At 31.5% G+C, this 142,803-nt stretch overlaps 15 protein-coding genes across 20 annotated transcripts in view; 8 read left to right on the top strand and 7 right to left on the bottom strand.

The window, feature by feature from the left end:
• The window catches only part of LOC114164087 (probable serine/threonine-protein kinase PBL21), a 4,465-nt gene extending 3,014 nt beyond the window's left edge, over positions 1-1,451 (top strand). Inside the window, exons 4-6 of the mRNA XM_028048596.1 lie at positions 1-173; positions 532-801; positions 1,004-1,451. The exon at positions 1-173 is cut by the window's left edge and continues 219 nt beyond it. Coding sequence (XP_027904397.1) covers positions 1-173; positions 532-792 — 434 coding nt within the window. The 3' untranslated portion in view covers positions 793-801; positions 1,004-1,451. The remainder of the gene's footprint in view (positions 174-531; positions 802-1,003) is intronic.
• Positions 1,452-5,607: 4,156 nt separating this feature from the next.
• Positions 5,608-9,054, top strand: LOC114196128 (probable serine/threonine-protein kinase PIX13). Its single transcript, XM_028086660.1, has 6 exons — positions 5,608-6,069; positions 6,290-6,549; positions 7,655-7,790; positions 7,890-8,026; positions 8,276-8,399; positions 8,481-9,054. Exons 1-6 carry the CDS (start codon positions 5,988-5,990, stop codon positions 8,897-8,899), a joined length of 1,158 nt encoding a protein of 385 aa, XP_027942461.1. The 5' UTR covers positions 5,608-5,987; the 3' UTR covers positions 8,900-9,054.
• A 14,241-nt stretch (positions 9,055-23,295) lies between these two features.
• On the top strand, positions 23,296-38,393 carry LOC114163314 (NPC intracellular cholesterol transporter 1). Of its 3 annotated transcripts, XM_028047545.1 has the most exons (39): positions 23,296-23,554; positions 23,995-24,074; positions 24,283-24,382; positions 24,618-24,725; positions 24,910-25,026; positions 25,247-25,397; positions 26,356-26,603; positions 26,728-26,922; positions 27,058-27,134; positions 27,203-27,320; positions 27,958-28,041; positions 28,689-28,784; positions 28,856-28,957; positions 29,067-29,135; positions 29,774-29,869; positions 29,953-30,060; positions 30,430-30,543; positions 30,694-30,777; positions 30,933-31,061; positions 31,847-32,045; positions 32,150-32,284; positions 32,480-32,523; positions 32,864-32,947; positions 33,068-33,136; positions 33,221-33,297; positions 33,934-34,003; positions 34,280-34,429; positions 34,842-34,907; positions 35,011-35,155; positions 35,283-35,347; positions 35,429-35,494; positions 35,654-35,747; positions 36,019-36,055; positions 36,200-36,257; positions 36,377-36,487; positions 36,844-36,911; positions 37,205-37,271; positions 37,364-37,432; positions 37,912-38,393. In XM_028047545.1, the coding sequence occupies exons 1-39, from the start codon at positions 23,510-23,512 to the stop codon at positions 37,996-37,998; spliced, it is 3,882 nt and encodes a 1,293-aa protein (XP_027903346.1). In that variant the 5' UTR covers positions 23,296-23,509; the 3' UTR covers positions 37,999-38,393. The 3 variants fall into 3 exon arrangements, with proteins under 3 accessions (XP_027903346.1, XP_027903348.1, XP_027903349.1); XM_028047547.1 differs by lacking the exons at positions 23,296-23,554; positions 23,995-24,074 and having other exon boundaries at positions 24,622-24,725; positions 37,912-38,213; XM_028047548.1 differs by lacking the exons at positions 23,296-23,554; positions 23,995-24,074; positions 24,283-24,382; positions 24,618-24,725; positions 24,910-25,026 and having other exon boundaries at positions 26,426-26,603; positions 37,912-38,213.
• Positions 38,394-40,384: 1,991 nt separating this feature from the next.
• Positions 40,385-45,160, bottom strand: LOC114162381 (protein NLP4-like). The gene is made up of 5 exons (XM_028046252.1): positions 44,784-45,160; positions 43,418-44,506; positions 42,943-42,990; positions 41,947-42,853; positions 40,385-41,453 (listed from the first exon to the last, which is right to left on the bottom strand). Exons 2-5 carry the CDS (start codon positions 44,336-44,338, stop codon positions 40,579-40,581), a joined length of 2,751 nt encoding a protein of 916 aa, XP_027902053.1. The 5' UTR covers positions 44,339-44,506; positions 44,784-45,160; the 3' UTR covers positions 40,385-40,578.
• Positions 45,161-52,710: 7,550 nt separating this feature from the next.
• Positions 52,711-57,038, bottom strand: LOC114163102 (catalase). Its single transcript, XM_028047190.1, has 8 exons — positions 56,890-57,038; positions 56,549-56,645; positions 55,221-55,498; positions 54,201-54,977; positions 53,930-54,019; positions 53,338-53,405; positions 53,164-53,257; positions 52,711-53,058 (listed from the first exon to the last, which is right to left on the bottom strand). The coding sequence occupies exons 1-8, from the start codon at positions 56,902-56,904 to the stop codon at positions 52,999-53,001; spliced, it is 1,479 nt and encodes a 492-aa protein (XP_027902991.1). The 5' UTR covers positions 56,905-57,038; the 3' UTR covers positions 52,711-52,998.
• A 6,886-nt stretch (positions 57,039-63,924) lies between these two features.
• Positions 63,925-70,813, top strand: LOC114163090 (1,4-alpha-glucan-branching enzyme 1, chloroplastic/amyloplastic-like). Its single transcript, XM_028047168.1, has 14 exons — positions 63,925-64,181; positions 64,542-64,658; positions 65,068-65,278; positions 65,516-65,585; positions 65,664-65,933; positions 66,629-67,535; positions 67,723-67,839; positions 67,971-68,033; positions 68,217-68,324; positions 68,723-68,824; positions 69,091-69,158; positions 69,302-69,383; positions 69,904-70,020; positions 70,328-70,813. Exons 1-14 carry the CDS (start codon positions 64,116-64,118, stop codon positions 70,577-70,579), a joined length of 2,550 nt encoding a protein of 849 aa, XP_027902969.1. The 5' UTR covers positions 63,925-64,115; the 3' UTR covers positions 70,580-70,813.
• Positions 70,814-70,984: 171 nt separating this feature from the next.
• Positions 70,985-72,125, bottom strand: LOC114162725. Its single transcript, XM_028046686.1, has 2 exons — positions 71,849-72,125; positions 70,985-71,763 (listed from the first exon to the last, which is right to left on the bottom strand). The coding sequence occupies exons 1-2, from the start codon at positions 71,958-71,960 to the stop codon at positions 71,258-71,260; spliced, it is 618 nt and encodes a 205-aa protein (XP_027902487.1). The 5' UTR covers positions 71,961-72,125; the 3' UTR covers positions 70,985-71,257.
• A 2,533-nt stretch (positions 72,126-74,658) lies between these two features.
• Positions 74,659-80,460, top strand: LOC114164512 (carboxypeptidase A6). The gene is made up of 11 exons (XM_028049213.1): positions 74,659-75,007; positions 75,719-75,776; positions 75,868-75,978; positions 76,235-76,372; positions 76,988-77,057; positions 77,141-77,196; positions 77,417-77,542; positions 78,865-79,004; positions 79,391-79,463; positions 79,557-79,631; positions 79,980-80,460. The coding sequence occupies exons 1-11, from the start codon at positions 74,862-74,864 to the stop codon at positions 80,286-80,288; spliced, it is 1,302 nt and encodes a 433-aa protein (XP_027905014.1). The 5' UTR covers positions 74,659-74,861; the 3' UTR covers positions 80,289-80,460.
• A 527-nt stretch (positions 80,461-80,987) lies between these two features.
• LOC114163373 (pentatricopeptide repeat-containing protein At5g42310, chloroplastic) lies at positions 80,988-84,767 on the bottom strand. The gene is made up of 5 exons (XM_028047647.1): positions 82,937-84,767; positions 82,220-82,372; positions 82,039-82,110; positions 81,484-81,666; positions 80,988-81,204 (listed from the first exon to the last, which is right to left on the bottom strand). Exons 1-4 carry the CDS (start codon positions 84,668-84,670, stop codon positions 81,556-81,558), a joined length of 2,070 nt encoding a protein of 689 aa, XP_027903448.1. The 5' UTR covers positions 84,671-84,767; the 3' UTR covers positions 80,988-81,204; positions 81,484-81,555.
• Positions 84,768-85,690: 923 nt separating this feature from the next.
• On the top strand, positions 85,691-92,432 carry LOC114164392 (pre-rRNA-processing protein TSR1 homolog). The gene is made up of 21 exons (XM_028049055.1): positions 85,691-85,905; positions 85,980-86,056; positions 86,140-86,217; positions 86,296-86,427; positions 86,974-87,024; positions 87,112-87,252; positions 87,369-87,491; positions 87,608-87,685; positions 88,243-88,332; positions 88,401-88,523; positions 89,153-89,236; positions 89,393-89,491; positions 89,621-89,812; positions 89,890-89,965; positions 90,256-90,359; positions 90,444-90,703; positions 90,786-90,872; positions 90,958-91,188; positions 91,383-91,461; positions 91,583-91,646; positions 92,023-92,432. Exons 1-21 carry the CDS (start codon positions 85,815-85,817, stop codon positions 92,136-92,138), a joined length of 2,376 nt encoding a protein of 791 aa, XP_027904856.1. The 5' UTR covers positions 85,691-85,814; the 3' UTR covers positions 92,139-92,432.
• Positions 92,433-93,864: 1,432 nt separating this feature from the next.
• On the bottom strand, positions 93,865-98,754 carry LOC114195880. The gene is made up of 7 exons (XM_028086308.1): positions 98,364-98,754; positions 97,918-98,007; positions 97,717-97,797; positions 97,027-97,161; positions 95,935-96,153; positions 95,442-95,534; positions 93,865-94,552 (listed from the first exon to the last, which is right to left on the bottom strand). The coding sequence occupies exons 1-7, from the start codon at positions 98,616-98,618 to the stop codon at positions 94,391-94,393; spliced, it is 1,035 nt and encodes a 344-aa protein (XP_027942109.1). The 5' UTR covers positions 98,619-98,754; the 3' UTR covers positions 93,865-94,390.
• Positions 98,755-101,637: 2,883 nt separating this feature from the next.
• On the top strand, positions 101,638-107,632 carry LOC114196084 (O-fucosyltransferase 16). 2 transcript variants are annotated; one of them, XM_028086604.1, is made up of 10 exons: positions 101,638-102,209; positions 102,312-102,362; positions 102,480-102,570; positions 102,697-102,773; positions 103,331-103,419; positions 103,509-103,692; positions 104,524-104,705; positions 105,800-105,902; positions 106,210-106,541; positions 106,632-107,632. In XM_028086604.1, exons 1-10 carry the CDS (start codon positions 102,042-102,044, stop codon positions 107,071-107,073), a joined length of 1,719 nt encoding a protein of 572 aa, XP_027942405.1. In that variant the 5' UTR covers positions 101,638-102,041; the 3' UTR covers positions 107,074-107,632. The 2 variants fall into 2 exon arrangements, with proteins under 2 accessions (XP_027942405.1, XP_027942406.1); XM_028086605.1 differs by having other exon boundaries at positions 101,640-102,209; positions 102,480-102,611.
• Positions 107,633-107,836: 204 nt separating this feature from the next.
• On the bottom strand, positions 107,837-118,419 carry LOC114196085. 2 transcript variants are annotated; one of them, XM_028086606.1, is made up of 11 exons: positions 117,713-118,419; positions 116,689-116,774; positions 116,364-116,557; positions 115,265-115,304; positions 110,573-110,657; positions 110,411-110,488; positions 110,186-110,311; positions 109,429-109,550; positions 108,701-108,740; positions 108,484-108,558; positions 107,837-108,140 (listed from the first exon to the last, which is right to left on the bottom strand). In XM_028086606.1, exons 1-11 carry the CDS (start codon positions 118,048-118,050, stop codon positions 107,972-107,974), a joined length of 1,353 nt encoding a protein of 450 aa, XP_027942407.1. In that variant the 5' UTR covers positions 118,051-118,419; the 3' UTR covers positions 107,837-107,971. The 2 variants fall into 2 exon arrangements, with proteins under 2 accessions (XP_027942407.1, XP_027942408.1); XM_028086607.1 differs by having other exon boundaries at positions 110,573-110,654; positions 117,713-118,416.
• A 4,436-nt stretch (positions 118,420-122,855) lies between these two features.
• Positions 122,856-128,433, bottom strand: LOC114164100 (WD repeat-containing protein DWA2). Of its 2 annotated transcripts, none has more exons than XM_028048615.1 (13): positions 128,244-128,433; positions 128,082-128,165; positions 127,859-127,991; positions 127,587-127,698; positions 126,642-126,741; positions 125,772-125,902; positions 125,254-125,323; positions 124,840-124,928; positions 124,525-124,570; positions 124,086-124,156; positions 123,926-123,999; positions 123,659-123,717; positions 122,856-123,352 (listed from the first exon to the last, which is right to left on the bottom strand). In XM_028048615.1, the coding sequence occupies exons 1-13, from the start codon at positions 128,286-128,288 to the stop codon at positions 123,311-123,313; spliced, it is 1,056 nt and encodes a 351-aa protein (XP_027904416.1). In that variant the 5' UTR covers positions 128,289-128,433; the 3' UTR covers positions 122,856-123,310. The 2 variants fall into 2 exon arrangements, with proteins under 2 accessions (XP_027904416.1, XP_027904417.1); XM_028048616.1 differs by having other exon boundaries at positions 125,710-125,837; positions 128,244-128,432.
• Positions 128,434-135,297: 6,864 nt separating this feature from the next.
• Positions 135,298-138,368, top strand: LOC114162464. Its single transcript, XM_028046369.1, has 2 exons — positions 135,298-136,189; positions 137,524-138,368. Exons 1-2 carry the CDS (start codon positions 135,698-135,700, stop codon positions 138,295-138,297), a joined length of 1,266 nt encoding a protein of 421 aa, XP_027902170.1. The 5' UTR covers positions 135,298-135,697; the 3' UTR covers positions 138,298-138,368.
• Positions 138,369-142,803: the final 4,435 nt, after the last annotated feature.

Here is a 142,803-nt window from a genome sequence, read left to right as displayed (position 1 = left end):
CAACCAGAGTGATGGGAACATATGGCTACTGTGCGCCTGAGTATGCCATGAGTGGCAAATTAACTCTTAAATCTGATATCTACAGCTTTGGTGTGGTTTTGTTGGAGTTGATCACTGGACGTAGAGCAATAGATGCCACTAGAAAGCCAGGAGAGCAGAACTTGGTTTCGTGGGTAAGTGTTTAATTTGGTACAGTTTCTTTAAAAAGAGATTCCCCTTTAAGTTAAGTGTGTTAGTTTGTCTTAGCTTTGCATGTAAGTGGTTCCTTTTAAGATTTTAATATTTTCTCTACGTACTGAGAATCCTCACATCATTTTATATGGAAAAGTGTGCAAAAACTAGTAAGTAGATCATGTCTCATTGTGAAAGCTATAACATGTGATCATAAGATGTTTCTCCATTAACTCTAATAAATCATTGGGATTAACTGACATGTCAAATGTTTTTTTTTTTTTTTTGTGGATGACTTTGTTGAAATGAACCTTCTTCACATATAGGATTACTTCTTATACTTGGTATTCTTTTGTCCAGTCTCGTCCATATTTTAGTGACCGGAGAAAGTTTGTGCATATGGTTGACCCTCTTTTACAAGGCAACTTCCCCTTGCGCTGTTTGCATCAGGCAATTGCTATAACTGCTATGTGTCTCCAGGAGCAACCAAAATTCCGTCCACTTATTGGTGATATTGTTGTTGCACTGGAATACCTAGCTTCTCAGAGTATTACTGAAGTGCATAGATATGGTGGGCGCAGCTCACCACAACAACCATCATCTGAAATCGACAGAAATTAATATTCACAGGTATCTGATTCTAGCCCGCGTACAGATTTTCTTAACGGTTTGGTCAGCATAAACTACCAACTTGGCTATTTTAATGTCGTGTTATTATTACTTCAATGAACTTATTGACATTAGCAGTAGTGAAGATACACTTCGTGATAATAGCAGTAGTAAACATGTGGATCCATTTAATTACAATGCGTATGATTTTGTTGTTGTTTAGGCTTAAACTTCCTCGAGTCACCTCTGACATGCATCTTGTCTTTTCAACCAAATGAGAAACGGTGGAGGTGGAGAGTGTTTTTACTTGTTGCTTTCGGTGTTTGGTCTTAGCGAGATTGGCTGGAGGTGGAGGTATATTGGCTGGAGGAAGGGTATTTATTTATTTATTTATTATATATTTTAGTTGAGAAAGGGGATATTAATGCTTCCAAATGCGTTCTTCTTTATTCTTTGGTCTTGTTTTAAGGATAGATTAGCGAGAGGATGGATGCACTTTGTGTACATATGTTGGTCTTTTTTTCCCCCTCTATAGTCTTGTATTGGTCTTTAGAGTATTCTTCGACTATGATCCTTCATTCTGTCTGTTGTGAAAGAATTGCTCTGTGAAAGAACAGCGAGTTTCCTTCTCCAGTTTTATTTCTAAAAGTGCAGCTTTTATAATTAAGATATTATAATTGAGTAAGCATTCAATGATTAAATTAAGATATACAGATATGTTAAGATGTTTCATTTTTATGTTTGCTAATCTATTAATTTGTTTGATGTATATTACATTGTTTTTTTACTTTAGGCTTTCTTTCTTCTATATTTTAAGTGTGTTTTCTTTGTCTAGTAGTGGTAAGGATTTGTTATTGACGTTTTAATGTTATGTTTTCATCTTCAATCATTAATATTTTGCCATTGTTTAATTTCTGTGTTGATTAATTGATTAGTTAGTTTGATTTAAAAGTAACATTAATTTTGGAGAAAAAAGATACTTCTTTTCTATCATATATTGAGATATTTTGAGATTTGTCTTTTTTTATTGTTTGGCAATTTACGAATGTTTTCTATTAAGTTTTCGATGTTACGTTTTTTATCATTATTAATTAATTGTCGAAGTTTTGGTTTTTTATGTTAACTATTTTATTTATTTAATGCATATTTATATAAATAATTTTAATTCTTTTAGAAGGTATATACTTCAAATTTTATATATATATATATATATATATATATATATATATATATATATATATATATATATATACTCTTGACCCACTAATGAGCTTGACTGATTTGCCTCGAGTCCTCCTTTAATCACTAAAGTCTTCTTGATTTTGTATTTTCAAAATTTTAAAACAATTCAGGATATTAAATGGATCGAATTTAAAATTTAGAAATATAGATGTAGATTTAAACATATCTATTGAAATAGGTTTAAAATAATATAAATTTTAAATTTTTTCTCTAAAGGTAAAATGAATGCGACTTACAATAAAGGTATACTTTTTTTTCTTCTTCTGCTGCGGCTTGGTGTTCATACTTTAAAGATATTTTGGTTTTAGCATCAACATTATTTGACTTTATTGTGGGTTATATTTCAAAGGCAAAATGAAGAAAAATTGTGTTGTATGGTACGTATATGTATTACGTCCAAGGAATGCAGCAAGAGATGTCACGTGGGCGATTCCAAGCGTTCACACACACACACATTCAATCATCACGCCTACATGCATATCATTCTAAATTCAATTCAATTGATTTATTCTAAACAATTATAAAAATACAAATTATATATGTACGTATATTAAAAAAGTGTATTTCTAGATCTAAAATAATTTTATGGAACTTATGTCTAAGAACTAGAAAGAGGGAACATTTGAGACCTGGTCTACGAATATGGTTTGACACATTATCTTCCCATGCCAATAATAAAAGTATACACTATTAAATTAATTGAATATAAGATAAAGTCTCAGTTTTTTTAATCTTAATTAAGCTGAATCATTTTCCATCTATCAAATATATATATGTAATATGCTACTGTAGTATAGTGATGGTGACATAGTCAAAACAAATTAAGACTATATAAGCCTTTCACTTTCAGGATTTACTTCTTTTTTTCTCTTTTGTTACGTTTCCCACATGTGAGATACATCCGATAAGAGTTGGATAAAATATAAAACTAATGATAGTTTTTGTTTGAGTAAATTATACATTTGATTCATTATTGTTTTACTTTTTTTTCTTTTAATTATTTTTCATACGTTGAAACTACTCAATTTTAATATATATATATATATATATATATATATATATATATATTTATTTATTTTATTTTCATATTCTAATTATTACATTTATCGATGCATTTTAAATGAATATATTAGATCGTAAAATTAATGGTGTTAAAATGAGGTAACTGAGGACACATCACATATTGAGTTAAAAATAAATGAATTTAATTTAACTTACTTTTTAATCACTTAAACATTCTATAACCCTGTTTTACCTAATTTGAGTTGGTGGATATGTTCTTTGAATTTATTTTATATTACTATAATACGATTAAAATTAATTGATTATACTTTTTCTGTTTAGTAAAATAAAAATACTTCCATATCTCATTCACATTAATTAAAAATAAAATTATAATACATAAATAAATTAATAAATAATTATAATAAGTAATTTATAAAAAACAAAAAATAATAATTAAAAAGTATTGTTAATAAATCGAGAGTCAATTTACCTTAAGTCATTCTTGAATTCGTTTAATTCATGAATTAAATATTTAAAAATTTAAAATTGTTTCAATCCAACCTAATCCAAACATGTAAAAAGTTAAATTTTCTCACAAATTTTAACATATTTTACAATCCATATAAAATGATAAAACAATGGTACTCAAGGATAACATCATCTTAGTAATATGAATAATACACTAAGCAATTAGGCAATACAAATAAAAATAAATGTTTTTTTATAAAAACTACCAATTTTTTTTTTTATAAAAACTACCAAGATGAATGAATATATGAATTTATAATCAAATAATAATATAAAAAACTTATATTATCACTTACTATTTAACATGTAGAATCATTATGTATTATGTATTTGATTTTCAAAATAAATTAAAGGATAATAAATTCATGTTAAGCGAGAAATAACTAATTATCGATTTTGCATTGGAGAATTGATTCAACAAATCCTATTAATTTTTGGATAACGATACACAAACATCCATTTCTCCTTCACCACCCTCCCTACACCAATAAAATAACACTTTCATTTTAAAATATAAAATAATTAAAAATAGATTAAAAAAAAGGTTCAAGTGTTAATTTTTTATTAGGTATCAAAAAGGGTAAAAAAAAAAAGAAGAGATGTGTATGTAAATTTTTTTCTAGATTGTTTTTCCCACCCGTGCATGCATTTACAATGAATTTGCAGAAAATGGAGTTCAAACTTGGCCCAACCCCTTTTCACTTTAGTCTCCAAAGTGAATGATTTTGTGCAATGTCCCCAACATCCAACATTCATTGCACATGCTTTCTTTCTTACATCAATTTTCCTCCTTCGACCTATTCTTAGCATCAAAACAAAACTGCCCAATGCATGCATTGCTCACATTGTTTCTTCATCTTAATGCAACCATGACGCAATCACACGACTTTCAGATTATAATTCTCCTCCCATGTATGAAATTGAAAATTTTCTCACTTTCTTTTGTGCGCCCCACAACCATACACGTTTACCACACACATTACTCACGAGTCGATATGAAATATAAAGAACATATTACAAATAAAGAAAAAATTGTTTATCACTATTTGACGATCATTTAAAAATTTGTGTAAGAATAAAATAGTCTTAATAAAAGTTAATTTTTTATATTTCAAAAAGAAAGAAAAAATAAATAGTTATGAGGAATGATGTCAAATGATAGTAAAAAAAAATGATGTCAAAATACTAGTGTCCTACAAATAAAAGCATTTCATAGAAGTTAAAATATTACACATATTTTTAAAAAAATTTGCATCGCAATGTGAAAACGAGAAGACCGTTTTGTTTTTAGTGGAAAGTTCTTACGTTTCTTTTTCAAAGAGGCCAAACCTCAATAAAATTAATATATGTTCTGAACTATTTTCATACTATAATATACATGGACTACTTTATAGGAAAAAAAACTATTTTGTATATTAATTAAACTCATACTTATTTCAGCATTTTTTTTTGGTACATTATTACGTGTGTGTGTAAAAAAAAATAGCCAAGTCAAGTCTTGACTACATAGTTTAAGAGGTCAAGGATCTAATCCTTCTCGCTGTTGAGAGATTCAACGAGCCATTACTATAGTTGGTTACTATATTATATAACAACGCAATTTCAAAATCAAAATTTGCACAGGGACAACAATACCAAGTCTTCAACATACCTGGTATTTCTCTTTTATTTTCCTTAATAAATGTTTAGATGAACAAGTCAAACTTGAAAGATGTGTTAAGGTGTGTTTCAAAAAACAAGAATGTTTTCTACCTAGTTGTGCATGTATGTGTAGGTCATGTAGGTTAAATATTGTAGAACTTCAGGTGTTTGTGAAAATGTCCATGTTGGATGAAGAGGAGGAAGCAGAAAAAATAGCTATAGAAATTATGAATTGTTTGTAGAGTTTGTCTCAACGGAGTTTCTTTTGAGCGTCGCTGCATTAGACATCGTCGTGTGAAATGTTAACGCCAAGGCTGACTTTGATGGCGTTGCCCACTTGAACTGCAAACTGTTCTTATTGGAGGAGCAGTCGCAGATGCTGTTTACCGTGAGGTTTAATTTGGAAAATAGTCTCAAAATCCTTCATTTCACAGACATGAATTTCTCTGCCAGTTTGCAACAACGATTTCAGGATACACGTGGAAACAAACAAGCCTTAACTGCGAAGTCAAGGGTGGGACTAGGGAATCATTTCATTATTCAGTAACCATAAACTATTATTTACAAGCACAAAATCAAGACTAGGGAGACACAAAGAAAAAGTCAAGAACCACACTATTCTCCTTCCTTTCAATTCCCCAATTAAATTTCTCTGCCTTAGCCCTTTCTTTTCAACTTCTCCTCACTTTCGTGGAAACCCTCACCCTTACTATATCATAACTCCGCAACTTTGTCAACTTCATCTTTCGATCACATAGACTTGTTCCGTTGCTCACCACTTTCTGTCACTCATGGGAAGCTGTTTTGGAAAGACAGATGATGGTAACAAAACTGATCAGTACAGAATTCGCACCATCCATAAAACTCCCCCAGGTACTTGTACATATGATCATGATCCAATATACACAATTGTGCTTGTTTGTGTGTGTATCCCTCTCATAAAACAAACCCTTTCATTATTTTTCCTTGCAAGCTATGTATATATAGTTTCTGTTTTCACCCTTTTATGTTTTCTTAGTATCATGTATGTCAAACATAGGATTGTTTGTGTGAACCCACATTGGAAATGAAGGCATTAAGTGATTAAATGCAGGGAGACCAGAGAAGAAAGAAACGGTGGAAGGAAGAAAGGAAGAGGATTTGAGGATACTTATAAATTACACGTTGGATGATTTGAAAAGTGCGACAAGAAACTTCAGACCAGACACGGTCCTAGGTGAAGGTGGTTTTGGACGTGTTTTCAAAGGGTGGATTGATAAGAACACTTTCAAACCTTCGAGAGTTGGAGTTGGAATCCCCGTTGCGGTGAAGAAATCTAACCCCGATAGCCTTCAGGGTCTGCAAGAGTGGAAGGTATGTTCCCTTCTGATTCCTCAAGATTCTTGTCACAGTGATTTGATTCGGTTACCTTCAATTGTGCTTTTGTGTTTGTGGGTGCGCGCCAAAAGCATAAAGTCTTTGCTTTTCATGATTGGGTCGACAAGTGATAATTTATGTCTTTTTTAACTTGTTTCATGTGCCATTACATGAATATGCATCTATATTGAATTCTGAGTTGAGCGTATAAAACCAATACATAACCCACCTCAAACTTGATTATTTAATTTTGGTGACTTCAATCGTGTCTCCACTTTGTTCCAAAACTTCGTATTGGACAAAATTTGCCGATTAACTTGCCTCTCTCAATCATTAGTGTTAATTTGTCACCGTTGTGTGTATGGATAGAGATGATCGAAGAGATTTGAGTAGTTGGCGTGAGATTGAATATTACATTTTTGTTATTGTATATAAAAAAACTCGTAGACAACCATGTAGAGAAAAATTAAGAGACAATCTTGGGAGCAACTTTCATGTGAACAAAATCTCATACCAAAAGGGTTGAGTCCAAAAAAAGTTATGCTTTCGTGATGAGTTTAATTAAATTTGAATTCCCGTTAAAATAAGTGTTTGTATTTAATGTTAGATTGTGTTTTAAATAAAGTTGTATGTAAAAGAGAGTATGACTAAAACAGAAAATTCCCAGGCATAGTTAATAACATAAGATATCTTAAAAAAATAATAAAGCTTATCCTGAAGTGGTTTGGATTTTAGCTAAATCTATTTAGTGACTTTGGTTCCAACCAAGTAGTCTGCCATTGCAAGAATTGGTCCATATGTAAGAACTTGGACTAACAATCTGAATGTATATATTCAAGTGTCGATGTCAAGAATTATGGGCCATATAGGGTCAAGTCTACTTTTGTAGGGCTGCACTATTTTACTCACACATGCTGATCAGTGTTTAATATTTCAGAAAGCATTAATGTTCAAATATTTCTAAAAGTGTAGCACTATAATTCATAACTAATCTCCACTGTACTTCATATTTAGTAAAAAACAATCTATTATCAATTATGTTGTGAGTATTGTAAAAACACTGACAAGACCTTATATATTGATAATATTAATTTGGATGCAGAGTGAAGTCCAATTTTTGGGGAAGCTCTCTCATCCAAACCTAGTTAAACTAATTGGCTACTGCTGGGAGGATAATCAATTCCTTCTGGTGTACGAATACATGCAAAAGGGAAGCCTTGAAAGCCACCTGTTCAGAAGTAAGAAATAACATTTTGTGACATAGAAACATTAAAATACAAGGATATTCGTCTGTGAAAATTACCAATGATGTTGTTGTTGCAATGTTGCACTTGCAGGAGGTCCAGAACCACTTTCATGGGATATAAGACTGAAGATAGCCATAGGAGCTGCCAGAGGCCTAGCTTTCTTGCACACATCAGAGAAATCTGTCATATATAGAGACTTCAAATCCTCAAACATTTTGCTAGATGGGGTATGTATCTATGTATACACATGTATATGTATATCTATGTATGTGCACTCTCCTAATTCCCTCTCTTCTCATTCAATCAATAATCACACCCTTTTCCCTCTTTTTGTCACATCAAATTACTATTAACATTGATTACTTTTTCTTTTTCCTCGTCTACACCAAAGTGTGGTGAGGGGTGAGAAAATTTATTATCCATCATCATTGACTTAACCTGGTCGCGTTGTTGTGTTGCGACTGTTCATTCATTAGGATTTCAATGCGAAGCTATCAGATTTTGGGCTGGCAAAGCTTGGCCCCGTCAATGGTAAATCCCACGTAACCACGCGGGTCATGGGCACCTATGGTTACGCTGCACCTGAATACATGGCCACAGGTACCCTCTTCAAATAAAAATTACATCTCAAAAAATGATGATTTGTTGATGAGAGAAAAGTGTAATATAAAAAAATTGCAGGGCACCTGTATGTTAAAAGCGACGTGTACGGATTCGGCGTTGTTCTGCTAGAAATGCTAACGGGCAGAGCAGCTCTGGACACAACCCTACCCACAGATATGCAGAATTTGGTGCAGTTCAGTTTGTCATCTCTGAATGACAAAAAGAGACTGCAAAAGATAATGGACCCAAACATGGACGACCAATATTCACCAAGGGCTGCGTTTCACATAGCCCAAGTTATCCTCAAATGTTTAGAATCTGACCACAGAAAACGACCCTCCATGGTGGAGGTTTTGGCAAACTTAGAAAAAGCACAAACTATAAAGTACAAACCCAAAGGGAACAGAGCCTCTGCAATTCGTCAAACATCAGACCTGCATCACCCGAATTACCCACGTTCTTCACCGCCACCGTTTCACTACAACAACAACGATTAGGTTACACCCCAAATCACCCACTCATTCTCCTTCACACCACCACACACTCTTTCTACCCCTATCTTTTCTAAGCACTTGTATTCATAATTTACCTCTTGTATCTCTACAATTTTACATTTCATTACATCATTCTAAAAACCATTCCTTTTAATCCATTTTAGTTCTTGCGAATTTAGACTGTGTGCGCTAAAACAAATTAAAAGTGTAAAGATTAAAAACAGTATTCTTTTAAAATATAGAATCTAAAGAGTAATTAATCATCATATATTATTATAAATTCAGATATTTCTTATTGATGATACACACCTCTTAGCTTCCGCTTTCGGTCATAAATGTTTTCACTGATAGAGTTTCACTCTCATAATTACTTTGATAATCAAATCCAGAGCTTATTTTTAACAAACTCGTGTTGTATACCCACAAAACACGGATTATTTACTGATTCAGAACAATTTAACACCGAAATTATCAAAAGTTTTAAGAAAATTACAATTTTAAGTAAATCATGTTAATATTTCAATATGAATTGAATAGTAAAAAGTCATACCAATATAAAATAGACTTCAACCTAATTATGATAGAGTTGTGTATGATAAAGTTGGGTAATATCAGTTTGACTTTTTCGTATTTGAAATCGTGCAACTCTACAGGGTATAACTTGACAAAAACCGAAGCGTAAAGACAAGAAGTGATTAAATTCGGTATAAAATTACTGACTCTAAAGTATAATAATACGAAGAAAATAAAATTGTTTGATTTAATAACATGGAAACTTCCGGTGGGTCATTAACTTTTAAGTTATTTCAATTAAGTTATTTCAATTGAATCTTACTTTTTAAAAATTTATTTTAATTTGATCTTTTTTATTAGGATATTATTGACGACGTTAACCGTATATAACGTGTTAGCACCTGATTTTTTTATTTTTTTTTTAATTTCTTTCTAATTTTTTAAAAAGAATTGCTTGAAAAAACAGTTAACACGTGGAATAGATAATATGGTCAATGATGTGCTAACAGAAAATGACTAAATTGGAATAAATTTTCAAAAATAAATTAAAAAAAAAAACTATGATTAAATCACATTTTAGTTTTTGTTTGCACTACTTATCCAGTCTGATGAAATTTTAAACAAAATTGATCACATACTAATGGCACGTGTTTGTTAAATTAAGCTGTTTTTATCATATTGCTCAAAAATAATTACCCAAATTTGGTTTAACATTTTCATGAATTGCTGGAACTTTTTTAAGAAAATCGAGACTTACTCTTAGTCGTGTTTCATGAAATGAAAGTACAAAATCCTTAACTAAAAAGTAGTGCAACTTATTCAACGTCAATTAAAAAATGACGAAAACTGTTTAAATTTGTTTAAAATACACCAATATAATACATAAAACGATTGTGGTTATTTTAATTTAATAAATAATAAATTCACCCTTCTTAATCTATGTTTAAAATCAAATCATATAAGTTATTTGATTGTTTTTATAGGTATAGTATTTTTATAATAATAAACATTTTTATTTTCAATAGAAAATCAAATTTTTTAACTTTTCTTACCTATAGCTCTTCATTCAATGAAACTACATTTATTTTTATTTATTTCTCAACTTTTCTTTTCTATCTTTTCCAACTTTTTTCCGTCTTTTAATACAAAACAATATTTTTTTTCTACACCTTCATTATTACTAACTGCACCATTATACTAAAAAAAGAAAAACACTAAAATACTCTCTTATTGCACCCCGCCATCCACCACCAGTACCCCTCTTCTTCATTGCACTTCCGTTCTACACCTTATTTTGAACGGAAAAAGAAGAGAGAAAAAGCTTATTCTAAAAAATAATTCATTTCAAAAACTATTTAGAAATTTTGTCCATGAAAGCTCATTCCAAATTGCATTACAAGTGTAGTAAAAAATTTGTCGGGAAATTTTGTTCCATAAATTTCAAAAACCTTGTTCGAGAAAACTTAAGAAACAGCTAATCCATAAGTCGCAATCACGAAGGATAAAATAATCACTTTAGAAATTGTAAGGGTATTATGGGGGTGCAGAAAGAAAAGGCTGGAAAACTGATAATATTATCTTAATATCAGGCCCAAAGAAAACTACCAGAAGGCTCAAACAAAGGTTCAAAATATAGCATTCCATGTATCAGTATTAAAAAATTTCATATTATATAAAATTTTTCTTGTAAACTTTTAAAATAGTTTGTAAGAAAATATATTTTTCTATTATTTTTTCTAAGAATTTTAATTGACAGGTAATTCTTTCATAGATAATTATTTCCTATAAAATTTATTATAAAAAGTGTTTTATATAAAATATTTTACAAAATAATTGGATAACAATTTCCAGCAAATTTTTTTCCATAACAAAATTGATAAATATTTCCTAAAATTAATAAAATAAAATTGACAGAAAATATAAAATTTTTTAGGAATTTATGTTTTAAAGTGTACACAAATTATAAGTTTGTTGTCCGGTTCGAATCCGTTTAACCTGTAGATTAAGTGAGTCAAGTTGAGTTATAGGAATTTATGTTTTAAAGTGCACACAAATTATAAGTTTGTTGTCCGGTTCGAATCCGTTTAACCCGTAGATTAAGTGAGTCGAGTTGAGTTAACCGAGTAATATCTTTTCACCTGTTCTTCCTTTCGTGATTTTGCGAAAGTGTAGTTTCCACCGTCATCATCTGTTACATCATTCACCAAACTAATAACACTTTGCTCCATTTTTGTTGGAAAATATGTTATTCCAATGAAAACTGGTTCGTTGAAAATGTCACTTTCTTGGTTCGCTTGGGTTGTTTTCCATGTCAGTGTTCCATTATACATAAGAAGGTTCTTCTCTGTGTGTGAACTTCAAATTTCTCAACATAATAATGTTCATTGTCAGCTTTCACAGAATCGTATTCACATTGCTTCATCCTCCTTTCTTTCGATAGTTGGTTGGTGAACTTTCCGTGTTCATATTACTGCAAACTTTCCAATTCAACCAAAACAAAAACTTCCAAAGACGTTATTTGAATTCCATCGATTGATTGTGTTTTTATTTTTTTAGGAAAAAAATAATTTTTTCTATGAATGAATGATCATATTGATATATATTCCTATCATAGTCTCACGTCGTTTGAAAATTGATGTTGAAGGAGGTTTAAATATATTTTTTCCTTTATCATTTTATTGACATATTTATAATAAAGAAGCTGAATATTTTTTTTATTTTATAAACAACTTTAATGTATCCTATTTTACTAAAATTTATTTCGTGATCAAGTTTGTTATTGTTAATTATCTGATTAATCATTAATGTTGATTAATTAAAGATAATATTACTTAAGAGAGAATTCTAAATGATATTGACATTTGTGATTAGGACTATCTCAATTTCATACGGATGATATAGCCTAAATGAAAATAATATTGTTTCTAAAAATCATTAAAGTTTAACTGATTAAGAGAGTATATTTTATATAGAATTTATTTTTTATTTATATATTTAAAAGTAATTTCTTTTAATTTGTTTATATACTTTTTTAATTCCGGTTAACATCCTTATATCCTTATATAGATGAATTATGAATTGTTTACACCACCTATAAAACTTATTCAAATTATGTCTTCAATCATTTGCGGGAAATGAAAATTCAATCGACTCGATCATATAAACGTGTTATTGTCTTAATGATTAAGTTTACAAAATTTCCACATGATTTAAATTTGACAAATATTGTATTTAAGAATTAATATATAAATATTATAAAATATCACATAGTACATTAACATTTAATATTGTGATAAATTTTAAATAATTCTAAAATTGTATGAAATTCGACATTTGAATTAATCAAATCTATATGCAAAATAAATTAAACCCGACATGTGAAGATAAAGGTATCATCCATATTTATAGATTTCATAAAATAAACACACACACTCATTTCCATTATTGTCTACTAGCGAACAGAAAGGCACTATAGTACCTGTTTATCTGCATTTTTTTAATTTTTATAAAATTAATAATATTTATTTTTAAAATATGTATAATACATTTTAAAATAATTATTAAATAAAATAACTGTTTAAAAAATTATTAAAATAATGGTCAAAATAATTTTTAAAAAGAAAATAGTTAAAAAAAATAATTATAAAATAATTAATTTTAAAAATAATAATTAAGAGTAAAATTGGAAAATGAAAAGTAGACACAAAAAGAGAAATTCCTTTTATATATTGTTATAGATGATGTACAATGAGAAAAATAGTTTAAGTTTAAAAATGAAATGTTTCTCAAAAAATAAAATATTCTTACAAAGTTAAAAAAATAATTATTTATATTTCACTGCAATCCCTTCATCTTTTCCAAAACAATTTTTATTTCATTATTTTGATAAACTATTAAATAGTCTATTATAAAAAATTGTTTTAAACTTATTTTCAGCTTCGGCATTTAAAAAAAAAGTCAAGCAAATATAAAAAAAAAAAATTAGTGATTTTGAAGAGAAAAAGAACCAAACAAACAATATTCAATTTGTATAACAGTATTTGTGTTATTGATATTTTATAATATTTATCGATAAAACATATGATTTATAAAAACAATAATAATTTTGTGATTATAATAATTTATAATTTTTTATGTTAAAAATATTTAATATATATGATTTTAATTTTAATTCACACAATAAAAATTTTATATTTATTATGTTTTCAATAATTTTATTTTACATCTTTTAATATATGAATATTATGTATCATATACAATTATTTTTAAAATAAATATATAAGCATATATATATATATAGGATACGTGTCATATTTAGTATATATATATATATATATATATATATATATATATATATATATATATATATATATATATATTAGAACAACTCAAACATGAGTAAGAAAAACAACTTTAAAAATAATCTATATTTAATTTACCTACTAGCAGTTAGAATTTGGTAAAAGAAATTATAAACTACTTCAAAAGCTTACTTAAAAATTTTTTTAAAAATTATTTATGTGGAAAAACTTTTAAAAAATCATTTAAAAAAATAATGAAATGATTAGAAATATTATTTACGTGTCATCGTAAAACCATTTCTTTTAAACCTGATTCTTACACCCAATCTAATTTTTCATTTATGCATCTTTTACAAATCTCCTTGTCAACTTACTTTTTTGTCATTCAATTTTTCCTTCCAAACGTGAAGAGACTAGGGAAGCAAAAGGATAGTTAAATTAAATAACGAATATTTTTTGAGAAAAAAAAAAAACAGAAATAACTTACTTTATTTTAAAACATGACCTATTTAGATAGTTTGTTTAATGAATTAAATATGTTTGGAGTACTGAATTTAGATTCAAAATTGAAATTCGTCTTCATAACAAATTTTTATACTTTTACTCTAAAAAATAAATATGTATAGTTTTATTATTCTAATTATATTAATTTTTTTAAGTATCAAATCAAGTTTTAAACTATCATTTGAATTATTTACATTATTTTAACATAACATATAAAATATTGGTATAAAATATTATTTAACACCTAACAAGTCAAAGATAGTTAAATCTGGATTAAAAAAACCGTATTGATTTATTATTAAAATTTATAAAAAAGACATATTTCAACTACTATAATAATATTTAATCCTCAAAATATATGCATATGATTAAACAATTGGATGAAGTAAGTAATGTTAAGATGTTGAAAAAGATATGTGAGTGAGAGCATATTGAAATGAAGTGTGTGATGTTGCTACTAAAGCAAGGTACAAATCTAACTGGCATTTCGACCTCTTTTTGAGGAGTTTCAGCGCAGAATCTGCTTTTGTGAAGCAGCGTGTGGCGATTTGCATGATCAAGGCGTGTAGTTTTTGTTTGAGTTGAGAGAATAAGAACCAATTATGACGGCTAATGGGTCCTCCAAACCCAAATCACCCCATTATCACTGCCCGCGCAATGCCAAATCATACACTTATTGCCTTTGGGCCCACCTTCACACTCACCATCATTATTCCCACTCACTTACCCCCCCCAACTGTTAACTACACCACCAATCAATCATTCAACTCTCTCCTCCTTCTTTTACCACACCTTTCAATATTTTACAATCTCATCATCATCTTCTTCTTTCTTCTATCTTCTTCTATCCACCCATTCCCTTTCACCAACCCAATTCCCTTTCATTTCCCACATTTAATACAGGATAACTGTAATAAATACATTTTACATCAAATAGCAAACTAATATACTCTATTATATTCCGATCGATACATGTGCAAACAAAAAACAAAGTTGATAAGAGGTAAGTAAAGTTATAAGAGTTATCTTATTTTTTAATTTATAACTAATATCAGACTTAGACTTATTTTTGAATTCTGAACAAAGTTTAGGTTTAATTTAATCCTATAAAATTAGTTTATAAGATGAAGTTTGCGTCCATTATTTATACACACCAAATTAACAATATCTTTAGTGTGATAGGATAGGCTCTAACTTGACTCTGATACTATCATAGAAGTGGACTTTAAGCCTAATTCAATCCCACAAAATTGATTTGTAAGATGAGATTTGCACCTCACCTATATACTGTGAAATTGTCTTATTTTTAATGGATATGAAACTTTCAATAAAAAAATATAATGTTCTTAAGGGTCGAAATTAATGATTAAATAGTCGAAGGTCCACGAGAATACGAGAAGCGTCGGATCTAAGGCAGTTTGAAATTATAAGGTTTTGGATGCATGGGGTTGAGACAGAAGAAAATGAAGGTGTGATTGCAAAAGCGGAAAGAAAGGAAGAAGTGTGAGCACGCTGATTAGGTAGCTCAAGTAAAATATTCTCATCATGTGCTTCTCCTTTCACAAAATCTTTTTTTTTTTGGAGGGAAATTTAAGTAACGGTTAGTTCATCTTTACACATTACTTCATTGCCTCTCTTCAATAAGGAAAATAAAAGTTCATTCATCATCATCATCATCCATGCCTTTCTCACCTATAATATAATATACAACCGATTGACCCTATCAATGCTAAAAAAAAAAAACATACATCAATACAAAAGTAAAAGTCAATCACAAATGATGATGTTCATAGCCTCAACCATACGAATCAATGATGATGCTACACTATGATTTCATTAAACTTCCCTTTCTCTAAACTCTAATTCTTCTTTTGGCTGCTTACACTATCTATAATTCTTTTGATCTATTTATAACCGTTGAGGTAATATATCAAAATTTCGTTACATGTTTTTGGTTCATAAAAAATCGTGTATCTAATCTATAATTGAATAATTAATCTATTTGTTTAATGTTGATTAACAGTAATACATGCGTGTGCATATATTATATAAAATATTCCTAATTTTCAGTGAATTTTGAAATTAGTTCATTTGAAAACTTTAAACCAATTTAGTCTTTCATCTTTCGAAATATTTTAATTTTTTTAATTAAATTTTGTTAAGTTTATTTGATGTTTCGTACGCATTTCAAGATTGTATTTGAATTGTTTATATTGTTTGACACATTTTTGTTTTAATGTTAAGATAAATACTATTATGAAATGTGTTTGAAATATTAAATAAACTTAACAAATGCACTATAATTAGAGTGTAAATGTATATCCGTATATAATTTAATTATTTATGTCATTTACGATTGATCCAACACACTATCATATTTAATTATGCAAATTAATAATTGATGTGTTAAAGTCTACGTTTCTTGCGTGGAGTACTGGGCTAATCAGTTTCAAAATAATTTTTGTTAATGCTGTATGCAACTTAATCATACACACAATTTGTATGATTTCAGAATCAACCCTCTCAGAGTAAAATTGTTATTGTTAAATAGAAAGAAGAATACGTCTGTAAAAGAAAGAAAAAACAATACGTACACGCAGAAAAACTTACTTGTTTCTGATCACTTTTACGTTTTAAATTTAGTTAGTATAACCTCACCAGTAAGTTTTGAGTTCGTTAAATGAAAAGAAGCACATAAGTTGAAAAAGGTTAATTAACTTTTCTTGGATGATTGATCATTGGCTAAATTGATTAATATGAATCTATAACCTACATAAACCTATACAATGGTTAGCTAGGTAAATTTTAACATAATTACTAAAATACAATGGTAAACCTATATATTTTTATTTTATCATTTATGTATAATTTTAGCCCGTTATGTTACCTATTGTTTTCAAATTTGAACTTTTAAATTTACCTATTAGACAAATGTTAATATGTTTTAAAGTAATTATATCTTATTGAGGTTATTTAAAGATTTCATAACGTGAATTCTTATTTTAAAAAAATTACTATATTTAACCGGAGTGACAATATGGGTTTGGTTCGGTGGACCGGCTTATAGACCTGCTAAAAAAATACAGGATGGACCAAGACATTGAATTTGCGAGTCCGCAAAAATTCACAGCTCGTGCAGCCAGCGGATCATCCACTGACCCGCAAAAAAAAATTGCACTTATGTATATAAGTTGTCTTCCTTATGGACTAGTGTATGGACATTCCAAATTATTATATAACTGGAAAAAACAAGTATCATGTATTTTTAAATGTGCTAAAATTTGAATAATACATCGTGTATGTCAAAATAGAAATATAAATATGATGAAAATGTTAATTTATTAATTTATCATCTATCCTCCCAAAGTCTTTGCTTAATCTTGTGAACTTGTTAAAGTTTCCCAATTTGTTGAATATTGAAAACTTTGTCATCATAATAATTTAAAAAAATAAAAAATAAATAAGAAGACAGGTCCGCGGAACCCGCACTTATGTGGAACAAACTAGAATTTTCAGGTCGCATTGAAAATGCGGGACGGACCAAATGCAGATCGGACTTAAACGAACTGAACTAACTCGCATTGTCATCCCTAGTATTTAATGATGGACTGTATCTTAATGATATTATTTAAAAAATAAAAAATAAACTTATAGAATCAGAAAACATTCACCGGTATATGCAGATAAAATAAGTACAATTATTCTATTTAAAATATTTAATTTTGATTTTCTCAATTTTCATATAGTTTTTGTTAATATACCACTTTAAAATAAAATAAAAGAGTTCTCTCTCACTTCTAAAAAAACACATGTTGTGTGCAATTTACTAATGCACTGTAAAAGGGAAATTTTAAAACCTTTGTCTTATGCGATTAATACAGGGAAAATTGTTTTTGTGCTATTTGGTAACGTTTTAGTGTTGGGCACCAGTTCAAGACGAGTCTTTTTCATTCACCTACCACACTTCACAAGTTCCAACAATCAACAACATTGATTATACAACACACCAATCCTTTCTATTTAATTCTACTAATGCTAATTAATTATACCATATCAATTAATTAGAGTACTTTTAATTGGATGTTACATTTCAACCCTATGCTTCATTATGAGAGTCCTCCAAACTTATATTAAAGCATATCAATTTATTTTTCCTCCAATCGATGACATTGATATATACAACGTTGTACACTTCTTTCTAACACAAATTTTAAATACACTATATTCAGAATCAAATAAATAATAATAATAATAATAATAATTAATTTCATTCTAATAAAATTAAGTGAGTAAATTTGTGGGATATTGTAACATTAGTCTCTTTACTAAAAGGAATCCTTAAGTATAAATCGACATTCACCAAACCATGTATGGCTAAAGTAATGAATAGAATTGACATATATTGACATATTGAAATTATAGTAAAAATTTAGTTGACATCTCAATAATTCAACTAATTTTTTAATTTTATAAATTAATGCAATAAAGCTATCACTTTAAATATTAATATAATTATCAGCTATTTAAATGTTATGTGATACTATTTATAATTTTATTAATGTTTTATTTATCAATATATATATATATATATATATATATATATTGCATTTTGTGATGTGTATTTTTCTTTCATTTTCTCATAAATGTTGCTAACATTATATTTATCGACACACAATCTTACACATAAATAGGTTGTTATGCATTTCCTCGTATTAAATGCTTTTAGTTCAAATTTAATAGCTATAAATGCACACATGATAATATCGATTTTTCATGTTTAAAAAAAGTGAAAGAATTTATAAACTTACTTTATATACTTTTAACTAATTTAACTGATACAATATTATTTTTTTTAATTTAATCTATAACAGCAACTTTAAAATTTAAATATTATTTTGAATTGATCTTAAAAGTAAACAAAAAAAAATTGAGTAAACATATCAAATCAGAAATAGTCTCTGTCTTACTTGGATTTTGTAGACGTCTTTAAATATATATATATATATATATATATATATATATATATATATATATATATATATATATATATATATATATATATATATATATATATATTAACATCACATCCAATAATCAACCCTTAAAGATAATGGGATTCTGAGTATTTGTCTTTATGTCCATGTAATTCAAAATAACACTTTTGTTTTCACACTTAAATTTCTCACAAACTAAAATTCTATCAGATTTGATATTAAAACTGTACAAATAATTATTAATATTTAACTATTTTGTAATAAATCTCAAATAAATATATTAATGTACGTTCAATATATATAACACAAATCAAATAAAAACAAAATTATTGAAATAAATACAAAATATTAATTAATTACCCCTAAAAACAATAAAATAATTATCATTTCATCTATAATTTAATTAAGACGATGTAATATCATGAATTATGAATTAAAGTATTTTCAATAAGGAAAAATACTAATCAATATCCTAAAAAGACCGATTTAGATATAACTAATAAACATAAAGTTTATAAAAATTAAATAAATTATGATCAATAAATATTAATATATTTTAATTTGTTTAGAGGATAAAAATATATAAAAATATTATATAAATGTAATTAATAATTTTTTTATTTGTATAAAATATGTTATATAATATTTAAGCAATAAAATAATTTTAACAAAATAATTTTAACGTAACATATTTAAATAAAATTACATTAAAAATATGAATATTATAACAATATTTTAGTTTAAAAAATATAATATAATAAGATTCAAATTAAATTTAGAACTCTATACAGTAATTGAAAATGACGCAAAAATAATTAAATAATTTTATTTTATAAATTAATTTTATATTTAATAATATAAAAATTTCTCATTACAGGTCATCATTATTTCACATTTTTTATTTTTTTTTAATTTATTTTACTTTTAGAGGTTATTTTGATTATCTCACTAGTAAAAGTATATTTGGAAAAATATTTCTATAACATTTATTTTTATTAAATCTAAAATGTCATGATTTTACTACATACTTACAAATAAAATAAAAAGATAAACTGAGGATGAATAAAAAAGTTAACTATAAAATTTCACTTATCAATATTAATAGCAGAGAAACATTACATCCAATGACGTTAAGTTTTACTATATTTAATTATTTTAAATATATAATTATTGAAGTTAGAATTGAATTAATATCACAATTAAACATATTTTTTTATAAAATTCAATATTTATTAATTATTTTAAACTAGTGACCCTAAAACATTGGTTTACATGACCCTTTAATAGTTTTAATATGTGCAAAATTATTACTTAATTTTTACTTTTTATAATTAAGTTTTAGAGTCAAATATGTAGTTTGTTTTCTATAATTTAGTTCCTATAGTTTTAAATTATTTAAGATATTTACTTATATAGACTAAAATAATTTAACATCTATTATTTTGAACAATTCAAAATATTTGTTTTTAGGGACTAAATCATAACTTTTAAAGTTTTTCTTTATAGACTAAAATAATTTAGTTCATACACCTTCAAACATTTTATTTATTTATTTATTTTAAATTGAAAAGGTCTAATTCCTTTATGGAAAATCTCCTCATAATCATTTATGTATTCAATTTATCAATAAAATTAAAACTCAACACAAATGCACACCAAAGAAGACTAACCATATGCTGTACGAACAAAATATTACATCAATTGATCATAGCCTAAAGCAACCAACATAAAAACATTTTCCTCGATTATAATAATATTTCAATTTTGGACAACAAACATAGAAAAAAGGTGACAATTTTTTTTTTCACATGTGACAAAAATCCAATATTAGAATTTCAAATTCCAAAGTTTTAATGAAATTATTCGTGCCACATTATTTTTAAACAATGCATATTCAAATTTTGGCAAGTTTGGCTCTAATGGGAAGTTTTTATAAGCTACTCTAATTTTTATTTTTTTATCATGAAAATTACAAGATTTTAGAAATTCTCGTTGTCTATTTGAATGAAACAAATGTCCTGGTGAAACATTTGATCAAAACCATAACCTAGCATCGGTTGTATTCAAGATGACGAAGAATTTTTTTTCCATATTTTATAGATCAAGAAATTTCGTTTTCTGAACAAAATATTTCTTTTAAACAAATGGAGAATTTTTAATAATTTTTTATAACCTTTGATGCTACATATTTATTATTATTTGTTTATTTTAAGATGTTTAATCTAAACTTGTATAAACAGTTACATTACATATTCTAAAAAAAAGGAAAAAAATTCATTTTAAAGTTGAAATTATTCATTGAAAAGGACACATGTCTTCATATATTTGAATGTCACCCCTCATAAGTCCTTGATTTAATTATTAATAGCTTTTTTCATTATTTTTAAATTACAATATTTATATCAAATATTTATATCAAGAAGGTAACTCATACCGTTGGATCGATAATAAGTCAAATAATAAGTCAAGCAAACAAAATTACATATGCTATGTTTTTTTATAAGTCAAACAAACATAACATTACATCGATAAAAAGACACCGATTAATGACACATATGGGGATTATTTCCTGATTTGCATTTCCATTTTCTAATATAATAGCAATAACCAACAAAAAATTTAGTGAGACAGTAAAATGTTGCAAAAATGTTTAACATAGTCATACTTGTAAATTAATAATCAACGTTTAATCTTATGCAAAAATCATGTTAACTTTTTCAAGCACTACTTATTTTAATTACTAAGATCCTTTTACATATCGCGGTTTATATACTTGATCGTTATAGGGAAAAGTGACAGGGTTTCTTCCACATATAAGTTATTTTCGTGTAAAAATATTAAATAACTTTTATTTCTGATTTTAATCTTTGTAAAAAAACTGTTACATACAACTGTTATTTATTAGTGCTAATAAATACTAACACTCTTACATTTATTAAAAAATGCTAGCGGTTTCTTATATATAAATTTATTAAGGTATTGAGAGTATGAACGGGAAAACTCACCATATATTTTATATATTTATTATAATAAATAAAAGTAAATTGACTCTATTTGATATTAATAACAAAATATTTACTTATTTTTAAAATATTATTATAAAAGATAGTAACTAAAAATTAATATATATATATATATATTTATAATAAAAATTTATTAAAAAAATAATAAAAGTACTAATAAAGTATGGTTATTAATAAATTATCATTAACACGGTTCAAACTAGTTTAATCCATACGTTATGTAAGTTAAATTTAATTCAATTCACATTTTAAAAAAAATAAAAAAAAAAATTGAATTTTATTTTACCAATTCAAACCTGAGCTCTATATAGTTGTTTTATTATTATATATTATATTTAATATATAGCAATAATATATATTACAATAAATAGTATGTACACACATTTATATTTAGAAGGTGTAAACATATTTTCATTATTATTTAATTACAATATTTACAATATATAATACATTTGTATATTTAAAATGAATATCATATAAAAATAATTATGATGGATTAATTACCAATATGTATTAAATTCAATACTCAACAATGACATTAAATAACTTATCTAAAATGGACAGAATGAGTATCAAATATTTTATGCATTATACATGCATTACAACCACAAATGATAAAACAAATTTAAAAATAAACAAAAAACATCATAAATTCCTAATAGATACATGCATGTATGAAATTTAGATACAATACTTAAGTAATATTTTAAATAACAGAAATATATGATAAATTCAATCTTTTTAACAGACCCATTTAAATCTATGAAAACATAGATAGACGCATTTAAAATTGACGTGATGATATACTTACACTTTATTTTTTATTCTATTATACTTACTTAACACTAATAAAATTTTATTTTTATTTTAAATCATGAAATAAATTAAGAAAACTACTTAAAAAATAAAATAATTAAATTTTGATTAAACGTTGAATAGGTTAGAAAAGTCGAGATATATAAATGTACAATTTCCCTTTGAATTGTTTTAGTAACAGTAATCAAAAGGACAATGTTAAATGACGAGGTTGATGGGGGTTGAGAAAAAAATCCGTAATTCAAACATTAACACCCTAGATATATATAAGCAGAGTAGGCTGCATCACGCGCGAGAAACACCGAGTCTTGGTCACACACATGAGTTGCCACTCTGTAATCTTATAAATGCGGTTTTTGACTCTCAGTGTGCCACAACCGCAAACGGTTTCAGGTTTCAAGCTCACTCACTCTTTCATCTCTGTCAACCGAGAAGTGCTGTTGCCAGCGGCTACTGGTTGTTATGGACCTTCGCCGAGGATTCTTCACCTTATTAGTTCTGTTACAGGCAATTTTTTCCCCACTCTCTCACACCTTTTGCATTTTTCCTTCCTTCATTCGTTACCGACCTTCTTCAATTGCAATTATGTGCCGAGTTGGTCATCATTTCCCAGATTCGGAGGATGCAATTCATGTTTTGTCTATGCGTCTGTGTTTCTTGAATTTCTTTTTATACTCTGTCTCGTTGATGAGAAAATTTAAATAAAGATGAAAGAATTCTTTACCAAGAATTTGCTTCAAGATTTTGAAAATGTTCTTGAGTAAGAAGCGAACGCTGTGAGTAAGAAGAGAACGGTTCTTTGTTGATTGTTGATTACGGCATGGTCTTTTTTATCACGCGGCTCAGACTGTGTTCGCTGCTTTACTGGCTTGAAGTTGATTTGGAAGTAAGAGAACTGGTTACCTGGTTTGGTCGGATAGCTAACTTTTGTGGATCGTGTTTTGCAGTTCGTTTCAATTTCATCTTCGGTTGAAGCCGACAACTTGTCCACAAGACTTCTTTTGACCTCCAATGCCAACACAGCGGGGTAGTGTTTCTTGACTGTGTCTTGACTGTGTCGCTTCAATTTTAAAATCCTGTTTGTTTGTCTATCTACAGTACATAGATCCTCTTTTTCGTAATTTTCTGTAATTCTACAATACATTAGATGAACGTAGTTACAAGACAGGAATTGACTGCCCGTGTTTTTCTATCTGAAAGCGGCGAAAACTTCATTTCCATTTGTTCTTATACAGGGAAAAGCATTCCCAGGATTACTGTGCAATGTATGACATTTGTGGAACACGCAGTGACGGTAAAGTAGTGAATTGTCCATTTGGTTCCCCGGCTGTTAAGGTATTTCTGAGTAATGTTCATCCATCTGTCCTATATTTTTTTCTCCAAAAGATTTATTTTCTTGATTTTTTTTTTGCATTTAGATTTTTAGTCTGTGATATGATATTTGATATTGCACTTTTTGATTTCTTTTATTACATAAAGGTAAAGTTGCATCACATCATCTGGTTTGAACTTTTAAAGATTTAATTTTGTCATGATCTGGTCAACCCTTTATCTCTGTCTCTTTTCCCAGCCAGATGATTTGTTCTCATCGAAGATCCAAAGTTTGTGTCCAACTATTACGGGGAACGTTTGTTGTACAGAAGCTCAGTTTGACACATTAAAGACACAGGTCCAACAGGTCAATCTTCTATCTTTTATCTTTCCGCCTCTCTGTTTTCAAAGATTTTTATGGAATTATGGAAACTAATGTTTGGACTAGTCATAGTCTGCCTTATACCATGTCTTTATCTTTCTAGTTAATATTGCCACAAAATTTTGAAATGCTGTGCAACACGCCTTTAACACATTGTACATTATGGCAGGCCATTCCTTTTCTTGTAGGTTGTCCAGCATGCTTAAGAAACTTTTTGAATCTGTTTTGTGAGCTTACGTGTTCTCCGAACCAGAGTTTATTCATCAATGTGACCTCAGTTGACAATGTAAGATTGTACACATTCCAAGTGTTGTACTTTTGTATGTTCAGTTTTGTTATTTATCAATCTTTTTACCAAAAGAAATTTATAAAAAAAAAAGCCTATTTCATGTTGTTGTTCTTGTATATTACTATTGTCATTATCTTGGATGCAAATCATAGCTTGCTACCGTGTTTCCTTTACCATGCCAATGTTACTAATAGACTCCAACTATTATAACTTACAGGTTGATGGTAATTTGACAGTGGGTGGGATTGATTATTTAATAGCTGATGCTTATGGTGAAGGGTTATATGAATCATGCAAAGAGGTAAAGTTTGGCACTATGAATTCTCGAGCTCTACAGTTCATTGGTGCTGGTGCTCAGAATTTTAAAGGTATTGTACTTTTAAGTCTAACTAAGTATTGTTTCTCTTTACTCATGTCATGTCTATGATTTCAGACCACATTGTTGAATTGTAGAAACGTAGAAATATATTACTCCCCTCTTCCCATTTCTTTTCATGTTTAAGGTTGTTGCACTTGGATTAAGATATACTTAGTACATGTAAATTTCAACTAAAAACCCTTATTTCATAACATGTGTCTTAAGTAAAAATGAATTAATACTCTAAAATTTCTACTACCTGCCACCATTTTGTTTACTATAGTATTTCCCACCAAATTGTCCAATTCATGTTTCTCACTATTTTTTTTTCCATAGTGGTGTAAATAATTATGGTGTTCTCTATGCATTCCACTTGCTTATAAACATAAACAAATAAATTTAAAATAATTCAGAGCGTTTTTATGTAAGGGTAAAGTTGAGAAAAATAAATTAATTTAACTTTGAAATTCTAAAGCATGGCAACAAATGGGAAGGAGGGGATAGTTCTTCTGAACTTTGGATGATCAAGCCTGTCACTGAAATTGACTTGTATAATGCTTTTTGTATACATGTGCAGGACCTCTCCTAAAGTGACATGCATAGATGCATTAGGGTTATTGGTTTGTGATTTTTTGTCTTCTTTTGTATCTCTAGCATACATGCAATGGTGGAAACAAACTTTGCATCTTACTTGTAGTAGAGTGCATTTGCTTTTGTTATTTGTTATATTTTATTTTCTTCGAGGTTTTTGCAGGATTTTCCTCTTAAACATAATTTGATATTCTCTTATAGCCCTGTCTATGCAAAAACAAACTTGTATGACTATCATTACGGTAATTTGACTGATATGTGATACTAGCAGCATAGCAAACGTAAATCTTCCTTTTGACATGGAATTAGTTGTGTAAAGTTATTTTTTAGTTCATTGCTTGAAAGTTTGATGCTTATACTGAGAATACTTTTGCCAGATTGGTTTGCTTTTATTGGTAGAAAAGCAGCCCCTCATGGTCTTGGTTCACCATATGCAATTACATTCAGGTCAAATGCAATTGAGTCATCTGGCATGAAACCTATGAATGTTTCAACTTATTCGTGTGGAGATATTTCTCTTGGCTGTTCTTGTGGTGACTGCCCTTCATCTTCAGTATGCTCCGTTTCATCTTCAACTACCACCAGTAAGAAGGATTCATGCTCCGTGAAAGTTGGGACTTTAGTGGTAAGCTAGCATATTATAATGATTGTGGTATTTACAGATGTATTTGCTTGCTGTTCATAATGATGAATAAATTGGGGTTTGTGGAGGCTGCTGACTACCGTGGTTTTACCTTTGGCATTTGTAGGTGAAATGTGTTGACTTTATTTTGGCAGTCTTGTACATTATACTGATTTGTGTGTTCTTGGGTTGGGGACTGTATCATCGGATAAGAGAAAGGAAACCTACATACAGAACTAAATCAGTGTCTAATGTCATTAGTGACGGTGCACTGTATACTCGTAACAGGGAGAAGGATGAGAACCTCCCAATGCAGATTCATGTTAGTATGCTACTTTTTAATCTTAGCATGTTTGTCTTTCCTTTCTTTTTTCAACTTAAAAGGAAAAGTTTTGTTTCTTTTCCTTATGCATGTTTCTCCAATTCTGACTTTGTTTTAACTGATCTTGATTATAAGATGATGGAAGATGCCCGAGAAAACAGAAATGAAGTCCGGCTCTCTGCAGTGCAGGGATATATGTCAAATTTTTACAGGTTACTGCCTATGCTTCAACATATATCATCTGAAGTAGATTGTCATCTGACCTCACTTTTGCAAATAGGAAATATGGATCGTATGTAGCTAGACATCCGATTGTGATGTTGGCTTCATCTGTCGCTATTATTCTTCTCCTCTGTGTTGGTCTAATTCAGTTCAAGGTTGAGACACGACCTGAGAAGGTAAATATCACATAGTTGCTACTCTTTTTGTTTAAAATGCCGTCTCATTTTGTTATCTTTCTCTACAAGCTTTTTCTGTTAGATTTTGTTAAATGATACAAGTGCAATTAATTTCCATATTTAGTCAATGAATTTTTTTCTCCTCACTTCTGAAGTTTTTAAGCAACTAGCTGTCTGTGGTTAAAAAATGTACTGTTTTGTTATTTTCTGATTTTCAGTGCTCCTTTTGTATGTAGCAAACTCTTTTGCTGGTCTTTTTTTCTTTTTGGCTCCATTACTTGAGTTTCCACTATTGTATAATAGGGGAAAATTTTTGGTTGAAATTTTTTCTAATAAGAGTATCAAGAAATCTAATGACTGATTGTAATTTTTAATTCAAATGGAAATCGGGGGGAGGGTGTCATTGAAGATTTGTTTTGCTAGAGCATAAAGATGAAAAATGAACAATTAAAATTTGGAAGTTTAATGTAATAAGCAAATATATATATAGGCTGGGAAGAAGTGGCTTTAACATACTGCTATCATGTGTTATGGTTTACTGTCAAGGCTACTTGGTATCCGAATAATATTTTTTTACCTTACTATATATTTCTCTAAATTACTTGGATTTGGAAAAATAACTTCCTACACTTCTTAGCTCTGGGTAGGACCTGGAAGCAAAGCAGCGCAAGAGAAGCAGTTTTTTGACAGTCATCTTGCTCCATTTTACCGAATTGAACAGGTTCTTGTTTTGATCCCCCTTTACTTCATCAGTACAGCATGCAACAACTCCTCCCAGTGAATGTTTTGCTATTTATTTTATAGTCACTTCTTTTTTTCTCTTATGGAAAAAAGATGTATCTTTCTATTTTATTTGGCTTTAAGATTCCTTACATGCATTCTCAGAGGATGGCATGTACTAAAAGATAAGCTTGTTTACCAGTACAATATGCAACAACTCCACCCTGTGAAAGTTTTGCTAATTTTATTTTATTCAGTTACTTCTTTGCTTCACTCATGAAAAAAAAAGGATGTGTATTTCTTATTTATTTTGCTTTCAACTTACATGCATTTCCAGTGAATAACATGTACTGAAAGACAAATTTGTTGTAAGGAACGAAAAAAATCCTTTTTCTCTATTAAAGGTTTACCCTACATGCATTTTTTTATCAAAAAGGGCAGGAGGTGATGAAACTGTATAATAGTATAATTGTAATCCGCTCTTAAGAGGTTTATCATTTTTCCTTTTATAATGTTGATATCAATTTTGTCTTCCCAATAATAAGTCAACACCAGTCTGCATTTTGCAACACTAGGCAATTTGAGATAATATTCAGGCTAGACTTTTGCTAATTTATCTTAATGAAGACAGCCACTTTTCTTTTACAGCTCATACTGGCAACAATTCCAGATCACGTAAATAGTACATCACCAAGAATTGTGTCAGATGACAACATTAAATTTTTGTTTGAAATACAGAAAAAGGTATGTGTTACATCTTGTAGTACTACTGAAATATTTTGATTATTATGTTGCATTGAGGGCTTTGCTTTCAGGTTGATGCTATTCGTGCTAATTATTCTGGCTCGATGGTATCTCTGCAAGACATATGTATGAAGCCACTAGACAAAGATTGTGCTACTCAAAGTGTCCTGCAGGTATAGTTATTGATTTGCAGCCACAAAACTATAATGTTTCATCATATTTGTTGTAATGATTTGCATTTTAAAAATTATGAATAGCAATTTTTCCCCTCCTGATTAACAGTACTTCAAAATGGATCCCAAAAATTTAGACAATTACGGGGGAGTTGACCATCTCAATTACTGTTTCGAGGTACCAAATTTTAACTTTACATCTTCAAGTTGATTGTAGTTTTAGATATTCTACTGTTGTTTTACATATTCAGCAATTTAAATATTCTTTAATTTCTTGCATAGAGCAATTATAGAAGTAGAACCATGACAACTACTGGGAATACCTTCTCTGTGCATTCTGCTAAATTTTAATTTTAATATCACGCAAGTCAGTGGTTGGTAATCTCGTTGATGTGGATGTCATTTAAAATCCTTTTGAATGTTATTGATTTTTTTTCGCTGGAATTTGGGGGGAGTGGATGGTCATGATTGGATAACTTGTACTTCATTTTACACTACATATTGCATCAGATCTCTCTCTGAAAGTTTTAAAGACTAATAATCAGGGGAAAAAGACCTTTTTTTTGTCTGATATGAATAATAAGTGGTATATTTTCGTTCTTGCAATCTAGAACCTTTATCCTTTATACCATTGATTAGAATATTAATTGTTGAAATTATGATATCGCAGACTTCAAAATTATAAATCTCAATCCTAGATTTTCTAAACAATAATTATAAATGCTCTATTATCTAAAATGCACTTCCTTATTTTAAAGGAGTCAATGATATAATTTAAAAATGACCTTATTATTTTCTAATGTTGTGTTCGTTCAGCATTATTCCTCAGCAGACCTATGTATGAGTGCATTTAAAGCTCCTCTTGATCCAAGCACTGTATTAGGAGGATTCTCTGGAAATGATTATTCAGGGGTACTCTCTTTTTCCTTCTATGTCGTGAATGACTGGGATTCTGTTGAACATATGGTAACCATAATGTAATTTATTCAAGACAGGCATCTGCATTCGTTGTAACGTATCCAGTAAATAATGCCGTTGATAAAGAAGGTAATGGAACAAGAAAGGCAATTGCTTGGGAGAAGACCTTTATTCAGCTGGTGAAGGTTAGTGTCGTGTATATTTTAATATCACGTCTTGCTAGTCAACAGTCAACTGTATATTTTAAAGCTTTGATTGCCAATTTCTTCAGCAGAAATAACTGGTTTAGGTTGGTGCAATTTCATCCATTCCTAGGAAATACTTCATACGAGTATGATTCCTGATGAGTATTAGTGTTCACATTTATAGTTTAGTTTACACATCCCATAACTGGGTCCAAGGTCTTCCTTTGTGGAAAGTACAAAGGTGCATTAAATGTTTGTTTGTGCTTTGTGATGTTATATGGTCATGTATAATGGAGTCAGGACATTACTATTTCTACCACTAATCCTAGTTTTCCTGATTTCCTGCATCTATGGTGTTCTTTATGATAGGATGAACTGTTACCAATGGTACAATCAAGAAATTTGACTCTAGCTTTTTCATCTGAAAGCTCTGTTGAAGAAGAGTTGAAAAGAGAAAGTACTGCAGACGCTATTACTATATTGGTAATATTATACTTTCTATTGTTGACACATGCTTGTCCTTAGTACTTTAATTTTTCTCTTACGTGAGGCATGATTATGGATTTATCTGAACAAGTTCTTTTTGTAGGTGTAATTTGTTTAATTCTTATGTTGTACCTTATTTTATTGCAGGTTAGCTATCTTGTGATGTTTGCTTATATATCTCTTACTCTAGGGGATACACTGCATCCTTCATTTTTCTATATTTCTTCAAAGGTGCTGTCTGAACCACAATATCAAGCCATCTTTCCTCCCCTTCAATTTCTTTATTTTTTTTTTCTGTATCTTTCCTCCTCCCTAATCCTTCATTAGTATTTACTTATGGAAATCATTTCTGATTTTAATATCCATTGAATAATTTTGGATTACAGGTGCTACTTGGTCTTTCTGGAGTCATTCTTGTTATGTTGTCTGTCCTTGGGTCGGTTGGATTTTTTAGTGTCCTTGGTGTAAAATCTACTCTGATCATCATGGAAGTTATCCCTTTTCTTGTCCTAGCTGTAAGTTTTGTTTTTCTTACAAAGTTATAAAATAATGGCTATTTATGAAACATATATTTATAATTATTTTTTAGTTTGTGGTATTTGTGTTGGTGGTGATGATTATTATTATGTTCTTGAAGTTATTGTTTATTTACTCATAATTAGGTTTGTTTGATTGACCTGGATATGATGTTTTACATGACTCGGTGTGTCATCGGATTTTCATTAACAAAAAGCCTATATAGTATTTTCCTTGATTAATTGATGTAAACTTTCACTATTTTGATGAGTTTACCCAAGTTTCATGATGTTGAAAGGAATTTCTCATTTATATAATATGAGTAGAAAACGAGGAATCAAGTTAAAAGTTGACAACAAAGTGAGACTTCCTTAATGTTTAGAGCCAAAGAATGTGAAGTAAAGTGCACATTGTTGGTTTTGGAAAATGAGACAAAACAACCATATAGAATGCTACCAAGAATTATCTTTAAGAATACAATGATATTAATCATGCATCTTTTCCTATAATATATGATTCTTTTGCTCTAGCCAGATGAACAACATCAATGAAACTGGGACGTTTCTTTAATTGATTGCTTCCCTGTCTACTCCAATGTGTCATTTGATTGGCTACAGTGCATTTCTGTGATCATTAAACTTCTTATAGAAATGAATATGTGTACTATCAGAACAATATATTACCCAATGACTGGTTCTGTTAAATACGTATATCATATTACAATTTACCAACTTATATTTTTTACCATTCTTCACTTCCTGTTTTTCTTTTTGAATCTTCTTAGGTTGGGGTTGATAATATGTGTATACTAGTTCATGCTGTAAAAAGACAACGACTGGAGTTGCCCTTAGATGAACGAATAAGCAATGCACTTGTGGAAGTTGGACCATCAATAACACTGGCCAGTGTTTCGGAGGTTTTAGCATTTGCAGTTGGTAGTTTTATTTCCATGCCTGCAATCCGTGTGTTTTCCATGTTTGCTGGTAAATTTTTATCCTCTTGGAAATTTATACCTTTGCTGCTGTTACAGTTTTTTGTTTCGTGTCAAATGCTAATCCTTAGCTTTCCTTCTCACTTTCATTCACAGCATTGGCTGTTCTTTTGGACTTTCTCCTGCAAGTTACTGCTTTTGTTGCTTTGATAGTTCTTGACTCTCTGCGGGCAGAAGATAAAAGGGTTGACTGTTTTCCATGCATAAAAGTACATTCGGACCCTGATATAGGTATGACTACATTTTAATCTTAGATGAAACTTATATGTTTATCACTGCATATTTTTATTTTATTTTTTCATTTTGATCGTAAGCTTTTCCTCTTTCCTGTTTGGTAACTATGTCTTTGGATTAACATTATCGTACTTTTCAAAATTGGAAGTTTCAGTCACTTTCATTGAAGTTTGCGTTTTTATAATTTCTCAGGCATTGGACAAAGAAAACCTGGCTTATTGGCTCGATATATGAAGGTAGTTATGACGTTGTCAACAATAATGTTTGGTGATGCCTGTGAAAGCATATCTGACATTGTTTTTTCTTGTTGAAGTACATTCAGTGTTGTTGAAAATCAGTTATGGCGGGATCATGTTAATTTAGGGACTAATATGTTAATTTAACATTTTAAACATTTTTGTAATCTTCTAGTAATGAAGACTGAATCTTTTGTCAAAATTTTGAGTTTATTTAGTCATTTGTAGTGCTTTTACACGTCTTTTGAATCCAATGACAATTAGTTATACTTAGCTTCTTATCCTTTTTTTTCTTATCAGCACTTAGCTTCTTATGCTGCCTGTTCATTTTACCTTTCAGGAGGTTCATGCTCCCATTCTGAGTATATGGGGTGTAAAAATAGTTGTCATAGCAGTTTTTGTGGGATTTACATTTGCTAGCATTGTAAGTATTTGTATATGTTTCTACAGTTTTTGAAAGTAGTTAAACTATACATTTGTGCTTCTGTAATGCATTGCTTTCCTTATTCCGCCCTCTATTTTTATCTATATCTGAACTACAAAGGCATTGAGCACTAGAGTTGAACCTGGTTTAGAGCAAGAGATTGTTCTTCCTCGAGATTCATATCTTCAGGTTTAAAGTTTGACTCAGACTTCATGTTTCTTTGAATTTTTGTCTATGTGCATGTGTTCAAATAGCATATTTATCTTTCTGCAGGGTTATTTCAGTAATGTTTCAGAATATCTCAGAATTGGACCTCCTTTGTATTTTGTTGTGAAAAACTATAACTACAGGTAATTTGGACCTATTGTGTTTTGTTTTCCACCCACGGTTGTGTATAGAAATTAGTATTTGCATAGTTTGTTAATTTTCTGGGAGGCAAGTGGTAGGAATATTAATGCATGGTTATTTTGTGTATATTGCACCCAATTTGATGTTTATTTTTAGTTGTACTACCAATATAGATAACTGCCAGTCTCTGTCCAAACTTACTAATGAATAAATTTCTTAAATCATGATATAATGTAATTTTATGCTTTCAACTTCTGCATTTAGTCATAGTATAAAGTATTTTGTCATCTTTTAGTCTATTGTTTAATGCTATATTTTTGTAATGTTTCATTCTTGCTTTTAGGCTTTATACACGAATAATAAAACAAACTAATATTACCATAGCATGAATCATAGAAAATTGTGTTTTTCTAAATTCATCTTCCTTGGATACGAGGTGGTATGGGTCACAAGTTGTTATCCCCAACAATGGTTTTGAATTCTTCACTCCATCTTCAATAGAGATATGCTATTAGTGTTTGAACTTGAGTTGAATATATGTGAATATACCATTGGATGAGGAATGTAGATGCCTAACCTTGGCTAATTATTTTTAATGTTACGGATGATTTGTTCTAATACTATTTTCCTCACCTCAGCTCAGAATCACCACAAACAAATCAGCTTTGCTCCATTAGCCGATGCAATTCAGACTCTCTTTTAAATGAGGTATGGCTTATGCGACTCTGATCATTCTGCATATTTGGCTTATTTGCTCCTTATGTGTGAGAATGTTTATGTAACCATTCTTTTGGTTATTAGCAGAACATTTGTTATTACAAATCCATCATTTCTTAATGAGGCCTTTTGGAGTTCTTTTTCCCTGTAATGAGTGGCTAGGCCATGCTATCCATCTACTTGTTTGCTAAAGTAATTTTTTATCTTTTCCTACATGTGATAACTCGGATACTCCCTGTAATGAATGATGTCTCTTTACCTTTGTAGATTGCTAAAGTGGCCCTAGTACCAGACACAAGTTATATTGCCAAGCCAGCTGCCTCATGGCTGGATGATTTTCTAGTGTGGGTATCTCCAGAAGCATTTGGGTGCTGCAGGAAGTTTACAAATGGGAGTTATTGCCCTCCTGATGATCAGGTCAGGTGCATATGATAATAAGTTATTGATCAATGTGTAAAATCTTAATTCTGTTATAATACATGTTTCTTGTACTTTTTGTTAGAATTGCTAATGTTCACGATGAATAATAGATAACTTGTCTTGATGAGAGGGAATGTACTCAATCATGCACATGGCTTGGAGTTTACCGATTTACTTAATGTGTTAGAGTTGGATCTAAGATTTTCAGTTTTGTTACTTTATTAGTTTTATAATCAAAGAATATTTTTAAATGAAAAAAAAATAATATTTGCAAAGAAATGGAGCTAGGTTTAAAATTTTGTACAAAAGATTGAGAGAAAAGTTGTAGATGGTGGATAATTTTTTTCTAAAGCAGTCAAAGCATACAATAACTTAATTGTAGCTGAAAGATTTTTTGTTTTCTTTCTAGCCTCCTTGCTGTGCTCCTGGGGACAACTCCTGTGTTTCAGTTGGAACATGTAAAGATTGCACAACGGTAATTGAACAGATATTTTTCAACCTCTTAATTTTTTATTTTTTTTGAATACTTTATTTTTTCTGTTCTGAGACCTTACTCCAGCACTTTGTAAACTGTGCAGTGTTTCCGTCACTCAGATCTCCAGAATGATCGTCCATCTACAACCCAATTTAGGGAGAAACTGCCATGGTTCCTTAGTTCTCTGCCATCTGCTGATTGTGCAAAAGGTGGTCACGGAGCATACACCAGCAGTGTTGAACTGACAGGTTCATTGATTTAAAGAATCTTTATTCAATTTAAGTCTGGTTCAAATTCTGTTCTGTAAATCCGGAAGTCTGAATCAGTTTAACGTGTAATATGGCATGAATTATTTGATTGTGTTTTGGTTGCCAGGCTACAACAATAGCATTATTCCCGCCTCATCATTTCGTACATATCATACCCCGCTTAACAAGCAGGTTGTATTTCTATGTTACTTCTATAATTAGTTATTCTTATTTGTATCAAAGGACTCGTGTTTAACTGTAAATATGTTTTAGATTGACTACGTTAATTCTATGAGGGCTGCTCGAGAATTCAGTTCAAGAGTTTCTGAATCTTTAAAGGTAGTGTAATCAGTTCACCCTCTGAATAAAATGTTTTTGGCCATTTGCGTAATGTAGAAACAGAAGGTATTCAATCAGATTGAACTAAAGTGTCAAGCGGCAGATTTAGATCTTTACCACATTTTCTATATCCAAACTAACATTCCTTTTCTGATGCAGATTGAGATCTTTCCATATTCAGTGTTTTATATGTTTTTTGAGCAATACCTTCATATATGGAAGACTGCACTGGTCAACCTTGCTATAGCTATTGGTTAGTACTGAGACTTGAGTGGCTTTCTCAAAGTGGTGTGATAAGAATATGCAAATATATTATTGTGCATTGTCATTGCTGTACGTTGTTACTTTCTTGGGAAAAACTTGTGTTAAGGGAAAAACGAGGATAAAATAGATCTTACGAAAATTTTTAGAAGAATTAGATTATACAATCGTGTATTTAATGGATACAGAGTGTAATTTATTTATTATGTATGTTGATATTTAGCCTATAAAACATTATCTTAATCATTCAATGATGTAAACAGGTGCGGTTTTTATCGTTTGTTTGGTTATCACGGGCAGGTGAGCATGAATTTATTTTAGCAAATGGTTTAAGATGTTTTTTACTTCTAACTTCCTGAATTAGATAGAGGTACCAACGAGTTATTGTTTGATGAATTAGTGAAATATTGGTCTGATCCACTTTTTCATTCAACTTTTATGCAGTTTATGGAGTTCATCAATAATTTTGTTGGTCTTGGCAATGGTTGTTGTTGATCTTATGGTATTTTACCTTTGTTTTTTCCTGTTATTTTATTTTTCACTTTCTTGCTAATTGACTAGTGACATAGTTATTTTGAATCACCTAGTTATTTTTTTTAATAACAAGATTATGCTGTGTAGGGAGTGATGACCATTCTGAATATCCAGTTGAATGCTCTCTCGGTGGTCAACCTTGTTATGTCAGTGGGCATTGCGGTTGAGTTTTGTGTGCATATGACTCATTCTTTCACTGTTAGTATTACTCAGCTTTCCCTTTTACATTGCACACGCATTATGCACCTCTACCTAAGTCATCGTCTATAAGTTCAAATCTATCATGTCTTCGCTTGATTTCAGTGGAATTCAGTGAGAAATAATTTTGTAACTCATCATTCTCTGTTTTCCACATATTATTACTCCCTTAAAACTTGATCTCGTAATTGTAGGTGTAGATGGATAAAAATGCTTATATGACTACTGTAATTTTTTAAGTAATAATAGTATTAGTAAAAAGCTTTGAATTCTGTAATACTGAGCTACATGTCATTATTATGTTTTCTATGAACTAGTTTTTATTAGTTCCACATGGCCAAATCTTGTTATTACAGGTAGCAAGTGGAGACAGAGATCAACGTGCTAAGGAAGCTTTGAGTACAATGGGCGCTTCAGTGTTCAGGTGATTTTGTGCTAGGTTTTTTTTTTAATGTTTAATTGCTTGAATTGCACACATGCATGCATGCATTCAATGATGAAGTCATTCTTCACTCTGTCCTTCAGTGTCCTACACTCTGACTTATGAATGACTAGATGCAGTGATCCTTTTTACAAAATCATTTTCTCATCGTATTTGCAACACCAATTTCACTGCGATTGTGCTCTATCAGCATCTGCATCCCATATTCTTGTCTTAAAATCGTGTGCTCTATTTTTATTTTTCTGCACAAAATTTACTTCTTCATGCGATTGCAGTGGCATTACACTAACAAAGCTGGTTGGAGTTATTGTTCTTTGCTTCTCAAGAACAGAAGTATTTGTGGTATTATGAATTTAAGGCCTGACTGTTACATTTTCTATTACTCTTTTTTTGTGCATGTTATATTTGCTATAACTAATCTTTTCATTTTGCAGATTTATTACTTTCGGATGTACTTGTCGTTAGTGCTTCTTGGTTTCTTGCACGGACTTGTCTTTTTGCCGGTCAGTCATGATTCTTGATTCGTCCTTTTCAATTATTGTCTTCACAATTTGTCGTGTGTACGGACTTGTCAATTTAACTTAGTTCAAAACACTTGATTCTGTCCCATATGACATGGTCGGAGCAATTGGGATAAAATGTTCATATAACAAAAAAATTCACAGGACCAAAATAGTAACAAAAGCAACATAGGTCAGGACCGATCAATAAACCGGTTTGCGAGAATCGGGTCTCTGGTTAAGATAGAGAGGGTTAACATTTCTGTGAATTTGTAAGATACTTGTATCCAAAAAATTGTTCTACAACTGGTGAGATACTTGTAGCCGGAAAAATAATGGTTAAAATTTCTGTCAAAAAATCGATGATGGGGTGCCCAGCTCTACTGTATCCCAGGATTTCATTGAATTTATCCCATAATATTTGAACTTTGTTGGAGATACTGGAAATATATTTTGATGGCTTTCTTCTCCTTCTGGTGCAGGTGGTATTAAGCATATTTGGTCCACCTTCAAGATGTTCAATTACTGAGCAAGGGGAAATTCGTTCATCAACATCTTCACGACAGTAAACTTACACATGAAGCATCTGTAAAGTACAGAATTTTATAGGCCAAACAGAAGACAGGAAATACAGCAATTTTGACATATCTCCCACTAACTTTGTGTATCATTATTACTCTTTGTACCTATATAATAATATCTGGTATGTAGTGTAATGTGAAAGTTTCTGAAAAACCAAATTAAAGTGTTAATTTAATATATATAGGCCATAGTTTTATTAACTTTTTAGTTGAGCCTCTATACATGTATTTCTTTTTTGTTAGATTATTTTTAGTTTAGAAACTTTGAATTTTATAATCAAGTCTTTGCAAGTTAACACCACTAATACACCGTTCATTGTTGAATTGTGGTGTTTTTAACATGTCATTTATACGGATAATAATTAATGCAGGTTGCTTTCTTGAATTTCTTGAGCTTTTTAATAATTAAATGCCTGTAAGTTCTTAAAGTCAAATTACTTTTTTTAATATTCATATTTAAAATTGAATGCACTTAATTATTAAGATAATATTAGAAGAACAGTTCTATATGAATGGGATTTATATTGTTTTAGATCTTGTCAAATAATAAAATATAAAACAAAAGTTAGGAAGGTCGTTTATTAGATTATCTATTATGTTGTTCAATAGTGTGTTAGGCTAGACTCTCTAGTGTGTGTAGACTTACAATGTAGTATTTCATGAGTTGGTCTTACACTTGAAGTTTATATATACAAGTATTATTTTATGTTTTACTTATGCTTTGATATTTGATTTTGCGTATATCTAATTAAATGCAATAGTGTTTTTTTTATTCTCTTATAATTGGCGGTGTCTATAGAGTGAAGAAAGAAAATAAAAAAATTATGAAATATGACTACCAAGTTTGATATTAAGAATTTTTTTGGAAACAACTTCAAGTTATATATATAGGATAAAAATAGAAGTCATCTAAATACCATAAGATTGTGCTGAATTAATAAAGGATGAGACAAACATGATATTTCATTTATCGTAGAAGGAGGAAATTAATATGATAACAAAGTCGGAAGCACCATGGGAAAGTCATAAAGATAAATACTATTGTAATAATGTGAATAAAAAAGTTACGAAATATTTGGTGCATAGAGTTTGTCTGAGGCAATAGTTATACTCATCCAAGATTACAAAATTAAGAATGTTAACAGAGCAACTAGTAGACTTTACTAAATGTAGTATTATGATTTTACACTTCAATTTCTCACAATAAAAATCACATAAAATTAAGTATATTACTTTTTCACTCATACATACTTTCATAAATAGTTATTGTATATACTTTTTTTTGTTTTTTTTTTTGTTTTCATTCTTTTTATCTTATTCCAATTGAGCCTCTGACGCAAGAAAATATGAGTAGACTTAATGGCTAATACATTAATAAAATACTAAAACAATTGAGACATGACAACAGTTGTCAGTGGTACGGTAGTCACCAACTACGAATTTGTAAGTGATGTATGCATTCATAAATAAAAAATGAATAAATATTTAAAGTATAACATTTATACCCTATTCCTGACCCAACGTACAGCAAAATAAATTATTGGTTTTTCCCCTCAAAACCGACTTAACACAATTCATTCATGAATACCTCGAATCAAAATGTAGAGTGATTGACATAAATTAGAATAAATTTACATAGGTGAACTATACATAAGTTGTCCTTATTTTTTCTACTTAATTTAATTATTCACAGCGTAAAAAAAATGTTCCATTTATTATCTTATAGTTGGAACCATTAATAGTAACCCTGGTTGGTATTTCTCAACATCTTATCTTATGCATATGTCGTTGTTGCAACTTTATTAAACTAACATTGGCAAGTGCATCATGGATGTGCATAATAGATAATTGACAATCTTAGTGGAATAGTGATGTGGCATATAATGGAAACGACAACTATAGTACATGATTGCTGCGTTGGATTCAACGTTGGACGAATCTCTCTCAGGTTTCAGATAAATAAACGATGATTCAGGCAACAAAAATATCAAAATACTATTTGCCTTCGAATTATTTCCTCACCAAAACTGAAGAAGTACAATATTCTTTAACAAGTACTGCCATAACTACATTCAGAATTTTCTAATGTGCAATCGAAAATTCAACATAGTTTGAGCGGGTTTGTGCTATCATTCTTCCACTTTCCCGTGGAATCAAACATAAAAGAACAAAAATAACATTAGTTTGGTGTTCCAGGTTATTTTCATTAAAAATCTTACATTAACTAAAGATAAGACAGGTCAAAATCTTACATTAACTAGAAATAAGACCAGTTTATTATATGTGTATGTATGTGAATGTAAACTTTATCTTACAAGTCAATTTTGTAAAGTTAAGTTAGGTTTAAAGTCTTGATAAACCAGACTCTTCTATATGGAAAAACTCAATGAGAATTAAATATTACATATCAGAATCTGCTTATTGCTTAGAGCACAAGGAAGTTTATCCTTACATTCTGCTAAAGTAATAAAAAAAAAATCACAAAAAAAGAAGAAAGAATTGTGTATTTTCTAAGACTGATTCACATAACATACATGAAAAAGGATCTTATGATTTACAATCAATCTGTTATCTAAACTCTAAAGAACTTCTCATACTATGACTAGAAATTTGTAGGCTTAATTTGATGGTGGCACTCTCAGAAGATCGACAAACATCAATGCACTCCTCCAAGTCAGCATCACAAGTGAGTAGTACCCACTCACTGTCATCATCCAAGTATTTCACATCAAATTTTCTCATGTCACTCACACTAAATCTCCTACCAATTTCCTGCATAAGATCTTCATAGCCCCAGTTCTTGGGCATCCGAAACCGAGTTTTTTCATCACCGTATGTGACTTTTACTCTGTGACCATCCACCTTGCTACTTGTTTTCAACAAGGGTCGTTGATACTGGTTTTTGGGGTGCTCACCAAGTGTTTCCTGGCTCAGTGATCTTGGCAAGACCTTTGCTTTATCCTGATTCAGGCTTTTAAGCTCTGCTTCGCTTCTGATCCTCTTCAACGCAACATCTGCAGAATCTTCACCAGCCATGGTGGAATCTTTGTTACCGGCAATGTTGGTTGCGGGATTCTGCTGCTGTAGCTCCGACATGCTGGAGCAGGAATGGCTTGAAATGGAACTCTGGCCGCAGGAGGAAGAGGGAGATTTTGATGTGCCTTCTGGACTCAATGAACCAGGATCTGGGTGCGTGCTTATTGAGTTTGGATTATCGGTTTGATTCAGAGTTGAGAACATGGTTGTTCCTGATAAGTTTGGAGAAGCTAGTTCTGGGAAGTTTGAATAGAAAGAATCGATTTGAAATGCCCCAGAGGCACCTTGAACCGAGTCAATCACAAGTTGAAGTTTCTGTAAGGAGTGACCAACCTTTTTGATCTTTCGTGAGGGCCAACGCTTTATCCCGTGTTGCCGGCAAATCCTTTTCAAGGTTGTTGTACACACTGGCAAATGTTTAAATATAAAACCATGCTTATATTGAAATGAAACAGATTACTGCTAGATAAGCAAAGAAAAAGCACTGCAATATATGTATGTAATCGCAGCTTTTTCTGCTTTTGTCATATAAGAAAACGATTGGAAGTCCACATCGACTAGATATAAATATGTTCATATCAAACTTAGCCAGTTTAGATGAACTTTTCAATAAGCACATGTGAAGGAAGTGAAACGAATCAAACTCTTTGCAAAAATTAAAATCAACAACAGGGATATAAAGTTTAGTTCTATGTGTGGTGCACTACATAAGAATAAAACAATACAAGACAAGAGGTTGAAAATGTGGTTTATGTTGGTTCTATGAGAAAGGGTGGAACAAAGTAGTATAGAATAGAACCTTTGAGTTCCATTCTGTTCTATCTGCATGGCAAACAGTACCTAGTGTTTGCACACAAAAACAAAAACAATAAAAGAAACATGCTCTTGTACAAGACTTACCACCGATATTCTTTGCAGCATCTTTCAAACTTCCAGCAAAATATTGTCTAAGAACTTGCAAAGTGATAGTTTTCTCTGCCTTGGCTCGTCTTCTCTCTCCCATTTTACTAATTCCCACACTTGATAAGTTACCCTCAACAGAAGTAGAACACTCCCTGACACAGTCAAGGTTTCCCTTTAAAACAGGACTTTCTTGTTGCTGCCTCGGGTCAGAGAAGTTTCTACCAGTTGTTTCACTTAATTTTTCTTCAGTATCTAATGAAAGAACCGTCCCTTTGTGTTGAAGTTCCTCACAAATTGCAGTGCTATCAAATCCACCATCTGCAAGGGAAATCACTTCATCAATTGACAAGTTAGCTTCCTCCAATTCCTTATCACTTATAACCCGCAAGCTGCGACAAACCCTTTGTATAATGATGGACAATGATGTCAGCATCTTCCTCTGCTCTTCACTGTCATTGCAATCTACAGGCAAGAAGAACTCCAAAACAAAGTCATCGGTGCTATTGAAGATGCTTCGAAGGCGTATGGCAACAGCAGCACGCAATCCAAACAGCCTCGCATGATGAGACAGTGGATAGTCTTTCTTGCTTAAGGATGTTATGTCGTCTGAGAAACATGGTTGATTGGTCATAAAAGCTCCCCCAGCAACACCTTCACCCTTCAACAAGTGATGTTCTGTGCAAGACTCGTGAAAAGGCCTGATTTTGGGATCACCAACATAGCAAGCATGTTCTACCGGAGATATACATAGCAGATAATTATCTTCTGAGTGCCGACACCCCTCTTTGCCTTGTTGAACACATGGGATCCAAGTTTGAGCTAAAGGTAATCTATGCATTTCACATGCAGATCTCAACACCAGTTGAATCTCAGGTAGCACAGCTTCGTAGGACCTGTTGCATGCCTGATAAAATAAAAAATACTTGTTAGAAGGAGAATTGCAAAGTTGAGATCATTAAAAATCCTTCCTCTCAGAGTTGGTTTTTCATTTACCTCCACATTATGAATACTTAATTGTTTTGAGCTTCTAAGATCAACGGCCTGCAGGATCACACATTTCAACAAATCATCATCAAACTGGTGTAATGAGTTCTTACGAGCTTTTCATGTTGGGCATGTTAGGTGTTAACCATAAGCATCTCTACTCAAATGTGTTAAAGTAAAGCAATTCAATCACAACTCACAACAGTGAAAAGTGGAAAACATCAGATAAGCATGAAAATTTGCGTTCACAAACATGACCATGCCATATTTCGTAAAAGGGACATACCGAGAACACTTGTTGAGCATTTTTATTCCTTCAGAATCAGCAAATGCATGTTCAAAACAACCTAAGATAAAATCTCACTATTTCAAAATCTAAGATGTTTGGTTCAACTTTTCCTGGAATGTTTATTTACCTACACACTGCTACAGTAAAAAAAACAACAGAAGAGAAGAAGTGATGCAAATAGGAAAGGAGAAAAACCTCAAGAGCTTTGCAAACACTGTCAAGTTCAGGACCATAGTTGATCTGCTGAGTAGTCATGACAACCTCAATAACCCCCAAGCACATCTTGCTCCCTTGCTCAAAGATTGGTACTGCGAGTGACCCACGCACATCATACTCTTGAGCATGGTCAACTCGCGGATACTCGTCACTCCTAAAGAATCTAACATCAGGAGTCCATTCAGGAACCTTGTCTCTGAACACTCTACCTGGTAACCCTGGCAACAATTCCTTGGAGCCACCCTTCTCTGCTGCCACCAACTCCTTCACCTCACCCTCCTCCGCAGAAAACTCGTACCTCACTGAGATTTCACGGTACTTTGCAAGGTTCACAGACCTGGAATCGAGTGAGAACAGAATATCATTAGCTGCGAGAATCGGTCTACCACCTCTATGAACCGGCACCCATATCTGTGTAAGCATGTTTTTGTTCCTGTTGTAGTCTTTGATCCACATGAGGGCCCTTATCAGCTTCTCCATTATGGAAGGTCCAGGTGCAGGACTTGGTGCGGGTGCAAACCTCCATCTTCTCACCCCTTCAGATGCTCCTTCAATTGCAGTAGTTTCAGGCTGCAACTCTTGACCAACAACAACATTAACCATGTTGTCGTTGTTGTGGCCTTCTTGTTGTGTCCCAAAAGCAGCACCCTGGGGTTCATTGTGGTTGGTCTCCAAGGCGGGCCAGGAGAATGAAGGGTCAAAGAGGGGATTGGAAAAGGAAGGACTTTGCGGCAAGAAGTCAGATCCATCAACAGAGGCTTCCAACCAGCACCCATCTAAGAAAAGCTCACCCATGTAATCAAAATCCATTGTTGTTATTGTTGTCGTTGTTCCATCGGGTGGTGGAGCTTCCATCATGGAAGCAGGTGATGATGATGTCACACCACCATCTCTCATCATGGGTGGCTGCTTCAGCAAAAAAAAAAACAACTTCCTCCCAAAACAACACAAGCCTCACCTCTCAAACAGATCTCAAAATTCTTGTCTCGTCAAAAGAGAACAACCCAGGACTGGGTTGGGTTGGATTGGATAATATAATATCTGTCTTCACTCCTCAAACGTTGTCCTCTGCCCAAAGTTGTCAATAATGTCAATAACAGCAGATTATATACAAATATCTCTATATTTCTATCTTGCCAAGAATAATATGGAAGGAATCAGACACAGAACGACAAACAATGATGTTTTCTTTTCCACCGAGTATCTCAACAGAGTCAAAATAACACCAGTGGTGGTTTTTTGCAGAAGCAACCCGAAATTTTGACACCCTCGTAGAAATAGAATATATACCCCCTTCTAAACCATGATAAAAAGGGAGGGAGCGAAAAAGAGAAGGAAGTTGGACCAGAAAAAGTGTGGCAGTGCTCAGAAAGATTCTCTCCCAACAACACTACACTTTGCTGCAAATGATAAACAAGATTCCTTCCACCTCTTGTGAATGATAAAGCCACGCTTGTTGAAAAAGGAAAACAGCAGAAGAACGAAGCTGGGTGAAGTAAAGCTGAGAATGAGAGAAGGAGAAAGAGAATTTGAATAACTGGACATGTAAAGATTCTTGAAGATACCCAACTTGCGTTTTCATTTTTTATTGTTTGCAGTTTGCACACTCCACTGTTAACTGTTTACTATAATGTCCCCCCACCCTAGTCCATGCTATTGCTAACCCCAAAATGGTAATATAAAAAGAGCGAAAAAAAAGAAAAAATAAAAGAGAAGAAGTTGAAGAGAGCAGGTAGAAAAGTAGTGGAATTTTAAAAGAGAAAGTAGTGGTGAAAAAGAAGAGAAGAAGAAAAGGGTTTGGTGTTGGAGAAGGAACAGTATGAAGCATTTGTATAGGAGTACGTCAGCAGAAGGAGCCACAGAGAGTGATGATTCCAAGCAAAAGGGGAGAAGATACTGATGCAGACTCCTACCCCACACACAACCCAGTTGTGTTGCGTTGTGTCTGCCTTTGGAACTCTCGTTCTCGCGGTAAAGTCAAACCACAACCCCAACAAAACTATGCTCAAACTCAATGATACATTTTAGTTTTATACTTCAAATATCTTAACTTAGTTTTTAGGGCTAATATATGTTAAAAAAATATTAATAGGATTAGATGTGTTATTAGTTGTTAAAATTTTATATAAAATTAAATATTTTTTATGAAAATTTTGATATATTTTATCTTAAATTTTAAAATATTTATATAATATTTTAATTTAATTATATTAAACTTTTTTTACATTATGAATGGTGTCAAACCGTCATGTAATGACTCATATACTAATCTAAATATATATATATATATATATAAATAAATTGACATAATTAAATTAAAATAATTATATTATTTTCTTTAATTTTAAGAATTAAAATATATCAAAAAATTTGTACATGAACTAGATTTATTTTATTTTGTATTAACTCGTAACATACACAGTTTTTTAATATGTATAATATTATATTAATAGAAAAAATTTGTACATGAACTAGATTTATTTTATTTTGTATTAACTCGTAACATACACAGTTTTTTAATATGTATAATATTATATTAATAGGTGATGATAATATAATATTATTATTAAGTTAATATATAAAATAAAAATATATTTATTAAAAATAAAGTGAAATATTTTAAAAAAACGAAAGAATAACTATTAATAAATAAATAAAAAAAAAAAGAAATAAAAGATAAAATTGATATTTTAAAATTGGACACAAAAGATGAAATCTCTTCCTATATTATTATAAATGAAAGTTTATAAACTAATAATATATTCTCGTGTGTATATATATATATATATATATATATGAAAAACTAAACTAAAATTTAAATAACTTCATACAATTTTAACTTGTGAGTATCAGAAAATGTAGTTGCAGAGGGTTGTAAATGTCTACCAATCAGGCAGTTAAATTGAGGGGAACATAGTGGAACTATTTTATAGAATTCTTAAGCACTTTTTAACCTAATTTTTGTTTAGGAAATTGTATTACTCTACTTTGGGTGCAACTGCATTATTTTTTGTCCTTTTTCTTACTGTGATCTTAAAATAAGTTGTATCTGCTGGAATGAGAATCCTTGGGAGCCGTAAAAGAAGTGTTGATGTTGCTCATCCCACATTGGCCACGATCTCTGCAATTTGCCCATTCCTTTTTCTTCTTTTTTTTCTCTCTTGGTTGTTTCATCAGAAAGCCCCACAAATCTATTAAAATGCAATTTAGAAAATAAATAAGTGTGGCTCACGCTCGTATGGGACCCGTGGGGTTTTTTTTTTTTTTTTTTTTTTTACTTTACTTCAGGAAGATGACCTCAACTCAACTCCTCTTCTGCTCTTCTGTTCCTATACTATTCAACCACTGCATATAAAAAATAATAATTTTTTTTTTAATTTTGTTTACTATAAAAATAATTAGTTTTTTCTTTTACTATTTCAGTATTGCCATGTTCTAATTTTTTTGTTAACATTGTTTATCACTTCCTACTATGTCCAAAATATTAACATATCATTTGTTAATACATGAACCAATTTTTTACATATATGCAGATATAGTTATAGTTTTTAAGGTGAGATTTATACATATTTAAATCTCTTAATAATGAATAGTATGATAAGTTTAATAAATAATAAATTTTAGATAATTTTGATATCATCTTAAATAATAAATTTAAAATTTAATTTAATCTCACAAAATTAATTTATATTATGAGATTTAAATATAATTATATATTATAAAATTGTTATTTTTTATAGATGTATAATCTTTAATATATAAGATCTATTACACTTTTTTATGTGAGTGCGACTTTCACACTTATATGCAGATGACAATCACAATTATAGATCGAATCTTTAATATAATTTTCTATAGAAATACCTTAAGTTTTTGTATAATCATATCTTTACTTAAATAAAACTACAATTCTTGACAATAATGTATTTAAACATAAATTGAATAACATAACGTTATATTACAAATAAAAAACTTGATACTAATAATATACATCTTATTATATCATAAATTATCATTATAAAAGATTACTAACTTTTATAATATCTATCGTACACATTACTATGTTAGTGTCATTTGTAATCAAATGATAATTTAAAATCATTTAGACCAGCATAAAAATTTCCCAGTTAATTCATCATATGAAACTTGACACTAATAATGTATTTTAACATGAAACGAGTAACCTATTTAAATGATTTAATTATTACAAAGCAAGTCACACTCGAGCTGCTTTCAAATTTACCTTTTTAACATTTTAATTTTGTTTTAATTACCTGAAAAATTAACTTGTAGATTCGAACGAAAAATAAAAATACTACACCCGTATACATATAACAAGAATTTTCAATATTTATGTATCTGATATTTATATCATGAACTGAGTTCAATAAATACTTGTAAAATGAGCTATCGATTTTTCAAAATATGTCAATTTAAATTTTTTGCACAGGGATTAAGAAACATAACATTTGTCCTAAACTCTATAAAGGAAATTAAATTAAATACGGAACTGAATTATCTGTTTCTGGAACTGTGTGTTCTTGATACCTTATTATTGTAAAGAAGAAAATAAATGAATCAATTTATGCTATTATTCTTTGAAGAGAGTGTGGAGAAAGAAAGACAAATTTTAGTAAATTATAAAGATTCCCTTGATGTTGCTAAATGATAAATAATCTAAAATGACAATAAACTAGTTTTTTTTCCTTCTATAAAATTACAGAAAATTTGATACTTTTTTAATTTGACACTTTTATTGTGAATCGTACAGGATCATTCTATTTTAATACAGTTCAGACCAATTTAATTATTTTAAAAGGCACTTAATTAACTAAAAATGTTAAAGAACCAAAGTCACACATAGACTAAACAAATATATATATATATATATATATATATATATATATATATATATATATATATATATATATAAAAGTTGGTTTCATTTCACCATTAACAGATTATAACTAACAATTTCTCACTGTCAATGACGTGAGGAGAGCGTGGACTGAGTCACGCTCATGCATTATAAATCGAAAGAAAAAAAGGTTTGATTTGCATATTATGACGTGAGATCATGAGAATTTCTTCAAATTTTATTACCAAATGTACAAAGATCTGAATTTTTGCATGAATCTTGAATTTTCCATTGAATCATCAGAAACTAGTAGTAGTATTTTTAAGGATTACGTATATCAGTATTATAAGTACATGTTTCATTGACAGAAGTTATACATGTCGGAGTGAAACCGACATTAGTAGTTGTTTATTGCAGTTTAAGTCACGCGAAAAGAACAAATATTTAGTAAATTTCAAAATTTAATTTAAAATTAAATGGATTTGAAATGTTGCAGGGCATAACTCCTCCATGATCATACAGGAAAACGAGATCATAGTGAAGATTTGATATTCTCAATAATCATAAGAATCGAATTCTTACATTTTTTATAATTTCAGCATAATTATTATGGGTGACCGAAATAAAAAATGATTTAAAAAAGGCATTTTGAAGGTGAGGTGTGAAACATTAATTTATTAAGAAATTGGTGGGTTTGCGTTTAGGAGTGAAAATGATAAGTTGATAGAGAGATTCCCAATGTGATAGTTTAAAGATTAGGGTTTTAAATAGCAAAATGGGAATAAGAATCCATCCCCACCAAGTGTTTTTTAATTGGTTTGACGCGAAGGAGATCCAGAAGAAGGGTAAGATCCACTATCCACCACCAATTCGGACAACGACAATATTCGGTCTCATACGGCAACCGAACCGAATCCTCAAAATCAAAACCAATGTCACTTTCTCTGTGCTGGAAACATGACGTCTAAAATAATTATGTATTTCATTTCATTTGCACCAACTATATTATTAATAATAAATACCAATAATAATAATATTGTTGTTGTTATTAATTTTAGGGTTCGGTTTGGATGTATACGGCATTCAAGGTAGCATGTGATGTACCTCTGCATGTACTATACCATGTTGTTACTGATTTTGCTTTTGCTGCATGCTACCAGACATCATGGGAGAACTAAGAATGTAGATTCAACATGATTTCTTTTTTTTACATTGTTTTAGGTTTAATTGTATTTTATTTGAAAAGATAAAACTCATTTTTATTTATTAAAAAATTTAGTTTCTCAGTTGATAAATATAAAGTTGAATTATAAATATATGTTAAATTATTTTAAAATGATTCGATTGATTTTGGTGGTTGGTTTGAAGGAGTAGAATAGGACCATGAGGCAAGTTGTAGGAGAGGCCAAAATGGGTAGTGCTGTTGATGTTGTTGTTGTTTTCCATTTTGTATCAAAACTACGTCGTTGATAAGATCATTACTCCTGCGTATCAAAACACAACCATAGAATCCTGATCAATGTGTCCAACTTGGTGGCATTAACCGACTAAGACATGTTCCTTCGATGGAACAGATCAAAGACACTATAGGCCCAACTAAAAGTTCACCCAGGCCCATAAGTGGGCCCGAAGGTTCTCCCACTCATGTTTGGACAGCTGTTCCTCCAGGATTGGAGGAAGAAATAATATAATGAGAGAGATTCTGTAACGATGGAGAGAGGTGCTGGATATTCTACACTTGGATTGGAATCTTCTTATCCCTCTCTCTTACTGTTTTGCCACCCAAAACTAAGAGAGTCTAAAATAAAAAGTAAAAAGAGAAAATATAAATTTGTTTCAAAGTAATGGAAAATGAGAAGTAGAAGAGAAGTTTGTGAGAAATTTTAATTAATGTAAAGAGATAAAAAACTGATAATCTAAATAATAGTTCAAGTGCTTTTATATTAAAGTTAAATATGAATGGATATTTAAATATTAGTTACTTATATCAGATTGAAAAATATGTCTTTTGGGAACCTTTTTAAAATATATATTTTTATTGCTTGATATTTAAATAAGTTTTTCATTTTATAAAATACGGTTATTTAAAAAATAATTGAAAATGTAAATTAAAGTCAAGTGAAAAATTTAATCCTAAAATCTTGATAAAAATTAAATAATATTTTAAAAATCATTTTAATTGAATGGATGTTAATTGTAAAAATCTTGATATAATTATAATAGAAAAGAAGAGCATGGATGTTAATTGAATGACATGCATACCTTTAAAACCTTTTTGTAATGATTAAGGAATCATTTTATTTTATAAAAAAGTTAGAGACATGTTTTCTAAATTAAAGAACATATTTTTACTGTCTCGTGAGGTGATTATTTAAAATTACAAATACATATTGTTAAATAATTTTTTGAACTCCGAAAATTCAAAAAATGGGAAATCATTGGCAACGGTACAAGGAACAACAAAATGCAAATAGATATTAAGGTATGGATGTGTGAATAGCCCATGAAGAAGCAGAGTTTACTTTTAATTTTTTTATAAGGGTATTTTAGTTATGTTCTACCCTTTAAAGGGTGCATTTAGAAATCATAGTGCCGCACAATGCAAGACCCGACATGTTAACCCAAATTCGTAGGCTTACCAACGTTCAGAAGCCCATTATATTCAAACGAGACAATGAAAGTTTATAATATTTTATATTCTCAAGAAAAAGTACACTATGTTTTTGAAAAGTTTAAATATGTTTTTAGTTTTTAACTTTTGTTAAAAATTGGAATTAGTTTTTTTTGGAAATTTTGATCCAATTTAGTCCTAAATTTTAGAAATATGTAAATTTAATCATTTTAATCAAATTTTATTAAGTTTATTTGACATTTCAAACACATTTTATTATAGTATTTTAGTTTATTTATACCGTTTGACACATTTTCGTTTTAGTGTTAACTGATAAACGCATTTGAAACGTCAAATAAATTATAAAAAATTTGATTTAAATGACTAAATTGAAACATTTCTAAATATGAAAGACTGAATTAGTTCAAAGTTTCCAACAAAACTACTTACAATTTTCTCTAAAAAATAAAAAACATATTTAACCCTAACATTATTACTACATGAAAAATGTTGTATGCAAAAACACACTCATATCAGATACAAAGTTAGATTTTTTTAGTTATTTATTAAAAAAATTGTATTTTGAAAAAAAACTCTAACTTGAATTCAAATAGTTATTTGAAGGCATCAAAGAGAGAGAAAAAAAAATTAAGTAATGAAAGTAATATAATAAAAATATCATAAAAAAATAGTTTCTTCTTCTAAAAAGTAAAGTATTGCATTAATCAGATATTATGTTGTTTAGAACATCTTTAGTACACATGTTTAACTGCCTTGCATCTTTAGTATTTCATGTAGATTTTTATATTTGACCTACGCAATTGGTGAGTTAAATGAACTTTACTTTGGGACTTAGTAGGTTGCCCTCAAACCTATATAATCAAGTTCCATTTAATTCAAAATTTAATTAGTTGTCCATTATTTAATGAATTAAGTTATTTTTTATGCAAATGAGTACTAAAAATCTTAATATATATTTGTGAACGTGTACTGACATATTTAATAAAAGAATTTACCGTTTGCAAAAATTAAAATTGTTTAAATCGAGTTACACGTACATGTTTTTTCACCATACAAATGTTATGTAGATGCAAGCTTAAATGGTATATGTCCAACTCTAATTGGAATTTGGATTCCTCTAATTGTAGGTAAAAGTATCATGTTTTTTGAAGAGGGGAACCTTTTTTATTGAAAAATGAAATAATAATTATCTCAAGAATTATGAGAGCTTAAATAATAATTAAGAAACCAGTATTATTGTTTTTTACACTATATCAAGTTGGATTGGAGCGTATGGCGAATGACTCTTTTTACCTAACCAAAGTGTCGTTCAACAGGTGATAACCCATGGTATTAAATACAGATAATAATTTTGTGTACACAGTGCTTGCTTCATTTACTGAAGATAAATTTTATGTTAACTAAATAAGATTATTATTATGGATGATAAAATTCTTCAAAACAAAATTTCTAGCTTCATAGAATTATCAGAGTTGCATAAATAAATAAATAACAAAATGGATGAACTTGGGAGTTGCTTTCTCCTTGCATCATATTTGAAAAACGAGTTTGCATGAAAATGGAAGTTCTAATCAACACAAGCAATGCTACAAATTCATGTTGACATTTTGTTATTGGTCGATTTTCATTTTGAATTTTGAACAACCTTTAAACAATAATATGAAGCAGCTTCATTGGACCCATTGAGCCTCTAATCTAAATTTCCAGCTGAACATGTCAGACTATGCCTAACAATTGAATCATATGTGCTTTAGATGTATATATGGTAATAAAAGTTTAGAATAATTTGAAATTATCGTTATTATTTTTATTTAATACTTTCTTAATAGAATATCAAGGAGGAACACAGTCCACAACAGTAGCAGGGAAACATGCCGATAAGGTAAACAAATACTAACACACAAACGGCATCGAGATAGCTCAAAGAGTTGCATGCATGGAGTCCTATGAGTTATACAACATAATAATGCAAGAAAAGGATTAGTCCTCCCAAAGGTTTCAAAATCACATCCTTATCGTACGCTTTACACGATTGCAACTCTTGCAATCATTCTGGGGTTGGTAACAACATTAAATATTTGGCCTCATGTTCAGATGAGATGCTATCTTTTGCCCAAGAGAACGGTCAGCCTGCATGACAGTTCCAAGAAAAGAACATTATGTGAGAAAACCATACCCAAGTAGTTCATACACTGCTAAAGTAGCATGTCTAAAATCTAAATCTCATTATCTCACCTGAGACCAGTATGATATCCAGACACTGCGGATTTCATGGGTCACACGTGGGTCAGATAAAGCATCAACCCATCGGCGGATAAATCTATCTTGCCTGCACAGAAGAGAGAACCCGACATTAGACATCACCAAACATATTTCGCATTGATCATATCAGTAGTTTATAACAGGAACCTGTCAGGTGCCCAAGATCGGAATCTCTCTCCAGCCTGCTTGAAGTTGTTCTCCTTCTCAATTGCATTCTGCATTAAGAAGTAGAGTTGTTCATACATTTGCACTAATTAATATCGTCAGCATTCCAAAAGTTTTACCAGAGCTATTTATTGTTTTTCAAAATCTTGCCATTTGTTTATAAAGCATTAATCTCTTCTATCCAAAAGCAATGCTAAAAAAGAACACAACCTAATCTTGTAATTTGTTTCTTCTACAATGAAGAAACATTTAACAATGTTATGGGTCCACTTCTTTGCTTCCTTTATTGTCAGATCAATTTACATAATATATTTGCTCAGCAACAGTATTTTGTCTAACAGATTAGAATAGAAAAACATATCAAAGGAATACACGTTTTAACTAATGCTTTGATTGAAGTTTGAATTTTCAGAAATTTTTATTAGAACTCTAGAATGTGTAATTTGGTTTCTTAGTTTCTTAAACAAACAAAAACTGAAAGGAACTATGCAATAGAACTGAAATTCATGGCCAGTGGATTCCTTTGCTAACAGGTGCTCCACAATTGCATATTACCCAAATGATAAAATCTAACCTTTTCACGCCTTCCAGAGCAGATAGCAGAAGGAATGGGGAACCTTTCTGCATGACGAACAGGATCATACCTTGAGGGGAAGTAATTGACCTATAAATTGGCAGAATTTAGTCCCACGAAAGAAATGTAATAATAACTAAAGAATTGATAGCAATATCACCCAACCAGGATGTGCGTGAATAACTTAACAGCAATAATGTAGTTAACAAGGCAATCGGCTTCTCATGCAGGAAAAAATAAGAAAATATGAAGAGTCCAAACTTTAACCTACCTCCTCATCCCTGTGGATGAAATTCATGAAACCTTCATGGTGATTGTTGTGGTGAGCACACTTGGGAGCATTGGCAGGAAGTTGCAGATAGTTTGGTCCAAGCCTGTGCCTCTGTGAATCAGCATAAGAGAATATCCTGGTTTGAAGCATCTTGTCATCAGAGTAATATACACCAGGAACTATTATGGCAGGGCAAAATGCAAGTTGCTCATTCTCAGCAAAGAAGTTGTCTATGTTCTTATTCAGGACCAAGCGACCAACAGGCTGCAAGGGTATAATGTCCTCGGGCCATGTCTTGGTTACATCAAGAGGGTCAAAGTCAAATTTGTCTTCGTGCTCAGGATCTATTGTCTGAATGAATAGTTTCCACTCGGGATAGTTACCAGCAGCAATCGAATCATGAAGGTCTTGAGTGGCATGACTATGGTTGGCTCCTCCCACCTTAATGGCCTCTTCCTCCAATAGACACTTCACACCACTCACGGTCTTCCAGTGAAATTTCACATACACTGCTTTCCCAGCCTTGTTGACCAGGCTATATGTGTTAACTCCAAAACCATCCATATGCCTGTAATCTTGTGGAACACCCAAATCATCAAATAAAAAGGAGAACATGTGAAGGCTCTCCGGAAAGTGAGAGAAGAAGTCAAGGATCCTCCAATTCTCCTGGATGTGGTTCTTAGGGTTGGGTTTAAGAGCATGGACCATATCTGGAAACTTCATGCCGTCACGTACAAAGAAGACGGGAAGGTTGTTTCCAACAAGATCAAAGTTACCCTGTTTCACAAGGCAAAATTAGGAATAATGTACAACACCAAAGCACAACTACTGCCATATTTCTTTAAAGGTTAAACTAAATATTTGATTCTTCTAGTTGTCTCTGTACAAGAAAATTTTAAGTTTTATCTCTACGATGAGCTTAGTTTTAAACATATTATTTTTCAACAACAGCAGCTGAAATGTTAGGGAAGATATTTCCTAAACATGTTCTAAACATGCAATATGTTTATTAATCTATACCTCTCTGGTGTAAAATTTCACAGCAAAACCTCGAGGGTCCCTCAAAGTTTCAGGGCTACCACGCTCATGGATGACAGTTGAAAAACGGACAATTACTGGTGTCTGAACTCCAGGAGCTCGCAGGAAATCTGCACATGTCAGGTGAGAAACGTCATGTGTGACCTCAAAGAAACCCTTTGCACTAGCTCCCCTGGCATGGACAACACGTTCTGGGATCCGTTCCCTGTCAAAGTTTGCAAGCTTTTCCACAAGATGATAATCCTCCAGGAGAATTGGACCTGCCAAAATGGATAAAATAACGTAAGTTTCCTCTTTTCTGATTAAATAATATTCATCCGAATTCAATACAGATATACACCAGTGTGACAAACACATAAATAAGCCAACACCCCATCGGCACCCTCGCCAAAGTATAGGAAAAAAAGGACCGAAATCTCGTAATCTTTTTCCACGTAATTGTAACTAACAAGTTGCAACGTAGATAAGTGAAATCAAAGTTTACACTATACATAGAGATATACAATCTCTATGATAGAAACAGTGCAAAGAATCAATACATGCCAGAAAGATTCTATTTGGATAAACTTTTTTCATAAATCGTAATAAGGAAAACAAATATGAAGGGAAAATTAAACAAGTTTCTCCCACAAAACTCAAATTTATTTATGCATAAAATCAAATCAAATTTTGGTAAATGATAGCACTTTTACAAATTAATTAATGTATAAACTAACCTATGCGAACTGGAAGAAACTTGGTTCATTTTTTTTCTCTTTTTCGGGGGAAAAAAAATATTTTAGTCTATACTTTTGGTTAAACATGGTTAAGATCCCTATATTTTTAAAAATTGATAACTTTAGTCTTCCATAGATTTTAGTTCCTCCTTCCTAAAAATTCAACATCTTTCTAAAGTTAGGAGAATCTAAATACACATGTTTTTTTAAAGTTCGAAGACCAGATAGAAGAGTACATGGACCTTGATCACGTTTAACCGAATATTCAAGAACTAAAAATAGTGTATATATGTTTGTTGAAAAGTTTTTCAGAACATGGCTTAGATGTTGCATTCTGAATATTCAGTGAACCGTGACTACCAAGGGTAATAACTAACTGCCAAAACCAGATTCACCTATAGTCTATACATACTCATTCACATGATCCACACATCCTGTACTAATAGCCCTCAAAACACAACAAAGCCAGCAAAATCATATTATTTACCAGGGTTCTACTTCGCTGGCATAAAAAAAGTTAAAGTTGAACAATTCTAGTAAGCAAGGAATCATTCAAATGCGTGATTATGCAACAATTTCAGCTAGGATGAGTACCTCTAGTTCCAACAGTTAAAGAGGAGTTGTTGTTCCAAACAGGAGCACCGGAATTTGTAGTCCAGAACGGAGAATTGAAAGCGCTGGATGGCCGGTGCTGCATCACACAAAGAACCAGTAAGCAAACAGAGTCTAATAACCGATTCACACGACAGTAGTTGCTCCACGAAGCGCAGATTTCAAAGAGTTCACAAGTTATAGTTATAGTTAATAATCCAGAATTGAACACGTTGAGATAAAAGAAACGGCGAAAACGAAAAAGAAGAAGATTTGGTGAGTCTAGTAATGGTGCAGTCGGAAAACATTAGGCAATTAAAGAAGAGAATGGCGAATAGCAATACCTTGTAGGGATCCATGGTAACGGATGAGACTTAGAGACGAAAGAAGAGGATGAGAATGAGATTAGGAAAACGGCAATGCTGTTTCGTTTCGTGTGGCAATCGCGAGTCTTACGGCCTTATAAAGACTTTTTTTTTTCCTTTTCCTTTTTCGAAATTTCATTCTTGTCTTTTTTTTTTTGGTAAATATATCATAATTATCAATGAATATCCGTGAGACACGAGACATAGCCTCGTTGGAAGACGGGAAAGGAAAAATGACAAAAATTAATGATAATATTTTTAAATAAAGAAAACATTAAAAAGTCAGATTGTATAATTAACAATTAACATCCAATAGATAAAAAAAAAAAAGCAAAGATAGCCTATTTCAATTATTATGCTTCTCGTAAAGTATTACATTAGAAAAAAAATTTCATATTAATTTTTTTATTTGGAAAATAGGAGGTTCTTATATTAATAGACATGATATTGATATTTTCAATTTCTTATCCTCCAAAATTATTCAGATATCATTGAACAAAGAAAAGTTATGCATAGAGTACAAATACTTCTATAATAAAAGCTTGAGAAAATAAATTTCTTGTTATAAATTATATATATATATATATATATTAATTTATCTTTAGATTCGAAATAATATTTTTCTTCTTTAATGAAGTTGAAAAATAAATTGGTGTTATAAAATTAATGATAATTCAAACACGGGAAAAAATAATTTTTTAGTCCGATAAAGAATCTAAATTCCTCCAATTCCATATATTCAGAAATCTCAAAGAGGTAAAAATAATTTGGATTTGGTTTTTCTGTGCCATTCTATTATATTTTTATAATATATTAATTTTAACATTTTAAAATATATTAAAATAATATTTAAAATATGTATTTTTAATATTTTAAAAAATAATAATATAGAATCTGGACTCGAATGGGAGAGTGCAGTTTAGAATTGAAAGACACTTTCAAAACAATCCTTCTTTTATTTCCATAAATTCTATTTTGTGAATAGTTAGGAGGGATTATATGTATATATGTTTCTATAAGAGAATAACGTTTAATTCCATGAAAGAATTAATCTAATATAAAATAAAATATTCATATTAATAGTAAATCATTATGCTTGTGGATAATTTTTTTTTATAAATATACATTTACTTCATTGCGTAAATAAATTCCATAGTTTTTTCCCATTTATAACCAATTATTTAATTTTTTTAAAAAACAATTATAAAAATATTGAAAACGAATTTTTACAATCGAATGCAGGCTTAATAAATGTTTATCCAAGAAAAAACGTTTTAAACAAAAAAAAAAAACATATAAGATACTAACTCATAAATAGTATTAATTTATATATCCCATTTTGACATATTGTTTTATGTAAATTAAAAATTCAATAGTTATTGCTTAATCATCATAATGTGTCATTCTTTTTCATTTTCTGTTGAAAATTGAATATGAATTGTCTGCATATATCATGTTCGTAATAGTATTAAAGTATGAAGTGTAGGATGATAACGATGAAAAATGGATTATATTAACGGGTGACTTTAATTATATTTTATGTCCATTTTAATTTCACTTTTTGCTTGAAATAAAATCTGATAAAAGTAGACGAGAATCTGGCGAATAACTCGGCGATATTTTATGGGATGTGTGAACTGTGGACCACAGGTATTATTATTAATGGATTAGTATAGAATGTGTAATATTTTATGGTGAGCATAAAAAGCGATAGATAGATAAGAGATGGATTAAGTTGAGAAAAAAAATAATTAAAATATTTGAGAACCTGGTGAACTGGTGCTTCCTTATCTTTTTTTCGGCCTTTTCTTTTAAGTTTAGCCTTAGCAATATGTGAGATAGTGACATGGACCATTCCTAACAACACACGCTACCCAATGTTCTCCAAACGTGGTCTCCCACCAAAATCGCTTAAATTTAATTCAAAACAAATACTTTATTATATCTTTGATTTAATTGTCGAATTTTAGTTTAATCAGATGATATCACTTTTATTTATTTAGATATATTAGGTACTTGTTTTTCAAAAAATGTTAATATTTGAAAAGATGTATTAGTTAAATTTTTTTTAATAAAAAATTATTAATACTGTTTAAAATGACTTACAAAATTAAATATTGATATTTATGTTAAAATTTAGTGATAAATGTCACGAATTAAGTTAACGATTTTAGTAATTTTTGTATAAAATGAACATGCTTAAGATACCTTTTCAAAAATTGTAACTAGATTAACACATTTTTACAAACGTGTACCAAACTGACACATATAAACGAAAATAAGTACCATCCAACTAATTAAACATATAACTTTCATTAAACCTAAACGTAATTATAAAATAGTTATATTATTTTATATAATATTTTTAATATATTTTGACTTAAAATTTTATTAAAATTAAATTATCTGAGATATTATAGTTGGATCGTAATTTTTTTTAAATACCTAAAAATGCTAATATATAAATGAATAGTAACGTGAGGATTATTGGATGTATCGGAAATTTTGTTTTTATTGCGTCATATTTTCCTTTTTTATTTGTAATATATTTCGCAACTTATCTCGTTAAAATTATATAATGAAATAGTGTACTTTTTGTGGATGAAATTTTATTTAAAAATTATAGCTGCATAAATCACATATCACGGTCCTTAAATGCGCCCAAAGGGCATATTTTCTTCTGGGGTGCATGACAACCTTCGAGTACGTCCTTGCAATATATTTTTTTCAATTATTGGAATTGATTATTTATTTTGTATTAAAAATATAGAAAATGTACGTTATTAATCGCCAAAAAAAAAAATCGTGTTAAACATGATTTTAAGTTGTTGTTTTTATAAAAAATCAACAAAAATATTACATTTGTTTATCTTTTATTGATTAACTAGCGTACACACAGGTGTGTATGATAATATCTTAACAGATGATAATGGTGTAATGTTATTAAGTTAATATATAAAATAAATTTATATTTATTAAAAATGAAATCAAATGTTAAAAATAAAGTAAAATGAATAGAAAAATTAATTGTTGATGAATAAAAAAAAGAATAAAAGATAAACAGTTTTATAGAAAACAGGTAAAAATAACCATTAATTTTAAAAAATTTAATAAATAATTATATTCTAAAGAGTATAATTGGTATTATGAAATGTGGACACAAAAGAAAGAATCATCTTTATATATTGTTATAGATAATAAAAAATAATTTATAATATTAATGAAATAGTTAAGTAAATAATCAAATTATTTCAAGGGAAAAATTAATGAAATAAAATAATAAACAAATAATTAGTGAATATATTAATGTGAGTTAGTATACGTAGACGTTTTGGTTTTTTAAATCTAATTTATTGCTACTTAAGTACAATAACATTTACGTTTCCCAAAAAATTCAATGAAAGTTGATATTTAATGTAATATAGTTCTGAAAGTTCTTCAAACTTTTAATTCAATCTAACATTCCATTTTAATCAGCGTAATATCACTATTTTTGTCTCTTGTTTTAAAGGTAAATCAAGTTAGATAACAAGGATGTGATATTTTTTTTATATTTTAATGTTATTACCTAGAACATTCTACTATTAATAAAATTATTATTGTTATTCAATATATTTTCAATAAAAATAATATATCATTTTATATAATGTTATTTTATATTATTCACAAAACCTTACACATTTGCCAAATAAATAAAGGAAGCAAAATTTGGAAAATAATAATCACGTATGATCCATTTAATAAGAAAATTAAAGAAAACATAGTTAATTGAATAATATAAAATTTGAGTACTTAATTTGAGTACAAAATTAATAATTACTCAATTAAAGATATCAAATTAATGACAAATTTAAAATTTAATTAAACTTAAAAAAGAAGGGTTAATTATGGTTTTATCTCTTAACTTTTAATAATAATTTAAATTAGTCTTTTAGAAACTTTAAACCAATTTAAAATTTTGTCAATCTCTAATATTTACAAATGTGTGAAATTAATGGTTTTAACTAAATTTTTTTAAGTTTATCTAATATTTCAAACAAGTTCTTTAATTAAGATTAGATACGTGCAAGACACCGTAAGCAATTTAAATAATATTATGAAACGAAGTTAAAAGATCAAATAAACTTAATAAAATTTGGTTAAATCACGTATTTTTAAAATTGAGACTAAATTAGACTAAAATTTCACAGACAAACTAATTTTAATTTTTACTTCAAATTAAAATTAAAAAACAAAAAACATGCTTAACCCTCAAAATATTTATAAAAATAAAAGAAAAATATGAAATAATTAAAATTTGTAGTGAAATATATAATTTAATTATTATAAAATTAATAGAATCATCATATACTACTTATTCAAATTAAAAGCATCCAAATGTTAAAATTTGAAAAACCCACAAAATCAATTTTAAAAGTCAGCTCTGAAATTGGAAATAGTTTGGGCGCGTGTGGGTGTAGACGCGGTTTTCTTAAAAGCTATTTGTTACTGGGATTCGCGTTTAACGTGGAAATTAAGTGATTTTGGTGAGAACATGATAGGCTTGGAAACACCCAAATTAGTCGGTGTCATAAGTTTGTGCGAATCTTGAGAGTATCAAAATGCGTTTTTGGTCTGATTAGTGATATTGCAGAGCAAGGACAAAACGTGAACACAGTATCAGTTGTTTTGTGAAAATCATTTTATAAATCAATATTTTCATACCCAATTCTGATAATCTGTCATCTTGAGTTAGCCGAGTATTTTAAAAATATTATCCTTGTTTTTTCTTAAAGAAAGTTATATACCAACCTATTATAGTATCAAATTTGACTTCAAAATAGAAATAACATTAGTATACTACAATATACACTACACCCAAATACTTCAAATAATAAGATTGTATATTTATATTTTTTGTTGTAATTTATTTTTTAGTTATATGGTAAATTTATTAGATAATAGAAGTATGTAACAATAATTCAACATCAACTTGAAACTTCAAAGTGAAAAAGTAACTAAAACAACATAATAAACACTAAAGCTAAATACTTTAACGACGATTTAATAAACACCAAAGCTAAATACTTGAACCAGAATTTCGTTAGACCATACATTTACAAATGATTTTAAAGAAAAGACAGAAGAAATTTGAAATTAAAGAGTTGTGAATATATAAATATACAAGATAAGAGATTAAAACATTAATGGCGATCCAAAATCTTAAAATAATAAATTTTTGATTATTTTATTTATATATTAATTATTTTACTTATTTTTATTTGATGTAAGATTTCGAACTCACCTTTTAACTCTTGACAATTCATAAATAATGTTGGTTCCAGATAAGAAAATAAACTATATTCACATAATAATCCAAGTAATCCAAATTAAAATACTTTTACATGTTAAAATACAACCTAAAACCTAAAGTCTTACGTCTTCACAAGCAAAAAATAAAACTTAAAAAATTATAAAACATTTAACAAATCTAAACCAAACCCATATCTATTAAAAAAGCACAGTCTCGAAGCAGAAAACTTGTAAAATCATTAACCTGACAGGAACGTCTTCACATACCAATATTTAGACGAATACGAATGCCAACATCATTTTAAGTTATTTCTTTTGTGTTTTCTGAAAAAGTGACTCCTAATTCATTCATATTTTCTGCTGTGTCTTCAACATATTTTAATAATCACTAATTTTTAAGTTTTAAAATATATATTTCTTTTAAATACCAATATATTACATTTTTAATGTTCAGTACACGAGAGTAAAAGAAAAACTGAGTATAGAATCTGGCTATCACTATTTAGAAAAAAAAAAGTGATTTAAAGTAGTGAAAGAGGCAAAGGCAGGGGACAATAAACATGCAAGTGTTGGAGGCTAAGGTAAAGGCTAAATCTTTGTCTGTTTATTGTTTTCCATTAATGGTTTTGATTTTGCTTCCAATTGGCGTCTTCTTTTTGTTGGCACCTAAATTGAAACAAGCTTTATTTTTTCACTATACTGCTTATTAATCAATGATATGAATGACTCAAGAATCAATTTATAAGTTTCCAAGTTTACACCAATACATTATTGCAGCAACCCTGTTCGATAAATATCATAAATTAAAACATATTTCGATGAATTTATAGTATTTTTATTCTATTTACATTTACGCTAAAACTTGGGCCCTTTGAGAAATAATCAAAACTTGATTAATTTTAGTGTCCCATTTGAGAAGGAAAAAAAACATAATACTATTATTATTTTGATATAATTATTGATTTGATTTTCTAATTTATTTTAATTTGTTTAATTTAGTTTCCGAATTTTTGGAACGTTGAATTTGATACCTTATTTTTTAAATTAAATTAATTTAATATCAGACTAAATAGGAAAATGATTTTTTAATTATTATATTTTGACAAATTTATGTCACTTTTTTAGTGATTTTTTATTTTCTTATTCTCAATATTTTAAAACCACTTAAAAAACGACACTTCATGTTGTAAAATAAAATTGTCAAAATTTAATAATCAAAATATCATTTTCATACTAAATATACTTAATCAAGAAAATATCAATAAAAAAACTAAAATGATATTAACTACACTCAACAAACAAAATAATTAAATTAACAATTCCATCGTGTGACAACTATCCGTATACAAATAAAAGAACGTTAAGTTAAATGAAATATGATAGAAGGTATAAATTGAATCACTTAAAAAAAAAAATAAAGATACCAACTTGAAAACTTCTAAAAATTCAAGAACCATAAAGATAGTAACTTGAAACTTCTAAAAATTCAAAAGAACCAAAATGAAGCTTTCAAAAATTTGAAAACCAAATTAAACCGAGTCGAAAAATTGGGGGAGTAAATCCATAATTATTCCGATTATTTTCTTGACAAACATGATTAGAGGTTTGGTAGAAGAAAGAGAACGCATGAAAAACAAACAGATGGAAACTCTTGCACCGTTGCTTGCTTGGTTCTTCACGTGGTGAAGGATATACTTTCCTTTCCTCTGTTTCTTATTTGTAATCTAGCAATGAAAAAGACGGTTAAGGGTAATGATTCATGCCAAAGTGGGTCCTTCATTACTGCTATTTAAACAATTAAACAATGCCCCTCTTCTTCCACACTCTTCGCTTCATCATGCTCACGGACATTGCTTGAAGCTCAAGTCGAACTTGGCCAACTTGATCGAAAACCGTTTTTGGATCTCGGGGAAATGGTTAACTGTTTCTGCCTTAATCCGTTCATTTCCGTTTCTTCAAACGTTGCCTGCACCTCCCACGTAATTCACCATCTTCAACTTTCGCTTATGCTGCTTTCTTGTTTCTATTCTCTAGGAATTTTATGTGGCTTTCTTGGCACTGTTTTGGTTTCAAGCTAACCTGCATTTTGGTTTCTTTTTATTTGTTTTCTCATCCTTAATGGAAAAACCTTAACCCTAGATTTCTCACGGTTCGTTTTGGTTGCTAGAATTTACAGTCTGAAGTAAGATGTCAGTGAAGTGCTTATTTTAGTTCATTTCTATTTTTATTTTAAGAGGAAGAGGTTTTTGAGCACCGAATTATGATTACCGCAAACGCCACCCCTTGTTTATCAAAATCTAATGTGAATGATTGCTTTCGACACTCTCTTTCTTTGGCAGACTGTGAGAAGCAGGCAGCGTCTTGCACCACAAAAGTCAGTTGATCTTGCTCTTGGCTATCGGAATCCACTTGGATATGGGTTTGGTTTTGGATTGAGAAGATCACTGCACGAGATGGTATATTTGACCATGTTTTATGTTTTTTTATTTCAACAATTAAACAATTAGGGTCTATGTTTCCTGAGAAACTTCAGAATTGTTTGTTGCTTTTGTCGGAATCAATTTTCTTTTGGAATATAGTTCAGTATGTTTGGTAGTTTAGACATGAACATATTAAATTAAAGGTAACAGCTAAGAAATTCAACGTGTTTTATAGCGTGCTAAACTCTTGTCCTTTTCTCTACTTGTCACGTCCAGATAGAAGTGAATAATCAAAGTGAATTCTTAAAATGACGTTGAACGTTTAGACTTTAGTCGAGCATATTCGCCCCATTTGTTTGGAAATGAAAGTTTGTATGTCTGTTATACGCATATGCGAATATGCTGCATGTGGATAAGTTGTCTCGGTTTGTTTTCCTACAACTAGGTGAACTCTCGTTTCAAGGGTGTAGCTGTTATGACAGATGACAAATCAACAATATCATCCACTGAGGAATACTTAGAAAACATTGGCATCTTTTCTACCGATCCGTCCCTAAATCCATATAAAGATCACTTCAAATATAGACTGAAGAGATATGTAGATCAGAAAAAGCTTATTGAAGAATATGAAGGAGGTCTTGAGGAATTTGCCAAAGGTGGTTATGATGATTCTTGGCATTGTTTCGTGTTTGTTTGCCTTTTCTACATATCTGTGCATACACAATATTATAGCTGCTAAGTACAACTAATAACGTTTATCCATGTCTTCTATCATAACTGTGTTTCAACTGGATTGATCTCTTTCAAAATGCCTCACTGATTTGATAGATTGATTCTATCTACAGCTTTGATACAATGTTTTCCTTCCCTTTACACTTCCCCTTTCTTCTCAGGTTACTTGAAATTTGGATTTAACAGAGAAGAGGGTGGAATTGTGTACCGCGAGTGGGCACCTGCTGCTCAGTAAGTTATATATTTGTCAATTATTTGTCATTGTTTTATTGAGTAATCTTTTCAGAATTTATATTTCTTTCAATGCAGGGAAGCACAAATTATTGGAGACTTTAATGGATGGGATGGTTCCAACCACCAGATGGAAAAAAATCAGTTTGGTGTCTGGAGTATTAAGATCCCTGATGTTGATGGAAATCCAGCTATAACACACAGTACAAGAGTAAAGTTTAGATTCCGCCATGGGGATGGAGTTTGGGTTGATCGCATCCCTGCTTGGATCAAATATGCCACTGTTGATCCTAACAGATTTGCAGCACCATACGATGGTGTCTACTGGGATCCACCACTCTCAGAGAGGTCACATTATTCACCTGTTGAATATCTTTTGACTTGCTTTCTTTAATAAAAATTAATCATTGCATCTGAAGGATCGATACTTTAAGGGACTTTGGTGTATGCCACATATTAACTGAATTTAAACTTGTGTAAATAATTTCTTACGGTTTCGTTGGAGATTCAAAAATTTTCATAGCTTTCAGTTGAATTACAATTAATTTAAAGGTTTGGATCAAAATGAACGTGCTTATTTTAGTTGCATTATAAATAAAGTCTCTTCTGAGGCATAAATGAAATATAAATGTACTGTGATATATGATTTATTGTAAAATGAAATACAATTTGTTTTGGAAATGAATACTACCAAAATCCCATCAAATGTCATTATTTGAAATTGTCACATCAAATCATGGTTGATAGAATAACAAATACTGATTTCAAATGTGAGTTGTGATAGAATCCATTGAGGAATCAATAGAGTTCCACCTTTTTTATATTCCATATACGCTAGCATGTTTCGTTCCACTTTTCTGCCTGGTCATTCAAAAAAAACTTTGTTCGGGGTTTAGTTTGAAACAGAACGAGAAAAATGTCTATTTGATTTAAAAGTTGTTAATTGCTCAACTGGATCCAATAATCCTACCATTCTTTTATATAACTCGGTTATGTTCACACAGAATTATATTCATTTGTTTGCCTTCTTTTCTGTTCTGCAGATATGAGTTTAAATATCCACGTCCACCAAAGCCGAAGGCCCCACGTATATATGAGGCTCATGTGGGGATGAGTAGCTCTGAACCTCGCATAAACTCTTACAGGGAATTTGCAGATGAGATTTTGCCCCGTATTCGAGCAAATAACTATAATACAGTCCAGCTGATGGCCGTGATGGAACATTCTTATTATGCATCATTTGGATATCATGTAACAAATTTTTACGCTGTGAGCAGTAGATCTGGAACCCCAGAAGATCTTAAATATCTGATAGATAAGGCCCATAGCCTAGGATTGCAGGTTTTGATGGATGTTATCCACAGTCATGCCAGTAATAATATCACCGATGGACTCAATGGCTTTGATGTTGGCCAAACTTCACAAGATTCTTACTTCCATACTGGAGATAGAGGTTATCACAAGTTATGGGATAGTAGACTATTTAACTATGCCAACTGGGAAGTTCTTCGTTTCCTTTTATCTAATTTAAGGTGGTGGCTCGAGGAGTTTAAATTTGATGGATTTCGATTTGATGGAGTAACATCAATGCTGTATCATCACCATGGAATCAACATTGCTTTTACAGGGAATTATAATGAATATTTTAGCGAAGCAACAGATGTGGATGCTGTTGTCTATCTGATGCTGGCTAATTCTCTGATCCACAGTATTTTGCCAGATGCAACTGTAATTGCTGAAGATGTTTCTGGCATGCCTGGAATTGGTCAAGAAGTTTCTGATGGTGGAATTGGTTTTGACTATCGTCTAGCCATGGCTATCCCTGATAAATGGATTGATTACTTGAAGAACAAGAATGAGTACACATGGTCAATGAAGGAAATCTCTTGGAGTTTGACAAATAGGAGATACACTGAGAAATGTGTTTCCTATGCTGAAAGCCATGACCAGGTATGAGCTCTGCTATTGTATATTCAGTGTTACCTTTGTGATGGAAATACAATAAGAATCTATGCAAAATTAAATTTGTGAGCAGCAAAATGATGGAAACTGGAGAGGTCAAATAATCATTAATTTATGTATTTCATTGTTTTTAATTCCACTACTACCAATGTTATATAAATTTTACATTGGACAGGCCATCGTTGGGGATAAGACTGTTGCATTTCTCCTAATGGATGAAGAAATGTATTCTGGCATGTCTTGCTTGGTTGATCCTTCTCCTATTGTTGAGCGAGGGATTGCTCTTCAAAAGGTCTTTTATCTGATCACTAAGATCACTGCACTGCATCATTTATGTGGAAATTAGATTGCAAAGATGCTAATGCAATACATAATTATTTTTGTTATATAATTTCATTGTAGTCATTGTTATCTTAATTTCAGATGATACACTTCATAACCATGGCATTAGGTGGAGAGGGCTACCTTAATTTCATGGGCAATGAGGTGTGCTTACTGCTTCACTTCCTCCAAAACTGCTGTTCACTGTATTATTACGATGCATCTAACCATGGTTCTTTTTTTTGTTGAACATAATGCAAATTGCATATGAGCAATGAACTTTTACTATAGTTGTATATCATGCATTAGCATATTTTTTTAAATTAATATTCATGAGGCCTTTTTTAGTTTGGCCATCCGGAGTGGATTGATTTCCCAAGAGAAGGCAATGGATGGAGTTATGAGAAGTGCAGGCGTCAGTGGAATCTGGTGGATACAGATCACCTGAGATACAAGGTATTATATAGGGTTTTCTTGTTGGCATGTTTTCACGTATGATTTTAGTACATATGATAAAACAATGGAGTAAACAGATATTTGTAGCATTTGAAATCTCAGAATTCATAAATTAGAAATTATCGTTACAATTAGAGTATCTGTGTTAACTTTGTTAACGTAATATTGTAGGGCTTAGGCATGGTTATTTCAGATCTTCATTTTCCTTAGAATAATGTAGTAAAAAATGGGCACTGTCATTCAGAATATTTTGGTGGGATGCATGAGAGAACTGTGTGATTTTATCTTGTGGAGTCCCCCTTTTTCCTTTCTGGAGACCTCTGTTTATTCTCTTTTTCTTCTACACGTGTTACTTATCTGACATAATTGTTATGATTTTGTTTTTGAAACTTGTGCAGTTCATGAATGCATTTGACAGGGCAATGAACTTGCTTGATGATAAATTTTCGTTCCTTGCATCAACTAAACAAATCGTGAGCAGTGCAGATGATGAAAACAAGGTGAATATGCCCCCAGATGAGTACTATACTCATCATAATTTGATATTTTTTGCCATTTGCTGCTATTCAATTAATTGGTTTTCCTTATGTCAAAATTGATCAAAATAATACTGCTTTCAAGTTTCAAGAAAATAATTTAGGTATTGTGTTGTGAACATAACGTGAACAAAGTATTCCTCAAACATGTATGATCAAAGAACAGTGTCTTCTCTGAGACTTCGTTTGCTATTTTATAATTAAGTGGCTAATAATTTTTACCTTTACAGGTTATAGTCTTTGAGCGAGGAGATCTGATATTTGTATTCAATTTTCATCCAGAGAATACATATGAAGGGTATGCAGCCTATGTGCAATTTTCATTTGTGTTTTTTAAGATATTTTAATTGCAATAGGTTGGGTAGTTTGTCTCATGTATGGTAGATTTATAAATTGTACTGTAGTAATAGCTGTTAACCAGAAATGACTATGAACATGCAGGTATAAAGTTGGATGTGACTTGCCTGGGAAATATAGAGTTGCATTGGATAGTGATGCTTGGGAATTTGGAGGTCATGGAAGAGTAAGCAGCCCTAAACTCTTTGGGGATAAACATGAGTATATATATAAACTGTGGTCAGTCTAAGGGGATTCCACCCTGTCGTTCTTAAACTTGCTCTGTCATTGCAATAGATCTTTCCTTAAGTCTTTATTTTAAATTAAAACATAAAGCATTAAAACTTCATTTTACCTCCCACACCTTCTGTATTCTGCTTGAGACTAATGATTTATTAAACGAGTGGCACTTCTGAACAGCAATGATTTCAGTTGGGTGTGGTTGGGGTTGGAGAATAACTAACGAGGAAAAGGTGGAATTGCTATAAGTGAAATCATTTAAGCTGTTATGATTTTCCCTGAAAATGGTATTGAAGGAGAAAGTGGCTGAGAGGTGAGGAGAGAGGAACGGGAGGGATGAGACCATACATAACATGCACAGGGCGGTGATTTTTAGAGCTCAACTCAATTGCTATTATTTGATGGTTACGAATATACGTGTTAATTTTGCTTATTGGGCTGAATTGACCGTTTCCACTGTTATATAGGTGGGGCACGATGTAGATCACTTCACGTCTCCAGAAGGCATACCAGGAGTCCCTGAAACAAATTTTAATAATCGCCCTAATTCATTCAAAGTCCTCTCCCCTGCCCGTACTTGCGTGGTATGCATATACGGTCCCCATTAAAATCTTTTATTCTGTTGTTTTTAATTATCCTCCTTTGTCTGATTTAATTACACAATGGATTTTTGCACTTTTCGTTAGATACATGTGATAAGATATTCCTCCATTACAAATTTAGTTTGGCTGGAAATTGAAAATAATAAGATGAATATGGAAGGAAGAATCTCTATCTGGAAGTCGTTGATTTGTTTTTCTGCTATGTCAAGTTTGAGCTGCATTGTCAAGTTTTTCTGTTTGCTCTTTTCATAATATGTCAATTGCTAATTAAATTTAAAAATTTCCATAGGTATATTATAGAGTGGAGGAAAGCGAAGAAGAAGGCAACAATAACAGTTTGGTTGGGCTAGAAGACATAGAAGACACTTCTGCTGCAGCAGATGTAACAAAAGTTCCTGATAAATCTGCTTCTTTAGAAAGTGAAGATGACATTATTTTGGATGGGGTGAAGGTGAAGCAAACATTAACTTCAGCAGATGTCTCTGCTGAAGTTGAAAAAGTTTCTGTGAGAAGTGAAGGTAGAAATTTGAACGAGGGGTAAATTTGGCATGGAATCCAGGAAAATGCGATGGATTAAGTAGGCTTTTGGGGGGTTATCATTGAAAGAAATTTTACATGAAATTTTTTGACAATGTTTGCTCTTCAAATCATCATGTATATATTATCTAGAAGATGCAGAGAGATTATAATCTTTTTCAATTGTAAATATTAGCACTTAACACCGGTTTGGCATACGAACTCAAAAAGGCAGTAAAAGAGAAACAAAAATGATCAATTATAGTGATTTTTGATAACATCCAAAAATCTTCAAGAAAGATTTAAAGAAAAAGAAAAAGACTACTAGTTCTTGGAATTCGATAACATTCTATCATTTAATTGATGATTTATTTGAGACTCAATTTGTTTTCAAGTAATTATAAATCAAATATATCCAAAAAGAAAATCATCCAACGAATAATGATGTATATTGCCATATAGTTTATCATACCTGAATCAGAAAACAGATGATGAATCAGAAAGAAGATGATCTATATATACTGACATATACTCGAATAACTGTAACACCAATTTCCAAGTAAAAAACAAAGTATATGACCAGATGAGAGAACAAGATTCAACCTTTAACATCAAATTAAATCAGGTTCTCCTTCTCCCCTCCCAAATATTTAAAAAAAAAAAAAAAAAACTCCCCTCCCAAAAAGACATAAAACCTTCCGTTTTAAATCCTTCTTGCTCTTGTTCCCATTCTCTTCTCCCCAGCCACAACAGATTTGTCAGATTTTGTAGCCAGAGGAGGCTTTTTGTTTTCCTTGGTCATGCTTCTGAGCATGTACCTTGGTGTTTCACTCACCCCGGCAGAGTAAGCAGCAGAAATAGATTTTCTCAAATTTCCAATCTTTCTCACACTACTCTTCTTTCCAGATTCCACTGAAACCCCAAGAGCGCGAACCGGTTTAACCTTACCTTCATCCACTGCAGTTACACCTCTCTTCCTCATGAGCCTCTCGTTCCTCCTAGCAGAATACTCGTCGTAGAATTTCCCCCTCTCGAACAGAGCACTTGATTTCACACCGCAAGAATACCCACCCGCCGCTTTCTCCAGATTCACGTCACTGCCTTCGTCGCTGACCATCTTCGCCAGAGCCCGAATCTCGGACGAAATCGTGAGGTACTCCGGTCGCATATTCGGAGAGAGAACACGCTTCTGAGATTTCGTCAAAGAACCTGTTCAAATCAAACGCACAAAAAAGGTAAAGAAGACGAGAAAGGAAAACAAAATATTCAGCGCTTAAAGAAAAAGAAGAAAGACCTGGTGGGGTTTGAAGAGAGAAAGAGTTTGATGATCGGAGAACTTGCGGCGGTCGAAGACGCGACGGAGATCTGGGCAATGGAGGCTTGTTCATGGTTGAAGCTGAATACATGATCGATGAATGAAAAAAACAGAGTACTTCAGAAATCGCTTATGTTGGTGGAAACAGTGTCTTTCGTAGTCTCCCTTTTATTATTTTATTGATCAAGAGAATGGGTTTAAATTGAAACAGATGTTGGAGCGTTTACAACGGTCATATTTTGGATCACACGGCTCACGCATTCTTCGTTTGAAATACTGAATCTTAACGAGTCCCCTGTAATCTCTATTTATTAATAATAATAATATTATTATTAAAGTATTAATTAATGCTTTGGATTTATTTTTTTATTTGCTTGTCTTTCTTCCTTATTGGTCTGCGACAATTATTAACAAACTGTACCAAGTTGCTCCATTTAAATAAAGATATTTGGATAGGGTTTTGATTTGTGCGAGCCGTTGACCCATGATCTTTGGCTTTAAGATTTTTAGTTCAATAATTCTTTTTAGTGCATACAAAAATTATGTGTTTTAGTTTTGGTTCCTAATTCTTGTTTATACGCTTTTGGTTATTGTTAGATTTTTTTTTCTTTTCTAACACGCCAAAGGAGAAGATATCACATGAAAGTGGAACACAAATAGTAAGGAACAAAAAAACGCTTAACAAGTAACAAACATTCCCATTGCATAGTAAACAACAAAAAAATTGACTCTTACATTAGTTTCTCTTAACTTCCCTTTACGCATAAGACAACCTTCTTCTAAACACAACGTAAGTTTCACTTACTTATTCAAACATACGAGCAATATTTATTTTTTTCAGAAAAATAATTTTTTGACTATTAAATTTTAACAATTTTTTTTATAATTTTAGATGTTATATTTTAAATGATTTTTCATTTTTTTTATTTTCTCATTTTCAATATTAAAAAATTACTTAGAAAGTTGTCAATTTAATAGTCAAAATATTAATGTTTTTTTTTTCTAATAAGGACTTCTTTACTTTTAAAAATTGTTGAAAATTATTCTTGTACGTTTAAATAGAAATAGACTAATGATTAATCACATTTCAACACGCTTTGTTTTTATTTTCTAAAATATCTTATCTTTTACGTTCTTTTCAACTTCATTTAAAGTTTCTATCTTTTAGTATACACGAATATCTGAAAATTTTGTATCTAGTTGCTACAATAACATATACCCATGTGAAAATCGTTAATCCTAAAAATAATGAGGCTTACTATAACTTTTTAATAAAATAAAAGTATCACGAACAAGTCTAGGTAGATGGGTTATTTTTCCATTTCCCGTCTCTTCCGCACCATCTAACCTATTAAATTGGTGGTCCATAACTAGGTGGAGGTAGACTATTTTTTCTCAAATTAAAAATTAAAATTAAAATCAATTTAAAATATTAACTTTTAGTTAAATACACAAATATGTAATTCTACTATAATTTAAATAATTAATACTTGTAAAATAAATTTTAATTATTAATTATAATAGTATAATTTAACATATATATAATAATTATTACCTATTTTACTACCCCAATTTCTTTTGTATTATTTTTTTTGGATAATAAATATCACAGCACGCCACCACACCACATCATTATATATCAAAACATTAAAAGTCAAACTTTTTTTTCTTCCCCTCTTCTATTCCATTCTCTCTTTCTCTTTTCTTTTTTTTAAGAACTCTTAATTTAAAAGGTTAGAATTTGCGTTTTTCGGTCCACACCATGAAAGACACAAATTCTAAAAATAAGACCACAAAGAAATGGCATATGATAAAATTTAGTTGTACAAAAAATTAAGAATCAAGAAAGTGAAATAATGAGTAATTATTTTAATTTTGAATTTCGATCTTGGATATCAATCTCATTAAATACTTAGAATTTTTCGGGACACGGTACTTTTATCTTAGTTGTACATAAATTTATAATTGAAAAATTATGTTTTTGACAATTTTTTTTTGACATAATTGAGAAAGTTTCTATAAACAAAATTAAAATGGATATATTTTTTTATTTTTTAACCAAAATAAAATAATAAAACAATATATTTTTATTTAAATTGATAGTTTGTATAAGTTTGTTAGAAATTTTTTTATTAAACTATCATTTTCCTTTATAATTTTCCTTCTTAAGAGATAGCGTGATTTGAAACAATTAAATCAAATTAAATTTGAAATTAAAGTCAAGAAATACATCTAAAATATATCTTTTAAAATATAATATGACAAGGACTCTTAAAATACTTTGGTTTAAGAATAATTTTAAAAAACTTTCGTTTTAAATGCAAACTTTTAAAATGCTTTCATTCACTACTAAATATATCTATAACATAAATGCGATATTTATAACCTTTTTTTAGTTTTCATCATCACAAGTTTCCTTATCTAATCTTTCTTCTTCTATATGTATTAATTATGAATTCATTATTAATTATTAGTTTTAAGTACATAACCATAAATGACAATACGACATACTCTCTACTAACTCTAGATTAAAACTAATGCTAATTTTTGTATCTCTCTTGTCAAGTTAATTAACTTTTCTATAATTGTTTTTCAATCCTTTAAAGTTAAATATAGTACAGATTATTAAAATACATCCTCTTTATTGGGTAACTCCACTACACCTTTTTCACATTTTTCCCATTCATTTGGCACAATAATGCATAAATTATTCACTTTGCTGTTCAAATGACACTATTCTTATAAAATACAAATATATAAATGCATGTGTGAGGTGACCTACCAACAATGGTCGATCGAGACCGTTGAACATGGAAAAAGGTGAAGTTAGAAGATAATTTTATAGTGTGGAAATAATCTCTTGGTGGCAGCGACACACACTAGAGAAAGATGATAAGTTAATTATTAATTAATGACGATATATATGAAATCAAACAACACATTACCATGAAAAAACTGAAATGAAATTTAATTTCTTGTTCTGGATCTTGCCATGGCTCTTTCGATCTTTCTTCTGCTCTCAATTAGCATCTCCTACCTTGTTTTTTTCCAAGATCTTCTTCTCTCTGTGAACGCTCAAAATCAGAATATCACTCAAGATTCAGTTACGCCAATCAACTACGATCTCTACCATTCCAGGTAACTCTTCGCGCTGCCACCATCCGATCTACTTTTTTTTCTTTCAGCTTTCGTAGGTTCGAACCGCGTCTGTTTTTAATTTTGTAATTGAATTTGCAATTCGCCATCTGATTTTTTTTTTTTTTTATTGTTTGTTTTATTTACGTTGTGTAGATCACATTTCATTTCACCGTTAAAATTAGGTTAGCGTTTTGTTGAATGAATCTGAAGGACGCTTTCCAGTTTCGAAGCTTTCCTTGTTTGGCAGCTTTCCTTGCGTATTGCACTTGTCCTATTGTGTGTTTGGTGAAGAATTGATCGAATTATATTCGAGCAGAACTAGTTCTGAAGAAAATTGATTTTGTAAATCGTGTATACTCTTAAAGCAAATTAATAGAAAAAATCAATACAAGGTTTTTTATCCAAAGCAAAAGTTACCCGAAGTTACTTCAATTCGGTCAAGTTTAGATTCAAAATTGATTCCTTAAGGTAGAATCTAACAATCTAACATGCGAATATTGATTTTAGTTCATGTTCACTGTTCCTTTAAGGTGATTTTAGATGATCTAGCGTCAATCTGAACATGTACAACTTTCTCAATTATTATGCTCTTGTTGTGCTAATGAATTGCTGTTTGCTGGTGAAGCAATGCTTTGGAAACTATTTGGCCAGCTCATTTGATTTTATGAAATTGTTTATTTGTTTGCTGAACCCTTTTGTGGGATTCTGCAGTCGCAATTTGATGGGGGAGATCAGGGCCTTGGTCCGCCGTCACCCGGATAAGCTCACCGTGGGTCATTTATGGTGTATCTAGAGTGCCTATTGCGTGTATCTCAGTTTTTTAGGATGAATAATTTATTATATTTGATGTTTCTAAATAGATGGAGACACTTAAAGCTGCAAACAAAGGCTATGGTGCTCAGATTAATGTGGTTACTTATGGCAAAGAAAATGAAGAGAAAGATAAGAGATCAAAGCTTCGGATTCTACTTGTAAGTTTTCTACATTCATTTGTCTTAATGATAACACTTTCATGTGACAAGTAGTTTAATATTATAAACAATTGTATGCAAAACGTTAGATTCTTCTTCAGTGGTTAGCCTAAATAAAAGGGAGGAAATTAGGATAATAATAATATAATTATGACTGGAAGTTCATATGGGAGAAAGCTATAATTTGGCATGTAGTGGATAGTTATCTCAAATTGGTTATTCTGGTGTTTTTGACAGATGATTCCTTGTCTTCCAGAGTTTTGGGCAGCATGGAAGGGAGCTGATTACCACAGAACTTGCTTTAAGGATTTTGTCAATCTTAAGTGAAGAAATACTTCTACCCAGCATGGACCAAGCTTCCTTAAACAGTGTACTTGACAAGCTTGTCATAAAGGTTAGTTGAAATTTCTACCGTAAGTATTCAGACGGTAATTGTGAAATCCATCATTCCATCTGGAACTCGGCTTTGATTATCAGTATGCTAGTAAAGTTTCTGAACACTTTATGAAGTATTAAAAATATTTCCCGATTGTTTCACACTTTATACTGTCCAGGCTTACTGCGTTACATTTCAAAATTTCATTTTCTGTTAGGCATAATAATTATAATTTTTTTGGTATCTTCCATCCATATTTTGAAGTTTTACTCTTAGAACCAGTTATTTTCGGATCAAGGAAGTAGAAGTTAATTTATGTTTGTTTACAATTATTTTTTTTATCAGCAAAATCATGTTTATTTACATTATAAAATCTGTTTTTTTAAAAGAAGTTTATTTTTATAAGAAGTTATTCAAAGTACTTTTTGATTTTAATGATATCTTATATTCTTTTTTATAAAGTTGAAACAAATGCAAGAAAAACTTTTGACAGTGGTTTTTTAGGAAATTTACAATATTTTTATTCATATCTTGAAGCTAGTTTATGAAAGAGATTCAGATGGGAATTTATTTATTTTCGTGTAAAAGGAGAGATGTAGTATCTATATAATGCTGACACTTATTTATTTTCAGGTGGTTCCAATGGAAAACCCGAATGGCCGCAAAGTTGTTGAAGCTGGAGATCTCTGTGAGAGAAGAAATGGTATTGTATTTCTCCTTTATAACCTTATGTATAATAATTGTCTTGCTTTGGAAAAGCATTAGTTTATGTTATGTAATGTGCAGGTAGGGGAGTTGATCTCAATCGAAATTGGAGTGTAGATTGGGGCAAAAAGGAGAAGGTTCGTTTTGCGTCTTCAATATCTTAGTTCATTATAATGGTTCTTTTCTTGTCTCCATTATGGACTTGTGCCTAGTAGATAGATAGGTTGTGGTATTGATATTGCATGCTGCTCTTTTTGGTTTTCTGCCTGCCAATCTATGCACTGATAGAAATATGTCAAATGTTTAATATTTTTGAAGCATCTAATTTTTTCATTTTTATTATTCTCAAATTCATAGGATTATGATCCATATGAGGAGAATCCTGGAGTTGCTCCATTCAGCGAGCCTGAAAGTCAAATTATGCGGAAACTTGCTATATCTTTTGAACCACATCTATGGATAAATGTGCACTCCGGAATGGAGGTAAGTTTAGTTCATTTTTCCTGTCTCTAAAAACAAAATTATTGTTCTCTTTGATTTCTTATCCGTATATGTGCTTTTGATTCAGAATCTGCATTATATAATTGAACTGTTGACCATAATTCATAAGTGCTCCGATCCATTCTATTGCTGTTTTGCATCAGTTTCTTTACACATTTTCAAACACATTCCTTTTATTTCATGGCTCAAATATATAAACATACTGATCCTAATTCTTATTTAGTTCTCGGAAAACCCTTATAGCTTACACGCCACTATACTTGTTTTCAACCTCATGTTTATTACAATTGTATCTTTCTAATGCTTGAGCTTTTCAAGAATTAATCAATTTGAGCTAACATGAAAAACTGGCTTTCTAGATGCACAATGCATGTCTCTGAGGACAACTGAAATCCCTTTAACTTGATAGTAGTTCCAGCTTTATTTTTTATTGTCTTACTCCCAATACGAGTCTCTCTGCATATGCGAAGGGAAGACAGTGTACAATTGTGCACCATGCCTTTGTAAAGAGAGGAACCTTTACCGCTGGAGTCTCCTAGTTTTTTTTTGTCACTCCCCATGCAAGCTTCAAATTTGATCCTTCATCTAGGGAATCACGTGACTAGTACTCTTGTACTGTTCCTCTTCTTTAGCAAACTATTTTCTTGAAAACATATTTCTCATTTTTTGAAGCATAAAGTTCAATAAACAGGAATCAAGGTTAAGCTCAAGGATCCATGGAGATTTGTGACATTTTTATATAGCCAAAAGTTTTGGTGGAAAGTCTTGATATTCTCTTTTGCCTAACCTTGATTATAGACAGCCCACTAAGATGCTTCAACTCAGTTCCAAAAGTCTTGATATATTATAGACAGTACATTACTTTGACTGCTTTCTTCTGCTCATGACATGGGCAGATCCATGGGGTACATGCCCCAACCCAGTTCCAAAATTCTATGATACTAATATATTGTTAGATTGTCGTTTAAGCCTCACTGTCTTGAAAACATTTCACCCGTGATTTTAATGTTTCTCAAATTGTTTTTTCTTGCGATGTAAAGGGGATAATGTTTTGACCCATTACCCAAATTTCTGGGCCCTGTCACCAACTCTTATTATTATTATTTACTACAATTATTTTTGTTGGTATTATTGCTGCATTTACATTATTTGACTTTGACAGTATATTTACTTATATGGGCAAATGAGTAAGTACATTATTTGTAATTTGGTTTACACGCTAAGGAACCCTTCATATATCACTTCATATGACATTTTTCGCGATCTTTCTTCCTCACCTTCCCCTCTCCCCTCTGTATCTGTAGGCTCTTTTTATGCCTTACGATCATAAAAACACAACACTAGATGGATTGCCACTGAAACGGATGAAATCGTTTCTTGAAGAAGTAAGCCATCATCATTGCCAAGGGCGCTGCATGATTGGATCTGGAGGCGGTTCAGTCGGGTCAGTTGATTTTTATCTTAATTTGATTTGGATTAATGGAAATTTTTGGAAGGTCAATTGTTTGTATTCTATGTATCTGTTTTCTTCTGTTATCTATCTTTGTTAGAAAAAAAAATGTACGGCTGTGTCCAGAATTGATTCTGTAGGGATAGTTGATTTCTGGTAGAAGCTGTTTTCTTCTGTCGTCTGTCCCTGGTTGGTTCATAGGTGATGCCCATTTTGGGATATTTTATGAACAGAGGAGAAAATTGACCATAGCAGTTTTAAAAATTTAAATTGTAAATTTCGAAACTACAAAGTACACAGTCTGTACTTACGGGTGTTGAGGTCGTCAAATGTCATCTATACAACATTCCTTCCTTAAAGTTTTGAACTTGCTTATCCAGGTATTTTGCACACGGGACAGCAACTGATTTCATGTATGACGTTGTAGGGGTACCAATGGCTTTCACCTTTGAGGTTTGTCTGCCGAACTTCTTCCCCTTTTTTCTGTTGGACTTTCACCTTTGAGATTAGGCGTTGTCCTTATTGTCTTACTGTATTGACTGGCAGATATATGGAGATGGAACAGCTTCATCAAAAGACTGTTTCAAAATGTTCAATCCCATCGACCCTGCTACCTACAATGTATGTTACTTTGACTAAAAGCAATGATCACTCTATTCCTTCGAAGTGTTTTCTGTCCTTTTATCGAGTTAACTTAAAATAAATGAAAATAAATGAATAGATGAATAAAATAAATATTGTCAATTTACAATTAAGGTGAGGGAGAGAATGACCTAGTGGCTGCTGCTGCTGCCTTATGATCTAGAGGTCGCAAGTTTATATTCTGGAAACCTCTACTTGCGGTTATAAAGTATATGTACATTTTACTCTCCCGATCTCACTAGTTGGGAGAAAAATTAAGATGAGGGAGAGGACATCTTGAAAAAGTGGGACACCAATCATTCTAATATTTTATATTGTCATTTTCAGAGAGTTCTCAGTGACTGGTCTGCCACATTCTTTACAATTTTCAAATTGGTGCCGCTCCAGATTGGTGAAAAAGCGCCAATTTTGAAATTGGAAAAGTTGGTATCTATAGATGAATATCTAGACGGGTATTTGATGGAGAGAAGAAATAGATATGGAAAGAAGATGGAGGTGCTTGAGCTTGGAATGCAAGAAATAAGAACATATTTTAGGTTATTTTTATTATCTTCAGTGTTATTATTGTTCATGTTCTGTTCTAGAATTTCAAAAAGCAAGTGTAGTAGACCAATGGTTTCTTCTATGCCCCTCTAAAATTAGGTCATAGGTTAAATTGTATATCCAATTTTGAGAAAAAAAAATTGTAAGTTATATTGTTGTCTGTAATACTATGTAATGCGAGCCTTTACTTTCAGGCTGTATAATCTAATTCTTTAATGCGTCCAACTCATGGACTAAATCAGTTTTGTTGTACACGAATGTAAAAGGGTGCGTTTTACTTGAATGTGAATCTTTATCTTATAACTTAATGGCACACTTTATTACCTAACTGTTGTCACTTTATAATCATCCAATGTTTTTTTTTTTTTTTTTTAATTCTTATCTAAATTTTACAATGCTTAAACGATGAAATAATTGTTTCACAGTTTTATTCTAAGGAATGTGCTAAAGCTTAATTTGCGCTGTTAGTAACGGATATCCAAACATGCTTGGAGTGAAATTCGATTGACATGTAAATTAAATATACAGCTATTATTTATTTATTAATTTCCTACGAAGAAATTGCACGAGTCGGTATTTTTTTCTGTTAACTAGTTGTTTTCAAAAAAACAATCCAACTTTCCCTTTCCATGTTCGGTCTTGGAAAGTAGACAAAATACATTCAACTGGAACAATCGATAAAATAAACATTCTGTCAATCCTCTGAAGTAACCATGGCAATGCAAGACTATGGTGGGAATGCTAATGACATGCATACCTACCTACTCACTCTTCCCATTTTCTTATTTTAAATTACACGAACTCACATTTATAAACAAAATATGCATTTTAACATATAACTTGTTACTTACATCAACGTATGATACATAAATCCCAAAGATTGATATACATTGGTACAGCATTACCGAAGCCATCAATTTCTTATGCGTTCCATGTGATTTCCGAACTTCATTTCTCTTTCAGGCACTATTGGAGCGTACATATTCACAATGATTCTGCCCGATCACACCTGAAAGATTAAAATATTCATCATAATTTGAGCTTTCCAAGTAAACGCAGCAAAACAAATATAACAGACACATTGTTCAAATGTATCAACATATACAACCACCACTCAGGCACTAATACGAGCCAACTTCAGACCAATTTTATACACAATGCCAACCAATTTCATGCTTTAGCACCAAATCCACAATGCGGTTACTAAGAAAATATTAATTTCAAAATCAAAATTTTAGTCCCGCGACATGCAAATTTAAGCCAAGGCTGCAAGTTAGCTAGCACTAACCTTCAGAAGTATAACCAAAGTGAGGAAATTTGATTATGTTGTCTTTATGAAAGAATGTGCGTGATAATTTAACTATGATTTCAGTGTCTGCTTCATGTATCTAAGTGCAGACCGCAGCATTGCTCTAGCTTTTCTATCAGGAGCACAGCCAGATGTGACCATTTCTTCATATACGCCTGGAACCTGAAACCCAAATTATGCAGCATAGTTTGTGCGAGAATTAAGTCACAAATAAACTAATAAACGAGCTAAGCAATTCTCTCCAAAGTTGCTATTATTATTCATCATCACATTATCAATGTTAGGGATAATGTGGAACATAATGCAACGCAACTTAATCTCCCCAAAACATGGCAAAATAACCAAAAGCCAAGTGAAATCATGTTATTTACATCGATTTATAATTCATCTAGTATAGGGTCTGCAAACCAACACAGAAGAGAACTACAGTAAAATGTCACACTTGGAACGTACTACGTGCAAAAAAATATCTATGATAATTGCCTTTGAAGAACAAAGACAACAAACTGATATGATAATGCTAATATTATGTACCTTTTGGAACTTTTCACAACGAATCAGAGCTTTCATAAGGGTGGTATAAGTAACCACATCAGGTTCAATGTTCTGCCGTTAATACGAACAAATAAATAAGTACTTGATCAAAGACACAAGTCAAATACCATATAAAAGGGTATAGCCATAATGAAAGAAAAGAAATGTCAGAAAAGCATACGTTTTCTTTCATGTATTGCAGCACAGCAAAGGCTTCAGCATCCCTTCTATCTTCACCGAATGCATTAATTAATGAATTGAGAGCTAAAAGACTGGGTGTCAGACCCTCAGTTGTCATCAACCTGAACGAGTTTACTGCTAGTTCAGACAAACCCTGCAAAAGTTTAGCCAAATATTTACCAAATTCATTCCTAAACCAATCCATTCATCAAATGAGTTAAAGATGAAATTGTGGACCAACATTGGTGCCCTTTAAGCCTGCTCTCATTTCCCATAGTTAGTGCATTATGCTTTTGACAATGGAAGAAGAATAAATAACCACTGAATTTTAGAATAGAAAGAATACAATTGATGACTGTCGGCACGACAATTTAACATCAGTTTTTTTTGAAAAAGAAAAAGAAAAACTATCAATGCAAAGTTACTTGATACAAAGGAAATTTAAGGTTTCATGGTTTCAATTGAGTGATTTGACTCAATAAAAAACAGCAAGCCGGTATAAGACAAATGAAGTTTTAGCCCTCACTCAAGGAAAAGGTAGCCAACTAATATTCATGTCAAAGCTAGTAAGGTGCAAACAGTTAAACGTAAATCAGTTCATAAACTGGCACAATCAGCATATCGGTGCATACATTACAGACCAGCAACGATTAATTAGCAAGCACTGAATTACTTACAATGACAGTTATAGACAGACTCCGAGGAACAATGTACATACCTTTTGTGCATAGGCATTGATTAGAGCATTATACATGGCTGAAGTAGGCTTGAACCCCGTGGATTTCAAGACCTCCAAGCACTCGATCGCATCACTGAATCTCCCTGACTTTCCATACACATCAACCAGAGTTGTATAAGTTATTGAATTGGGTAGCAATCCCTGACACTGCATCTTGCTCAAATACTCACTAACTTGCTCCCACCTCTGTTGCTCCCCCATGCAGTTAATCATAATATTATAAGTAGTTATGCAAGGCAAGAATCCCCTCCGCTGCATTTCCTGGAACAATTCCTCAGCCTTATCATGGCGCCCGGACTTACAATGACAATCGATCAACGTGTTCCAAGTAACGGTATCCGGCTCAATCCCCTCCAACAACATCCTCTCAAACGTTGCCATTGCATGATCAAGACAGTTATACTTCCCAAACGTATCAATCATCACATTGTAAAAATGCCTATCAGGCTTCACACCACAACTCTTCATATCCTTCAGAACTTGAAAAGATTTCTGCCACTGCCCTTTGTCACGATAACCAGCCAAAATTCTACTATAAACAAACGAATTGGGCTGCACATTGCTGGCTTCCATCTCCTTCAACACAATCCTCGCACTCTCCCACCTCCCAGCCTGTGCATAAGCGTCTACCAACAAACTATATGTTTGCTCATCGGGCATAACCCCAGCTTTCTCCATTTCAGAGACCACAAACTCTGCATCCTTAAGGGAACCCGTTTTCACGTAACCTTTAAGCAAAGCATTGTAAGCTCTAGTTCTTGGTTCCAACCCGTTCTCTCTAATCTCCTCAAACAACGCTTCAGCCTCTTGCGTCCTTCCCGAATTCCCAAGCGCCAAGATAACCGCAGCAAGCGTAGAGGGTTTAGGGTTCAACCCGTTGCTCTGTGCCATGGCCAGAAAACGCAAGGCGCGCGTTGGATCACCCGCTTTCGAGAACCCTAAGATGATGTCGTTCATCAGGTGGCCGTCCATTTCGATTTTGTCGCTCTCAATCTCCGAGTAGAGCTTCTGCAGAAAGGGAGAGTCCACGCGGTTGGAGCGCGTGAGGTACTGAATGATAGAGCTGTAGTTCACGAAGTCCGGTTGGTAACCGTCGCGCCGCATTTTGGACATCAGGTTGAGGGCTTTCTCGATGTCGCCGTTTCGCGCGCAAGCGCCGATGAGCGCGTTGTAGGTGAGGGGAGTGAGAGTTTGGCGTTGCGAGAGTAAGAAGGCTTCGTAGAGTTTTTCGGTGCGGCCAAGGGCGTTGATTAGGATGGAGTAGAGGAGCTCGTAGGAGAAGCAGAGGTTGTGTTTCTGCAGCCATGAAACGACGCCGTATGCGAGGTTGATGGAGGACGATGAAGCGCAGAGCGATTTGAGGAGCGCGTGCCAGAGTGGTGCAGGGACGGCGCGGTAGGACTCGGCGAGTTGGAACTCGGTTGAGTCGAGGGACGTTGGAGGTGCCGAGTCGGAGTCCGAGTTGGGGTCGGAGTTGGAGAGGAAGTGGAGGAGGGGAGTGAAGTCGTAGCGGCGGTTGTGGAAGGAGAGGACGTCGTCGGGGCCTTCTTCCACGATTATTGGTTTCGGGGAAGAGATTGTTATGGAATTTGCGGCGGAGTGCGGCGGCGGGAGGGCATGGTGGTGGTGGTGGTGGCGGTGGCTGTGGGTGGAGAAGTAGGTGACGTGGAGGGAAGGGAATGGGTTGGTTAGTTGTGGTGGCAAAACCAACATGTTGTCATGAAGGTTGGTGCTCTCAAGGCCGAAGCTTTTTTATCACCAAAGTTGCATTGCACAGAGATTGGAACTTTTTTAACTCTTATTTTATCAACCAAACACACACGTCAAAGATAAGGTAAGGTTCTTAAATCAAAATATCAACAAAAGAAGTTAAGCCTTTATGCAATGCAAAATAATAATATTAAAATCAGAGTAGTCACTTACTATTATTGACCTAAATAAATGTGTTGATTTTTGTAGCAATGTAAATGGTTATTATTATGCTATCAACAACATAATTTTATAATTTTTAATAACAATTATGTTATTTTTAATATTACTTTTCCGTGTCTAATCGTTATAATTGATTGGTGATACTATCCAATGGTTTATATTATGAGTGGATAAAATATATTTTTTTATAATGAATATTTTTTTTTAAAACAAAATTTGTGTTTATTTTTATTGATTAATAATGTAAATTTTTGTATATTAATAATTACAATTAAATTTATTTATCAACAATAAAACATTGTGAATTATTAGTATAAAATTAACTATAAATTAATAAAAAAGTTAATTTTTTTAAGTAATTGTTATACTCATAAATATGATTTAGCTGACATGTTAAGTTTATAATTTTTGGAAAACAAAACAAAATACTTTAAATATGAATAATTTTCAAACCAAATATGAGTCTGAGAACTTACTTTTTGTTAAAATACTTAAAACTCATTACAAAACAAAACGTTCGAATCACATTAATTTTTAAAAATACTATAAAAAAAAATCATAGTTGTTATTATTAGCTGTAGAATTCGTAGTATCATTATTAATTTAATAATAATAATAATAATAATTAGTAGTAATAGAACTCGTAGATTCATTAATAATAATAATAATATAATAAATAATAATAATAATAATAATAGTAATAATAATAATTAATCAGCAATCAAATAGAGAAAATAGTTTTAACAGTATGACTCTGATGGGCTTTTCGTCCGAACCGGGTTTATATAAGTAATTTTATGTCCCTCACATATTTTTTTGTTTGCTAAACCCTCTGCGGCTTATTTGCTGAGGAAATAGGGTTTTGCTTGCAACTGAGATCGACAAGAGGACGCAGCGGTGAAAGCTACCGGTGCGTTCGACCACAATGGGAGGGTCCAGAGTTCAAGTCAATAAGGCTCACAAGTCCCGTTTCTCGTCCAAGTCTTCTCGCAATCTTCATAAAACCTCTGTCAAGGGTTAGTATTTCATAGCCGTGCCGTTGATTTGTTTTCTTTTTCTTATAGTTTGCCTTTTCTGTTGGGTTCTTCAGACAGACTTGCAATCGCAAAAGCAGAGCGCAATGTTGGCAAAGGCGCTCGTGCAGCTCGAATTCAGAGAAGTAAAATGGTATTTCTCACTGTTTCTTTGTTCCCACTGTCTCTTGCGCGTTTCGTTGTCTTTTACAGAGTAGCTGATTAGGAATTTTACAGATACGTGATCAGAAAAGGGCTGCGGTCTTGAAAGAGAAAAGAGAACTCAGTGGGTCCAGAAGTCCTCCTCGAGTCATAGTGAGTGAATCATGTTTTTTTTTTTTTTTATCAGAATCGGATTGGATACTGATTTTATTTATCTTTTGTTCCTCGCAGGTTCTCTTTGCCCTCTGTGCTTCTGTGGATTTAGAATCAGTTGCTGATGATCTCTTGTCATTGTTATCTAAAGATACGTGCGCGGTGCTGCCAGGAACCGTTGCTTCTTCTGAATATAAGACAAGAATAACGGTATATTTGATTGCTGTATTTTTTTTCTTCTGAGCACAGGACAAGAATTAATGAATATGTAACAGATGTTTATACAGAGTAACGATATGTTTACGCTGGTGCAGCACATACCATTCTTGCAGCTGCTTAATTACCGCTATACGTTATCTTGAATGTTCGTGTCAAATCTTAGAAAAATTGAAATACAAGACGAATATAATCTGGTGGTCCTTATTTTCATATGCTTCAGTGGTTTTTATATGGGAGTGCAATGCTGCTGCTTTGGGTGTCTTTGCAAGCACTGAGTGATGAATATTAATGAAAACTACAAAATTGATTTAGTTAACAGTTAAAATAGAAAACTTCATATTTTTTTTCTGATATGCAATTACGAAGATCAACATTTTTCATTGTTGTATGTTGGATATAGACCTGTACCTGGTTAATTCGAAAATAAGCACAAAAGTTTAAATTTATGCATATATTGAATAGATATTTGATGATTCTTTCTGTCTAAAGCCAAAGCAAAAGGATTTTATAACATTGACTAAATGTTTTACATTTCAGGTATTGAAAGCACCACATGGTGATCTACTATCATGCATGGAAATGGCTAAGGTATCATCGTTTGTATGTGCTCTGTACATTTTTTTAAGTATTAAAGGTGCTGAAATGTTGATTAGCATTGGGTACTTTATGTTGTAGGTTGCTGATCTAATGGTTTTTGTGGCCTCGGCAAAGTCTTTGTGTGAAGAAACTCATTCCAACTACGTTGACTCATTTGGAAATCAATGCCTTTCTGTATTTAGATCTCTTGGTTTACCAAGCACTGCTGTGTTTATTCGTGTATGTTAGAATGGATCCTATTGTTTTCAACTCGTGAACTAATTCACAAGTTCCTATATTTCACTGACAAATTGACTTTTAGATATTTATGATGAAATTCCATTTGATGCTTTCAGGATTTACCTTCTGATCTGAAACAACGGAATGAACTAAAGAAGACATGCACATCTAGTCTTGCCTCAGAATTTCCCGAGGATTGTAAATTTTATCCTGCTGATACAAAGGATGAGCTACATAAGGTTATTTAACTCATTGTTAGCTGACAATTCTGATAGTACCTTCTGTACCTTTTCCATCAAATGTACGCCCAGTATGATGGTCTAAGCCTACATTTTTCCATTCTTTAATAATGCAGTTCTTGTGGCTCTTTAAAGAGCAAAGGCTTAAAGTTCCTCATTGGAGAACTCAACGTTCGTACCTTTTGGCTCAAAAGGTTTGAATTTATGCTGATAGAACTTCTGTGTTTGTTTCAAGGTTTTGTTGAATTATTCTTGGGAACTTTGGACTTGTGAATATAACATTCTAATGTTTGGTACATGATGGTACAAGAATTTGCTGGGAATAATCTTAATCCAGGGAAATTTTGGTCCCCGTGTTTGGCTTGTGTTTTATTCCTATGATGATGGACGTGGATGTTAGTTTCTGATCACAACCTTGGGAGAATTACACCATTACATATAGCTATTGTAGTTGGAGAGGCTATGGCCTTAAAACCCCACACTACGTTCCTAAGATTGTCATTCAATAAAATGTAGTTATTTGCCCATGCCAAATGCCTACTGAGAATAACGGTGTAGTTTGATCATGTTTGTAATCTTGTGGCATTAAAAAAACCTGAATGTTGTATATTTTAGATGATAAGTTAGTGAGAAATTTACTGTCAATTTTTTTCTGGAGCCCTTACTGTAATTTGATCTAGATGTTAATTGATGCTATTTATTTACCTACTTATTGACATTAATGATGGTTGCCACCCACTGTAAATTACAGGTTGGTGCAGTATACGAGGGCAACTCAGAAAAATGCACCGTGCTTCTCACTGGTTACCTTCGTTCTCGTAATCTCTCGGTCAATCAACTGGTAACTGTCAAGTTTGCAGTTTTTCTATTGTAGCTGCATTATTTAGTTGTCTTACAATTTTTTGCCAGGTTCATGTTTCAGGTGCAGGAGATTTCCAATTGTCTAAAATTGAACTATTAAAAGATCCTTGTCCTTTGAATTCAAGGAAAAATCAGGACCTAATGGATGCAGATGAAATGAATGATACAGAGGTATGTACACTTTGACAGTTTTACCCGCTGTTTTCCATACAAAACCAGAGCAGTCATGGAATTGATAAAGGAATGTAATTGTCAAAAATGTCAAACAAAATGTCAACATAATTGTGATTAAATTGTAATTCACACACATGTTTCATATGCTAAGTAGATTTAGAGGTCAATGCTTTGTCTATAAACATGATTCACAATAGAACAAAATAACGTGTGATCACCATGAATCCCTCCTAGTGGCAAAAGGCTTGGTTGTTTAGTGTGTACTGTTGCATTAAGCTACTTTTTTCCATATGTGAGATAGATAAATCAAACACATGTTAAATTTTGATAATGTTACTGTCTGTTTGCCTAGTATATGTGTATATATATGGCAGTCCCACATCTAATATGCGATAGGGATTACCTTTGATATTCAGTACTCTAATATACACAGTTGGTAAATCTTAAAATAAGCACATACCTCCCCTTTTGAATTGACTTTTTGAAATTTTAATTTGGGCTGTTTAGGAAGCACTAGGATATTGTCATCTTTCAATTATTTTAACCCTTTAAACTCTTGCATTCTTTAACCATTTTTTTATTTGTATTTACGTTTTTCCTGCCTTTTCCTCTCTATAATATTTCAGGTCATTGGTTCTCTTGTGCCTGATCCTCTTAACCATGAAGCGTTAGTTGTTGAGAACATACCTGATCCTCTTGCTGGAGAGCAGGTAGATAATGAAATCTTACCTCTTTCATTATTCATTTGTTTCTTGAGCTTCTGTATGCTTCAGTCTTTCCTTAACACCTTTTATTTATCCTTTTGAAAATTTCGTGTTAATTTATTTCTTTTAATTATTGGGTATGGTGTCTTTCCTTGTTACTAGACATGGCCGACTGAGGCTGAAATTGCTAAGGCTGATGAAGATCAAAAGAAAAAGAAGATAAAGAAGAGGAGTCTACCTCGTGGCACATCAGAGTATCAGGTCTGAAATTTTCTTCTGAATATTTGTTGTTTCTCTTTATATTTTATATTTTTGGGCTCTTAAAAAATATTCCGTTTGAGAAAAGAAATGATAGATATCTGGCTTTTATTTTGATGTTCAATTTTTTAGGCTGCATGGATAGTTGATGATTCTGACGAGTCAGATTCTGATGATGAAAATGATGATGGTATGGTGTTGGATGATGGGGAAGATGGATTTCCTGTTCAAGAGGCAAATAAATATTCAGAATTTGACGGTGATGACATTTCTCTTAGACTTGGAGATTCTGAGGAAGAAACTGACAATGATTCAGTGATGATGGTGAGCTTGTAACAACACGTTAGTTAAATGTGGTCGTAATTGGATGGATTTTAATCTATATCATCAATGCATTACAGGAAGTAGATAACTTAACCAGAGAGAAAATACAAGATGAACTCAAGGAACTTAAAGAAGCACATGCAGCAGATGAAGGTGCATTTCTTTGTGTTTTGTATTCTTATTAACATTCAATTGACACACTTGCTGATGAAAAAAAATCAATTTGCATATTCGCTTCTTTTAAAGACAACTCGAATTTTTTGTCTGCCTGCATCTAAAGTTTATCTAAATTAGGTTGTGTAATTTCTATTTTATTGTTCCTATGAATTGTATTTCATTGAGAAGTTTGCTAGAGATGACACTATGCATAATTTGGTGGTATTACTGATTTATGATACTATTTCTAATTGTGTTTTTTTCATTCGTTTGTTGTCTTTTTCCAGAGTTTCCAGATGAAGTGGATACACCATTGGATGTTCCTGCTAGGAAGCGGTTTGCAAAGTATAGGGGACTCAAGTCCTTTAGGACTTCTTCATGGGATCCTAAAGTATGTATCTTTTGGAGATCCTATATAGTAAGTCATTGTGTCTAACCTCCCAAAACAACAATCTGACATTTCTAATATTATCAGGAATCTCTACCCCAAGATTATGCCAAAATATTTGAATTTGATAATTTTAAAAGAACACAAAAACATGTTCTTGCGAAAGCTCTGGAATTGGATCAAGAAAATTGCGAGCACTGTATTCCAGTTGGCTCATATGCTAGGCTACAAATCAAGGATGTGCCCAGTGCTGTTGCTTCTAAGTTATGTTTGCTTTCAAAGAGAATGCCAGTTACAACATGTGGCCTGTTGAAACACGAGTCCAAAGTATCTGTCCTTCATTTCAGGTATTTTTGCACTTTATCATTTTACTATTTTCAATGTCTATTTGTTTATATTTCATGAACTGAAGTGACTTGTGCTGTGTAGTGTGAAGAAACATGAAACATATGATGCACCAATCAAGTCCAAGGAAGAGTTAATTTTTCATGTTGGTTTTAGGCAGTTTGTTGGCAGGTATGGTCTTCAATTTGAAGGACTTTTTGGTATATAGTAGATCTCTTCAGAGTAAAATATTTTGGGAATTGCAATTTTTTTGCAGGCCAGTTTTCTCTAGTGAGTTCATAAATACTGACAAGAACAAGATGGAGAGGTTTCTCCATGCTGGGCGTTTTTCAGTGGCTTCAATATATGCTCCAATTTCTTTTCCTCCTCTTCCTTCAATAATCCTAAAGATATCCGGAGAGAATGCTGCACCTGTAGTGGCTGCTGTTGGCTCACTGAAAACTGTTGATCCAGATAGGATAATCCTTAAACGAGTTATTTTGACAGGGTATGGATATATGTTGTCTGGGCCCACCTTATGGAAACCTTGCATGTTGCCTGTATTGATTTTATTGTTTTTTTTACATCTTTGCATTTTTTATTCTTGTTAAGAAATTTCAGGGTTGTATTATGATCTTTTTTGAAAATTGATGATTGAGTTCATGTTTCCTTATTGAGATTTTAAACATTTTTTTGGTGCAGTTACCCCCAAAGAGTGTCGAAACGCAAAGCTTCTGTGAGACACATGTTTTATAATCCAGAGGATGTTAAATGGTTTAAGGTGAAAATAACCCAGCATCTGGATTCTTTGAATTTTAGTTGGACAGTAATGAGGTGTACTCCCTCCAAATTGGTTTCCATTATTTCCCTAACTAATTTTTTAATGTTGTTGGTGATTGCAGCCTGTTGAGCTTTATACCAAACGTGGCCTCCGTGGACGAATTAAAGAACCAGTTGGTACCCATGGTATGTTGGCTATGCTAGAAATATTTACCATCAATCTTATTACTATTAGCATTCTGGCTGTTAATTATTTGATGGGGAGAATACAGATTATATGTTGTCTGATCAAAGATGTTTCTGTGAACTCCATGATTCTCTTAGTATTGAGCTGCTTTCTGCTATTTTCTTCAGAAAACTCTTTATTCCTTGATATGATTTTGATATGCCACCAACGTGAATTTATCCTGTCTGGTAATAAATATTGATAGCATTCTTATCTTTGAAAGAGTAATCTATCAACACAGATGTTTTAAAGGCAATCAATCGCATCTAGTAGTTATGCTGTGAAGGTTTTTAATGTGGAATACGGTTTCATGTAATTGGATCAATTGTTGTGCAGGAACAATGAAGTGCCTTCTCAACGGGGTTCTTGAACAGCGTGATACTGTATGTATGAATTTATTCAAACGTGCATACCCGAAGTGGCCAACCCATTATTTTCCTCTGTCTGAATGATGATGGCACGGCCGTTGAATTCTGTTTCCGCCGGTCAAGGAATTCAGAAGTGTATATTGATTGGGAATTGGGAATGAAGCTTTGGTTCAGATTGGACTTCCTCGCATCGGGGATGCAGTTTTGTGACGATTTATTTTCCTTTTTCTCCACCGCCAGTGAGAGAGATATGACGTTTGTAATTTTTTGTATTTGCATACAAAAATGCTGAGATGTAAGTTATTCACATAATGTCGGTTTAAGGTTGATTGCCTAAATTTGTTAATTATTGTAGTCTTGTACTCAATTTATCGTTTATATCTGTTGCTGGATTTTAATTCTTTAAAGCGGAGGGAAGCAAATCCTCAATTTGCTCTTTAATAATTCTATTGCTCTTGAAAAATTGGAATTTGTCGTCATAACCACTTGAAATGTTTTCATAATTTTTTTTTTCATGAACGTTAAATCCTTGTGTTATATGTATTTTTACTTTTTTAGGATAGTTTGTCCTCTTTTGACTAATTAAAATTTTGTATGATTATTTGTTTGTATTTCGTATAAATATAATGTTTTTTGTTATAATTTGAATACCAACACGTTTTCTTTTGATTTTCTTTTGATTTAGATATCAATATACCATGTGTAATTTCCTAGTGTCGTAATGAAAATATGTTTTCTTATATATGGTTTAAGCACGATATACTTTGAAGTTATTATCTCGTGATGTGAACATGCGAAATGATTTTAGTCTCTAAAATACTTTATAAGTTTTGTATCTTTCTAATGTAGAAGAATACTACTTCTATTCTAGTCTTCTGTGATTTAGATAATGTTCTATAAAGAAAAAAATAGTTAGCGAAAGAAAAACTGATTACATATTTTAGAGGAAAATAACATTTTAATCTATATTTATCTGCAATTTAGATAATACTTTGCATGTTAAAAAGACTACTCCACGTCATATCCTAAACAATGAGACTAGATTTATATCTCCATATAAATATTAGAATGATATAAAATGTCAAACATACATGCACAAACAATTTTCACCTGCATTTTGTATCAATTAAAATATATATTTTTTAAATATTAAAAAACAAAATGGTTAGGCAAAAATATAAGCATGCTATTCTTGAGCAACTTTGTTTATACCCTCGTTTACCAAATACCTATCTATTCTTTACTTTTGTTTTTGTTTAGGAGAAAGCATCTTTTATTTAGTTTATTTATTGTATAAAATAATTTAATGTATCATCTCAATACAGGTTAGATGGAGAAACATTTAGGTACAATCCAAAATACATGAAATCAGGTTAGGATGGAATTCTTTTTACAGATTTTCGTACAACCATTATAACTGAGTCAAATTTAAGTTGGTCCCAGTCATCCATATCAGATTAATTAAAAATAAAATAAAATTCCATTAGAACTCGAATTAGAAGCAGAAAACATTCAAGTTGAGTTTGATAGATTTAAATTCCATCAAGATTCTAACTTTAGGCAACCCCAACCTTCCTCTGTCCAAACTAGGTTAGGCTATCATAGTAGAAACTGGGCCAACATTTAAAGACAAGTCTTTTCGATTCCATGATACTTTGGGAGTGAAAGTACGGTGAAATTATTGGCAGAGAATTTTTTTCAGCTACAGGCATTCCAGAAACAGTATAAAAATTGACTACTATCAGATTTTAGTTCTTAACACTAGTTAGCTCTTCAAAATTAACAGAATTTAAATTTAAATATAATAAAATTAAATTAAATTTATAGGTCACATTTAAAAGTATAACATATATATATTAAAAAAAGTATAAATTAAAAGAATAACAATATTAAAATATGAAATTAGAAAATATAACAATTTAAAATGAATCTAGGAAGAATAACCCAGCTCACTGCACCGTACATAACAAATAGAATATACGTTGATGCATTCTGGCGAATATGGAAACGCTGAAAAGGGACCAAGATCATTGCTGCCTTTATAAAGAATCACCAGGGTTCAGACTGTCAAAGAAGTGACATAAAAATAGAGGCATGGGAATCAACCCTGATATCGTTGTCAGTATAGTTGCGATTTCATAGTACCCAGATAAAAAAAAAAATCATTCAAATATATTAAATAATATATTAGGAGACCAATCATTCAAGGCCGCTGAAAAATGCAGACTTTTTCTCTTTTAGGTCGTGGCCATTGATTCAGCCAATCAACCAAAAAAGTGCAAAATCTAAATAAGCCACTTAGTACTTCAATGACCTACTTTATTATTCAAGATTGCTTAAACATTTTCACCTGGCGGCAATTCAGCCAGCTTTGGAGGAGTGCCAAGTACTCTTTCCATATCAAAACGAACTTCAATATTGCGAATGCTGTACCCAACCACCATCAACCAATAAAGCAGCTTAGCAAGTTCAGCTGCACTAGTCTCCGTCACGCTAGTCTGAAAAATCACAATTAAAACAACTAATTCAAAAGTCTTGAATGATCTTGTTCACGGTAATGAGAAGAAAAGGTTATTCACTCCTTCCTTCACAATACTCGCAGAGAACTTACTCAATTTGAAAAATTCTAGTTTTTGGTTGCCTCAGTTTATACAAACAAAACCACTACCAATTCACATAGTATCACATGACAAAATAGCTAATATATCATCATGACAACAAGGATTAGGGAAGTAGCTATCGAATGTGTTTTTTTGAGCAACTTTCCATCCAAGTAATACAAAGACTTCAATTTTATGAACCAAAACAAAATGAGTTCCATCTTCCATGTTAACACTTAATAGGCACCCTAAACATAAATTAATCCCACAAAAAAAGGATTCAATATTGACCCAGATAATAATGAGTAGAGTGATAGGGGTAGGCAAAATGCATGAATTGAACTAAACTATTGTAAAACTAAACTGAACTTTAAAAGTGGTTTGAGTGAACTAAATTGAGTTGTATAATGATTTAAAGGAATTGAACTTAACTACATCATGGTTTGAGAAATCTAAACTAAATTTAACTACTTTAAATTGCTTAAACCATATGAGTCGTTTGAATTATCATAATAGACATCCTATTGTGAAGCATATTTTCCAATATTGTAAGTTAAAATTCAGTTTAGTTCTTTAAGAGCAATTCAATTTAAATAACCAAATTAATAGAACAATTAATTTTTCTTTTATACAATTCGACTCAGTTAAGATTTTTGAACAGACCTAAGTACAGTAACTGTAATCTGAAAATGTTAGACCACTTTGAAAGATGACAAGGAAACAAAATTTACATTAATGGTGAATATAAAACGAAAACAAAGGACATCAAAATAATGAAGTAGTAAACCTTCATTTGGCTAGGATCTGAAACAGCCAGCAGACGCTTTATAAACGTATTCATAGCAAACACTACATCCTCGCCAGCACTACTAGTCAACTCCTACAAAATGAAATGAAGGGTTATTATGGCAAAAAGTTGACATGCGTTTTAACTGCAGAGAATCAGAGAGATAATTATTTTGGTTATGTTGAATAATCTGCACGGGAATGTCAAAAGCAAATATCACAATCTATATAGAGCACCAATGCAAGTAAATCCACAACAGTGGAAGTGGGTTTATAATTGTGATGATTATATCACCATCAAATCAATACCTAGTTCTGAAAAAAATGCAATACCAGACTGTTCAATACTGATTAAACAATAGCAGATCATATAAAATCTAAATAAAAGCTACAGTACTTACAGCACAGCTCAACATGTGAAAACTTATACTTAGCAGACAGCACAAAACAACTGGATGAACAAATTATATTAACCAATGAAAAGTTGAGTTAACCTTCAAATTTCGAGGCTCGAGAGATTTTAGGTATTCTAATAGTTCATTTTGTGCATTGCTAGGTTGTCTTCCAACTTGACGATTCAGCTCCTCAATCTCCGCTTCAAGTAATTCAATGTACTTTTTAGCATCTATTTTCTCAGCCCCAGAAACATTGTTCCACCGAATAACTTCACCTGAAACATTCTTTTGTGTGCCAGGTGCATAATCTGGCACATCCTGCAATGTTTTAAGAACATATATTAAAGCAAGTACAAACTAAATTATTATTTGAATTTGCTTTGTGCAATAATAATGTGGTACCTAAAGGAAACACTATGTCCATTTAGTAATCAAAGCAACTAGTGCTTTAACACAAGCCAAGAATTCAGTCAAGGTTTTTCCTTCAGGGATTGTGTTATGTAATTCGGTGTGCAGTTGATTTGCGCAAGCTTGCATATGTGCATCAAAATTTTCATGCAGTTTCTCCCAAAGTTCTCAAGAAAAAACACAACCAATGATTTGAGTGAGCATACTACTTGTTAAAGTGGACTGAAGTCACAAGAAGAGTGACTGATCATGTTGTTCACATGCAAGATATGAAGGATTAACAGATCCAGATTTGGTCATGAAAAACATTGACCTTTTATCACAAGTTCAATTCGTTGCCTCCAAAGCAGAAAATTATCTTAATTGAGTTTCTCTGTAATGAAATGAGAAAGAGTGACCGGTGAGAATGAAGGAACTGCTGAAGATGATGGATGTGAAGAATGCACCATGACCAAAGAATCAAAATGTATGCTCTTGATACCATATTGAATATATAGAGAAAGAGAGAGACAAGAAGAAGAAACTATTATATTATTCTTCACCCAATAACAAACTTTTCTTTTTCTACTAGTCAACACCCGATTAAACTAAAGAAAATCCTTTACAATTTTTCTTTGCTCTAAGCTGGACGGGAATCTAAATAGGGAAAGTTAATATAGATAGGAAATAAAGATTCTGTCCACCAAATTGAGCATAAGACATCCTTTCACTTATCCAAACACTTAATTATCTTTTGAACCACAGACAGAATGCTAAAAAGAGAAGAAAGAGAAACAGTCTTACCTTTTTATCTTGCACCTCTGGCAGGGCAGCAACTTGTTCCAAACTTTCTTGCAACTCCAAACGGTATTGTGCATTCCTGAACATGTATCCAGTCATTATGACACTGTACATGAGCTGTGCAAGATTTTCAGCTACCTAATAAATAGCCAAATGATTCCACAGAGACACGTAAGATGCATGGGCAAGATAAAATAAAAAGGAAAAACTCCAATTCAATCCAGAGCATGGCTCAACATTTCTCTGCCAATTAAACCATTTTGTGCTTAAAACATGTTATTCTTCCAAGACCAGAATATTTTCCAATTAATTCATTCAGACAATTTCCTTTGGAGCAAGAATTTGTAAAAAGGCTTTGAAATTGGAGCTAACAATACAAATAGTAAATATTAATAAACAAGGGAAATAAAAATGGCAGCAAATGTAAAATAAGTATACCTTCAATTTTATTTACAAAATTCCGAAAGCAAACATATGTGACATGAAATAAAGGGGATAGTCATTGCAAATACAAATTTCAGGGACAAGTAAACCAAACAAAGTAAGGTATCCCACTCTATACAATCGTTTCATCAAAGAAACCTAAAAAATGACTATCCACCCAAATACAACCATCATAGCTTGTAAAATTGCTCACTAAAAATGATAGCTAAAGTTATGCAAGAGGAGGAAAAAAAATTTATCGCATCTTACAGTGGTAATTGTTACAGCAAAAAATTGAGGAGGCAGTGTTCCAATCATATTTGTCACTGTTTGGCGCATTGCATCCACAACCTAATCACCAACATAAGTTTTATTCACACTAAGAGGGCATGGCGAGAAAAGAAAAATAAAAAAGCAGCCATTTTTCCGCTGTAATCAGATAAACTGTTCATAAACAAGACATCACCATACCTGTTGAGGCGCTCTTTTCACAAACAATTCCATAAATTCTGGCTGCACGTTCTTAACATATTCCAGTAAAATTTCTCTCCTGCTCTTTGACTGGTGAATTCAAAACATTAAACCACTACTCGGATAACTTACCGGACAGAAGTAGATATACTTATTCACAGAAAAAAAAAATTATATTTTCACAGCAGATCCTATTTTAATTTCATCATATCCATCAAAATAATCACTCGGGCCAGTGCGTATAATGCTGAAGAAAATTGAGATTTCATGGGAAAGTTTAAAGATCAGATACATTATTAACTGATCCAGGATCACACTAACCTATTGTAACAGGTTTTCATTCACAATTCATAAAATACTTTTTCTATTAAAATAATAAAATATACCATTAAAAATAGAACTTCCATTAATAAAAAATTAAGAAGAATACGAAGGAAAAGCAGTACCAAAGTGCCATTCGGGAGTTTGGAATCGCCAGCACTTGCAGGGTTAGAAGCGTCATTATTGGAGGAATCATAGGCTTCAACTTTCAGACCAAACCTTCCTCTGTGCTTTGAATTTCTGGGAAAGCTAATTGCTGAGAGAGAACGAGATGAGAAGGAGGCGAGAGAAATTGAGGAGGAGGAAGTAGAAGTTGAAGAGGAAGAAAAAGAAGAAAGAAAGTGAGGAACGAAGAAGGGTTTCACTGTGAACGAATACATGATTAATGGTTAAATAATATTTTTCTGGTTTCACAGAGCGAGAAAGGTTTCAGAGAGGGTGTTGCAACTGTGGAGTCGCATTCTTCTGCTTCCTAATTCCCAGGGATGAGGCTCACACGTGAGTTTGCACCTGCCACGTACCAATCCTTTACAATTATAGTATTCTAATTTACTTTCATTAACGAATTAACTCAAACTAATGATGACAACTTTTTTATCAGCTTAATCTCAGTATGTTTAATTATATTAATTTCGTTCAGAATTAATTTGATTTAATTTGTCAAATCTATGGGTATATGAAATAACAAAAAATAATGGTTAAGACAATTTCGTTACACATAAACACTAAAATTGATAAAGAAAAAACGTCATCACAATTGTATGTCCCTAAAATGATTGATTACGGATCTATCCACATAAGTAAAATCTTAAAAAAAAAAATATTATATACAAATATCACAACAATAATTTTATTTTAAAGCTTTATATTTTTTTTATTCCACAAATTTACAATTAATAAGATAAATTAACACCTACACTATATATGTAAAAGTTAAACTATCATAAAGAAACGTAAAAATAAATTATTGTTTAAGTTGACAAAATACTATAACAATTAATCATCATACTTCAGATAAGATCTGATTCTTATATTTGTTATGAAGTTAAAAATCGATGTTAAATAAAGTAAAAGAATTGAACTAGGGATTAAAGTATAAAATAAATGAAAAATGAGAAAAATTAAATTAAAATAAAATATGATTGACTGACTTGAGAATAATGAAAATTTTATTGTGGATTATGCGGATTATCCAATTAAAATACTTAACTCATCTCACTTTTTCTAACAAGTTAACATACCAATATACTTTTGGATTTCATTTTGTTTGGGTGTCAGACTTTTATGATTAACCTTAGACCAACCAAGTATGATTTAGCATAATTAAAGTATTTATCATCTTATCTCTCTCACCACATACAACTCCATTGTAAGGTTTCTCAATTGCACCATTTTAATTCTTCGTACAAGTAAACTTCAATAATGGAAATAACCATACCATTTTCACAGTAGGTTTTCAAGAAATATCCTCAAGTGTGACTTGAATGGAAGAAATTGGCTTAAAAGTTCCACTTCAAACGTTTGTTATCACAACAAACACTTACATTTTGTTTATGATGTTTAATGGTGTATTTGGACGAGGATTTTTTTAGTGAATAATAAATATTTCAAAAGTTTATTATTCACTTAAAAAAATTGAAATTTTCGAAGTTGTAAAATTGTTTATTAGTTAAAGTTGTGAAATTGTTTATTGGTTATAATAAAAAAAATTACAAGTCTAAAAGGTTGAGTCGGGTCGGATCGGGTAGGAGGTCAAAACAAGTCAGTCTGGATCAAAGCATGAGCTAAGTTGGCTCGGACCAAAGGTCAAGCTGAGTTAATCCAGGAAAAAGGTCGGGACGAGTCAGTCCGAAATCAAAGTCAATTTTGGTTGAAGGTCAAGTCAAATTAGAGTAGGCCGAAGATCGAATCGAGTTGGCCTAGACATAAGGTGTAAATCAATTTCCATTAGTTGAAGGTTGAGTCGAGTCAATTCTGATCGTATTGATTCGAATCGATGAAAGTCAAATCAATTCAAATTGTGTCAAAATTGAATCTATTCAAATCGACACAAATCAAACCAGCTGAGGTGAAATTGATTAAAGTCAACTTTAACCAAAAGTCAAAATGAGTCATACAGAAAAATGAATTTAAGTCAATACTTAAAAATTCAATTTTGTTTCACTTTTGTCTACCTTTTAACCTTGAAATTTTTATTTTTCTTCTTTCATTTTTTTTTTTACGTGTGCGCTTCTTAATATCTCTATTCTCTTCGTTCGGAAGAATAAAAGTGGACGAATAAAGTAGAAGGACAATGTCTTTATTAGGTAGATTGTTTAAAATAAATTAAAATTGAACGAAGCTTGATGAAAATGTAAGTCTATTCTCCTTAGAACATTCCTTTTGTTCAAAGTTAGGAATATAATGTTGAATCGATCTTTTTCTTTATTCTAGAAAATTCAAATATCAGAACATTCTTTACCCCTATTCGTTGTAATCGAATAAAACGTACCCTCATCCTCTTTCTATATGGGAAGAAACAGGTATTAAATATATAAATTGAAATATTTTACGAAGTTGATTAATCTGAAATTAATCATATATAATAAAATTGTTACTTTTTTACAAATTATCGAAGAAATCACATCAGCACTAATTTAGAAATGAAATACTAACAACGATTTGTGATTAAATAACAATATAAAAATATTTGACCCTTCCAATACGAAATCATACAAATATTTTTGAGTAAACGAATATATATTTTTCTTTAAAATTCCTCTCTGTCCAAGTTAGGAATTCATATTTCAACATGACTTTTTCTCCACTTTATCACAAAATATTCACATAATATAATTAATAATGCTACACTATTTTCTCACCAAATTTACTGCATCCCATTTACCAGTTTCTGTTTTTGTAAAAAAGCAAGTGATTTCATCTTTATAAATGTTTCTGTTTTTGTTTTTCAAAAGGTTAAACAAACTTACTGAAAAGAATTTCAAAATGTTACTCATTTCAATAACTTTTGTAATAAAATTATTAAATAATTTAACGAAAATATTGTAACTATTGTTTTACATCTTCAATGTTTTTAACACAAACAGATCACTTAATTTTAATTAATCTAATCACATTTGATTTCAATTGAAATTTTTATTTACAACTTCCCTCTCCCAAACTCTCTTGTCTTGACATTAAAATAAAAATTCTCATTAAAAATGACCTTTGAATGCATTTTTTTTCTTCTGAATATAAATTCCTAAATCGTTTCTTGAAAAGATTATTACAGAGAGGATATACGATTACTGAGCTACGAAATGCTTAGAAAAAACGCTTGGACCATTATTCCAGGCTTAATATTTGATGGAAACATTTGTTACATGTGTTGATATTTATCCCAACCACTCACTCAGCATGCGAAGTTGGCAAGAAATGAAATCTCGAAAATTTGGAGGAAGAAGAGAGTAGTGATGCGCGTTTGTTAAAGGAAAGAAAAGATGACACAGTACACGTGGGAGGCAAAAATAAGAAATAAGACGAGCACAATAGATAGAGAGATGAAGAAGGGAAGCGTCATAAACCTTACCTGGTAGCGTTGCAAGGAGAGAAGAAAGAGGTTCTCGTATTGCAACGCTATCATATAAAACAAACAGATCTGTTTACGCAACGCACCACGCCACAGGCAATGCCATGCTGTAGTCGTGTGCGATTCAGAATTAATTATTAATTATAAACATGAAACTGTAATAATTTTATCAAGTTGGTGCTTCAATAAGCACACACACGCACACGCACACGCAGAGAGAGAGAGGTAAAGAGAAATGGCATATCAGCGGCGGCGTCAACACTATTACCAACGATTCCGTGTAGTGATTCCGGTGTTTTCCGCCGTCGCCGCCGCACTACTGTTTCTCTTCGCTCTCCTCTCGTTTTTAGCTCCTTCTCCCGTCGAAACCGATCGTATGCAGTTGAAACGACAACAGACTACGGTACTATTTCTCTCTCGTGAACAGCGGTTTCTGATAGTTCAAGTAATTGATCGCACATTCCTAATCGTTTTGTTTTGTTTTATGTATGGAATTATTGTTCAGATTAGCGTTCATAAGGATGAGGCGATTGAACATCCTGCGTTCCGCGTTCCGGTTAGGGCTTTTCATTTGCTGGCTTCTATTTGAATTTGGCGATGGTTTGACGTTTGTGTTATTGGATCTCGATTCCGTTGTTGATTGATTTTGTTTTAATTTAATGATAATATTTAGAGAGATGGAGGAAAGTTGGGACGCGATATCTGGACTTCTCGAAATTCAGAGCACTTCTACGGCTGTAGCAATTCCAGCAACAAGTTTCAAAGTGCGTATCATTGTTGGTTCAGTAGTGTGGAGTGATGCGATGTAAAACTTTTCGTTTGGAACTTGGATTTGGTTTTGGATGTATGAATGTATGTAATGACCGATAACTATGCTTTCCGTGTGGCAGAAGCTCAAGTGATGACACATTCGAATCGATATTTGTGTATTGCGACAAGTGGAGGCTTGAATCAGCAAAGAACGGGGGTAATTATTTGGATTCTTTGTGATTGTTATAGTCAAGCAAGGATTTGATATGCGGCTTCTGTTTCTACTTCAAAAAAATTGTGGGTTTAGGAGTCTGATCTTTTTATTTATACACTTTAGTTAATAAAAATGTGAAATGAACTTAAAAATGGGGAAAGTGCTTCTGCTGCCTCAATTGGATTCGGCCGTAGATTGATGTTGTCGAACGGAATCAACTTATTTTTGCTGTAGTGAGTAATGTGGCATTTATTAGTATAGGACTTTTTTTTCTTGTCTTTGTGTGTGTGTGTGTGTCTCTCTCTCTCTCTCTAAATACACTATTTTATTGACAATCCTATGGTTTGCTTCCATGGATGAAATATATCCCTTATCCTTCTGGTTGTGCTAGGTTTTAGACAAAGTGTCCAGCTAAATTGTTTGCTGCAACCAGCGCACCTGTTTTTCTGGTTACTATGCATATCGCCATAGTACATTACAGTATATGATAGCTGTTGTTGGAACACTCTATAATCATACTCTGCTATTAATGCCAATCCTTCTGTTTCCGCAACTGGCAGATTACAGATGCTGTTGTTGCTGCACGAATTTTGAATGCTACTCTTGTTGTTCCAAAATTGGATCAACGATCTTTCTGGAAAGATTCTAGGTCAGTTACAAAAGAGGCACGGATTGCCCCTGTGATTTGATTTGGATATCCAAGTATTGTGAAATGGTGACATACTTTACTTTTTGCAGTAACTTCTCAGAGATCTTTGATGTTGATTGGTTTGTATCATATCTGTCCCAAGATGTCAAGATTATCAAGCAACTTCCCAGTAAGGGTAGGAAACCATTATCTGCATACAATATGCGGGTTCCAAGGAAGTGTAATGAAAGATGTTATATAAATCGCATATTACCTGTACTCGTGAAAAAACATGTAAGTTTTTTTTATCTCCTGAAACTATTACTGGTGCTACTGTGGTTTGCAACATACTGGATTCTCTCTGTTAAGTAGATGTAGGAAGGTCGTTAATGCATTTAGATCAAGGACTAGAATTCTATTCTTCGTTAGGTAGATCTTATAGCAAGTCTATTAGATTTGATTAAGTTGTTTTATTTGAGTGTATGAACTCTTCAACATTGGTCCTCCAATCAGTTGCATACCTGAGTCTGATGAATTTTATCCCCCAAGTGTGTGATGCCTAACTTATCTTATGAATCAAGCTAGGTTATTTGTACTCCTTTACCTCAGTTTAATGTCTTATCTAAATCTTTTCTCAGCGAAGCAATCTTATATTTCTCTATCTGCAAATCCCAATCCATTTGCCCCCTCAATTTTGCCAAAAAATTTCAGTCAAAAAAATATCATTCGCTGAACCATCAGAGCCACATATTTGATCCATCATATCCAACGGCTTAGAAAGACTACCTTATTCAAATTTCAAACCCTGAAGTTCTCAAGTTTTAGAGGACTTGAAATCCAAGTTTTTATAAATTACAGGATTTTTTTTTATTTGTGAATTTTGCTTTCCACAATGGGACATTTTTGTGTTCACAAAACTGCATTAGATGTTCAGGAAATTTAGATTTCGGAAAGACAGAAAGCTGTAGTTAGTTGCCAAATGTTGTATTGTTTTAAACATTTGGTAAACAGTAATTAATAATGCCTTAAATTTTGATACATTTTTTCTGACCACCATATAAACAGATAACTATTTGAATGTTTACTTATTCAGGAAATCTATTTGTTTGCTTCATTTTGTGGCAGGCTGTGCAGCTTAGCAAATTTGACTACAGGCTAGCAAACAGGTTGGATACAGAATATCAGAAGTTGAGATGTAGAGTTAATTACCATGCTTTAAAATTTACCAGCCCAATACTTGCAATGGGGCAAAAATTGGTCCATTGGATGAGGATGAGAAGTAAACATTATATTGCACTGCACTTAAGGTAGTTTGATTGAATTTTGGTCTTTTATTAACTGTATACATCGCATTAAATTCACATGTTTCGGTACCAATGAGATTTTTCAATATGATGACCACCAAAACTCTAGAATATATAGTGTTTATACCTATGCAGATAAATCTTACGCAGCTGCATTACATGCATATACGACATTTCTATTGTATATACTAGATAAGCATATCACAAAGTATCCATCCAATTTATTTCCATAAAATATGAAACACTTACACAAGAATGATCTGTTTCATGGAGGACCGCGTTTTGATTGACAGCATTTGCAAGTAATACAATTCAAATTGAGCCAGTGATTGCCATGTCCATTCTTGTTGGCCCTTTTTGTCTTAACAGCCAGTTATTGCCTTTTCCCCTTTCTCTTTGTCGTAAAAAGTAGCCAGTTTGTTTGAGAACTCAAGTACTGCTCATAATTTAGGTCAAGTCCATATCCTGAGCTTAATCTGATTGATCGTACTTATTGCAGTTTTTGTTGATTCCAGAGTTTTAAAACCCTGTTTGGACCGGTTGGTCCGATTGGGATTCAAAGGTGTATACAGCCCAATTTACTTTTTAGATCGAGCATGTCTCTAATTTGGGGTCCAGGTCATCAGACTGGTAAAAAATGGGATTTAAGCGGTATAAACCTGTCCGAATGGACCGTCCATTTTTTCCATTATATTAATAAAAGACCTATATGATGTACTGCGTTCCTGATAGTGCTCTCTCGGGACTTGTGCTGCATTTGTTGTGTCCCTCAAGACCCACGTGATATGCTTGTAACTAGCTGTTTCTGAAAATTAATTCAAAATAATTAAATTGTGTGAAAAGTGTAATAGGAAGTGAGAACAATACCCACCAACTTGTATTAGCTTGGAGAGGTTTACACCACCCATACACACCGGTGACCCATTGATTATGTACTTCTACCAGTCAAAGATGGCTTTAGTTTTAAAAACATTGGCTGATTCTATTTGCACAAGCAGCAATATCTTTTACTCTTTTACATTTAAGATGCAGTTAATTAGGTAGAATAACAGATGGCAATTGAAAAATTTGTAAATTGATTGCCATTTTTTCTACAGATTTGAACCTGATATGCTGGCATTTTCTGGATGTGATTATGGTGGAGGGGAGAGGGAGCAGAAAGAACTAGGCGCAATAAGGCGGAGGTGGAAGACATTACATGTAAGTCTCATGTTAAAATATAGGTGATACTGAAAATGTAAGCACATCTTGTTCACTTTTCGGTAGCTTCTTTTCATATGCTTGAGTGGACATCCAAAACCATAGCATTACACAGGATTCAAACTTAACAGGATCTTTTCATAGAATGAATATCAACAATGGCTTTAAACGGCTGAACATTCTTCACCCTGATAGTGGCAAGATGCTAGGGAATTAGGACTTAGTCAAAAAATGTTTGGCTGAACTGTGTTTACACTTTTGAAAATTGATTTAAGGACTGGTAAATGATGAGGATATTGATATGCAGAGAAGCAATCCTGATAGGGCAAGGAGGCAGGGAAGATGCCCATTAACCCCAGAAGAAGTTGGTCTCATGCTAAGAGCATTGGGATATGGTTCTGATGTTCATATTTACGTTGCATCAGGGGAAGTATATGGAGGGGAAAGAACGCTGGCGCCTCTCAAGGAATTATTTCCTAATTACCATTCAAAAGAGACCATTGCTACCAAGGAAGAATTACAATCATTTTCTTCATTTTCTTCTCGCATGGCTGCACTTGACTTCATTGTCTGTGATGAAAGTGATGTATTTGTAACCAATAATAATGGAAATATGGCAAAAATGTTAGCTGGACGAAGGTATGTTATACTCCATTTACATCTATTTTAATTTCTGTTGTTCACTGATATCTATTACAGCTAATTAGCTCTCTGGGAACTTTCTTGTAGGAGATACTTTGGGCATAAACCAACCATTCGTCCAAATGCTAAAAAACTCTACCGATTGTTCTTGAATAGAACAAACATGACTTGGGATGTTTTTGCTTCCAGTGTCCGTAATTTCCAGAGAGGCTTCATGGGGGAGCCAAAGGAAGTAAGACCAGGTAGAGGCGGATTTCATGAGAATCCATCGACCTGCATATGTGAAGATTCCACAGCCAAAGTTGAGAAAAATTCAGGACCTCGAAAACATGGAAAGGATAATACAACTAAGAGAAATGCCTCAAATGATGAACCGGATGTTGACAATGAGCCTGAATGGGTAGAAATGGATGATGATGATGAGGACCAGAATGATCTAGCAGATAAGGGTACATTCAATGAAACATTTGCGGACTATGATGCTATGAACTTCGAGGATCCTGATTTGGAGGAAATTATATCAGATTAGTGATGGTGCCCTGTCCAGTGCTGATGTACCTGTTGACTTGTTATGGTTGTTTGTCCTCATCACGTTCCCTTGAGCAGTTGCTGCTCAATTTGACAGCTGCTGATACAGCCCAAAAAATGAAACAGAAAAGGCGCTCCTTTCTCAATACTGGCGAACTGTAGTTAAAAGACATCATAAAATTTAATCATACGATCATCTTCTGCATTTCTAAGGACATAATGACCTCAGTTTGGTGCTGATTTTTGGGATTGTTTTGGACTTGTACTTGAATCTGTGAAAAGAGGATCAGAAGCGAGCAATGGAAGTAGATTTTAGAGGACAGCCGTTCGACATATAGATGCACACAAAATTGAATCGAGTTTTCGAGGAAGTCGGAAAATCTGTATATCTTGAGTTGAAAACCTTTACAGTTTTATAGACAGTACTTACTGGTTTATTTCTTCCTGTCTTCCTTTGACGTATGATGTCAACTGTCGTTTATTCGCCTAAAGGGAACGTAGCAATCAATAGTGATGTCCTGACAGGTTAACCATTTTAAAACCATAGATAAATTCTTTCCATAAATGTTGTCATAGTGAAAGGTAGATTTTATTTCCAATAATTCGCTTGCGTTGCGTGCGAATGAGTATAAACGTTAAATATCAAGCTGCGTTTAGCATCATTTACGTGGCACAGTATCGATTACCGTAGAAAAATTATCCAATAATATGACGAAAAATCGTCAAGTATAAATAGAGGGAAACCAAAGGGGAAAAAGTAAAGGTAGAACATTAAAATGGAAAGAATGAATAAAATGATCGATCCACAGTATATATTACAGAATGGGTTCCAATCGTTACGATGGAATCTCCCTAAAATTGAAGAAAATAAATAATGGAGCTTGTAAGTGAGATGATGTTCATTGTGAAGGGGGCAAATCTTGAGGGGAGTCATCATTAGCCTCAGGCGATAGAGGCGAACCAAAGTCTATATTAGGGAAGACACCAGGAGGCCTCTCCCGAGGCTCAATTGAAAGTAATTGGGTTGAATCACCCACAACATCCGCCCATCCATAATGAGGTTCCGCCCTAAATTTAAGACATTATCATATTCAAATTACCAATATGTCTACCAACATTCGTAATCACAAACGTTAATCACATTTTATAATCTAATTATAGAGACCAATTTGTGACTAATTTGATAATTCAAATATATTCTATTTTTAAAATGGACCAGTATTGTAATACTTGAGTATTTTGTAGCAATTTTTTTCTTTATGAAAACGGAAAGCATCTGTACTTGCTAGACACACACTTCTATATGCATCAAAGGCCTTTGGATTACTAGAGGACAGATATATTCCTTACATTCAGTTTTTGATTATAGATGAGCAATAGAATGGCTAGTTGTTGAAAAGAATGTTCTTACTCATAGTATGTTTCTTCATCTACAACTATATCCCAGCTCTCACCAGTCGTGCTATTTCCATACTTGTGAACTTTCCTGTTACAAACCAAACCAAAACCAGTCGATATTAGAATAAAAAACTGGGTTATTGGATACAGATCTATTTAAAGCATTTTTAAACCGTTGCCATAAACAAATAATCCACTAATCAGCTGTAAGTAAGCTTTAGATACCATACCCATTTCCAAAGTGTTCTTCTCCCCAAGTTCTTGACCAACCTGGTAAAATGTAGGAATATCGTGACAGAAGACCATGTTAGCAAGCATGTAAAAGCAGGAGTGAAAAGGAGAGAAACCCAGGAGACCCATTTACGGAACCAACATTTGCTTGAACAAACTTCTTTTTAAGTATTAGTAGGAGAGAAAAAAATCAGAAGAACTTTTCCACGAGCTCAAATTAGTTTTTGCACAAGCTAATTTGTAAAAGTTCTTTCATATAACTTCTCTAAATAATGCGTATAGAAAAAATTGTCCAAAGATTAGTTCAACTCTTTAGAGTCATATATTCATGTTCAATACTTTAAAGGAAGTGGCATTTGGAAGTGTTGCTGACTTAACATTTAGGAAATGCATTACATATTTCATATCTTACATACGAAAACAACTATCATGCTTGATTCAAATGGAATGCAACCTTCGTCTATTAAATCTTTTGGAGCACTACGAAAATCATGAAATGGAATGAAAAGACACTTTCATTTGAACTATTTCAATAATTCTCTTAAGTGCTCTAATAGGTGCAATTTTTGTGGCTCATCAATAAGAAAGTTTTAGGATTAACAATATAAATCACGATATGTTATATTTTATCAAATTTAATTTTGTTGAATGTTTATGATGTTTGGTTATTGAATGGTAAGAATATGAAAGTAGACTTGTCACTAAAATTTTAGTGATGGTAACATACGTTCACTGCTTGGAGATACGTGCCATGTTTCTCCGTGTCTTGAACCAATGCCTTTAAAAAACCTCTCCTCCCACTTGTCCCCCCATTTCGTTCCAAGCTCGGTTTCAGCCCACTTATCTGTCCTGAGGAAGTGTAAGCAAGGAGGAGGAAGCAGAAAGAAATCAACACATTACCATTAAAAAGAAAGCAAAAAAAAATGAAAAAAAAAACAATGACCACAAATTAAAAGGTAAGGCATTGCTGTGCTCCTGGAAAAACTGTCATAATTCAATGCTTGATAGTGTCCATTGACATTACCATAAATCAAAATCAATCTTACACCGTGAATACTATTTTATAAGATAAAATTTCGAAAATCTATTGCTGGGCTAAAAGTCTGAAAGTACATCCTGCAAGTCATGCTAATTAAGTTCATGTTAATTTTCAGTCTACAATGTCTTAAAACTAACCAATACAAATAATAAAGATATCCACCATTTGATCACATACCCGTAGTCATTTAGTGTTTTTAAATTTTAGTGCACAAAATCAATATAATAATTTGATGTTTAGATTCATCAAACCATTCTACAGTTCGTTATAGAAAATTAGACGGTATAATTACACAAATTTCAATACAAATGAAAACCAACTCTACTCACCAAACCACACACAGTTATCACTACATCAAATTAAAAAGCTATTTTAAAAAATATCTAGTACAGAGAAACATGACATTGTAAATGACATTTTAAGATGGGAAAATCAGAACCCTTACCATTTCAGAACAGACCCTCTTCCATCATAATGCTCTCCCCACTTTTCCCACCATGATTGTTCATTCAATCTACCATACTTGTGTGCTCCTTTCTCGGTCCAGCCTTTAGCATCATATTTCTCCCACCTAACCGAATTGAACAGACATAGAATATTGGAATGAATTAGGCCTATAATGCATACAGAAAACCAAATACCCTCCCCCTGATAAACTACACCACCTTACCATTTCTCATACCATCCAGCATTTTCAGTTCCTGATTTTGCTTGTTTTTGTGCACTCCTTTCTATTCTTGCTATGTTACTGCAAATTTAAAAATGCAAGACATGGTGTCAAGAATTCACCGGGTTTACCTAATCATCACAAGCAGAGAAATAAAGTAATGACCTCCATTCATCTTGATGAAGATTTTCCTGCCACGTCTCCCACCAAGAATCCCCCTCAGAATTTCTACCAGATTTCTCCACACCTGCTAGAGTGTATAAAATCAATCAAATGCACAAACGAATCACAGAATTTATATTTGTTGGTTATGGCACATTGTCTATGGTGTGGCCAAAATAGCGTATACAAGTGAGGGACAATTCTGAGCTAGCTGGTGGGTTGAACTAAACCCAAACACCAGATTTTAAGATGGCTTCAAAACTTTTTCTAGTGGTTATTGTTAGGTTTATTGAGTCACCTATATTCAATCACATGTAGATATTGAATCCTACAAACTTCTCACTCAGGAAGCCCAAATCTTGATATGAGGGGAGTGTTGAAAATCCCACATTGTAGAGACAAAATAATATATACAAGTGAGGGACAACCCTTACCCTATAGTTATGGTTTTTAAGTTCATTTACACCCAAACCCAAAGTCTCCGAAGATTATTTAAGAGTCTAACAAGTGATGCAAAAACTGTTATTCAGCATTTCTTCAATCAATTACACCATTGGATGATAATGATACTCGATTCAGAAAAAATGTTTTAATGCCAGCTCATGCGATATTGCCATTCCCTATAAGGGAAGGACAATGTATGAAATTACAACTCAGCGATCCCACCATAATTGATAAATGATCATTCATAAAGATATAAATCGAGACCCAAAATGCACAAGCTTATTTTTGAATTGTGAACTGTAATTTAGAGACAATAAAAAATTACTTCAAATATATTGTATAGATGATGTATAATGTTTAATCTAATAAGTTTAAACTTGAAAATAGATTAAACAACTTAACCAAAAGTTTTATAAAACAACTATTTATATCTAAGTTTGTAAAGCCTCTATTTTGGAAGAATGGAAAGAAACTAATAAAACAACCAAATATATTGTATGCATTGATTGATTGGATGACAAATAAAGTAGAGGAATAATCAACTAAAATAATTTCAGAACTTTCTTAATTTCTTTCATAGTTTCATTTACAATTCCAGCTTATATAGCTTTTCAATTTCATTCATGAAATTTGGTTAAAGAAAAGTGCGAAAAGTGAAAATAACGAATCATTCAATTATATGATATAACAACACTTTGTGTTGATCACAAAAAGAAGAAACCCTGTGAGCAGAGACACTAAGCGTTTTTGGAATGATATTTTTGAGATTTTAATTTCCAGAATTGAGATCAATAGATGTAAAGTGACAATTATAAAGAATACTTAAATTTAGAAGATGATGATTGATAATTCCCATGTACGAAACTCGTATTAGACTTGTATTGGTATTTACTTGTATGTTTTATTGAAAATACCTATGCCTGTGACTTCATTAAATTTTAGTATAATTTTTTAGAATTTATATGTACCTACCTTACATAAAATATAAGAAATTTCAGAATAATAGTTATCCTGCTAATACGCTATCTCACTGTAGCATTTTTAGTGCCAGCCACTATGTACCTATCTGCGATTTCAAACATTGCAATTCAATCAGCTAGATTTCTAAGTTGTATCTACATTTGCAAGGTTGGGCACTAGGCATGGAATGACTATCTGGTTTGGGTAAAATCATGGCAAATTTCAATGGAATCACTTGGAAAAGTCTGAGCAAAAGTGATCTTAAAAGATCCATCATTATCAGGTACAGCAATATGTAGTGAGGGCCCAACTTTATAATGGGATACAATTTTATACAACTTATCTTGATCTGCTAGAGGACATGACTATAGGGGAGGCTCCATACTACTATGTAAGGAGTTTCAAGTCTTGTCTAACTGTGGGAACTAGTCTGTCTATAAAAGTGAGCTCATACCAACATGGCAACACTGTTTGCTTTGTGGAATTTTTTTTTTTTCACGAACTGGATTGATCACACATAACGAACCTGGAAGGTGCAGGAAGGCAAATGGAATTTAGGAGTGAAATCACCAAATTTTGAAATTTTGGCCCCATATGGGTTCCAGCCTTATTCCTTTAGGAAGCTAAAATAAATTCAACCACCACAACAAGCCGACTTTTTGTTATATATACAAAAAAACTTTCAAACTACATATTTATTATAAAAATTAAATATTTAATCCAGTACCCGGACTGAGTAGACAATGAATCTCATTCTGATAATAACACTAATTTTATGATTTACAGTGATTAAAGCAGCTTGAAATTCCTCAATGAGCAACTTTAATGGGAGAACATCAATTTAAGTGTGCCTCCAAGCTGATGGGATTCAACTTTGATACTTATAATACCCAAACTGAAAATAATGAAATATGCTGCCATCACTGCTATGCAATTTGGCCAATCAGATGCCTGTGCCAGTGAAATTCCATCAGATCAGAAGTTAAAATTAAGTGTACAATATCTGATTGCAGATCCAATGTCTCACCTCAGGTCTACTCTGCAAGGGAATAACCTTTAATACAAAAACATACTGATTTTATGAAGAACATCCCCATATTCCATTGCTTTTCTTTCAGAATTTTATAATTCTTCAGTGGCAGATCATTCAAGCTTTTTTGTAAATATCGAAAGGTTATATAGGATAGTGTTTTAGGAGAGTATGAAAAAGGATATGCAGCAATTTGTTGCAGCTAGTGATACAAACACCAAACATTATCTCTAACATAGCTAGGTGGTTTTATTGCAACCCCTAACAATGCCTACTTAAGTTTGTCAATATACCATTCTTTGTAGTGGTAGATCACCTAACTAGGTATGTGCACTTTGTACACGTCCGTCACCCTTCCATGGACAAGGAGATGGCAGAAAACCTAATCCAAGAGGTGCTTAGCTTACACGTGTTCACCCTTTGACAATTGTTTCTGATTGAGGTAAAGTTTTCTTAGTAACTTTTGTATCAACAAAAAGAAACTAAGTTGAAACATAGGTCAGCCAGCCTCATCTTGTTTGACAGGTGGGGGCAGTAAACAATCATGTTAAATCTGCATTGCTTGTAGTTGAGAAACTAAAGCAATGGAATAAATTATTAATATTATTAGCAGGGGCTGAGCTTTGCTCTAATATAAATTATCAAGGGCATAGAAATCCACTCATTTCTAAGAAGGCAAGCAATCACTCAGTAGAAGAAAATATGAACTAGGTTCTAGAGAAAACGGATTTAACTATTGAAGATCTAACATCAACTAGAGATATAGTCAAATTCTATATAAGTGTGTAAACCTCATCTTACCAAACCAATTTTGTGAGGTTCAGTTAGACTTAAAGTCTACTTCCTAAGATGGTATCAAAGCCTATCCAAACAAGGTTTGTTGAACCTATCATGTCACTCACTATTAGACCGTTAGTGGACCACCTATAAACATTTAGTTTGATGGTATCAATCTCATTTTTTCTCAATTTTTCTCTCCTATATAAGTCTTTCTGAAGAAGCTCAGCCAAACCAAGTCTTAACTTATAAGCAACTCTTATCAGGCTAACTTTCTAGTTGGTTCTCTAGGACTCATGTCCCCTTCATTCTAATGAGAAAAAGCCTTTCAACTGGCATAATCCGGTTTCTTTAGAGCTGCATAAGAGCATTGCAATTGTTAATGGGATCCATGATAATTATAGTCCATTGAATACTTAGTAGAGGTCAAAATGGGTTTTGGATGAATTGGTGAACCCAGTTTTAAAATGCCATGTTATAATTACTTTGAAGTCCTCCCCACCAATGATATCTATCCAAGGCCAGAACTTCCTACAAGCAACAACATATTGAGCTTCTTCTGAGTGATGGAATTTAATTTGAAATAGCATTCAAACCAAACAATACACCCATATGCATCATCAAAGAATATTCTAATCTCCAATTTCCATTCTCTCCAATACAGTGGAATGGGAGTATCTTTACTGCATCAAGATGATGAATATGACTTTCGAGGTTCTCTCCCATAACTCCTAATCCATGAACACTTTCCAACTTCCACATCAATGTGACTGTTGCTGCCCATACTTACCAATGACAATCATTACAGCAAGAGCTTCTTAATCTCACTCAACTTTCCTTGATCCACATCTATCACTCCTGCCTCCATCAGAGCTTGTATGATGACCATCCAAGCTCTCAGAATCGAGAGCTATAATACCAAAATGACAGGTACTAGGGGATTAGACACAAGGAAAATTGGTATTTTACCAAGTGCATAAGACCCATATCAGCTATTTATAGAGCCTAAAACAGTGTCTATGAGTATAGAACTGAAAAACTAAGCATTATGGGAGTGCTTAGTCTCCTCCAAATCAAGAGTTCAAATTGATTCCTGCCTGCCTTCCTCCTTTGACACGCTTCCTAAAATTGACTTCCCTCTCAACCGGATCACATGTGGCATGCCACATTCCACGTCCCTGGGCAGCTATTAGCTTATTGTTCCTTCTCCTATATACACAATCTTAATCAGTTGATTCATTTTGGACCCTATTATAAACTAAATGTCACTTTTACATACATGTGCATATAAGCGTAGCCCATCCAAATGTTAATAATAATTAATTAATTAAATGAAGTGTTTGACCAGGGTCCAAAGGTAAGTTTGAAACCAACAAATTATATTCCTTTTTACCAGGAAAATCATGTACTTCTGCCCAGAAGTAATTCTGCACTGGCCCTATAGTACTTTAAGGTTGCTATTTCAAATATAAAGAAGAACGTACCAAGCTCCTTATATCCAGTCCAGTCACTCTTCTCCCACCACTGCCAATTAGATCAATAAAACCAATTAAAAGAATCCACCTGAGGTGTGATACAGATAACACTATGAATACTGTGAATCTAACATTAAAAATGACTCCACCAGGGAAAATGCTAATCAGGCTATCATTAAAAGAAGAGTTTTGTTAATATCAACCCTTGGGCTTTTATGTTAACTAAAAGTAGAAAGTTATTATTGACAAAGAAAGTTGTCATTACATCGAAAATAAAAAAAGAAGAATAAATTCTTTCTTTTCCAATAAAACAGTCCCAGTTTTAATTGCTTAAAATCAATCCTAATGACTGATTTTAACAAAACCAATGAAAACCCAAACCACCATACTCCCAATAAATTCAAATTGAAGTCATTCCTGGTTCAGCTATAGAAGAATTACATCCAGATTTCAGATTTTATAAATAGTACAGCATTCCCTCGTCAATAAGATGGGTATTTTTAGAGTTACTTGGCACTAAAAATATTTATATCAATAATAATTTAGGGTTTAGAGAACTAATCCCAATGTTATTCTCTCGAAATATTCAAATGCAACGCTAGATATTTTCTAGGTATGTGAAATGCTTACATATCAAGATCTTATTACATTGAGCAATACTTGGTATACTAAGGCATTAATCTCAACTACGGTACTATTTAATCCAAGTGGAGAGAAATTACTCAAGACCTCTTCCTTTAAAAGAAAAATCATGAAGCATTATTCAGCTATAAGCTTTCATTGTTACCGTTTTTACCATAAAACATTCATAACCAGAAGGTTAACACGGGTATCTTTATTATCTAGGGTTTGGAAATTAAGATCTCTCCTTTTCATCTGGTACAAGGGATCAGTCCTCTACCATGGTATCACGATTTCTTTAGGCAAACAACAATAAACAGCAGGTATCAACAAGATTATATGTGATGACTTCCACAAAAGAATTGGAAGATAGCTTTCATTCAAACACTTGCATTAGCATAAAATCATAGATTTACTACCCCATTTAATATTATATTTTATTTTTAAAAACGTACTCGGACATTCAAATATTAAAATTACAATATACCGTTTCTTTCCATTCTGAAGAACCATCATGAGATTGACCACCCATTCTTGTCCATCTACATCTATATCCATTTTCACCCAGTTCTTCCCCACTTTCTCTGTACCAGGTACTCCCATCTTCATTTGTGCCAGACTCATTAACATTTTCATTTAACAAGCTGATACCCCAGTCCTTCTCATTTGCTATACCAGTGTCTGTTAGGAATCAGTGAACACAAACAGATATAATACTTTAGCACTCCATGATTGGCCACTGGAGAACATCATCAGAAGGCCTTCAATAATGTTTCCGGCAAAGCAGTAAGGATATAAATTACACAAAATACCTCTTTTCGGTGGTGTATCACGTGACTGTGGACCAGAATTTCTCGGGGTGCAACGTGGAGAAAATTTTTCCTGCTTCAGAAATGATCTGTTGCCATCATGGCACAAAGCAGCATAACCACGGAGAAAAATTTAAATTACAACCATATGTTGCATAATGTATAAACAACAGCCAATTAAGATTCAAGGATATAAATCTCTTGCTCAAGTAAAGCTTCATTTATTTTCAATAAAACCGTTTGACAACTGGAAAACATAGACAGGGAGGAAAAATTGAAAAAATGCTTCATCCTTTCTTGCTTTTAAATGTATGTCAGAACATTTTCAGCACCGTGACATTATTAAAATCTAGATAAACCCCTTTCCAAAAACGTTTAACAATTCAAAAATAATTGACCCTTTAAGTGTATATAATGAAATCAACCTTCATAATGTATGTATTCAACTCGGTATTATAAATATTGTCTACCCCAGCTGGCACTTTGCGTACTTAACCTGCTAAATCATTCAAGTCTCCAATAAGGTCGACGCATCATAACTTTTACATACTAAGCTAATTTGCATAAAACCACTCTCTTCCTCTCATCTCACGAAAACCATAACATGGTACTCACGCGTATCAACATGTCGTCTGTTGGCCCCCATAATTAGAAAATACGAAAGAGAATGCAAGAACAGGATAGAAGTTTTCGTAATTAATTAGTTCACATTCAGTGATGTTATAACGCACATTCAACTCACCAGGGAATCACCTCAACTTACTAATTGAGCCAAAGCCGTACAAGCACATTATCAGCTATCACACAGGCATAAATATTACAAATCGCGATGATAAACTTGTCAGTACATTCGCATAGATAATGAAAGTAACATCTACAAAATGCAGATCCAATATCATGCAAAAACCGCAATTCAACACTGTTCTCCCTTTATTTTTAATTTTTCATCAATCAAAGACGCAAGGTTATTAAGACCTAAATATAGAAACGGATTTTCACGCAACAACAATTTTAATTATAAACGTACGGTGGAGAAGCGAAAGGCATTGCGGCAGGAGAGGCCTGAACCCTCACTCGGTGAATGTGAGGGTTTTTCTTGGTCTCGAACCTCCATTCCTCGTTCTTGTCTCCGCCGTTGCCAGGTCCACTCGTTCTGCGAATCGGAGTAACCGAGTCAGAACAGCAGCACCGAATTGCGCCACTTCCGAGTCGAACTCGATCAGCGAATTCGAAGCAGAGCTTTCTACGCTTGCTCGGAGCCAGCTCCAGCACGTGACTCTTGTGAAGCGGAACGACATTGAGCGGCGCTACTCTCAGCTTGAAATCGAACTGCGTAGTGGATAAGCCTCTAGAACTCGCCGCCATTGATGAATGCCAAATCACATTGACGAATTAGGCAGCGAAGGATAGTGCGTCGAAGCGTGTGACTGCGCTGTCGCTTTTCGCCGTTTGAATTCTGCCGCGGAGTGCTCAGAGAATAGCAATGCGAACGAAATTGGTAGCGGCGCGGTATTTGTTGAGCAAGGATGAAAATGAAGTTGGGAGTGAGTGAGAGGAATCGTTGTTTATAAGCATTTGATCTGAGAGAGAGTGAGAAGGTGGAATTTGAAGAGAGGTGAAGAGGAGGGGAATGGAATGGTGAAGAGGAGAAGAAAGGAGAGAGAGAGAGAGAGAGAGAGAGAGAGAGAGAGAGAGAGAGAGAGAGAAAGAAGAAGAGTGAGATGAGATCAGATCCGGGCTGGACTTTGATCACAATACGAATCCCAAGATTTACTCCAATATACATATACACGTGAGCACGTGGGTCCCACCAATATTTGTGACCCTTAACCCTTATTCCACTTTGGTCTTGCCACGTGTCACTCTTACAACCTCCGTCTGTATCTTTGTTGGATGAGGAGCACAAAATCAGCTGAATAAGAGTACTCTTTTTTTAATGATCTAACTTGTGGATGAATTTCAATCAGGACCTAGTCGATTTTAGTTAAAAGTTACGATGCACCCATATTTTAATTTGTGGAATGTATTGTATTTTATATTTTAGAATATTATTTAATTTATAAAATTGTAGTATATTATAAAAAATTATTTGAATAGTGATTAATTTTAGTGATAAAAATAATTAGTTACTATATAATGATCAAATTGATAATTAAAATAGTTTTAAAAATTTATAATTTATCTTTAAATTGATAAATAATTTTAATTACGAATTGATTTCTAATTTGGTCATTAATATTAGTTCTTAGGTTTTGATTACCAAAATAATTATTTTCTAAATTGATCTTTAACTAAAAAATTTATCTCTAACATAATTTTGGTTACTAAAATTGATCATTATTAGTTAAGAGTTTTCTTGTAATGATACTTTTATGATGATAATAATTTATATTTTTTATGTTGACAACTTTAGTACATATAGTTTTAATTTTGGTTCACACAAAAACAATTATATATTTATTATGTTTTTAAGAACTATCTTATATTATACCTATCTATAACGTATTGTATCTTATTATTTTAAAAATAAATATATTAATATATCAGATATGTGTCGTATTCAATACATCTATCATATATATATATATATATATATATATATATATATATATATATATATATATATATATATATATATGCTTAATGGGTTAAAAGATATAATGTAACTCTCACTTTACTAAATTACAATAATTTGATTTGCATTATGGTAATTTGAGATATTTTTGATTTTTTTAATGTTTAAGAGGAAGGAATGTAATAAATTAACTTTTACATAAATTAATATGGTTAGTGAGAGAAATAATTTTAATCCGAGTCAATTCAAAGTATTAAAAAATTGAATAACCCAAAAAATAATAACATTAAATTTTTAAAAACATAAATATTTAATAAGCACTTGTGAGTTTTAGTTGAGTGTGATTCTGGATAGAAGTTTAAATTTTCATTTACTTAATATTATTGATTAATCTACTTCATTTGTTATCGTGGTAGATGATATTAAACTACTTGTTTGTGTTTATGATTCTACTAATAAATGGTATATGGAGCTCAAAATTATTCATATTTTTGCTAAGAAAATTATTATGCGAATAAGTTATATGAAACATTCTATTTAAAATACTTTTCATAACAGGTCTTATTTATTTATATTTTGTGGAATGTATTTTTTAATTTTCATTTCTTTTATAATTTTTATTGTAATAACTATTATTGGATTTTAAAGTATCCACATAGCTGACAGAAGAGACGGATATGAGTGTTGACATAGGAGGTTTTGGACTCTCAATTCTTCTTTTATACTTAAATAAATTTATATATAATTTAAATTATTTTAAAAAAAATTAATATATTTGACATTCTCAACAATTTTTATAATTTATATAAAAACTTTGACACCTCTAAAAATATTTATTAAAGATCTGTTACCACCGATTGAGATATTAAAATTTAATGATAATTAATATGAATTTAATTATAAATAAATTATGACTTATAAATTTTTATTCAAATTTACTTTTTAACTTTGATCTACCTGTTTAACTTTGATCTACTTCGAGAGAAAGAGTGATAAATTATAAAACAATAAAAATCAACTGAAGAAATGAAATTTTATACTTTATGAATTTTTATACTTTATATACTTTATACAATTAAATGAAATTAAGCAGTTAAAATTGTCTATTTTATATATCCAATATATAATAATAATAATAATAATAATAATAATAATAATAAAAGCCAATATAAATAAATAATAATATATTAATTTTAATTATAAGAAAAAATATTAATCTTATATTTTAATTTATTAAAATATTTTTTAAACTTAACTTTTAAATCCACCCACGTTTTCTTTTAAATCACTTAAAATAAAAACACAAATTTATTTATTTAAATTAATCTAAATTGGTTCTTACACTCTCAAATTTATCTACTCATACCATGTTATCACCCATAATTTTTTCCATATAATAATAAATACATGAAAGAAAACACCCTCTTAGTTTCTTCCATATAATAACAAATATTGGTGTGAGTGAAGTGAAAAACTGTGGTGGTAATATTATGTATCAAAAAGTGTTAAATGAGTCTCAAATTTTAATTATCCAAGTATATTAAAAACTAGATTAAAAAGAATAAGTAAATGAAAAAGTCAACTATATATAGATAAAACAAGCTATAGTAACCAGTTTAGTACAACTATTATATTTGTAATAAAATTTTAATTTTATTAATTTTTTAAAATTCAATTAATGATTAATATAATTGAATATATATTTGATTTTTAATAATTATTTTACATTGATCAATAAAATTAACATTAATATATAATTAATATTTGCTAATTTCTTTTAAATTAATATTAATGTTAACTTTGTTTAATGAATACACTTAATAATTACTAAAAATAAAATATATATTCAAGTATATTACTTATTAAGAAATTTCAAACAAAACTAATAAAATTCAATTTTTTATATGGAAATTATAATTTTTTTATTAATCTGAAAAAAACATAATATTTATTAGATTAAAAAAATTATCTTGAAAAGCAATATGTATTTAATTGGTTGAGAATGGAGGATAAGAATCTTCTTGTAAAAAAGTATATATATAACATGAAATTATATGTTGATATATTTTTTTATTAACAATTTATATAATAAAAAATAGACTTAAATATAAGTTTAGATTCCTCTATTTTGTTTAATTTTTAAGTTGGTCAACTTATCATTTTGCATATATTTTATTTTCTTTACTTTGATCCAATTTAGCTGAATAAAAATAGACAAATTATAATTTTTTAAAATAGGAGAATCAAATATATAAAAAATAAAAATTATGAATAATTTAAAAAATTGTTGAATATTCATGCTATGCTTGTGATACGTCCATCAAATTTGTCATCGACTAATATCTGAGGTGTCTTTTCTAATCCATGGATTTTTCATTAAAAAAGTATAAAATTAATAATAGTGGCCATCAAAATAAAATTAAAACTATTACTAAATAAGTGTCATTAAGTATTGAGTGGTGTGACATCCTCTGATTGGGAAAGATTTGCAAACACGGGATAGAATCCACGAATAGGATGATGGCAGAATGGATAACGTGGAAATAGGAGGCACAAAAGTAAATAAAGTATTAATCCCCGTTGGAAAGCAAAAGTCTTCTCACCTTATCCACACCTCAGCCTCAAGTCTTATGTCTAGTCACTGAAAATTGCTTGCACCTTCACTTCCACCCTTCAGTTAAACATTGTCTCGGCACGTGTCTTTCATTTCCACAAGCACACGTCAAAGTGTATGTTTTGACAGAAATGGTGGATAAGAAGCTGACTCAATCCAAGTGCACACTGACGTGGTACCAGACACATGACATAAAACTCATGGTCAGTAACCTTTTAACGTGGCACGCATAAACTGTTTAAGAAGTGAAATCACTCTGATTGCACTTTGACGAGGAGACCAAACAATGTTATTTGTGGTTGATTACATTCATTTCAGAATGAGAACAAAAAGAGTGTTGCCTCAAGTGGATAACAAGGCAAGGCAATGCAACTCAACCTTCCTGATACATTCTTGTTTCTTCTCGAAGATCACAATTTAGTCACCCACTTTATATGATTAGGATGTCTCTCATCAATTAATGGATATGGTTGAATCCTCTATTGAAGTAAAATCCACTTTCCATTACCTGATACAATGCCTTGTTGCCAAGACTAAGAAGAGTAAAATCCACATGCTGAAATCTTAGATTCACCACCACATAGAATACAAATGATTTTCCACAAGAATATTTCCTCGGCTGAGATTGATCAAACTAATTACACTGCTATTGATTAAGATACACCTACATCATCACTTCTTCCACGAATCAGTGCTTCAGCCTAACCATTATTGACCAGCCAATTATAAATAGAACAATAAAATACTGTCTTCCTTAGTTTAGAAACATTACAAGATGTAAGTACAACAAATAAAAATGTTTATAATATTATTATCATTCAATCACTATTACTTATAAATAAGTTTATCAGTTTTTACAGCAACTAATTTTAAGTCATGATAACCTTTATTTATTATTGATCGGCCGTATAAAAAAATTAATAGTAACATTTCATGATAATTATGCAAAATTGAAACTTCTTTCATCTAGCATTTTTTGTGTTTATCAATTACAGTCCATTTATATAATAAGGGAAGAGGTTATTACCTTTCTTCAAAGAAAGAATGGTATGAACTTGTACAAACTTGTAATTCCATAGATTATACAATGACTCCACGAATTACATGACATGGATGTGTAATAAAAGAATTAGCTAGAAACACAGTCCAGCCTAAAACAATTCAATGTCCAAATATAAAAAAATTAAACAAAAAAATGTTGATTACATTCTATCAACGTTTTCTTGCCATAAGATGAAATGCACATGTAGCATTAAACCTCTTCAGTCTCGTCAAACCTACCGACCGAGCATGATCACAAAACATTCGAGCATTTCAGGCATCTGCTTATGTCTAAAGACATTTGATCCATCTGTTTATCTAAATCCCGAGAAACAGGGCATCACTGACATACACAAGATAACAAATGATGGCATCATGGTAATTGGTGCTGAACTTCATTTTTTGGGTATGTAAGGCTTAACTGATTCTACAACAACCTGTTTTCGAAACGAAATATCAAATTAATATGATAATTTTTTATAAATGTAGACAAGTCAATCAAAGTGTTGTCAATGCTTCAAGAAAGTCACTCGTTTATCTTAGTATGATGGACCATATGCATCCTATTAGTGGCCCTACTAGCAGAAAAAGTCATTACCCAATCATGTATGTAACAGTAAGAAATAAGAAACAAAGAAATTCAACACCCAAAGTATAATTTCATGTTTTCTGCATTTTTTTTTTCATTTAGAGAATTTATCATCGTCGTTGGGAATAGCCTATAGATTTACTTGTAGTCTTACCCTGCCATCATAGGATAATGATGCAAAGATCCATGGTTCACGGGAGCTCCATGTGAGCCCTGTAACATGAATAAAAAAATTGTAAAGCAAAGTCTGTCTGCATGTGTTTGGAATGGTATTTTGTATGTATGCAAGAGCTGAATGTCAAAATTCACAAAAGAAACAGAAACTACAATTATATATGTTTATCGAATGTGGATCAAATTTGACATAACGTAATTCCAGACAACTACAAAGATCATGGATTAAAAATCTTGAATCTCTTACCATAAATGCTATCTTCATAATCACTGTATGAATTAAGCAACGGATCAACCCATCGGGCAGATGAATCTACTAGTCTGCTAAAACATAAGCACAGATGAATGAAAAAACAAGTATCAATAAAATAAAATGTAATATAGTAATATCACAAGATAACAATGACCTTTCAGTTGTTAGCTCGTCATGATTAGTTGAGGTAAGCCACAAATTGACAGTTGAATCCGTACCACTACTCTGTAACAACCACAATCCATGACAAATAACTAAATGTTCCCTCATGATAATTTAGTATGCAGACCACCTTTCACAAATAAATGGACACCAGCAAGAGATTTAGAAGTCATTAAAAAATGCATTTTTGTATGTGTTTCAACATGTGAGTGTGGGAAAAAGCTTCTCAAATCCAAGTTCACTTCTAAAGTAAGAAATTAAAGGAGTATCCACCCTAAAATGTTAGTTGGTTAAGCTCACCATCCACTTTAAAATAAATCAAGGGTTGATACATCCTTCACTTTAGAAACAAACTCACTTCAGAGGAGCAGCATCCTCTGTGTGTGTGTGTGTGTTTGAGAGAGAGAGAGAGAGAGAGAAAGAGAGAGAACCAAGATCATTCCATCATACTCTGGATTACACTTGACAGTCCACGTCCTGGCAACACAAGTAACACACAGGGGCCAATCAGATGTCTGAAAAAATAATATCAAATAATATATTTTAATTTTAGATGCAAGTTTTCAATGATTTTTTTTTGTGTGTGTTTTAAAAGTAAAGCAGTTGTTTTCCTCTCTGCTTTTTTTTTTCTTTTTTCTTTAATATTTTCACCACGAGGATGATAAAAAATTGGAACCTTGTAGGGTTCTTAGACTGGGAATATAGCTACAACATAAATCAGTTATGCGACTATACATGACAAGTACCAATGAGTATGTCCTGGAAGCTCTTGGATGGGAAGTTTGGGTTTTCTTAGATCCCAAATATGTATCCCAGACTCATGCTCAGCAGTAACCTGTACAAAACATAGAATTCAATTTTGCTAACAAGATCAATCATGCATTCCTACACTATTTCATAAGGCAGTTGCTTTTGTAAACTCAATGTGTAATACACGTGAAAAAAAGCATGTATGCAAGTCAAAGTATACTTGGAAAACAAAAGTAAAAATAGCTATCCAGGATGAGTTTATTTGTATTTGTAATAGAATGTCAAAAAGAAACACTGACAGTCTATAAATAAACCACACGAAAATTTCAAAAAATGTTAATGAACACATTATAATGAGTGAAGGTATAAATATGTATCATTATAGGAGGAACACAAAATTCAACTCTTACAAGTATGTGCTGCTTCTGAGGATGGTAATCAACACTGCATGCATGAGAACATTCCACTGAAATAGTCTTCCTGTGATCAAAACATAATCACATCAGTATACATGAAACTCCTAGGAGGGGTACCCATTCAGACAAAAAGCAAATTGGTTTTAGGGTAATGTAAATTCCTCTCCTAGCACCCCAAATCATGAACTTCAAATGAAACAAGCACTTTACTTAACCAAAAGGAAAAGTTAGAGTTGCAAATATATATTAACTTCCAAAATTAAACAATATTACACAATTTTCTGGACACCAAAATCATATTACTGTATAATTCAAGGTCCAAGTGAAACTAAACCACAAAAGAAATGCAACTACAAAATCACATTTCAACTCAATGGGATGGAATGTTATCATGTTATAGCTAAAAATTAAACCATATAAACTGAATTATATTATATAAACATTACATACTTCATTGTTCTGACATCCCATAATTGGAGATATGATTCACAAGTTGCAGCAACAGAACTCACATCATGAGGATCCCACGCCCCTCCAGATAATTTGTGCAGCATACCAGCTGAATCTTGTGATTGTACCTGGTGTTATGTTTGAATGTATTGGAAGGCCGTGGAGGAACTAGTTCAAAATCGCCGAAAAAAATCTAGGCATTTTACAAATAGTAGTGATCATAATCACACATGACTGGCTATTTAACTCTGAACTAGATCTTGAGTGCTAAATTTACGAACCACATACATACAATATCAATTTAACACCAACTTCCTAGAAATATTTTTGGGTTGACTTGTAATGAGAATTGAAGTAAATATAAATGTCAGTTTTTCCATCTCAATTAATCAACTGTAATAAGGGAACAAAATTAAATCCATTATGGGCAATATGATCCCCTTTTGAAACACTTTCTACCAAATTTAGGCCTCACAGATTGGTTTCAGGAAGTCTGTTGACCTATATCCTCACTAATCTTCAACCATTCATTTTCTATAATGCCTCTCATTCAAATAACATTATAAGATTCAGTAACAGAAATGAACTGATTAACCGTTGATGCATGACAAATGAAGGAATATAAATAGTTAAACATTTTTCGAATTACTTTCTAAGTTCAGATGCCCAGAAAAAAGAGAGCTACAAGAGAAACTATCCACTTAATTTTTACACAAGAGAAAATGATCTTTCATTGTTTAATTTGCCCCAATCATCATGAATTCTTCCACCAACCATTTAGAAGCTCATTTATCCGTTCATTAAAACAAATTATGGTACCTTGAACAGTGAAAGCATGTTATTTTGCACCAATGTGTTACCTGTATGTATAAATGATTTTTTTTTTAATGTGCTTGTGTCACAAAAAATATACAATAGCATGAACTTCATACCTGTGCAGTTTTCTTTGAAACATCTAAATTCCACAAGTACATATTTTCCTCATTGATGCTGATCAGTTTATCATGACGTCCAGATGGCCACCAAAGAATACTGTTTGGTGTGAATATTTAGTAAGGAATACAAATCAATGTATCAAATTCAAAGGTTTCAATAAACATGTAGTAAACATAAAGGTTATTAAAGATTACGAATAGGCTTAATTACATTTTCTATCCCAATATTGGGGCTCCAAATTTTTGCAGAAATCAAATTCCCCAAATTTCCTTATTGAAGGTTCAGCTTCCCTGTCAATCTAGGGCCGAATTACTTATAGAGAAGTTGGTGACATGGCCAACAATTTACACACATTATACATGACGTTTTACAGAGTAAAGCAACTTAATAAACCCACTGGCAGTATTATTAACCTATTTAAATATATCATTTCATTACAGTTAAATGTATCATTGTATATTTTATTTATATTGGGGATTTAATTAAGTCAAAGTTAACAGTGAGATCATTAATAAGTCAACACAATAAAGTGTTTTGCCACATGTAAATTATCAGTCACTAACTTCTATTATTAATCGAACAACATGATAATACTGGGATCTGATTTCTATAATTAAGCAAATAGAGAAATTGATTGCTTCGAAAATCATCAGAATCAATCAGCCAATCACACACATTGGTCATTATAGAGGAACCAACTTACAATTAAGCCTAAATAATAAGAGCAAATTTTGTAGGATATAGCCAAAAGTGCAGTCAGTACTGTAAACTAAAGAAATCACACCTTGCTTAATATCAGCATCTAACCACTTTCCCACACAAACAGTTTCACCGCACAAAGCACATCATAGAACCCAAACTATCAAAGCGCGAAAGATCACACTGAAACATCATTCCAGAGTCTAGAGTTAACGGGCCTACATACAGGAATTCAAACTCACCATTTAATCTTCCCAGAATCAGTGTCAAGGGATGTAATTTTCTCAAGCTGCGGGGAATTTAATTCGCCGTATAACTCAGGTATCTGCCATATCGCTGCCCCACACGTTTCACCTATAAGAACACAGGCAATCATAAATCTTCCAAACCAAGAGTATTAAACTGATGCACCATAAGCAAAAGCTACCTGTAGAGGTAGCAAAATATTTACAAAGTGAAAAAACTAAATCTCAAATAGGACAAACATGCAGAAATAGAAAGTTAAATTGATTACCATTAGAGTAAACGGTTGAAAAGATCCGTTGATCAAACGGACAAGAGACGAGGTCCCAGATCTCGTTGGGATGAGAAAACAATCCCTCGCAGAAGAGTTCGGTTCCACTGGACGAGAGCCGAATCAGATGTACCTACAAATGAACCATTCTATAATTGTCCACATGAATCAAACGCTAACGAGGGAAATTGAAGTGCCAGAAACGAAAGATGTGAAGATATACCTCGTTTTCTTCTTTGAGGCTGAGAGTTCCTGCAAGAAAACTAGTGTGATCTGTGTCTGCTTTTACATCTGATATGCATCTGGCCTATCATTACAAACAGAGTATGAGAAATGGAACAATTAGATCGATAGGGATAACTTGAGAGGGTTTTGTGGGTAGAACCTGATATTTGAGACCGTAACCAATGCCTGTTGATGCAGCTTGCATTGCGTTTTCTTGGACGCGGAATCTTTCTTCTACACCACTGCCACACCTCAATGTGGAGTTGCTCGCACACTGTCCAGGGAGACCAGAGTTAAACCCGGAGAATGGTAACACCGCGGTTGCTTCTTGCTGCTTTTCTTTTTCTTTTTCTTCTGAACCGTGTTTTGGGCCATTACTCGGGCTTTTGTACACGTGGCGGGTATGATGTGCTTTTAGGCGATGCCCATTTCTTCCTGCACCAATATAAACTATTTAGTATTATATTAAAAATCAATTAAACTATTTAATACTTAAGTTTAATTTAAAAATAGTATAACATTTATATAATATTTAATTTAATTTCAATTTTTTATTTAAAAAATTAAAATTTATAACAATGTATAAAAAGAAAATTTCATCTTTTGTGTGGTTACTTTTCAAAATACTAATTTTATTCTTTAAAATATAATTTTTTTTAAATTGACCGTTATTTTTACAAAATTTTTATAAAATTGTTTATCTTTATTTTTTTCTTTATTTATCAACGATTATTTTATTATCTTTTATAATTTATTTCATTTTATTTTTAATAAATATAATTTTATTTTATCTATTAACTTAATAATATTACAATATCATTATCTATTAATATGATATTATAAATATTTTAAAAAAACATACATATATAATAAAATCTGTGTTTATATTAATTAAATTTAATAAAAATAATGAATATAAGAATTAGATTAAATATAATACAAAATATCTATTATGACCTGATATAAGTTAATATGATTTGATAGATATAAACTTAACACGTAGACATTCTTTTTAATTAAAAAAATTTATAAAATATACAAATTGATGTAGTGATATATTGCATACAAAGTTTTCTATCTGTTAATTATTTAAATGTTAAAAAGTTTATAAAAAACACAAATTGATATAGTGATATATTACATACAAAGTTTACTATCAATTAATTATTTAAACAGTAAAAATAATTAAATTAAATAAATTAACGAAAATTAATATATTATCAAAAAATATATATTATAAATAAGTTGATAAAATCGAACAAAAAATAAATTAAATTAATATCTTAACCTAAATTTTAAGATCACCTAAGAACTCAAAGTTTATTAATCACTTATTATTACACAAAAATTTATTAAGAAAAATTAATTTAATTTGTGTCTTTTTTTTTGCGGTAAATGTTTAGGAGGAAATTATTCATCCGACTGACGGTTGTTATTTACGGTCCAGATTTTACAAATTTGTATTTTATCTATATTTATATATAAAAAATAATTTGTTTCTTTTCTATATGCTTTTTTTTTATTTTAAACTGAAATAACTATATCTTCATTTCTATTCTTTAAATCACCACTATTTTTTAATTACTTTTAATTAACTATTTACAACAACAACAACAAAAACACACGAATATAATTTCCACTGGTTTTGAATTATGTAATTTGTTTTTATTAGACAACTATTCTTGTTATTTTTCTTGAAATTATGTTCTGAAAATACTTTTTCACAATACATTTATTTTTTTAACATTATAAATTATACTAAAAGTTTAACATATTTAGAAAGTAGTTTCCCGAGGAAAAAAATTACTTAAGAAAATAAAGATAGAGTTCTTCCCCTTTAAAGATTATAAAGGATGATGAGCACATTAAAGTTGTATTTGTTCATATTTTATTTTTGGATGTTTTCTCAATCAATATCTCTCTGATTTAGCTTTAAACCGAGGTAAGTAAATACACCCACATCTAGATTTAACTATCATTTATTATTTTACGAAAATCTCATCCTTTCATCTAAATTGACGCTGTATATGTTTAATTAACTAGCACACTGTTAAAACTATATTGAAAAAAGTTGATTAATTATACTGTAGTATGATATACTTACGTGAAGAGTTACCACATATAATTTTGGATTTTGGTTTGTTTGACATTAGAAAAATTTTGTTATATTATTTATTACGCGTTACTTAAATTTGCTAAACTATAAAAGAAAATAAGAAATATTTAGGGAAGATACCTATGAGATACACGACGACTTCGAATAGAAACTCACATTGAAATAAACATAATAATTAAAACATTTAATATTCAGTTAATTATAACAAGATTAGAGACGCTCCTCCATAAAGAGATGTTAAATTGGGTTGAAATATGCGAGTCAATTCAGTCCATTATGGGTTGAGTTGAAATTTCTTTTTATAAATTTCAATACGGATTGATTTTTGATCTGGCTCGCCCGGATTGAATTCGTTGTGAGCTGGATTGACTCACTAACCCGCAAATAAAGGGTCACGCAAATGATTTTTATTAAGTTAAGTTTTGCATTTTGGTCAGGTTGGGTTGTTTTTTTAGCCAATAATTCGGTATTTTTTTTATTTTAGTTTGTATTTGAACTGTATTGAAGTTTATTTAGATTTTAATTATAATTATAATTTAGTTTTGACTGAAAAAAATTAAAAAAATTTATAATGTTTTAATTAAGTGAGTTTGTGAGCCAACCTATTTAATTCACTAACCCGTGGTGGGTCGGATCAGGTTCGGATTTTTTTGAGTTACTAACAAGTGAGTTGGATTCACTAAATGATTAACTCGTGATAAATTGAGCTGAACCGAGCGGAATTATCCGTTTTGACAACTCTAACTCCACGTTTCAATATTTTCTTTACAAAGTTAAATACGTTGCACATAAATGTTCTTTATTAGGAATAAATATATGTTAAAATCAGTCTCTTAAAATGGATTGTCTAACTTACATTCAGTTAGGATTATGTAGTTAAAGTTACATCTTATACATTTGTTGGTAAAGTTAGGCTAAATTTTCAAAAGACCATTTCGTTAGATTTGAAAGGTCAAACTCCAACTATTCTTAAGTTTCTAGATTTGAAAGATAACTTATTTGAATAACATAACACCACCAGACATATTAATATAAGTTAATATTAAAATATAAATCTAAAGAAATGTTTTTCAGACTTTATAAATTGTTCTAATAGAAGGTTTAAATCCGTGGCATCTCTCCTTCAAAATAAACGACTTAAATCAATCTTAATTTTTTATCATTAACCATCAAAATTACTTTAAATTTAACTATCTTAGAAAATTCGAAACCTAACAACTTTACAGTTTATTAAAATGCATTTTGTTACTTGTTTCTAAAAGAACCTATCATAAAAAAGTTCCTTAAATAATCTTTCAAGTCAAACCTTTACAAGTCGTATATTAGGCAAATGAATCAATTTCAAACTTTAAATTGGAAAATTAAGTCAAATTTTATGAAGTTAAATTCATCGTACCTATACTATATTCCTAATTACAAGTTACGTAACCTGTTAGGTCCATACTGAGACACTTATGTTAAGCATTTAATAAATATACAAAATTTAGTAATAACTCTTATTATATGTTTGAATTAATAATAGTAATGCGATAATTTAAAAATAATACATGAAAATATTTTACCATGATAATTATATGTTAGTGTCGTTGATTTAATATTAAATTAACATGTTTATTAAAAAAAATTAATGACAACGTTAATTTTTGTAGTTATCAAACAAGTCAATTTTAAAAACACCAAAAGTTTATTTAAAAAAATAACTATTAAGTAAAAAATAAATAGAGTTGGTACTCGGTAGTTGTTAACATCTAGACTGTTAGGTTGGAAACAAACAAACAACCATGTAGGTTGTTTTACCTTAAGCTTTATTCTTATTGCTCAATTTGTTCATTTAAACATGTTTGTTCTAATTTTACATTGCATGCAAAAATATTACATGTTTGTGACTATTGATTTATGATTCTATAATCGGTTTCTAGTTCCTTATGGAAAAAGTTTGATGAACACATTTCGAGTTTTTTACCTCTGTTTAACATCTATTCAAAAAATATTTATTTTATTCTTCTAAGTGATTTATTTTAAATTATTTTATATTTTAAAGAAAAATATTATTTTGTAGGTGTGGAATAGGGTTGAACAAAAAATTGGGTGTTTTTCTATTATTACCTTTCTCTTATAATGCCTCAGCTGAGAACAAGAGACATTGGGTTCACCTTGACTATTTGATAGCGTAAAATTTATGAATTGAAGTGGTAGATGATATTTTTTTTTCCTTTATTAAAAATTAAAATTTTATATTTTCACATAAAATGTATTTTTGAAATTTGTCTATTAAAAATAGTTTTATGAGACATTTTTTTTTATCAACAAGCAACGTCAGATTACGAAAATTAATTTATTAGAAAGTCATGAAAATAATGATTTAAATATGTTTTTAATGGAAGACATCAATATTTTTTCCTCAAAATTTAAAAATATACTTTTTATTTATTTAATTTTGTAAAATATTATTTTCAAGTCTTGGAGACTAAACAAATTAGTGAAATTGGTGATGTGAGAAAGTAATTTAGTAAACATTTGTCTCGTGCATTCAAATAAGTCGCATATTTTTTTAAGATCTTGTTGAAAGATTTAATAAATTGTAGTCTTCTATATTATGGATACTATTTCTTTTAGTCATCTAATAAAAAAATTGCATATGTTATCATTCAATTATTCCAAGCATTTTTTTTTATTCTTCAAATTAGATGGTATATTCTTTTTAGATATTTATTATTTGAATTCTCAGCAGCTTATTGAATAACCTTACAACTTCAATCGATTATCGATTTTATTAAGGATGACAACGGGAAGAAATGTACGCGAGTTTTCATCTCTAAATTAAAACACTTACTCATTTTTAGAAGTGTTCATAATGTGGGTTGGTTCAATTTTTTTTGTTAAAAATATCAAGGTAAAATATACAAAAAAATAACATTCAGTTTGAAAGGAAAAAGAAAAAAACTTTAACCCAAACCAATTGTTAGGATTTGGTTTGATTTGGTTTTGTCGTAGTTTTCAATTTTTAATTATAATTTTCTCTTTTTTACATCCTTCAATAAAATACAATAATAAAAGATGTTAGTAAAAAATTGGTGAATATATTAAATAATAAATTAATAAAATAATAATGTTTAATATTTAATATTATTATTTAAAATTTAAATTATATACTTTTTTATGTCATATATAGCAGGTTGCTCTATTTATGATGATAAAGCAAAAATGAGTACATTGGGTTGGTGGTGATTTGGTGAGGAAATCGCTTCATATGGCCACCTCATTTTGTAACAGTGATTGCATGCATAATTGCTCATTATGAACACTTGAGTGTTAACAAAAACTTTTCGGTTGTTAAGTTAACGTTTTATTGTTGGATATGAATTTCATCCATCAAAAATAATAATTACATGCTAAATATCTATTTTATCTTTAAATTTAAATACGAAATGACGGTGCCAAATTTCTTTTTGGTATTAGAATTAAAATGCGTCAAATAATCTAAATATCTCAAATATCAATATAAAATTAATTTTTAACACGAAAAAAAAAATTACACTGTTTAATTAAAATAACTATATTTAATTGATTTTAAAATCAAAGGAGTATCAAAATTTTATACATTTTACATCAAATTTTAAAAACTAAAAATATATTTAATTGTAATAACTACTTTTTTCACTGACTTCATATGGCTAAGTCAGGAATGATGTCTAGTTGTATTATGAAGTAATCTAAAGTTATGACTTAAATAAATTAGTTTAAGAACTTTTTTAGTTAGTGTCTTAAAGTTCTGAACTTAGCTTTTGTAACCTTTTCAACTTCAGTACAATCTTAATATTTCTCCTTCCAGTATCTAAACGCAGTCATGAGAACTATACCTAATTCAACAAAGTTAAATAGACGGGTTCAGTTGAGATTACGAGATTTAATTAAGTACTAATTTCGAGTTTTGTTAAATGATAAATTTAATAATCACATATATTCGATGAGGCAGCGTATGAAATGAAGGGGAGAAGAAGAACCATTTTTTATTTACTTTAAGATAATATTTTTTTTATTAAAAATAGTTGTCAACTGAGCATAAAATATTCTTTTCGAACCACATATCCAAACTTACTCACCTTACTGTGTAAAAAATAAAGTAAAAATAACATTTTATAAATAGAAAATACTTGGTGTAGTATTTATTCAGTATAACAAGACAAATATTTAATATGATTAAAACATGAACTTATAAAACAGTTTTGACCTTTTAAAGAATTTAAAATTAACATTGAGTGAATCTAGAGAAAAGAAAATGTACATAGATATAACGGTAGAGATCTAGATTTAAAGGTTATATAAATTAAATATGGATGTTTTGATCAAACGCAATCTCCACAACTATAATATTTGTTTGCGCATAATTACTGACATTGTAACGGTTAAAATGATCAAAATCTAATATTTTTCTTTCATCAATTTAAAAAGAAAATAAATTAATTTAGAATATTTCAGTAATAGATAGAATTCGAATATACGAGGATCAAATATAAAGAAGTATGTAGTAAAAAAAAAGATTTCAGCCCCACCTTCAACGTTCAAATTAATTGACACGGATATATAAACATTCTGAAATAAATGTGATGATATCTTAAAATGAAATACAAGCATCAGTAAATTATTTAAAATATATTTATGTTGTATGTACACAATTTTTTTTATTACACTTAAATTCAAATAAAAACATAATCTGAAAATAATTCTCAAAGGTAATATATATATATATATATATATATATATATATATATATATATATATATATATATATATGTATTAAATCTTAATACAAGTAATAAAGACAAAAATTATTAAACTAAAATAATATTCAATAAATAAAACAACAAAATCAATGGATAAAATGCATAATTATTTATTTTATTATTAGATATTAAGTTAAAAAAATTAACCGTATCCAAGTTTTAACAGGTCTATAGATTTCTACAAACAATGAAATCTTATTCCGGAAGATATGGATATGATTTAGTTGAGTTTGGCAACTATATAATATCTTCCAAAATCTTACCCAATTTAAATCTACAAATTCACCATTTTGATCCGACCCAACCATCTTTCTTGAAAAAATATACAACAGAAAGAAAATGTTTGTTAAATAAGGAAGGTGAAGAATAATCGAAAGAAAGTGGCTAATATTTTTGATTCAAACACGGCGTTACAATTAGGTGTAGTGTGTTAATGGAAAATTTGTGTGTACACTTTTCAAAATTCTCATTCTTCATGCTACTCTCACACTTCTCTCTAGTCATACCAAATAGCCTCATGGTACCCGCCACCTTCTTCTTATGCAACGCAACACCATTTCTCACCCAAGCATGCTCCTTCCATTTCATCACGCATCGCTTCATATGAATCTTATTGCTCTCTGCGTTAGTTGCGTTTCACGTGACGTGATCAACCACACCCTCTTCTGAGACGGTGAAGAAAAAAAAGCAGAGAAATCGAGGGACAGAAAAGAGATGTTAAAGAGCCCCAGAAAGTTTGTTAATCCCGTTACTAAATGGGTTTGTGAGATTAATTGGCGTTTAACCGGGTTGATCATCCCTTTCGTTTTATTTCTTATCTTTTTCTCTCTCCATTATTCGTCCACTTCGAACGGTTTTAACGCCTTTTATCCCGTTAAGTTTTTTCTCCGACTCCCTTTTTCCGGCGAGAGTGAGCATGTTTTGAATAAGGAGGAGTTACTGCGGTCGAAAATTGCGGTGTGTTTGGTCGGTGGCGCTAGGAGGTTCGAACTCACGGGACCCTCCATAATTGAAAATATACTCAAACAGTACCCGAATTCGGATCTTTTTCTCCACAGTCCGTTGGATTCGGATACGTTCAAGTTCTCGCTCTTGAAGTCTGCGCCAAATGTTGCCGCCGTTCGACTCTTCCACCCTCAGCCGTTGCCGGAGAACGAGTCTTATGTTCGAGTCCTCACCGCGCACAACTCGCCCAACGGCATCCAGGTATTTTTCGCCGCTGTTTTTTCTCTACTTTCTTTATTAGTCATTGCCCCTTTTTCCCTTTTTCTGGATTCCTGAAAATACCACTTCGAATCAGTTGTTAAACATATATTTTTCTTGTTCCTGTTTCTTAGTTTTCTTTTGAAATAACAAATAATCAATATGGATGGATCGTCGTCTCAAGAACAGTTACTAAGAAATTTAAATTAATAAACGAAATATTTACAGTAAATTAATTTTATCACCTATTTTAAAAAAATGAGGATTTTAGGAATATTGTTTGATGGAAGAATTTGAGCGAGTTGCTCGGTCACCCTTGTTGCACCTTTTTGCAGATATTGTTGTCATATCAGTATCGAATTCTTTTCCTTTCCTTTTCTCCTCCCCTTACCCAAGTCCATTTTGGATGCTATCGTAAAAATAAAGAAAAGTAAAATTCATGACAAATCTTGACTTCTACTTTTCATCTTCCAAAACAATTCCATGAAATCCAGATGAAGTTTGGTGAGAGGAAAAACCCGTCATTTATGAGTGGGGCACAATATTTTAACCGTGTTTAGTAGGAGTAGGTTATTATTGCTTGCAGGCACGTAATCACGTTAGGTTTGAGTATTTATGTATACTTAAAAAAGGGTTGTTACGATATTTGGCTGTATATTTTTATATTTATGTCAAAATGTTAATTTTAGGTTTTTTTATATGCACATTATTATACTATATTATATTATACTTGTATTATTATTAGTCGTATAAAATATGTCCATTCTAAATGTGAAATAATTTAAAAGAAAATACTTAAAAACGTTAACATCATTTAAATTTCTAAAATTCTTAAGATAAGTATACACAAAAAAAATTAAAAAAAATGTACCTTATGTCACATGCAATATTCATTTTGAGATAGAATCAAATCAAATAAAGAAAGCCTCAGCCTTCCCTTTTTATGCACTAGCTACCAGTCAACCACTTTCTACTTGCCTGCAATTCTTGCCCGCAACCAACCATCTTTGTTTATGCCTAAATTAATTCCTAGACTGTTCAATTTTTGCTAAGTATGTTGTAGGTTAAATTTTTTGACATTAATATTCAATTACTTATTTGGGATTTGGATGAAAAGATAGAAACTTTGGAGAGTTGTTGGGAAGTATTTTTCAAGATTGATAGGGTGAAAAGGGTAGTGCGAGGGGAAGTTCCTCTCTGGCCCTACGCGTCTAAATGATCCATGAACTTTTAGAAAAGCTAAACCAACCAAAAAAGTTGCTTAGAGTTGAAGTGTGACGCTAACGTAGAAACCAAATACTAATTATGATTGAATTTAATTAGTTTACGTTTTGCAGGGGCTTCTTCAGTACTTCAACCTCGTGGAGGGGTGCTTAACAATGATAAGATCACACCAACAGAAGAACAACTTCACGTACCAATGGGTAGTTCGAACACGTGTAGATGGGTACTGGAACGCACCGTTGGGCCCACAAAACTTCGTTCCGGGAAAGTACCTGGTCCCACCGGGCTCCTCGTACGGTGGACTTAACGACCGTTTAGGAATCGGCGACCTTGCAACCTCCACGGTTGCACTGTCGCGTCTCTCGTTGATTCCGCACCTCGATTCCGCGGGCTTCAACAACCTCAACTCGGAGGCAGCCTTCAAGGCCCAACTCACCACGCAGAATGTGACCCACGTGGCCAAACGACTCCCTTTCTGCGTCGTTTCTGATCGCCGCTACGATTTCCCGCCGGGACAGTTTGGCGTGCCGGTGGCGGCGTTGTCGAGCCCCGGGCCGCTCAGCGGCGCTAAGTGCAGGCCGTGCACGGCGGTGTGCCAGGGTCTGTGCGTGGAGACCGTGATGGAGACGGTGGAGAAGGTGTGGAGTTGGACGGAGTGGGAGAACGGCGTGCTTGAGCTCTGCGACGCTCACGAAGGATGGGAAAGTGGTTGGGAGAAGATTTTCGATCGGGTCGCCGGGAAGAAACGTGCCCGTGCTAGAAAGCGAATCCAGTCTATGAAAATGGGAGAGTGCGTTAAGGATTTTCAGAAGCTGAGAAAACGCACTGCGGATTGGAGTGCGCCTGCGGAGGATGAGATTTGTACATTGGGTTTGAGTCCACACTGAACTTGCACCCTTTTTCTTTTTTTTTTTCTTTTGTAGAAATAGGAAAAATATATTAAATTGAAAAATACATAAGCACAATCCTTAAATTGAAAAATATATATTAAAAATTGTTTTATGTTTACACATCAGTTTTGTAAAATTTATTTGAGCTCTTCCTCATCATCAAAACAAAATTTGGAAATATCGTGAAAAACTTTTGTTAGATAAAAATAGAGCAATTTTGAGATATTTAACGTAAAATAAATATTACGCATTTGTAAATTATTTGTAAATAATTATTAAAATTTATTCTATGATGGATAAAAAAATAAAGTGTTTATCATTGATATTATAATAAATTTTTAATTTTTTAATCATTATTTTAAAAGTTATATTAGAAGTATTTTTTTATTGCTTAAGTGTAAAAAATATATTAGTGAGATCCATATTCATTAAATCTCTTATAATGTTTATGTTCGTCTATAAAAATATTTAGATTTTAAAGGTATTTCGACACTACGTACTGCTGAGTGATTAAAATTGAGACTTAATCTTGAGCTATATTTAAAAAATATGATCTTAGTTTAGACCATAATTGAGAAATAATCAGCATTTATTTCCACTAAAAAATTATACTACCAATTTTAGTTTAGGTTAAATTAATGCAAACCAACCAGTGAAAAAAATAATAATAAAAATAGATTTGATTTAACCCTAACTTATCAGCCATCTAGTCCTAAATAAAGAAGTAACAAAAAATGGACGATCTTTTGTCGAAAACACATCGTGTGAAGGGTATGGAATCGGTGGATGAAGTGAAGTTTACCTTAGATAAACTTAGCTTATTTTTCCCATTTATGACACGAAATATTGATTATTCACTCTATACAAGTATTTTTCGTGCTTGGTTAGCTTTCCAGGAATTCTAGATTCTTTAATCTCAAAATCAATTTAAAAATTTACAAGAGGAAATGAAAACTTGAGAACCTAATTTTAGAGATAGTGTAGTCATTAAAAAATAAAATTTAATAATTAAAAAATGAAAAGAACATAAAAGACAAAATAGTGAATGTATCATGTATGTTAGGATCAAAATCATGACCCAATTGAATTAGTGTTTGTGTCATGCAGATACACAGTGCAACTAAAAGCATTGTGTTTTGTCACCCTCTATGCCACCACCTTTCAATAGTTTTTCTTTGTGGTACATAGTTACAGAGACATGCACACACTCTTTTTTAACAGTCTAACAGGAACGTACACAGGGCCATGACAACCATCTTACACACACCAAAAAGAGAGACACAACCCTACACCCTCTTCTGGGGAACCTCTTGTCTTGGGCTTCTTCTTCACGTGATTCCACCACCATTATCAATCACTGCGTGCATGTCCCACTTCTTAATTTTCCTCAAAGTCATAACTTTATGCATAGTTTCCATGATGAGATAACCATCTATATGTATGTATGTATATTGTATTCAAATTCAATCCTTAAATCATTGCACTCTATATCATATATTACACCCACCATCTTAGTTTTGGAGCTTCACACAAACCTCCACGTTTCCATTCGAAGCCATTGGATTTTTTGAATCATGTTGTTCCAAAATTTTGAAATTTTAAGTGAGTTTCAGTAAATAAGTAAAAAATAGGAAGTTGAATCTCCTATAGAATCTCTCCTTAAAAAGTACGTAACATAATAATTACAAAACCTGACACTCTTTCTGAGCACATCCAATAACCATGTAACAAAAAAAAAATGTTGTATGAAGTAGAATCAGTCTCACTTTTTGATACCCATAATTTAGATGTTAAGATAAGTGACTTCACAGTCGTAAAAAATAAAATGTTAAAAACATATATATTTATGTTAGCAACCAAATAATTATTTTATAACATTCTTACATTAGAATAAAAATTATAAAAAAAAATCTTTAAAGATAAAAATAAGGTAAATTAACCTATGGAGATGAACTAATTAATTACTCTTCCCTCTTACAATAAGGCCAAGGCTCATAGGCATACTGAACTTTGAATATGATTTTTATTTAGAATAAAAAGTGGAATTGCATGCTGAACGAGAAGTCATATTTTATTGTATTAAACTAGGACTCTCTGAATGAAGAATTAAGAATTCAGCGACGAAGAATTAAGAGTTCAGCCTAATGCACTTTCGGAACAGGAGATAGGAGGTGTAAGAGTTCAGCGTAACGCACTTTCGGAGCAGGAGATAGGAGGTGTAAGAAAAAGAGCTTTTGTATATATATAAATTAAATTTGTAATCATATTGTAATAATTAGTTTAATTAGTTTATAAGTAAATAAGAAGTAAAGTTGTAATCATATTTCTATGAAGATATAGAGTAGTTTCTTCAGAAACTAAGTTTATGAGAATATAAATTGTAAATAATGATGCTAAACCTCTGTGTGCAGAAGCTGTTATTATAACATATGCAATTGAAAAATAACCATTAGTTGTTATCATATCATTAGTATTTGTTGAAAGTGAAGTAATCGTGTTTTGTTTCAATAGAAGTGATAAAGTTGAAACGGTGATTTCTGACATGCACTGCACTGGTTCTCTTTTGTTTACTAATCGAAGGTTGAAAAAAGCTTAAAAGAAAACAAAGATAAAAGGTTGTATTGTAACTAACCGTATATTAGAAACACGAGGAAACTAAAATAGTAAAGATGAAACAACAGCCTTATTATTACATATATATGGTGTTACTGGATATAAGATTGGCCGGTGATATCTAAATCTCTGTCCCCAGATGAAGGGGGAGGATTGTGTTGGGGCTTGATAGCGTCCTTATCAACGGGGCCATCAGCACTCTGACTGTCACTAGCCGGTGGCTTTGTAGGTTTCTCCGGTTGCCCTTTCTCGGTACCGTACATTCCACCACCGTAGGCACCGTGCGTTACAGGATCCATTCTTGAGATTTGGGGTCCCTCCCCCAGTTTTTTCTCTTCCTTCTCTCTCTGCATTGATCACGCTTTCACCGACGATTCACTCTTCCCTTTCATCTCTTCTCCTTATATGTAGAACCACACATTTCTAGATCTTCATTTCGCCTTCTCTCTGTGTTTGACAACTGTCTTTTTATTATATCCACGTGGCAGCATGTTTCCATGCCACGTATCCCATCTTCTCTTTCAATACTTTACCTAATCCATATCCACTTCCTTTTCTCATTTTTTTATGGATAATAACTTAAAATCTAATCATACAATATTTTATAATTGCAGAAAATTTCGATGAGTTTTTCTTTTTTGAATATTAAACCTGAAAAATATAAAAACAATAAACACAACAAAAGTCTTGAAAGTTATTTAACAATTTCTAATAACAAAATGTACGCTGTTAAAAATCGTAAATCTATTTGTTATTTATTAATTTAATGAAAATTTATTATTTGTGTCATTAAAATTACGAGAGAGACTACAAATGCACTTCTTTCACCCTCTAAAGAACGTTGTTTTTTAATATTTTGTTGGGGGTGTTGTTCTTATCTTGTTGTCTTTTCTAGATTTTTCTTGGGTTGGGTCATATCTTTTATTCTTCTTTTTATTTGCCAGCCCATAAAATTGAACAGTGAACATGCTTTATGGGGCACAGATTGTCTGGGCTTAATTTCTTTTGTTTGGGCTTTGATATCTTGCATGTGTTCTTGTATATACTCTTAAAAGATTTTTATTTTTATTCAACTATTATTTTAAAAATTAATTTAATATAAAATTAATTACCTTTTTATTATTTATAATTTTATTATTTATCTAAATTCAAACTTTATATATATATATATATAAACTTTTAATATTTGTTTATATTGTTTCTTTTAGAGTGTTATTATAGCCATCTTCATATATCAACATTTTTTTTTCTTCCGATGGACGGAAAAACAACATATCTTAAACGTGTTGTGTTAAAAATGCTAGTTTATTTATATTGTCACTTAATTATTTTATTATTTTTAATTTATATATTTTTTTCGTATTCATCTCTTCTTCATTTATAGACTTTCTTGTTTTTGTCTCTACAGCGATTTTCATTTACTTAGATTGTTCAAAACTTGATTATGATTCAAAGATAAAATCAAAATTTTGCTTATAAATCAAAGAACAAGTATCTTTCAAGTTTTCTCCACCTTATATTAATCCATGTATCTCACTCAAATAACATTTTATCGATGGATTGTTAACTGTTAATTGCATTTTCCCAATAACTCTGTGACATTAATTTACTTTTCTTTGTTATCTTGCACATGAAAATAATCAATGAAGGTAGACAAGTTAACTCAATTAAAAAATAAGTAAAAAACACAAAATGAAATAAAAAATTGTTTTAATATCAAACCAATTTAATATTTTTTTCCACCCCACCTACAAAAACCAAACTTACTCAATAATAGATTCGTTCATTTTTTCTAATTGATATTGCACTACACTAATGTTAGTGATGATAAATTAATCAACAAGTAGGAAGAAATGCATCATCCATAGCCACACAAGTTATTGTTTTTAT

Source organism: Vigna unguiculata, chromosome 9 (assembly GCF_004118075.2).
Source record: "Vigna unguiculata cultivar IT97K-499-35 chromosome 9, ASM411807v1, whole genome shotgun sequence".
NCBI lineage: Eukaryota > Viridiplantae > Streptophyta > Magnoliopsida > Fabales > Fabaceae > Vigna > Vigna unguiculata.
This window is presented reverse-complemented; position numbering and strand designations above follow the sequence as displayed.

Bases quoted from the DNA above. Each gene is read 5' to 3' on its own strand.
- LOC114162381 (XM_028046252.1), bottom strand. From the start codon at position 44,338: ATGATGAGAGATGGTGGTGTGACATCATCATCACCTGCTTCCATGATG. The intron at 42,991-43,417 runs GTTTTTCTCCTT...GTGATCCTGCAG, and splicing joins GTGTTTGCAAAGCTCTTGAG to GCCGTTGATCTTAGAAGCTC. The intron at 41,454-41,946 runs GTAAGTCTTGTA...AACATTTGCCAG, and splicing joins TGCTGCAAAGAATATCGGTG to TGTGTACAACAACCTTGAAA.
- LOC114163102 (XM_028047190.1), bottom strand. The intron at 53,406-53,929 runs GTTAGATTTTAT...TTCTTAATGCAG, and splicing joins GCTCTGGAAGGCGTGAAAAG to AATGCAATTGAGAAGGAGAA. The intron at 53,258-53,337 runs GTTCCTGTTATA...TCTTCTGTGCAG, and splicing joins CGATCTTGGGCACCTGACAG to GCAAGATAGATTTATCCGCC.
- LOC114196084 (XM_028086604.1), top strand. From the start codon at position 102,042: ATGGCATATCAGCGGCGGCGTCAACACTATTACCAACGATTCCGTGTA. The intron at 103,420-103,508 runs GTCAGTTACAAA...TACTTTTTGCAG, and splicing joins TCTTTCTGGAAAGATTCTAG to TAACTTCTCAGAGATCTTTG. The intron at 106,542-106,631 runs GTATGTTATACT...ACTTTCTTGTAG, and splicing joins AAAATGTTAGCTGGACGAAG to GAGATACTTTGGGCATAAAC.
- LOC114164100 (XM_028048615.1), bottom strand. From the start codon at position 128,288: ATGCAAGCTGCATCAACAGGCATTGGTTACGGTCTCAAATATCAG. The intron at 124,571-124,839 runs GTACTTGTCATG...TTGTGTTGCCAG, and splicing joins CTTCCAGGACATACTCATTG to GACGTGGACTGTCAAGTGTA. The intron at 123,353-123,658 runs GTAAGACTACAA...TTTCGAAAACAG, and splicing joins CATTATCCTATGATGGCAGG to GTTGTTGTAGAATCAGTTAA.
- LOC114196128 (XM_028086660.1), top strand. From the start codon at position 5,988: ATGGGAAGCTGTTTTGGAAAGACAGATGATGGTAACAAAACTGATCAG. The intron at 6,550-7,654 runs GTATGTTCCCTT...ATTTGGATGCAG, and splicing joins AGGGTCTGCAAGAGTGGAAG to AGTGAAGTCCAATTTTTGGG. The intron at 7,791-7,889 runs GTAAGAAATAAC...TTGCACTTGCAG, and splicing joins TGAAAGCCACCTGTTCAGAA to GAGGTCCAGAACCACTTTCA.
- LOC114164392 (XM_028049055.1), top strand. From the start codon at position 85,815: ATGGGAGGGTCCAGAGTTCAAGTCAATAAGGCTCACAAGTCCCGTTTC. The intron at 87,686-88,242 runs GTTTGAATTTAT...TGTAAATTACAG, and splicing joins CGTACCTTTTGGCTCAAAAG to GTTGGTGCAGTATACGAGGG. The intron at 89,237-89,392 runs GTAGATAATGAA...CCTTGTTACTAG, and splicing joins ATCCTCTTGCTGGAGAGCAG to ACATGGCCGACTGAGGCTGA.
- LOC114164512 (XM_028049213.1), top strand. From the start codon at position 74,862: ATGGCTCTTTCGATCTTTCTTCTGCTCTCAATTAGCATCTCCTACCTT. The intron at 75,777-75,867 runs GTGGGTCATTTA...GTTTCTAAATAG, and splicing joins GTCACCCGGATAAGCTCACC to ATGGAGACACTTAAAGCTGC. The intron at 79,632-79,979 runs GTATGTTACTTT...TGTCATTTTCAG, and splicing joins TCGACCCTGCTACCTACAAT to AGAGTTCTCAGTGACTGGTC.
- LOC114163314 (XM_028047545.1), top strand. From the start codon at position 23,510: ATGGACCTTCGCCGAGGATTCTTCACCTTATTAGTTCTGTTACAG. The intron at 32,524-32,863 runs GTAGTTATGACG...TTTACCTTTCAG, and splicing joins TATTGGCTCGATATATGAAG to GAGGTTCATGCTCCCATTCT. The intron at 35,495-35,653 runs GTAGTGTAATCA...TTTCTGATGCAG, and splicing joins GAGTTTCTGAATCTTTAAAG to ATTGAGATCTTTCCATATTC.
- LOC114196085 (XM_028086606.1), bottom strand. From the start codon at position 118,050: ATGGCGGCGAGTTCTAGAGGCTTATCCACTACGCAGTTCGATTTCAAG. The intron at 116,558-116,688 runs GTATTTTGTGTA...GATTCCTAACAG, and splicing joins TGATACACCACCGAAAAGAG to ACACTGGTATAGCAAATGAG. The intron at 109,551-110,185 runs GTAAGGGTTCTG...ACACTTCCTCAG, and splicing joins AGAGGGTCTGTTCTGAAATG to GACAGATAAGTGGGCTGAAA.
- LOC114162725 (XM_028046686.1), bottom strand. From the start codon at position 71,960: ATGTATTCAGCTTCAACCATGAACAAGCCTCCATTGCCCAGATCTCCG. The intron at 71,764-71,848 runs GTCTTTCTTCTT...TGATTTGAACAG, and splicing joins CTCTCTTCAAACCCCACCAG to GTTCTTTGACGAAATCTCAG.
- LOC114195880 (XM_028086308.1), bottom strand. From the start codon at position 98,618: ATGTATTCGTTCACAGTGAAACCCTTCTTCGTTCCTCACTTTCTTTCT. The intron at 97,798-97,917 runs GTATGGTGATGT...GTTGGTGATTAG, and splicing joins TGAAAAGAGCGCCTCAACAG to GTTGTGGATGCAATGCGCCA. The intron at 95,535-95,934 runs GTTAACTCAACT...TTCATTTTGTAG, and splicing joins TCGAGCCTCGAAATTTGAAG to GAGTTGACTAGTAGTGCTGG.
- LOC114162464 (XM_028046369.1), top strand. From the start codon at position 135,698: ATGTTAAAGAGCCCCAGAAAGTTTGTTAATCCCGTTACTAAATGGGTT. The intron at 136,190-137,523 runs GTATTTTTCGCC...TACGTTTTGCAG, and splicing joins ACTCGCCCAACGGCATCCAG to GGGCTTCTTCAGTACTTCAA.
- LOC114163373 (XM_028047647.1), bottom strand. From the start codon at position 84,670: ATGTTGGTTTTGCCACCACAACTAACCAACCCATTCCCTTCCCTCCAC. The intron at 82,373-82,936 runs GTATGTACATTG...AAACTTTTGCAG, and splicing joins TCAATGCCTATGCACAAAAG to GGTTTGTCTGAACTAGCAGT. The intron at 82,111-82,219 runs GTATGCTTTTCT...TATTAACGGCAG, and splicing joins TGCAATACATGAAAGAAAAC to AACATTGAACCTGATGTGGT.
- LOC114163090 (XM_028047168.1), top strand. From the start codon at position 64,116: ATGGTTAACTGTTTCTGCCTTAATCCGTTCATTTCCGTTTCTTCAAAC. The intron at 65,934-66,628 runs GTCACATTATTC...TCTGTTCTGCAG, and splicing joins GATCCACCACTCTCAGAGAG to ATATGAGTTTAAATATCCAC. The intron at 68,825-69,090 runs GTGAATATGCCC...TTACCTTTACAG, and splicing joins GTGCAGATGATGAAAACAAG to GTTATAGTCTTTGAGCGAGG.